Source organism: Miscanthus floridulus, chromosome 6 (genome assembly GCF_019320115.1).
Source record: "Miscanthus floridulus cultivar M001 chromosome 6, ASM1932011v1, whole genome shotgun sequence".
NCBI classification, from domain to species: domain Eukaryota; kingdom Viridiplantae; phylum Streptophyta; class Magnoliopsida; order Poales; family Poaceae; genus Miscanthus; species Miscanthus floridulus.
The window spans coordinates 124,140,276-124,284,454 of record NC_089585.1 but is presented as its reverse complement, the minus strand read 5'-3'; the positions used below and the strand labels follow the sequence as shown (position 1 = coordinate 124,284,454).

The 144,179-nt window shown below is 45.6% G+C and overlaps 4 protein-coding genes, 2 long non-coding RNA genes and 3 pseudogenes across 23 annotated transcripts; 3 read left to right on the top strand and 6 right to left on the bottom strand.

The window, feature by feature from the left end:
* The first annotated feature begins 23,756 nt into the window (after window positions 1-23,756).
* LOC136459452 (transcription factor DIVARICATA-like) lies at window positions 23,757-25,756 on the top strand (annotated as a pseudogene).
* A 44,770-nt stretch (window positions 25,757-70,526) lies between these two features.
* Window positions 70,527-78,705, bottom strand: LOC136459450 (pentatricopeptide repeat-containing protein At1g28690, mitochondrial-like). Of its 2 annotated transcripts, none has more exons than XR_010760205.1 (2): window positions 78,554-78,705; window positions 70,527-71,054 (listed from the first exon to the last, which is right to left on the bottom strand). XR_010760205.1 is itself a non-coding variant. In XM_066459302.1 (2 exons), the coding sequence occupies exon 2, from the start codon at window positions 73,956-73,958 to the stop codon at window positions 72,405-72,407; it is 1,554 nt and encodes a 517-aa protein (XP_066315399.1). In that variant the 5' UTR covers window positions 73,959-74,157; window positions 78,554-78,705; the 3' UTR covers window positions 71,061-72,404. The 2 variants fall into 2 exon arrangements, 1 of the variants encoding a protein (XP_066315399.1); XM_066459302.1 differs by lacking the exon at window positions 70,527-71,054 and adding an exon at window positions 71,061-74,157.
* On the top strand, window positions 75,528-76,997 carry LOC136459449 (pentatricopeptide repeat-containing protein At1g28690, mitochondrial-like; annotated as a pseudogene).
* Window positions 78,706-81,320: 2,615 nt separating the features above from the next.
* Window positions 81,321-88,389, bottom strand: LOC136456865 (uncharacterized). 7 transcript variants are annotated; one of them, XR_010759588.1, is made up of 4 exons: window positions 87,521-88,388; window positions 82,888-87,428; window positions 82,208-82,282; window positions 81,321-81,964 (listed from the first exon to the last, which is right to left on the bottom strand). It is a non-coding gene; the product is annotated as an uncharacterized lncRNA (long non-coding RNA). The 7 variants fall into 7 exon arrangements; XR_010759589.1 differs by having other exon boundaries at window positions 82,208-82,277; XR_010759585.1 differs by having other exon boundaries at window positions 81,321-83,206; window positions 85,455-87,428; window positions 87,521-88,389.
* Window positions 88,390-89,529: 1,140 nt separating this feature from the next.
* LOC136456864 (coronatine-insensitive protein homolog 1a-like) lies at window positions 89,530-92,950 on the bottom strand. Its single transcript, XM_066456851.1, has 3 exons — window positions 92,359-92,950; window positions 90,782-91,259; window positions 89,530-90,692 (listed from the first exon to the last, which is right to left on the bottom strand). Exons 1-3 carry the CDS (start codon window positions 92,865-92,867, stop codon window positions 89,889-89,891), a joined length of 1,791 nt encoding a protein of 596 aa, XP_066312948.1. The 5' UTR covers window positions 92,868-92,950; the 3' UTR covers window positions 89,530-89,888.
* An 8,392-nt stretch (window positions 92,951-101,342) lies between these two features.
* On the bottom strand, window positions 101,343-109,275 carry LOC136459448 (pentatricopeptide repeat-containing protein At1g28690, mitochondrial-like). Of its 2 annotated transcripts, XM_066459301.1 has the most exons (3): window positions 109,113-109,275; window positions 102,969-104,728; window positions 101,343-101,621 (listed from the first exon to the last, which is right to left on the bottom strand). In XM_066459301.1, the coding sequence occupies exon 2, from the start codon at window positions 104,527-104,529 to the stop codon at window positions 102,976-102,978; it is 1,554 nt and encodes a 517-aa protein (XP_066315398.1). In that variant the 5' UTR covers window positions 104,530-104,728; window positions 109,113-109,275; the 3' UTR covers window positions 101,343-101,621; window positions 102,969-102,975. The 2 variants fall into 2 exon arrangements, 1 of the variants encoding a protein (XP_066315398.1); XR_010760204.1 differs by lacking the exon at window positions 102,969-104,728.
* On the top strand, window positions 106,080-107,555 carry LOC136459447 (pentatricopeptide repeat-containing protein At1g28690, mitochondrial-like; annotated as a pseudogene).
* A 2,926-nt stretch (window positions 109,276-112,201) lies between the features above and the next one.
* Window positions 112,202-119,267, bottom strand: LOC136456863 (uncharacterized). Of its 10 annotated transcripts, XR_010759579.1 has the most exons (4): window positions 118,409-119,267; window positions 116,333-118,316; window positions 114,020-114,075; window positions 112,202-113,853 (listed from the first exon to the last, which is right to left on the bottom strand). It is a non-coding gene; the product is annotated as an uncharacterized lncRNA (long non-coding RNA). The 10 variants fall into 10 exon arrangements; XR_010759582.1 differs by having other exon boundaries at window positions 112,202-112,829; window positions 113,073-118,316; XR_010759573.1 differs by having other exon boundaries at window positions 114,020-118,316.
* A 1,810-nt stretch (window positions 119,268-121,077) lies between these two features.
* LOC136456862 (coronatine-insensitive protein homolog 1a-like) lies at window positions 121,078-124,555 on the bottom strand. The gene is made up of 3 exons (XM_066456849.1): window positions 123,750-124,555; window positions 122,172-122,649; window positions 121,078-122,082 (listed from the first exon to the last, which is right to left on the bottom strand). Exons 1-3 carry the CDS (start codon window positions 124,256-124,258, stop codon window positions 121,279-121,281), a joined length of 1,791 nt encoding a protein of 596 aa, XP_066312946.1. The 5' UTR covers window positions 124,259-124,555; the 3' UTR covers window positions 121,078-121,278.
* Window positions 124,556-144,179: the final 19,624 nt, after the last annotated feature.

Genomic DNA, 144,179 nt, shown 5'->3' with positions numbered 1-144,179 from the left:
TCTGCATGATCTCGCTGCCAAGCAGTGAAATCAGCATCAGTTTCATTTTCTTCCCTCACCGGGTCCACTAGCTCAATTGGACATAAAGAGGTAAGCGGCAAGTCATTTTCGAACAACACAAGTGCTAATTCATACTTCTCTCGCCATATACAATAGTTGCCCCCTTCAAGAGGCGGAATGTGCGAAATGAATGTCATAGGGTTGAGTCCTAAAAATAGTGCCAGAGATAGTGAGAAAATATGACATAATAATTGCATGCCTTAATTTAACGTTGGTTATAATTAAAACATACAACATTATTCTACATTAATTCTACATCACCGTTGGGCAGAAATAGAATTAATGCATGAAAAAACTCATAAATACAAAATTATAATATTGCTATTATCAACGTTTGTCAGAAAAATAACAATATCATAATTTACTAAATAAAATTAATTGCTCTTCAAATTAAATCCTCCCGTTGGTTCGAATTTAATTAGAAGAAATAAACATCTACTTTGCAGCGGAAACATGAAAAAATAATTTATCTACTTTTCAGAAGTATTTTACTGTACTCATCTACTCTCTACAAAAAAATTTATCCCGTTGGTTCAAATTTTGACAGAGATTTAACATCAAAACTTGACAAAATTCATCAAAACTGCTTCTAAAAAATAATAAAACTTAAACAGTGAATTTACTGTGCATTCAGCCCAGCCCATCAGGCGCTCGCACGCGCCTCTACACTCCGCGGCCCAGTACGCAGCAGCAGCACGTAGCCCAGCAGCGCCTGCGCACGCGCACGCGGTGCCTCCCCCACGCCCAAGCCGCAACCTAGGCCTGGGTCGGAATTTACCAATCCCGCCTAGGCCGAAGAGAGCCCAAACGATCTCAGTCGTTCATCATCGTCCGACGGCCGGGCGTTGATTTCGCGAGATCAAAACCACTCGCGGCCGTCATCTCTGAAAACCTAGGTCCATTTCATCCCTCCCCTTTCTCTCTCTTCTTGCACACCATGGCCGCTGCACCCGAGGTCTCAAGAGCGGACGCGACGTAGGAGGTGGCGGCACCGTCGTGGCGCCCTTCGTCGGTGCACGTGTGCAGCCAGAGCCGTGTGCGGCACCGTCGAGCGACACTGCAGTGGTGCCCTTTGCGCCCTGCGCACGTGTACGGGGTGCCGCAGAGCGCCGGTGAGCCGGCGGCTCTCTTCCAGCGTGACGGTCTTCCCGCACGATGGCGGTAGCACCGGCGGTGAGGGAAACCCGGGTAGGTCCCTTCCCTCGCCGACCTTTCTTCTAGGGTTAGGGTTAGGGTTTGAGAAATTCGAAATCTTTCATCTCCTTCTTATTTCTTTTCAGTTTTCTACCCCGATCTGGATCGACACACTAACCTGGCTCCGATTCCATTGATAGAACTTAAGACTGACTAGCAGTAGATCTAGCGGGTATAAACTTACATTTAGGATATGGTAAACCCTAGAACATGAACTAAAACTAAGAGAGATAGAGAGAGAGAGGATGAGAGTGGGGAGGCGTTACCGACCATCGGTAGGCTTGGCGGAGGAGATGGCCATGGTGTCGATGTAGGGTAGTAGTGGAGTCCGACAGCAGAAGCGGTGGCGCTTTTCGTCACTCACAGCGCTCCCTCTAGATCGGATTAGGGTTTGTAGGTGGGGATTGTGGCAGCGGCAGTGAATCTCGTACCTAGTGCCCTGGCCCCACATCCTTTTTATGGCGTTGCGCGACGGGGGCCCACCAACCATTGATTCGGTTGGGCACCCCTGATCAGGGCGCAGGATCAAGGCCCGACTCGGTCGTTGGACCGAGTCGGAAGAGATCAACCTAACATCTCGACCTCATACGTCGGTGTGCGATCGATTTGTTGATGGTTATTCTCCAGCTAAAATATATCACATGCTCAGCTGATTCAGTGTCTGAATGGTTGCAGACTCGCAGCAGCTTATCTCTGCGTGATTTATGCAAATAATATAGTTGTGTGATTCTGCTTTCGCCCAAATGGCCAAAGTAGGTTATTGCTACCATGTTCATTCTGCATCAGCTAATAAACTACTAGGTTACTTTTGGCATGTCCCTTCTGTGTTAACTAATATATTTTTTGATATTCTGATGTTCGCTCAACAGATTCCCCTTAAAAAGCTGGTTCAGTCAACAGGCAAAAAAAACGGTTCAGTCATGTGTTTTTTATTTTTGCACACCTTATTACTTCAAGTGAGGTTATAGCTTATAAATGCCTGTAGACATTGGACGGTCATAGGCTGCCCTAACCAGACTTAAACAAATCACAATATTGGCTTTACAGTCAACAACGGGTTCCTTTTGTTAAAAGCATTGGTTATATTCCTGTGTACCTCTTTAGCAGGTTCAGGTAGACAAAATTAAATTATTGCTGAAATGGATAATACACATTGGCCAGTGATATGACGATATTTCTCAGTTTCTGCATTGCCAATAAAAAAAGAACTGAGAAATACAATTTGTGTCACGACAGATTTATGCTATCTCCTAGGGTCAGGTATGGAAATTGTGTTACATTATCAGGGAACAGTGAATTGGAAATGACTTCTCAACTTTGATGCATAGTTTGCTGGATAATACATGGAGAGGATAAATTTGATAAGCACCCTGTAAAGTTTTTGTGACTATCTCAAAATTAATTGATTCCTCCATCACTTTCTTTTGGTGTTTCTACCTAAAGCAAACACCAAGTTGCGGTTTTCAAAAGTAGGTTGATGGTGGAGGGTTCATGAATAGTGTTGTGAAGAGCCCAAAAATGGAAAATGTGCTCTCTCTATTTTCTTCAATATGTTGTTTCTAGCCAACTCCGCCTATGGTGGGGCGCCTTTAGTGTCCCAGCATAACAGGTCTCAAGCCCTGGTAAAGAAGTAGGGTTGTGTTAGGCGTGGCGAGCCAATGTAAAAACTTAGGCACTTTAATGGAGATGATTGAGATGTTGTTTCTAGCCCCTTTCACTCAATATGTAGAAAAATGCTGTCTTTTGGCTTTTAGCGTAGCATTAGCATGGGCATACTACCAGCTTTGAAGTTAGCTGATGAAACTTGTATTTTGTTTTCAATGAGGTTGCATATATTAATCTCTGGATAATTAGAGTCTTAATAAGTAGATATTTGCTTGACCTGCTGAGGAAGGATTAGAAACCTTTGCTTGAGCGTCGATTCAGCAATTTGCCTATCTCCTTTTGTACAAAGTGAAAATGACTCTCCTTTGGTTAAAGTTGGAGTCAGTTACCTGAAATGTACTCTTTCTCATTTTTTTTGGTTAACCAATTAAATGTCAATGATCTTTTAATTGGCTATTAAGATTTTCCAAGATTTCTTAGGAACAACGTGAAATTGATCTTTTTTTCTATGAAAAAAATGCAGGCAATTTGTGGATTACTTATTATGAGAGAAAAGATACAAGAATTTTGCAAGGTGCTCTCTAAAATAGTTAGAAGGTTCTTGTTGGATATTGCACTGTCTACTTCAATTGTCATTTGATTTGTAGAACCAAATAGCAACTGATGTTGTATTCTCTTGGGTCAACTCAAGTCCTCCTATACTATTGTTAGATAGAAAGGAGGTAAATTCTTGGGATATTATATTTCTTTAAGCCTGTGTTGATCTTCACAAAGATTTATTACTTAACTTTTCAAACGCTGCACGGAAGGAAAAACTATTCACCACCTCTTCTTAAAGTGTGTTGTGGCTAAACAGATGAGTGCACTGGACATCTAGAAGATCATGCATTCATGCACCAGTTGGTTGGAAGCTTTGATGGCGGCTTAAAATCTATGGGAGCTTGGAGACCTCTGCCAGGCGTGTGCTCTTGCACTAATGTTGAAAAATATTATTATTCATATTTTGGTCAGTTAAGATGGACTTCCATTTTAGTTTTTCTTTTTTATGTGAATCATAAATATGTCTCATTTTATTTGCGTGAATCATAAATATATCTCAATGATGCTTAATAACTTGACATATAAGCCTTTTAGTTATTTGATGATGGCATGGTTATATGATGCCGTAGCGTTAGCACGGCATTATACTAGTAATAATAGTAACCTTAGGGGCTTACTCTACGTGATTCATGGGTGGACCCCGCCTTATTTCTGGTAGGGCCAGCACTATCCTAGATTTTAGTTAAAATCATTATTACTAGTATGATCTAGAAAGTCCAAACTTAAAAAGTCCGACAATCTTAAGTACTCTAGTCATCCCTCCAGGCCTCCACTCATATGGTGCCCGTTTGTGTTTGATATGCGCTATGTCTAGATTATGTCTTAGATTATAATATTATAGTATATTGAATGTGAGATGTTTTTGCTAGGTATATCCTTGATTCAAATCCTGGATCCGCAACTGATGTGATTGTCCATGCGTTGTAACGAGAGTAATAGAAACATTTCAAGAGAAGTAAGACACGTGGAGATATTATGGCAAGTGATGTTAGATGTCTTCGTTGTGTTCTTTTTCAAGAAAACGTCGTACACCCGGTATAATCACCACGAACCCTATGTAATTGTTAATTCACAATAAAGTATCAAAAAATTACTTTTCATTTGGCTATTAACCATTGAATTGAATTATAAAATCAGAGCATAATCAAGCAAATGAAAAAACAAATTAATTTGATTCAAACTACTTGCCATCCAGTTTAATCACCACTAACCCATAGGGACACTCTTTTGGGACGTACTGTTTAAGCTTATAATTTTGACCATGAGCCGTTTATAAACCGGACAAAACAGGCCTAAGGATGGCAACGGGTCGGGTTCGGATCGGGTGGAGTCTCCGTGCACCCAAAACCGAAACCCGAAATCGAAACCCGAATCCGCCCCGAAAACCGATTCGGGTGGAAATCCATCACCAAAACCAAACCCGCGGATACCCGAAACCCGAACGGATACCCGAAACCCGAATGGATACCCGAAACCCGCGGATATATATACACATATTCACATGTATAAACAAGAGGCAACAAATAATAAATATTTTTATGAGTCAACTTTAAATAAATTTAATAATCTAAGTAAACGATTATTATTAGTATATTATAAAACATGAGTTTTAATTCTAAATGATTTATTTCGGATATCCATTAGATATCCACGGGTGGAAAACCAAACCCAAAACCGAACCCGATTGGTTTCGGGACCCCGAACCTAAAAACCGTGGGTAAAAAACTATCCTCAAACCCGAACCCGCAGAACCCGAAACCCGCAGATATCTACTCTAAACCCAATCCGTTGCCATCCTTAAACAGGCCCTTCGTTTCCTAAAAAAAAAAAACAGGCCCTTCGTCAAGTTGTAGCTCGCAGGTCAGCGCGTGGGCGTGGGTGCTGAACTGCTGGCGCTCCAATCTCCGCTCGACACGGCGGGGCGCGGACGGGTTAGCTGCGGCCCGCACCGCGTCAGCGAATGTGAGGGTGGGGGTGGGTGGTAGTTCGTCACATCAATTTCGGCCGGGGTCTCCCTCGATGCGTGGGCCGTGACAGCGAGGGGTCGAGCTCCACACGTTGGTACGGTGGCGCAGTCCCGGACCCCAGCCCGGCGGCGCGCAAGAGGCCAAACCCGCCCGCCACCAAAGCGCGCTCTTCTTGGCTAAAAATCACGTCGCCATTCGTCACCCGCCGCTTTGCTTATTGCTTCCGTGAAATTTTGATCTTGGGCTACTGTAGCATCTTCGTTTTTATTTGGTAAATAGTGTTCAAACATTGACTAATTAGGCTTAAAACGTTCGTCTCGCAATTTCCCACCAAACTGTGCAATTAGTTTTTCTTTTCGTCTACGTTTAATGCTCCATGCACGGGCCGTAAATATTCGATGTGACAGATAGTGTAGCAACTTTTTGAATTTTGGGGTCCAACTAAACAAGGGCTTACTATAACTACCCAAACCCAACTGTTGCAGGCTTCTGTTTTACTGCCATTTCAAACGTTCGTCTCGGTCTTTGTCGCACCCAACTTACAGTTTGTTCGGTTGGCTGGTTCATATTGTTGCTGGTTTATAAAGAAGTACTGCTGACTGATTTGTGTGAGAGAAAAATACTATTCTGACTAAAAATTTACGATCGTTTATTACAGGCCACGGCCAGACGATCGGGCTGTTGGTTGGTGCAGACCTTAGCGATTGTTCTCATCAATATTCAATCATTAGGTTGGGTAATTGGGTTAGCTCGGTATCTATACTCTGCAGCGTTAAGAATTGCCGTGACAGGTGACTGAAAGGAACGTCGATTTTATCGTGTGGCGGAGTGGATAGACACTCCGGGCGGACGTTGCGAGGTCAGTGCCAGAATATATAGGCGCATGGACCCGTTGTGGGTGGTAGTTTGTTCGATGCCGATTCTTCCCAGGCTCCGAAACAATGTGTTGAGCTCAAACATTTACTCTTTCTTTTTCCGATTAACACAACAGACTCAAATGCTATTAGCAATATGCATGCATACTTATTCACTCTTGTGAACTCACGAGTATATAGATCTTATCTCTATGAGTATCTCTAGAAAAACTAGGCTAATAAATCCCGATATTGATAAAGCATTGTAGATGTTTCGCTATGAACGAGCGTATCACGTGTGGTGGAACTTGTTCATCTGGGTTCAAGTCATCGACTTGACAGGGTACTCGTATTTTTCTAAATTTATTTTAGAATTTAACGGCGTTATGTTTTCAGTGGTAAAAAACCCGAGCGTATCACATACCACTAAAAAATATCATCCTAAAATAAATAAATAAATACAACCACTTGCATTAAATCGAAACCTTGAATTTTAATGAACAGATTCCATCGCAAAAAAAAATTAACTAATTGAGTTACGCTTAGCTCGTGAGCTCAAACTCTTATAATAGTGTCTCGCTAATACATGCAGTGTGTTTAACGTGTGGCGCCAATAGAAAAACTGCGCGTCTCTCTAGTTGTTCGATGACACAAGCGGATCCACCTACTAGCTTGTCAAGGGAGAGGTTTCACTTGGTGGCTTTTTTACAGAAAAATAACATTTGGACCGCCTGGATTAAAAGCATGCCATTATTAGAAAAAAAATCAGGTTCATATGTATCTAGTCCTAGAATATTAGCACTTGCGCGAATGGCAGTAGTGTCTAAACAATCTTCTATTGGTTGCACACAGTGACACAGAGCATGCAGCACGAGAATACCCTCATAGGGCAGAGAGGCTCGACCAGAAACAATTTTATATATAGCATAAATAATGAAGATGGAATCTCTACTTAAATTTCCTTCCTGCAAGGCACCAACACAAATCATTTATGTGCAATGTCAAGGTGGTCCACCAGGTTTTTTTCGAAACTAAGGTGGTCCATCAGTTAGGTTTGCTAATAGATGTTGATGCGTACTCGCCTCTCTATATATATATATTGCACACAACATTTTACATGCATGCACCACTAGTAGAGAAATGGCTTTTGATTCACTTCGAAATTTAGTTTTAGTCCCGGTATTTTTCACGCCCAGGACTAGAGAGACCTTTAGTCTCGATTTGTAGCTCCAACCGGGACTAAAGGTCCCTACCCAACAGCTACTGCGGCAGGCTTTTGCTGCAGGGGACCTTTAGTCCCGGTTGGAGCTACAAACCGGGACTAAAGGTTAACTTTTACTCCCGGTTGGTCCCTTCAACCGGAAGTAAAAGTCTACTTCCGGCTGAAGGCTCCGTCCGGGACGAGAAAGGGACCTTTAGTCCCGATTTCTGTCTCCAATGGAGATTAAAGGTCGCCTCCTATATACCCCTTCTTCCTTTCCGAGCCCGAGCCACTTCGACCTCAGTGTTCTTGCTTCATCGCCGGCCTCTCTTCTTCCTCATCGCCGGTAATCACAAGATTTTCTTCGATTCCTCCATCGATTCTTCGGTTGTAAATGTTATCAACTTTATACTCTCATGTTTCATCAATAGCATATCTCATTTTGTGGACTAGATATATATGGTTTTTTATGGTGGAATTTTTTTTATTTGTAAGCCATTGCAGCTCAAAATCACTTTAAAGTTTGCATATTTGGATGAAGGAAGGTTAAAGTAGTTATTCAAAACTAGTATTCAGCTTTCATTTCTAGCATGCATAGCACACTTCATGGTTTAGAGATATAGAGAATTTTAGAGTTTTTTAATTTTATTTGTTTATAAAATGAGAAATTTATATTATATTAAAAATGAGTATAGAGAGTAGATGGCAACTACTTCCAGGTCCTTGGCCTCTCATCGGGTTCCAAAGCGACTGAGGCCGGACCTCTCTCATTGCATGCGGCAAGTGTGAGGAGAAGATTGTGATGGAGTACCGGATGAGGAAGGAGTGTCCCAATAAGGGCCATATCTTCTACAAGTGTCCGGATTGCAATGTGAGTTATTTTGTCGCATTTGATGATTATGGTTAATTTATACTTATTTTCATGATGATTGTGATTAAAGTTTTATTTTTTTGTTTTAATTTCAGTGGGATGGCACTGGATGTTCAGGCTAGTACTGGGAGGAAGAGTATGTTGAACACGTGCAAAACTCTCTCGCACAAGCGGCTACGGTGGCTGATGAGGCAGTGATCCTACGGAAGAAGCTATAGATGTTGAACAAACGCATGATCTGTCTGTTTTAGTTGGGATTGGTCATGAAATCCTTATGTTGCTGAAGTGCATTTTAGCTTTAGTTTTTTAGTGGTAGTTGGGATTGTCTACATTGTAGCGAGACTTTCATAAATTAATTGACATGCATGTCGTATAATTAACTAATTATGTTCTAGGTTTTAATATGGTATGTATGTCATGTAATGCAGATGAGTCGGCATTGGATATACAATGCTGATCGCCGCTCTCAAGAGTTCATTGAGGGCGTGCATTCTTTCTTATGTGTGGCCGAGGCAAACAAACGCGATGGTTTCATGTGCTGCCCATGTGCCATATGTAAGAATTTGAAGGAATATGCTAGCTTAAGGAGTCTTCATTCACACTTGTTGAAGTCAGGTTTCATGCCAAACTATATTTGTTGGACGAAGCATGGAGAAACTGGGGTTGTAATAGAAGAAGGTGAAGAAGAACAATGGGACAATGATGACATAATTGCTGAATATGGTGCCTTCAATGATACTGCAATGGGGGAAGCTGAAGAAGAGATAGGGGCAGAAGATGAGTCCGCTGATGATCTTAGTCAGGCCATTCATGATACACAAAGAGAATGCGAAAGTAAAAATGAGAAGATCAAGTTTGAACACATGCTAGAGGATCATAAGAAATTGCTATACCCAACTTGTGATGCGGGGCAAAAAAAGTTGGGTACCACACTGGAATTGCTGCAATGGAAGGCAAAGAATGGTGTATCTGACAAGGGATTTGGGGAGTTACTGAAAATCCAAAAGAAGATGCTTCCAGAGGATAATGAATTGCCCGCCACTACGTACGAAGCAGAACAGGTAGTCTGCCCTTTGGGATTAGAAATCCAGAAGATGCATGCATGTCTTAATGACTGCATCCTCTACCGTGGCGAGGAGTACGAGAAGTTAGATGCATGCCTGGTATGTCATGCATCGTGGTATAAGATCAGGCGAGATGACCCTGGTGATGTTGAGGGCGAATGTCCCACGAAGAAAATCTCTGCCAAGATTATATGGTATGCTCCTATAATACCACGCTTGAAATATCTATTCAGAAACAAAGACCATGCAAAGTTATTGTGATGGCACTAAGAAGACCGTAAGGTAGACAATATGTTGAGACACCCTGCTGATGGGTCCCAGTGGAGAGCAATCGATAGAGAATTCCTGGAGTTTGCAAATAACGCAAGAAACTTAAGGTTTGCTTTAAGTATGGCTGGTATGAATCCTTTCGGGGAGCAGAGCAGTAGTCATAGCACTTGGCCTGTTACTCTATGTATCTACAACCTTTCTCCCTGGTTATGCATGAAGCGTAAGTTTATTATGATGTCAGTGCTCATCCAAGGCTCAAGGCAACCTGGCAATGACATCGATGTGTACCTAAGGCCACTAGTTGAAGAACTTCTACTTTTGTAGAACAGACCAGGTGTACATATGTGGGATGAGCACAAACAGAAGCACTTTGACTTGCGAGCATTGTTGTTCATAACAATCAATGATTGGCCTGCTCTAAGTAATCTTTCAGGACAATCAAATAAGGGATATAATGCATGCACACACTGTTTTGATGACATTAAAGGTATATTCTTGAAAAAATGTTGAAAGGTCGTGTACCTTGGCCATCATTGATTTCTTCCTACGAATCACCCCCTAAGAAAGAAATGCAAGCATTTTAAAGGTAAGGCAGACCACCAGACCAAGCCGGGCAACCGAACTGGTGAGGATGTACTCAATATGGTTAAGGATGTGAAAGTAGTATTTGGAAAGGCACATGGCAGCGAACCTATTCCAAACGACGCCAACGGTCACGCACCCATGTGGAAGAAGAAGTCCATATTTTAGGAGCTACCCTATTGGCAAGTCCTAGAGGTCCATAGCGCGATTGACGTGATGCACCTGACGAAGAATCTTTATGTGAACCTGCTAGGCTTTATGGGTGTGTATGGGAAGCCTAAGGACACACTTGAAGCACGACAGGACCTGCGGTGTTTGAAAGAACGAGACAACCTGCATCCAAAGAAGACAGATGATGGACGCCATTACTTAAGTCCTGCCAGCTACACTCTTAGCAAAGAAGAGAAGGAAGGCATGTTTGAATGCCTAGCAAGCATCAAGGTACCATCTAGATTCTCCTCGAATATAAAGGGTATAATAAATGTGCCAGAGAAGAAATTCCTAAACTTAAAGTCCTATGACTGCCACATGCTCATGACACAATTGCTTCCAGTTGCATTAAGAGGAATTCTACCTCCAATGTACGTCTAGCCACCGTGAAGCTATGTGCATTCCTCAATATAATTTCTCAGAAAGTAATCGATCTAATGGATCTAGCTAAACTATAGAATGATGTGGTTCAATGTCTTATCAGCTTTGAGTTGGTGTTCCCTCCTTCCTTCTTTAATATCATGACACACCTCCTAGTTCACCTGGTCAAGAATATTAGCATTCTCGGTCCTGTGTTCCTCCACAACATGTTCCCCTTTGAGAGGTTCATGGGAGTCCTAAAGAAATATGTTCACAACCATGCTCGGCTAGAAGGAAGCATCGCCAAGGGCTATGGAACAAAGGAGGTCATTGAGTTTTGTGTTGACTTTATTCCCGACCTTGACCCGATTGGTGTTCCTGAATCGCGACACGAGGGGAAGACTAAGTGGAAAGGGGACACTAGGAAAGAAAACATATATTGGTATGCAGGATAATTATTTTAATAAAAGCACACTTCATAGTTCTGCAAAACTCCTCCTTAGTGGATCCGTATATTGAGACACATAAAGAGTTGCTCCGATCCAAGTTTCTAGGGAAGTCTGAAGCTTGGATTACGCGTCAGCACATGGAAACTTTCAGTGACTGGTTGCGAAAAGAATGTCAGGGTGATGAGAGTATTGATGAGCAACTGTATTTGTTGGCTAGGCAACCATCGTGGCATATCCTCACATACAAAGGGTACGAGATAAATGGGAATATATTTTACACAGTAGCCCAAGATAAAAGGAGCACCAACCAAAATAGTGGTGTCCGCATAGATGCCACCAACCCTAATGGAAATAAGTAAACATATTATGGCCGCATAGAGGAGATATGTGAACTAAACTATGCACCTACTTTTAAGGTATCTTTGTTCAAGTGCCAATGGGTAAAGGCGACTGGAGGCGGGGTAGCAGTCGACAACCAGTATGGAATGACAACCATGGACCTCAACAATATTGGGTACAAAGATGAACCGTTTGTACTTGCCAAGGATGTGAATCGGGTGTTCTATATCAAGGACATGTCTACAAAATCGAAGAGAGGGAAAAACAGCAACGACCCAATCAATGAGCCAAAGCGTCACATAGTTCTTTTAGGGAAAAGAAACATCATTGGAATTGAAGACAAGTTAGATATATCAGAAGATTATAAAAAGGATAACCGAATTCCACCCTTCACAATGAACAAAGACCCAAGCATCCAGCTAAATGATGAGGACACTCCATGGTTATAGCGCGATTATAACCAAGGGATATACGTAAAGAAGAAGATCATTGTTGTTCCTGCTTGATATAGTGATGTATTAGACCTATTATGTAATAATTGTGACTTCAGATTTTTTTTGTCATGTATTCATATTTTCTACAATTTAAATGAATTTTTTGCTTGACAGTGGATTTCCTATGGAGAATGTGTGATGAAAAAACAAATGATCAACGTCAATAAGATGTGAAAACTAATTTCCTATCGAAAAGCAATAGTTTTAATGATTTTAATTAAGTAGTACATTTTTGCATAGTGAAAATTATGATTATTATTTACACTATGTTAAATATTTATACGGGAAAACAAAAGAGTTTAGGTTATAGATTTTTCTTATGTACAATAATGCAAAATCAGGTCCAGGATTTTTTGTAATTTTTTTGCTAATATTTTATTTACTAGGTAATTAACAACTCTCTGCATATTTATATAAAAGAAATATATAAAAAGAAAAAACTTCTAGAAACTAGCGGGAAGCCAAACCGCAGCCTACCTTTACTCTCGGGTGAATCAACCACTCGGGACTAAAGATGGGATGTGTTTTCACGGCCTGCCAAAATTCCCTTTACTCCCGGGCCGTGGCTGCACCCGGGACTAAAGGTCAGACTTTTAGTCCTGGTTCTAACCATCACCCGGAACTAAAGGGCCTTTAGTCCTGGGCTATGGCTTCACCCAGGACTAAAGGTCCCCCTATATACCGCCCTCTCTCTTTCCCCCTCCATCATCTCTTGTTCTTCGTCGAGAGCCACCGCGCCGCCACTGCTCCTCATCGCCTCTAGCACCACCTCCACACACGCGCACCTCTCTTGCCGTCTCCACCGGCGGCCCGGCCGACTCATGACTCTCCCGTCCGAGCGCGACATGCAGATCCAAATCCACCACCATTGTCCTCGCCCTCTCCCAAATCTGATCTGGAACCGCCTCCGTCGTCGTCATCACCGCCTCGTCACTCGCGCTTCGTCCCTAGCCCGCACGGGTGTGCCTCCTCTCTCTCTAGCTAGCCGCTCGTCCCTCGTCCTCATCGAAGTGCCTCGTCCTCGTCATCACCGCCTCGTCACTCGCACGTCGTCCCCGGCTCCACGCGCTGCATCGTCGCGCGCTCATCGTCTCCCTCGCTGGAGCTCATCACGCCACGCCGGCCTCGCCTCTGTGCCATCCTCACTCGTCACCCCACCGGCCTCGTCTTTGTGCCATCCTCACTTGTCACCCCGCCGGCCTCGCCTCGAGCTCGTCACGCCCCGCTGACCTCGCCACTGTCGTTCACGCATGTCATATGTCAGCATCCTCTCATTCCTCGTCCTCAGTGATCAGTGGCGGATACAGTGTATATATGTGTGTGATATAACGATGATCATGTTGTACATGTATGTGAGTGATCAGTGGCGGATCTAGAATTTTGTTAAAGGGTATGCCATACCAAAATTTCACATGTATTTCGGTAAAATCTATTTACCAACTCGATAAACAGTTATAAAAATTTGCAACTCAATTCGGCATATAAGCAAAAAATATGATAAGTCTTCAATTTATAGATTAGTTCCTCTATTTTTTATAAGGCGCACACGTATATCAAGAATCGAACTTTAATATCTTTGACCAATATTTGACTAACAAATTTGAATTATTATAATGCAAATTGAAAATTTCTAATAATGTTAGATTTGTAATTAAATGTACTATTCAATTATCATAAGTTCATAAATATCAATAATATAATATAAAATAAATTAATGGTTACAACATAATTTAGGATACCGTGTCATGCGAAACTACGCCGTTGATGTAGCAGTACAAAGTTGAAAAATTGCATGAAGTACAATACGAATATATATCAAGCGGACGCCGCCGCTCGCGAGCTCGCCAATGTCGAGCAGGTCACTTAGAAATCATGCCTTTTATTTTTTAGAATTAATTTTTCTATGAAATGAAAAACATAGAAAATTGTTAGAAAATTGTAGAAAATCGGTACTAGTTGAACTTGCGGACCGTGTTCATCTCGGCTAGCATGTTCTCTGTCGAGCGGTAATGGACATCAAGGAGGAGCTTTGATTCTATGAGGGAGAGCGACAATGGTCGTGGAAGACCGTGTTCCCTTCCTCGTAGAATCGGAGCTCTTCCGTGGCCAAGTATGGTGCCGTCCGGTGGAGAAATGCTCGTCGAGATGATCACATAAGCAAGGTCAACTAGTACGGATGGTTATTTATTTAAACATGTTTTTGAGCTAAAATTTTATGGATATTTGATAACTTTAGACCTACAAATGTCATCTACAAATGTTACTATCCTCGAGGTGGCACGTCCTGCAGGAGTCCATTTTATAGATATAGTTTTTATTTTTTATAGATATATCTAGTGGTGTAAAAGCTAGATGGCTTCCTCGAGAGACAACATGGATGAAGAAATGATAGATATTACCAACACCGGCACTCAATTTGCCGATGGTGACCAGCAGGATGTAGATGACGGGAGTCAATACCTGGCTCTTGAAGATAACTAAGAAAATATTGTGCAAGAAAATACTGACGAGGTATATATATTTGAATAATATATATATATATATTTGAATATCTATCATCTATTATGTGTACACATGATATTTATTTATTCCCCGTGGATGACATCACTACACCATTTACATCATGTGAGCTACATATTCCAAAAGGGAATGCCACAATCATGGTGGCTCTCGGTGTTTTTTCTTCTCCAGATCCTACCAAGACACCAAGAATCCATGGGACAATAATACCATCTGGATATGTTAGCGTCTCAGTGGATAGAGTTAACAAAGGTTTTAGTGATCTGGCTCTTGACATTCTAGGAGGTGATGGGAAGAAGACTTTACGAGAAGTAGAGAAGACATTCATACTATGGCGCAAGCGCTACATCATTATTCCTAGGGTCTCTAGTCCACCGTCGCTTCCTCAACTACCAGACAATAGGTGCGAATAAAAGTGAACGAAACAATTTTTTCACTAATTTTCTATTGACATGCATGATTAATAATAATAATTTCTTATACCTAATTATTCTTTTTTGTACTCACACAGCAGGGCCTCCACCAACCTAAGTCTAATTATTCAATCTCTAGATTATTATAGTGCTCTGGGCAATGATTATGCAACGCCGCCACCGTCGCCACCTCCAAGGAGGTCTCCAACGCCTCCAAGGAGGTCTTCAACAGCTGCCCCGCCTCCCTTTATGACCAAGAAGCAGCCAGCTCCTAAGAGGTCCGCCCCACAAACGAAGCCGTTGGCCCACCAGCCGACAAAGAAGAAAGCCTCCTCTAATCCAGTTATTCTCCAAAACTATCTTACGAGAAAAGTGAAAAGGAATTAAATGCTATAGTACAAAAAGATGTGAGTAGTTTCTTTAAAAAAGTAAGAAAGCAATAAGAAGCGAGGGAGAAACTGAAGAAACCGTACTTCTACCTACCTCCAGATCTTCTAAGAAAGAAGGTGGACCAGAAAAAGCAGGAATCTTAAAAGACCCTATCAAAATTGGACTACGACCGCTCTCTCACCAAGTCATTTGAGGCAACGCAGAAAAAGACTAGAGCAGAGAAAGGTGTTGCACAACTCGAACAACAATCGCAACAATCAGTCCCTCCTCTTATCATTCCTAATGAATATGGTTCAAACTTAGACTTACTGGACGTCGATTTTGAGGACCTAACTCGGTTTTATGAGGATACTGGTTTGGACCTTACCCAAGTGCTCGCTGAAGGACCATCTGCTCCGAAAGTAAATCCTTGGAAGAAATTTGAACATGGAAAGAGTCTATACAACCCTAAGGCCTTAGGTGAACTGGGTACGCAAATGTACCTGCTAAACAAGTGGTACATGGCGGCGTATGAATGGGAAGAGAACTTTGCTTCTGTCAGAATTAGAAACCAACATTACTTCTGTGGCGATGACGTTATATATGTCGAGTTTTTAGAATTACACCAACTATGCCACCTGGACTCTCTCGACAAAAGTCTCATTAGCTGCTATTGTCTGTAAGTGTGATTATTTTCTACTATTAAAGTGTATATATATAAAGCTACATGTATATATATAAATTATATATCCTCACACTATATTTTTATATATGTAGATATGAGATGACAGAACTCAGAAAGAGAAATGATAATGATGTTGGTTTCGTTGATCCAAATGTCGTATTCAAACACCATAATCCCCCACCTCAATGGAAAACTGAACTCGAGAAACATCTCATGAGGTTCTTAGCGAACCAACAAAACAAGGACATACTCTTCCCCTACAACTTCAAATGAGTGTTAAATAATTAATGTCGATCATATGGACATTTGTTCAATTATTTGCTTACTATCTAAGCTATCTCCCATATATATATATGTTGACTCTAGTTAATGTCGATCATATTTGTGTATAAAAACATATGCAGCAATCACTGGATATTGATGGTCATTGATATGGCAAATAGTCGGTTGAGCATTTTAGACTCGTTAAGAAAAGAGCAAACAGAGTACCAAGACATGATAGATATTATCCAAGGGTAATTTGGTCTCTCTAGCAACTATATATACCCCGATCTCTTAACTGCAACAATTATTAAAGGCCAAATTAATTTTTTATTTTATTAGGCACAGTGTTTGGAAAAGTTTCATTGAGGAACACCACATGAAATATTGCAAAGCGCCACTAGATGTAATCGCACACAAAGTAAGTACTAACTATATATATATATATATATATATAATTCAATTAACACCATATATGCTTTCAATTCACCGGATCTTTTTTCTCATAAAAGTGGGTTCTGAGGCAAAAACAGGGGAACAACTACTGCGGATGCTATGTTTGCGAGTTCATCATGGCGTACGCAAAAAGAACTCCTAAAGAGATCCTCAAAGTGCGTTATATAAATATATTCATATATTCACAATTTCTTTTATTGCTCATATATATAAGTAATCACGTGACCAACATATGTATATATATATATACATTAATACTTTTCCTTTAACTTTTATTGAAGACTCTATGGTTGAAGGAAAAAGTCATACGACATGACCAACTGAAAGCAATTCAAAAGACCATAGCAGAATTTCTTAATGACTAGGTCTTAAACCCCGCCGACGAGTTCTACAATGACATGAATAAAACATGGAAGCCAAATCAGATGGAGTGAATTTGTTATCCCAAGGATATGATAGAATATACAATGCAAGCTTTATTTGTAATATATATATACATATTATATGTACATAAAATAGCGTATAATATATGTATATGCATGTAATATATATGTTAGTTTCATACTTTAGTTTGTACAAAATGTTCGAACATTATAAGCGTCTAGAATACGTATATTATTAGCAGCGTAGAATGCGTATTCGAAAACCTATTCAAAAACCAAAACGAATCATCAATTAAAAATAGAAACAAAAAAAAAGAAAAAAAGAGAAAACCTTTAGTCCCGGTTGGTAATACCAACCGGGACTAAAGGGCCGGCCCACGTGGCTAGGCCAGGAGGCCTCTTTAGTCCCGGGCTAGAAACCGGGACTAAAGAAGGGGTCCGGCCAGGAGGCCTCTTTAGTCCCGGGCTAGAAACCGGGACTAAAGAAGGGGTCCTTTAATCCCACATTCGTGCTCCCGGTTGGGAAACCGGGACTGAAGGGGTTTCCCAACCGGAAGTATAGCTCGTTTCTATACTAGTGACATTAAGAATTGTACCCTTCCTCTTACTGCCCTTGCATAGATCGGTTAGGGGGCACATAGCCATAAGGTGATTATGTAGTTCATGTCCCTTTTTAATTTGGTACCATTCATACTCTTATTCAATTTAACTATTTGCTCAATGCCTAAAATCATCTCTTTAACTAATCAATTATCAAAACCCTGAATTGCCTAGCAACTATGGATGCAATTGATTTTATCAGGCCATAAATTGTAGTCCAAATGCATTGCACACAGTCCAAAATGATTACGAATGCTTTGTTGCTTATATGTTCTAAAGGTCCCATGCTCATTTGTCATGCGAAATTCAGAATAAAGTATGTATATTAGTTCGTTGAGCCTAGCTATGATAATTATGATTTTTAAGAAAATTATGCATTTATACTAAGCATCCTAATTTGCTTCAACATGTTAGGTATTGTGCATGTGTTGTATATGTGCTTAAAATGGCAGAAAGGGGGACAGTGTGTGTCTTGTAACAGAGGCAGTTTGATCCATTTCTATGAGAAAAAATGAAAAAGGTAGCTGAAGTGATCTTTTAGGAATGTGAAGTGTTGTTTTCATAGATCATTTGGTCAAACCAGTGCTGTTTTGTGAATTCATGGGTTTCAAGAGTGCTATTCTCCGAACACCATAAGAAACTAGTGCTATTTCCTGGATTCTCTCGAGGTGGGTGTAAAGAAGGCCCTTCCATGTGAGCTACGACGTGTGCCCTTAGGGCAGTCCCAACGGTGTATTGATGATGGTTTCTATTCTCATTAAATAACTTGCCACGTAGGCAAAACGCTAATATGACAACGTAATTAATGAAGAAAGAGAGCAAAAATCCTAGAAATGGTTTTCTCATAAAGAAATCAGGTCTTCTCTTGACCCAATGCACCAAGAAACCATGAAATCGCCATTGGAAAGAAACCACCAGTTTCCAGGGGGCTCGTGCCGCACTCCCATTGGAGGAAGAAGATAGAGTTGGGAGAAAGAAAGATAAAATAATTATTACTCATAGAAACCATGGGTTGGAAAGCAGTACTTTTTTGGTGTGGTATCCTATGTTATAGAAATTACTAGTTTCTTTCATTGGGACTGCCCTTATGCATCTAGTAATATGCAATTCAATGATTCGAGTACTAGCCACCATAGGAGAAAACCATTACTGAAGCTAAATCTCTAGGTGAAACTATATACTAATGTCATGTTTAGGTCAAAGCAATCTTTCGGATAATACTTAATTTGGTCTATTTCTGTATGATGCTCCTTTTAGCGGACTGTATATAATTTTGTTTTTAAGATATATAGTTCTTCCTTCCTTTGTCTATTGCCGCTTTTATCAGGTTACAGGCATCCTAGCGCTCGGATGTCTGGCACGAGCGCTGCGTCGGACGCCGCTCCCCTTTCCAACCCCCCTCCCCCCTAAGAATTGGATCGGAACATAATGGAATGGAATTGCGTCCACCGCACTCGAGTCCTCCGTTCCCCACCGTGCCCCTGTCCTTGTTCCCCAACGCACCCCATTCCCCCCACCGCGCCCCTGTCCCAAAAAGAGCACGAAACACTTCAAGTGCAACATCGCAAACATATGGAAAACTATGTAGTGCAACATCGAAATATAAATACTGCAACATCACAAAAATATATAGTGTAACATCAAAAAAACTTGTATTGCAACATCAAAAAATATGTACCGCAACAACATAAATTATGTACTGCAACATTTAAAATTATGTATTGTAACATCTCAAATAGTAGTACTGCAATATCTCAAATTATGTACTGAAATATTTGAAAAAAACATATGTTGCAACAACCCAAAAATCTCATTGCAACGTTCGAAAATCAAATGTTGCAACATCCCAAAAAAACTCATTGCAACACAAAGAAACAACAAGGGCGTACAAATAGTAAAGGGATGGGTTCGAGGTGCAGGCTGCTCTAGCCCTGGCCCATCACCTTCGAGCTCGCCGGAGAGAGGAGGGAATAGGACCCCAGAGCTCATCGGAACCCTAGCCACCACCACGTCCCTTAGATCCAAAGGAGGAGGAGGATGACGATGAAGAGGGCTTAGATCTAGAGGAGGAGGAGGAAGAGGGCTCAGATTCAGAGAAGGACCGACCTACCTCGTCGGAGCCACCGCCGTCGTTCTTGTCTCCGGTGGAGGAGCAGGAGCCGAGTCGCTGGGGAGCTGAAAGGTCCTAATGGCTAGAGGGGGGGGGGTGAATAGCCTAATAAAAATTTCTACAACAACACTTAACCAAATGGTTAGACAATTATGAGGCGAAGCGAGTGTTGCGCTAGCCTTCAAAATGCAAGCCACCTACCACAATTCTAGTTTAGATAGTGTCAATTCACACAAGAGCAATGACACTACCCTATGTTAGTGTGCTCTCAAAGGCTAACTAAAGAGCCACACCAACCAAGCATGCAAGCTCTCACAACTAGCTACACTAAAGAGCTTGTCAACTAGTTTGCGGTAAAGTAAAGAGAGTGATCAAGAGGGTTATACCGCCGTGTAGATGAATGAACCAATCAATCACGAAGATGAATAACAATGATGACCAATCACCTCGGAATCAATGATGAAGACAATGATTTTTTTACCGAGGTTCACTTGCTTGCCGGCAAGCTAGTCCTCGTTGTGGCGATTCACTCACTTGGAGGTTCACGCGCTAATTGGCTTCACACGCCAAACCCTCAATAGGGTGCTGCACAACCAACACAAGATGAGGATCACACAAGCCACGAGTAATCCACTAGAGTACCTTTTGGCGCTCCACCGGGGAAAGGTCAAGAACCCCTCACAATCACCACGATCGGAGCCAGAGACAATCACCACCTCCGCTCGACGATCCACGCTGCTCCAAGCCGTCTAGGTGGCGGCAACCACCAAGAGTAACAAGCGAAATCCGCAGCGAACCACGATCACTAAGTGCCTCTAGATGCAATCACTCAAGCAATGCACTTGGATCACTCCCAATCTCACTATGATGATGAATCAATGATGTAGATGAGTGGGAGGGCTTTGGCTTAGCTCATAAGGTTGCTATGTCAATAAAAATGGCCAAAGATGTGAGCCACAGCCGGCCATGGGGCTATAAATAGAGCCCCCATCAAATAGAGCCGTTATACCCCTTCACTGGGCAAAACGCGCTCTGACCGGACGCTCCGGTCAAACTGACCGGACGCTGGCCCTCAGCGTCCGGTCGCCCGATGGACGCCACGCGTCACCAGCTTCAAACACAGTTCGTCAGATTCCAACGGCTACGAAGCTGACCGGACGCTCCGATCAAAACTGACCGGACGCTCAAGCCCCAGCGTCCGGTCGTTTCCAGTAAGCTCCCCGAGGCATGTTTTTTCGACCGGACGCGTCTGGTCCACCTTGACCGGACACAGCCAGCGTCCGGTGCTCAACGCTAGCCTACTGTGCCGTCTGACAGCTCGACCGGACGTAGCCTTTCAGCGTCCGGTCGCTGAGTGACCCAGCGTCCGGTCAGTAGACCGACGCCAGCATCATTTCGACCAACTCCATTTCAACTCTAACTTCTTCACCCTTGCTCAAATGTGCCAACCACCAAGAATTTTGCATCCGGCGCAATAGAAAATAGACATTTCATTTTTCCAAAAGCGCCGAATCCCGCTGAGCTTGTGTAGAGCACTTTGTGCACATGTGTTAGCATATTTTCACAAATATTTTCAAGGGTGTTAGCACTCCACTAGATCCTAAATGCATATGCAATGAGTTAGAGCATCTAGTGGCACTTTGATAACCGCATTCCGATACGAGTTTCACCCCTCTTAATAGTACGACTATCAAACCTAAATGTGATCACACTCTCTAAGTGTCTTGATCACCAAAAATAGCTCCTATGGTTTATACCTTTGCCTTGAGCTTTTTGTTTTTCTCTTTCTTCATTTCAAGTTTAAGCCCTTGATCATCGCCATGCCATCATCATTGTCATGCTATGATCTTCATTAGCTTCTCTACTTGAAGTGTGCTACCTATGTCATGATCACTTGATAAACTAGGTTAGCACTTAGGGTTTCATCAATTCACCAAAACCAAACTAGAGCTTTCAGGAGCGCGGGGTCGCATGGAGGTCACGGAGGAGCGAGGGACAGAGGGAGGGAGGGAGCATGGGCGGGCGGGGTGTCAGCGAGCTTGCGCGCGGGCGCGGCGTCCCGTCCCGGGGATAGCCCGGAGAGCGAGCGTGCGGAGCGGGAGCGAGTACATGCGGGGAAGCGGGGGGGGGGGGGGGGATTGGTGTGTTGGTTCATATCATTATCGATCAGGTTATGGATGCGTACTCCATGCGCATGGTGTATTCTGAACTTAAACACAACTATGACTAGCAGCAAACCCCTTGCACAACCTTAGGGCTATATAATGGAAAAGTCATATTCATCTCCACACCTTTGTACTCCCTTATCCCCAAAAAAAATTTATATATCTCACTATTTTGTTTTTAAGGAGCCAATCAATCTCAACTTTGGTCAATCTACAAAAAGACGTATTAATATATATGATGTGTAACAAGCATTATTAGATTCATTATGGAACATATTTCATAATAAACATATTTGGAGGTATAAGTGTTGATATTAATTTTTCTATGAATCTAGTTAAATTTTAGATTGATTGACTTCTCCAAAAATTGGATCTACATTCTTTTTGGAATGAAGGTATTACATGTAGGATTTGGTTACTACCGACTCGGGTAAAAGGCTACTATCGCTGACATCTAAATTCTGTGACCATCTAATTAAAAATCAACCACTCAGATTTATTTGTGGCTAGGAAGAAAAATTCAGGTGCCAAACTATATTAGAAGCAAAAACGCTAATTTTAGTTGCTACCAATTGATACTGGATTTAGACTCGACTTGTGCGAAAGTTATGATGATTATTTTGCCCGTGTTTAGTTGGTGGAAAGTTGGAAATTTGGCTACTGTAGCACTTTCATTTTTATTTGACAATTAGTGTTCAATCATGGACTAATTAGGCTCAAAACATTCGTCTCGCAATTTTCAACCAAACTGTGCAATTAGTTTTTTTTCGTCTACATTTAATGCTCCATGCACGCATCGCAAGATTCGATGTGATGGATACTGTAGCACTTTTTGGAAAAACTTTTCGCAAACTAAACAAGGGCTCTGATGAAAACTTCTTTCCTACACCTAAATTTTGTGTAGGGTTTCCTTTGGCTTACTCCTATATACAAAACAGCGACATGCAAAGTTAGTTAAATGCAAAAGTACCTCGGGCAATAAGGCATTCAGAGTCTACTTTTTTTTTTTTTGCCTTCTTTGAAAACAAACAATAGCTTTCTTTTCACTCCTTACTTCCATCTGCAAAAAAAAAAAAAAACGAGCTATATTTTTTTTTTTGCCTTCTTTGGAAACAAAGAATAGCTTTCTTCTCACTCCTTACTTCCATCTGAAAAAAAACACACAAACAAATAAAAAAGCTAAACTAGCTTTGGCAATGATTAATAAAGAAAAGAAAAGCAAGCATGAGAGAGAAAACAGCTGGCGAGGCCAATAAACAAATGCAAGAATGCAACAGCATCTGCAATTACGCCAAAGCTTCCCCGGGACATACCTGACCCTGGAACAGGATCAGTGAAGTCCAATCAAAGCAACTGAAGTAAAAATATCGAATTTACCAGGGCCTCGTTTAGATTGCCTTAAAATTTCAAGTTTTTTCACTCTCTCTCCATCACATCAATTTTTGGACACATGCATGGAGCATTAAATGTAGATAAAAAAATAACTAATTACACAGTTTGATTGTAAATCACGAGACGAATCTTTTGAGCCTAGTTAGTCCATGATTAGATAAAATTTATCAAATACAAACGAAACATGCTACAGTGTCCAGATTGCAAAAAATTGCAATCTAAACCAGGCCCAGGTATCTACAATGAGAAAGCGGCCATGGTTGAGAGTTGAGAGGCCACGAACTCCACCAAGTCCAACACCCAATCACAAGCATCCACTGCCTTGCTCGCCTTTTCTTTAAGGCCTCCAACGGTGGAGCCGGAGTAAACTCCGGCCACTTCGGCATCCTCCGGGGAATTTGATTCGTCTCCCTAATCCCTATATACCCACGCTACCTTCCACCTCCCCCTAATTCTCTCCCTCGTCTTCTTCGCTACCAGCCAGACAGCTCCAGCTCAGGTGGTCAGGCAGCGGCCAAGATGATGGCGGAGGCGGCGTGGACGCCGGTGCTGTTGCCGCCGACGGCGCCCTGCTTCTGGCAGCCGGACACGCACTCGGTTTTCTGGCGGAGAGGAGACGTGTGGACGGCGGAGGAGAACAAACAGTTCGAGAAGGCGCTGGCGCAGATCGACCGGAACGCGCCCGACAGGTGGGAGAAGGTGGCGGAGATGCTGCCCAGGAAGACGGCCGACGACGTGAGGAACCACTACCACGACCTCGAGAACGACGTCGGCTACATCGAGGCCGGGCTCGTGCCGTTCCCGCACTACAGCAGCTCGGTCCCATCGTCCGGGTTCACCCTCGAGGCCTGGGACGGCGGCGACGGCGGGTTCAGGCGCGGCTACTGCCTCAAGCGCGCGCGGGGGTCGGACCAGGAGCGGAAGAAGGGCGTCCCCTGGACGGAGGAGGAGCACAAGTAAGCAACAATCCCAACCAGAACCATCATCGTCGTGCTGGGCGGGTGCGGGTCGATGGATCCGCCCGCTCGCCTTCTTTCTTCTTTCCGTCTGCTAAAAATGGCGAATTTCATTTCGTGTCTCAGGCTTTTCTTGATGGGGCTGAAGAAGTACGGGAGAGGGGACTGGCGGAACATCTCGCGCAAGTACGTGACGACCCGGACGCCGACGCAGGTGGCCAGCCACGCGCAGAAGTACTTCATCCGGCTCAACTCCGGCGGCAAGGACAAGCGTCGGTCCAGCATCCACGACATCACCACCGTGAACCTCCCCGACGAAGACCGCTGCAACGCCCCGCCCTCGCCGCCGTCCGCGGTCACCGCCGCCACCAACCCCTCCGTCGCCCAGCTGGTGGACGTGAAGCCGTTCATGCCGCCGCTCCCAGCTGGCGCGCTCGGCGTGTCGCACCCCTACGTCAACGTGAAGCTGGAGCCCAAGAGCTCGCTCGTGGCCGGCCTTGGCCTGGGCTTCGACGACTCCGTCTTCCTGCGCAGATGCATTGCGGACAGTTGTGACGGGCGATTCTTGCGGCGAAAACCGCTCCCATCCCATCTCTAACTACACCGCCTCATCTCCGACTCCGAGCATCAGGGCCGGGCCAAGTCGCAGGCGGCAGGTCGTCGTGCTTCAGGTGTACTACTCCTATCAATCAGATGGCACGTCCCGTGTGAGGATGAAGAGTGGCACGGTCTCGGCGTCCAGATGCCAGCTCGCGGCAGCTCCGAGTGACCGTGTTCATCGAGAACAAGAGGCCGTTGCAGCGTCCATTTCAGTTCAGTGTACATAATTGGACAAGTACAGAGGCCAAGAACTTGCACGGTACGTCGATACCGAGTAATAAAGCATTCCATAAAAAGCCTTCCAGCGTCACCGGCGGCGGCTTGGAGTAGGATCCAGGATCACGTACGGGATCAGGAGATTTCTGTACCGGCTTGTTAGTGTGTTTTTGGTGTGCAACATCTCCCACCGGATGGGGGGTAACACTTGTAGTGTGATGCTTGTAGGGTCTCGCAAGGTTTTTGTCCGCCATTGTTGCTTTGCCAGTTACTCCTACTAGAAGTTTAGATATGCTGTTCTAAAAAGAAAGGAAGTTTAGATGTGCTGGGCTCTGGCTGATGACTTCTCAAGCTTCCGTGTGCTGCTTGCCGTCGCTGTAGAAGCAACAGAAACTCCGGCAGGAGATCGGTCGGTCTCCCTCTCGGATCTCAGGGGGTGTTTAGTTCCCCAATTTCCAGAATTTGGCACTATGCAAAAAGAAGATTCCCCGTCACATCAAATTTGCGGTACATGTATGGAGTACTAAATGTTGATGAAATCAAAAACTAATTGAACAGTTTTGTTGTACTTTACGAGACGAACGTTTTGAGCCTAATTAGTCAACGTTTGGACAATTATTACCAAATACAAACGAAATACTGCAGTAGCCACTGTGGCTACAGTAACTCCGGCGGCGCCGATTCCGCGCTGAACTAAACGAGGGCTCACTGTGAAGTCTGCCTGGGCGGATAGTTAACTCCTCCCTTGTCACCCTCGTGTCGTCCGTCTCCTCCATGTGGAAGCACCGTACTCCGTACTTGGCATGCATGTGACCTGCTACTCTTCCCCGTTTAATTCTTCAGATAAAATATTCGGCCGAATGCATCTTGCTCTTCCGCCCATGCGCATATGTTTCCGCTCCCTGGCTCTGTGAAACTCCCCGATCTGGCTCCAGATTGGCCAGTCGCAGCATCGGGAGCCGGAAGGTTTGATTGATTTCTCCAGCTCAGCTAGAACTCAAGTGTGAAGAAATCATGAAGTGAAGGTCGCAAGAATACCAAGCGCCTTTGGCTGCCTGATAGTGGCTGGCACGCAGTGGTGGTAGGCGCTGAGTTGGAGGTCCACCGAACAAGAAGGCATCACATCACATGCCCCAATAATCTCCCGTCTTTCTCACTCACTGCACTCTTTTTTTCATTCCCGAAAGCAAAGCCATGGATGACCTGGCCCCTGTGGAAGTATTAGTGCGTGTTTAGTTCACGAATTTTAGGAATTTAGCTACTGTAGCATTTTTATTTTTATTTAACAATTAGTGTTCAATCATGGACTAATTAGTCTCAAAACGTTCGTCTCGTAATTTCCAACTAAATTGTGTAATTATTTTTTTTCGTCTACATTTAATGCTCCATGCATATATCACAAAATTCGATGTGATGGCTACTGTAACACTTTTAGGGAATTTGGTTGGGAACTAAACAAACACTTAGTACCTTCCTACAACTTTCAGTGGGCGCACACTGTGCAGGCAGGCAGCTGCAGCTCGCTTCAAGATTCACTCATTGCCCAACTAGAACACACACACCGGCACATGACCGTCGCCACGATGTGCGGATCCACTCGAGCCTTCAGTGGCGCACACTGTGAAGCTGAAGCCGGCTCATTCCATTCCCATCCCAGCAGTAGGAAACTGCAAACAAATGCTAAAACAAGGGCTTTCCCAGGAAGCGAGACATTGCTCGATTGTTGCCGTTTATATGTTGTAGTACTAGTAGTGTACTACTGCTGGAAAATCCATGGCCGGTCGGTATGTTATGTTCCACCTGACCTGATTCTTTGTGTTGAGCAGCGGCCCCGCCGGTGGCCTGGTATCATCTCCTCGCCGTGTCGTTCGCCGGCGACTCCGACAAAGCGCACAGTGAGGAAGTGGCGGCGCAGGCCGGAGAAGAGAAGGGTGTCCGTGCCACTAGCCTCATGTGGCGTCTGACTCGGCTCTCGCAGGGAAATTCCAGTTCGCCAGCGCCTCACCTGACCTGACCAGTCTACTTTCTCCCGCCACGAATCATCATTCGCCCTTGCTCCCAGTCCCAGTCCAGTTTCGCTTGCGATTCAGTGTCGAGATCGCACTGTTCTGAATTCTGATAGCCCTGAGCCGGCTAATGGGCTGTCTCGTCTGGTCAGGACAAAAGCGTAAAAGCGCCTGAAATCTATATATAAAAATAAAACCCGGGTGCTACAGTCTGCTCCACACACTAGTGACCCGGTTCGCCTGTAAGAGCTTATCAATTATCATATAGTATTTTTTTTATAATAAATTAACACCGACCGAGCTTATTAACTCAGAAACCCGCCGACCAACAGACTGACTGATACTACCACGTGAGCATATCTGAATCTGACCATGGTGGCTGGTGTCCCCGTTATTTGTATAATCGCGCTCGCCTTTATTGCCTCGCCTGTTGCGTTTGCCGATCAATGGCGTGGCCCTGTCCCATGTACACTACGCCACACAACACAACACGAACGCCTGTGTCTGTGTCTCTGTGTGTGTGCTGCCTCTGCTGCCTGAGCTGGCTCCAGCCACACGCCGAGGGCCAGAGCCATCTGCTGCCTGAGCTGGCTCCAGCCACACGCCCGAATTTTTTTTGTTTTCCAGTTTTTTTTAAGATTTTCACAAATACGTCTCTAGCAGTATCCTTTTAAAAAATAGATCCTGATCTCAGCGCCGTGACAATTGACACCGAAGTTACACGTCTCGACGTCAAAGCAATTGACGCCGAGGTCCAGGATCATTTTCTGCATGTCGTTGACATGGCTACTTGCGTGGCGCGGACATGACATGAGCTTGGCGCACGGCGCCGTGGATCTTGGCGCCGAGTTCAGCGCCAATTACTACGGCGCCGAGCTATGAAAATGTGGCTAAGTCTAGATTTTTTACGGTGACTTGTTGTTTGATCACTTAAACCAGTCTAAAAATACTTAACATAAAAAATGATCTAGGGTTTATATTTATGAACTAGCCTAAAAATACTTCTAAGTGTTGGATCAATAATTAACTCATTTTTTCATGATGCTGTTTTGACCAGGGGTAAAACTATAGTTTCTTTCCTAGATATGAAGTTTGACCTTTAATAGAAGTTGTAGTTTGAGTTGAGTACAATAAACTTTGCTTTTGGACCTAAACCCGTCTTTAACATGGACGAATTGTGACGCTGTTTTGGCCCCTCTAAATCTTTCTAATTCCCTTATCGCCGGTAGTGAATTGACATGTTTGCGATATTTTATCTTTCAAATTTGTATAGCAACTTAATTTGATACCGTACTACGAGTTTGAATACTCTCTGAGGAGATGACAACAAAACAAGTCTCGTCAAGTTTGGACTTAGTCACGGTAAAAAATCAGACTTAGCCACGATCATAAATTCTAGACTTAGCCATATTTTCACGTGCTTACAGGTCATGACGTGCTTATAGGTGAGGTGTGTTGCGTCCGTGATTGCATGCCTACACATGCACGTTACGGTTCGTTGCATGCACCGATGCATCTCCGGTTAGCAATGCAATAGACGCATAGAGCCGAGCCCTGCATCGCCCCGCCGTACTGTAGGAGCCGAGCTTTGTACTGTGTCACCCGGACGTGCTGTAGTTCAATTTGGTCAGACAAAATTTTTATCTTAAGTATTTCTAAATTATTTTAAGTGATCAAACAACAAGTCACCGTAAAAACTCTAGTGTTAGCCACATTAATCAATATCCTAAGTCATGGTAAAAATTAAAATTTATCAATTTTCATAGCTCGGCGTCCGTAGCAATTGGCATTAACATTTCCATAAGAATATTACAAATGCATTTATCATTCATTCTTACATGAAATCCATACATTATAAAACACAAGTCACTAATAGTTTCCAAAGTGGTAGAGGTATTACTAACTCCAGTGTTATGAAACACCATATGTTCAGCAAATGGTCGAGCTCCCTTCTTTAGCCTCCCAAGTTTGCAAAGATGGATCAACGACACAGACTCACAGCGGTATACACTGCACACAACAGCCTGCAAGCCTCACCTTCACCTTGTATATCAGTCCCCGCAATGACACATGATAAGATGGACAGGAGAACTGGATCAAAAGTTTAGAACCAACTAAATATGCTTGGTGAACAATACCATTTGTTCTAGGAAAAATATCAATTATTGCACCAATAAATGGAGACAAGTAATTTCACTGTCCAGTAATCAGGTACTTCACAGCTTACAGTCCAATCTATCTAAAAAAAAAGCTTACAGTCCAATCTCTATCCGGAGCAGTATATAGAGAATTAAAAATGAAGAATTCCTGGGAGCATGAAAGAAGCACCTACCAACACAGATAACTTGTCAGAAAAAAGCATGACATAAACAATAAAACACCAAATGAAAAGTATGTATTAGGAAAATTTAAATACAAACACAGATAACTTGAAACGGATTGATTAAAAAACATTGCAACTGCAATTCTAGATAATTATTGGATACTCTGCTAGTTGGAATGGATTCTTGGTTCTTAGACTTGGATACTTGTGTTCAACTGCAACTATAATATTATCTACATAAATACTTAAGTACGAAAGAATATGGGAGTTTTTCCCTCAGTAAAGAAGCATCGTGCGGAAGTTGGTAAAGAGTAAGAAACATACATTCTGGAGAACCACAGAAACAAGGAGAATTTTGCTAGAAACAGTTTAGGTCCTAAAGTAGAATGCTGCACATATAATTGAATCGAAAATTCTTGCTGTTAACTAATGGTAAATAATGCCTAGCATATATATATATGTAAAATACCATCATGCATCATCTATATGTGCAGTGAGATCATGAATTTCCAGTACAAAATAAGATCCTACATGGCAATTAATCCAACGAAAACAACAGCAAGATCAAATAAGATCCTAAAAGAAATGTCAGAGCACATTGCATCCCAACCAGTTCAGCACCTAGTTTTTACTGAACATACTATCAATTATCTGAAATTTATAGTTTGAGCACCAAATCAACGTTAATAAAATTAATCCACCAAGCTTATTCATACCTTCCGGATATAAGTGAAGGTGGTCACTTACCAGAAATAACTGAAGATGTATGACACCTCAATTCTAGAAATAACATTGTAGAAACTAAGAGAACACATGTATGTTGCTGTCGCTGCCACTCCTAATGAAGAAACTAAGAGAACACAGGACAACCCTCAAGCCTCTAGATCTGCAAGGATCAATTCGGCACCTAGTTTATTTAACTCGTCACAAGTTGCAAGTGACTCTATTGCATACAGAAGTGGAGAAAAAAAGACACAACGGAGGAAGACAGAGAGAGGACTTTCACCGTGCAGAGGGCTCAGCAGAGACGGATCTACAAAGACGACGACGCCTCCTCGCTGGGCTGCGACCTCCGCGCGCCACCATCGGCCGTGGGGACCATGACCTTCGCACGCCGCCCTTGGCCGTCGGGGCCGCGACCTCCGCGCGTCGACCTTGGGCTGCTGGTGTTGTGACCTCCATGCACCGCCTATGGCCTAGGCGGGCGACTCCCCAGCCATCTCCGCCTCGTCGGCATGGAGAGGTCCCCAACTATGATGCACGAGAGGTGCGGCAGGAGCGGCGCCGACAGCGGGAGGCGTCGGGCGAGAGAGAAGAAAGGAAGAGAGAAAAAGGAAAGGAAGGAAGAGAAAAAGGAAAATGACCCACTGTAAGGCCAGCTCGGCGCCAGGATCTATGGCGCCAAACTCGACACCAAGATCTACGGTGCCAAGCTTGGCGCCAAGATTCACGGCGCCGAGCTGGCTGCCATGTCACTCCTGGCTCTACTTTGATGCCGACGTGACCCCCCGACCTAGGCACAACCCTTTGACGTCGAGACGTGTAAACTCGGCGTCACCAACGATGGCGCCGAGCTAAGGATACATATTTTAAAAACATACATTTAGAAACATATTTGTGAAAAACTTAAAAAAAAAGACAAAAAAATAAAAAAATCGGGTCACACGCCGAGGGAGCCGAGGCTGTTGTGCCGTTGCTGCGTTGGGCGCCTTCCGTTGCGCCGGCCCGGCCCGGCCGGATGCTTTTGCATGCGGTCGCTTCTCTTTCGCCACCTAATGCAATTCCGGCGTCCTCTCCCTCCTCCTGGGAGACGGCAACGGTAGCAGCACTTGCGCTGCTTCTGCTTTACGCCCCGCTCCGGCGACTTTTGCTCGTGCCAGGTGAAAGCAAAGCCCCGGCCGGTCGGCGTTGCTAGTGCTTCTCCTTTCCGGTCTTTACGCTGCCATTGGGCGTAGGTGAAAGTGGTGGCATGGCAAAGCGTCCAGGCGGCCCGTGGAGCTTTTGGGCGTCATGTCCGCGTTAGCCTTTTTTCCCTCGGTAAATGTTCGGATTCGGCAAATGGACGATATAATTGAGGAAATAGAGGCGCAGGGCAGAGATTCCAGATTCCGAGCGCCGGACCACCATGGCGTGCCTGTCGCAATAACCGAGAGCAAAAATCAATAAAGAAAGAGTAACCATGTGAAATTGCTGAACAACATCATTTTCTTTTTACCTAGAGCGCACTAGGAGAACTAGAGCCTCCTTTTTTTAACACCCGTTATCTTTTTTTTATCATATATAATTTGGACACACGTAATCTACACAGTCTACACTCACACGTGTGCGCGTCCGTCCACACGTAAAAAAGAGATTGGGAGACATCGCTTCCGGTGCACGAGAAACACGTACTATCACCGAACGCGCACGCGTACGTGTATCTTAAAATTTCTGAAAAAAATATAGAAAAAGATATGGGATAGCGTCCCACTGAAATCACATGCCCATTCGCAACACCCGTTATATGAGGAAGTGGTGCGTGTACCTGCTGCGCTCCAATTTGGTATAGCAGCTAGAGCATCTGTAACAGGTACAGCGAACTGTGAACTTCCTCCGCAGTTGACATGTTTCTCTTCTCCACTCCGTTGACTTGCGACTTGCAAGCACCTTAAATATTGCACTCTTCTCCATTCCATGGTTGACTTGCGACGTGCGGGCACCTTAAATATTGCACTCTTCGTATCAAATAACGTCAAATGCTATTATTTCTGCTAACCCCACTATCCAAGAATCTAAACTCCATGATATCGATCGCTTCAAAGGTGAAAACCTTCCTACCCCCACAGCTTGCTCAAAATTTCCTTTTACCTCCCTGTAATCGGTTCCAGGGGTGGAATCATCACTGCCTGGAATCCCTTTTCTTTGGTGCTGCACCGGCTCCACTACAAAAAACCACTCACTCACAATTACACTCAGCAGCACCTTGTCTGATTTCACACTCGCTATCACCAACGTTTACGGTCCTTCTAATCACCGTCACACCAACACCTTTCTCCTTGAATTGCTTGATATATCCACTCAGATGAACGGCCCTTGGGTCATCATCGGAGATTTCAATCTCATCCGCTCCAGTGACGAGAAAAACACCGATAATATCAACCGCTCCCTAATATCTGCTTTCAACGATGCCATCAGCAATTTGGGGGTTATGGAAATACCTTTGCTTTGGCGCAATTTCACGTGGTCTAATGGTCAGGACCCGCCTATCCTGGCCAAAGCTCGACAGGGCCCTTGTTAACCTGGCTCATACCACCACCTTCCCGGTCACCACTCTCTCCCCCAGGGCCAAACCCACCTCTGACCACACTCCGATTTTCCTTTCCATGTCCACCACAATTCCAAAATCTCCTCTCTTTCGCTTCGAAAACGCTTGGCTCCTGAGACAAACTTTCCTCCCATCCATCCTCCCAGCGTGGGCTGAGGCGCGTATGTTGCAGAGACGCTGCCGGCCAGCTTGCTGCATGCCTCAAGTTGACCAGAGCGGCGACAAAGGTTTGGTCTCGGCGTTTCAGGGCGCCACACCAGATTATTACCAATTGCAAGTTCATAATCAAATTACTAGACACTTTTGAGGAGGAGCGGGCTTTATCTACTGACGAATTTCAGGCACGCAGGACTTGTCTTGATTGCCTCGCTCAGGCAGTCAAGGAGAAAGCTGCTTTCTGGAAGCAGCGGAGCAAATTCAGGGCGGTCAAAGAAGGGGACGCAAACACTGCGTTCCACCACGCCCAAGCGACCGATCGGCTACGCAGCAACAACATCCGATATGTTGAAGTTCAAGATTATGTAATTGCAATCCATGAGGGGAAGATTCAGGCGCTCACCAACTTCTTCAGCTCCATTATAGGCAAACCAGGAACGGCAACGTGGGGTTTTGATGCGGAACGCCTCTTCCAAGATCAGCGCCAGCCATCACAGGATCTCATTGCACCTTTCTCTGAGTCAGAGACTCTAGAAGCCTTGAAGTCAATGGACAGAACCAGTGCTCCAGGCCCAGACGGCTTCGGTCCCTCCTTTTACAGGGCGGCTTGGTCCCAGGTCAAGCCGCAAGTGATGGCCTTCTTGCATGCTTTCCATCTCGGACAAGCACAGTTAGAGAGAATCAACAGGTCTTACATGGTGATCATCCCAAAAAAGCCTGGGGCAGTTGCTGTGGATGCTTTCCGACCCATCTGTCTGCAGAACTGCTCCATCAAGATCCTCGGAAAAGTGCTAACAAGGAGACTACAGAAAGAGATCGGGAATTTGATTGACTTGCATCAGACAGGTTTCCTGAAGGGCCGCTCGATCTCGGAGACTTTTGTCTTCGCTGCCGAACTGGTTCAAGCTTGCAACAAAAGAAAGTTGCCCTCCATAGTGCTCAAACTAGACTTTGCGAAAGCTTTTGACACGGTTATTTGGGACAGCCTTGACACCATTCTGCGTGCAAGGGGCTTCCAAGACAGGTGGTGCAGATGGATGCAGGATATTCTATCATCTTCCAAATCTGCTATCCTAGTAAATGGGTGCCCGGGTCCTTGGATAAATTGTAAGCGCGGGCTGAGGCAAGGGGACCCTTTATCGCCGTACTTGTTTCTTCTTGTTGCTGATACCTTACAGGCACTCATTCGATCGGCCAACTCAGTAAGGCATCCAATAGATGGCGATAGGCCATGTGCAGTGCTTCAGTACGCGGACGACACCTTGATTGTGATGAGAGGTGACATTGCAGATGTCCATGTACTCAAGAATATCCTACAACAGTTCTCTGAAGCCACTGGCCTGAGGATCAACTATAACAAGAGCACATTGGTTCCAATACACGTGGACATGGTTTCGGCTTCTCAGTGCGCTGCTGAAATTGGGTGGTCAGCAGTCCTTTCCTCAGAATTACCTGGGTCTCCCACTGTCTGCGAATAAATTGCCAGTGTCTGCCTTCTCAACCTATGTCGACAGAAATGACAAGTTCCTCTCCTCTTGGCAAGCATCACTTCTCAACAACATGGGCCGGGTGGTCCTAATCAACTCGGTTCTGGACTCACAGCTGGTATACATTATGTCTGCAGCACAAATACCTCCGGAGGTAATAAAGCAAATTGACAAACGCAGCCGCTCCTTCCTCTGGGCTGGCAACAAAGATTTCTCAGCAGCAAAGTGCCTGGTAGCCTGGCCGAAGGTCTGCACTACAAAAGACTTGGGTGGGCTCGGAATCAGGGACTTTGGAACCCACAACGTCTGTCTACTACTTAACCTCATCCATCACCTTCACTCTGCGGACTCGTCGGCATGGGCAAACTGGATCAGTGAGCGAGTTGACATTGCAAACATGCATGGCGATAACCTGGGTCATCACTGGGAGCTCCTAAAATCACTACTGCCTTTGTATCAAGCACTGACAACGGTTCAGCTTGGAGATGGGCGTTCCACTCTTCTATGGACTGATGTCTGGACAGGAGATGAGGCACTGGAAGACCGCTTGCCAAGGTTGTTTTCCCACTGCATCAACAAGGGGTGCACGGTACAGCAGGCGATCAGTACAAACCTTCAAGGATGCTTTGTGAACCGTTTGTCAACGCAAGCACAGCATGAACTCCAGGAATTGAATGATATCCTGCAGCAATTACAGTTCTCAGATCAACCGGACATGAGACTGTCGACTTTCAGTCGAACCAAGGACAAGCTGGACACATCTGCCATCTACCGTCTGCTCAAAGCCAGAGGACAAGAAAATGATCCAGCATCAACCTTCATCTAGAGGAACGCTGCTCCTCCGCGTGTGCAGATGTTCTTCTGGCTGCAGCTCAAAGGAAGAATCCAATGCAGGTCCAATCCTTTCCCCAAAAAGATCGTTGACTCTCCAGCCTGTCTAATCTGCGGTGCTGCTCATGAAAAGTCGGATCACATCATCTTTCAGTGCCCGATCGCTGTCCAGTTCTGGTCAGCAATTGGCATACAGTCAACCTCAGGCCTCCAGTGCAGCAATTGGCAAAACATTCAGAAAATCAGAGGCATACCGGATGATCAGTACAGCGCGTTTGTCATCCTATGTTGCTGGGAGTTATGGAAGCGGAGAAACGCTTCTGTTTTCAGAGACGAGCAAATAAACCTTCGACAACTAATCCTATCATGCAAGACCCAAGCTAACCTCTGGAGACCAAGAATGCCCAAGAACAGTTAAAAAGTCATAGAGGATTGGACAAAGGTCCTAGACTCTGCGGTGAACACTATATCTATGTAATCTAGATTACCCCCATCCCAAGCAAAAACCCTGTACAAAACTTTTGTAATCATGTAACCAGAGCTAGTATTCAATAAAATCAGGTGGGGAATTATCTCACCCCCGCCCCCCCCCCCCCCCCCCCCCCCCCCCCCCCCCCCCCCCCCCGGCGTTGAAGCTTAAAAAAACGTCAAATAGCAGAATTAATGAGCAGGGCAGATAGAAGAAATTGCTTCCTGGTAGGAAACCCTACGAGTTGTGCAACCAGAACGGTCTTGTTTATTTGTTTTTGTTAAAAAAAGAATGGTTTTATTTATTGCTCGAACTTGCCTCACCAGAGAAGTTAGATGACTGGTGAAGTGCATTGTTTAAGAACAGATATACAAGCATGGATCTATCATAGGACATTGACATATATCAGATTATTCCACTCAACTACTAGTCCACCGCCCCTCGACATGTTCTGTTCTGCTCATTTTCTGGTGCTCGATGGGGAATATGTGGCCTTACTCAGCACCTCCTATTGACGCGACTGACAGATGTCGTCCCTTCAACAAAGATGACACTGAAATCTTTATCTCCAAACAGCTAGTGATTCCACTAGCTCTGAGGTTAACCAGTCTGCAGTCTGCATCAGAGATAAATATTTGCAGAAGTTCCAAGTCTCATAATTCACACCCCACAGAAGTCCATCCTTTGACATGGCTGAAAGTTCAGAACTGCAATTTGCAAGAGTTATACAATGAGAGCTGTTGAAGCTGATACTGCGTTAGTCATCATCAAGGGTTCGTCGACCTTTATGAATACCGAGGCTGGATAATTTGGATGCCTGCACAACAAAATTACTTCCTGCTGTCTGGAGAACTTCATGTTTCTGACAGCAAGCAGAAACTAATTAAAGTCAATTTGCTTGTCCAAAATGACAACTAAATAATGCAACTGGAGGGAGTAGTTTCGAACGTTCCTTCTAAAAAACAAGTAGTTTCGAACGTGAAATGGACGTGATAAATGCCATCTAGCATCCCATAGCATCAGTTAAAGTTAACCATATATGACATATCGAAGAGGTAAGACTAAGCGTGAACCTGTCTCTTTCTCTCCAGGAAAATGAAAACTTGACCGTGAAGATGGAACCCAATAACAAGGCAAAGCTGAAAGGGTTACAGGTGCAACAAATCTGCGTGATAAATGAGAGGGTGGTAAATAGCCTACGTGTTAAATACTGCTTTCATAAGGTAAACGTTTCTCTTTTCAAACTTTGTCAGAAAGTGGATGGCCTTACCAGCAGAGCTTCTGTTTTCTCTAACTCTTATAAGAAGGGGATATTAAGTGCACCCATAAAATCAAACTCGATAAGAATTTGAAACAGTTCCTCCAAGCAGCAACCTGATGGAAGCATAAGGAGTAGTACACCTAACATCACGACTTTTAACAGAAGCAGGTCATTTTTCTTTAAAATTAGTAATATCAGTTCAGTTTTCATCTGCAGAGACCTACTTCGCTAAAATCTGCAATAATAGATTTTGGCACTCGTGGCATGATTGGCAAAGCTCATTTGCCACCACAGATTTAATAATGCTTACTACCTACAGATACCTATTCAACAAATAATGGGAAAGGATCAAACTGAAATCTATTATCCTACTAAATGGTTACTGCAGATTAAATTATAGTTCCCTCTGATATCTGAAGAAACTTTCCATGTAAGTATTTCACTAGGAATGATATGCCATTTGACTGTACATTTTTTGCAGTTGATCAGATGCTCAGTAACATGAATTTAAAAATGTATGATTGTAGAGCCAGTCAGCATCCAGAAACTGAATGATTAGAGAAATCCAACAAAATTCAGAATTGGATCATTGATAAGAAAATTGTACTACCTTGTCCGTTTTCGCTTTAATCACATATACATTAGCAATTTATCATATCCATTCACAAGAGCCTTAAGCATGGACAGCAGGACAGGTGATCTCCCATCCACCCAATGATCCTTTTGCGGCTTTGCGTGTACCAACACCGCTGATGAGAATGGTTGGACGCAGTTAATACAAGCGCATTGTCTCTGAACAAGTAAAAATCTACGGAAAATTAGCTTTAAAAAAATGTACGGATGGCCGTGAGTTCCTTCCTGATGGCCGTGAGTTCTTTGGAGGCGACAATTGCTGCGGCGTGATCACAGCACTCGACCTCACACTCGTAGGCGAGCTAGAAGGAGGTGCCAATGGTGATGACCCCGCCTAGGCCCAACACCTTTAGCTTTAGATAGGTGTAGTTGGGGATGGTCATGAACTTTGCGTAACATGGTCGTCCTAGGATGGTGTGGTAGGTTCCATGGAACACAACCACTTCGAAGGTGAGGGTCTCCGTCCTATAGTTGGATGGTCCCCCAAAGGTGATGAGCAGATCAATCTGCCTAAGTGGCATGGCCTACTTTCTAGGCATGATGCCATAGAAAGGCGCTCCGGTCGGTCGGATACGTGCTCAGTCAATACCCATAGCGTCGAGCGTCTCGGCGTACATGATGTTGAGGCCGCTGCCTCCATCCATCAGTACCTTGGTGAGCCGCTTCGTGGCGATGATCGGGTCGACCACAAGCGGGTATCTCTCTGGTTGTGGGACACTCTCCGGGTGGTCGGTCCGATTGAAGGTTATGGCGGAATCCGACCATCGAAGGAAGGTAGGCGCGGCTGGCTCGGTCGTATAGACCTCGGGCGCGCGAGCTTCTGACGGCGCTTGGAGTCGTAGGCTGCCGTGCCTCCAAAGATAATGAGGCAGCCATCAGGCGTCGGAAACCGCCATCCTTCCCCTCGGCGTCGTCCGTGGTCAAGTCGGAGTCCTTCCCATGCTCCCCTTTGTTGGAGACTCCCGATAAGAACCGCTTCATGAGGTCGCAGTCCTTGTACAGATGCTTGATGGGGAAGGCATGGCCCCTCGAGCAGCTTCTCGAAGTGGTTCGGGGTGCCCTCCGCGGGCTTCCGACCCACCTTGCGGTCGGTGGCGGCCACGAATGAGCCCTCGCGTAGCTGCTTGTTCTTCTTCTTGATGGGACGGTTGGAGGTGCCTTCGCCAGCGTCCTCGTCCCATTTCGCCTTGCCCTTGAGGCAGTCGAAGATCGCTCCGGCCGCCTCGTCACACGAGGCATGGCTGGTGGCGATGTCGAGAAGCTCCTTGGTGGTTCGTGGGACCTTACGTCCTAGCTTGTGAACCAGGGACTCACAGGTGGTCCCAGATAGGAAAGCGCCTATAACATCGGCGTCGGTGACGTTAGGCAGCTCATTGCACTGCTGGGAGAAGCGCTGGATGTACCCACAAAAGATTTCTCTAGCCTTTTGTCGATAGTTCTTGAGATCCCATGGGTTCCCAGGGCGCTTGTACGTGCCCTGGAAGTTTCCCACAAAGATCTCTTTCAGGTCCACCCAACTTTGGATTTTGTTGGGCGGAAGGTGTTCCAACCATGTTCGCGCCGAATTAGCCAGGAACAATGGAATGCTGCAAATAATGAAATCGTCATTATCCGCTCCACCGGCTTGGCAGGCAAGCCGATAATCCTCGAGCCACAGTCCGGGGTTCGTTTCCCCAGAGTATTTTGGGATGTTGATTGGTGGCCGATACCTTGGCGAGAAGGCGGCGTTGAGGATGTGTCGGCCAAAGGCCTGAGGCCCCGACAGGCCGAGGCTCGGGCTTCGGTCCTCGCCGCTGTCATAGCTTCCTCCACGACAAGGGCGATAGACGTGGCTAGCTCCCTCTCTCGGATCGTCGTGGGTACGTCTGCGGGCGTTGAGGGTGTCGCGTGCGTCATGGTTGTGGCCAAGACGCTTATGCACTGGGACCAAGGTGCGATGCCTGCTGCCTTGTGGCGCCTGGTGGACTAACGTGTCCTTGTTGGGTCACTCAGAGGGCACACGCTGGCTCGCGTCGAGCTCACGTCATCGAGACAATGAGCTTTCAGCTTGTTGCGCTACAACACGCTCGAGTAGCGTGCGAATCTCGCGGTGGGCCTGACGATCCTTGGGCGTCGCGGGCCCTAGAAACCCTCAGAGCAAGGCCGCCACAGCGGCGATGTTCTGGCTCACCTGAGTGAAGTGTGGAGGGCTTCATCGTCCATGATGATCCTTTGGTTCACATTGCGGGCCATGGCGTGCGCGCGCCCACCGTCTCCATGGCGCGTTCCTGCTCGAGCTAGAGTCGTGCTTCCTAGAGCTCTAGGTGCTAGGCTTTTAGCTATTCCACCCGCAAGTAGGGTGTGCCCCCTATCTCCCCCTTGACCTCGTCATCGTTGTCGTTCGTCAGGGTATCCTCCTCTTCATGGATGCTTTCGACGTGTCCCTCGAGAGTACCTACCATGAAACACTCATGAGATAGGTGATGACTCCCCCTGCTGGAGTTAGAGCTAGAGGGCGACCTTGATTGTCTCGTGAGGAGGTCGTGGAAAGACTCTGCGACATGTTCAATCATCCCCACGAACCCATCATGCGTTGTGCCACAGGGTGGCCATCGGTCTTTGCGGTGTTGCGGAGACCGAACGGGAGCACTGTCGAGGTGCTCCTGATGAGATATTCTGGAGAGAGCGGCTCCCCTCCGGCAAACTATGCCATGACGTTGGCGAACGAAAAGGTGAGGTGGCATTGGTCCTCCCGGGATGGCCAGGGTCCTAGGAAGGCGCCGAGCTACGCTCTAACCTCCCGTAGTTGAAGTCGAGGAGCTAGTCACCTCCGGGGGCGTGGGCCTCCGGTGCATGCAGCTGCAGCTCCTCAAGCGCCTCGGTGATCGTGTCGAGGCCAGCGAAGTGGAGAAGTCAGACGATGGTAGGAGCCCTCGCCAACTCTCCCTCCATCATGACAATAAAGTCCAGGTCCTTGAAGCACACGTGCGCGCCCGAGACCTAGCTAAGGTTGTGTCTAGCCATCCGAGGCCTAGTGTGGATGTCAAGACGTGCAAAAGACCCCTACCTAGCGCGCAACTGTTGGTGTTTTGAGTTGTCACCAACTAGTAAATTTCTAATACTGCATGTCTAGCCTAGATGGTGTGCTAAGAGGACATGAGGTTTATACTGGTTCGAGCAGAATGTCTCTATGTCCAGTTTGTTGCTATTGCTCGTGTTACTAGCACTAAAAGTTCTTAGTAGGGGTTACAAACAGTTGAGAGACGGATAGGTCCTAAGTCTCTGGTGAGAGTAGCGAACGGGCGTCGAGGGCTCGGTCGCTACTCAGTTGTATGTTCGGGGTTCAATTAGTTGATCAGATTCGAGTTGAGTTCAGTCTCGAGACCAATTCCGATGTCCCTTGTGGGACGCCCTGCTTTCCCTTTTATATGCCAAGGGAGAGCACATGTTATAGTGGAGGAAGAGAAGATAACGAGAGGAAGAAGTCCTTCAGGATCGTCGAGTCCTTCTCTTCCTTTATGTGGGTCATGCCGACCCTATAGACGTCAACAGGGACAGCTTCTCGTCGTGGCCATGTCTGTCACTAGCATCACGTGTAGGTCGTCTACTAGTTATGGTGCTCCACTCTGTCCTAGCAGATGTCATGTTGAACTGACGTGCCCATCAGTGTTTGTGCGGGGGTTAGGCTAAACATCATCGGTACGCCTGACGCTGTTCCTAACGTGAACCCCCAGATATGGCCCATCATGAGTCACAGGCTACATTGAGGCATGCCAGTCACTTTCCTAGCATTAGAGCTTTGACCTAGGCCCATACACTTGGACCTAGAGTGGTTGGTGACGGTATGGGTCTCCATCGAGCAAGACAGAGCCTCCAACTTTAGGGTTAGGCGAGGTAGAGTTTCTCCCCAAAGGTTGGACGAGGTGGAGCACAAACCCAAGGGTCAAGCAAGGCGGAGCCCACGACCTTGGTGTCGGGCAAGATGGAGCCCGCCCTAGAGGTTGGGCGAGGCAGAGTCCACCCTTAGGAGCCGTGCGAGGCAGAGCATGGACCCAAGGGTCGGGCGAGGCGGTGCCGACCCTCAAAGGTCAGGCAAGGCAGAGCCCTACCCTCAGATGTTGGGCAAGGCAGAGCATGGACTCAAGGGCCGGGCAAGGCAGAGCCAGCCCTCATAGGTCGAGCGAGGCGGCACCGACCCTTAGAGGTTGGGCGAGGCGGAGCTTGGACCCGAGGGTCGGGCAAGGTGGAGCATGGACCCAAGGGTCAAGTGAGGCGGAGCTTGGACCCGAGGGTCAGGCAAGGTGGAGCGCGGATCCAAGGGTTAGGCGAGGCAGAGCGCGAGGCCTCGGTGTTGGTCGAGGTGGAGCATGGACCCAGAGATCGGGTGAGGTCGAGCCTTGCCCTCAGAGGTCGGGCGAGGCGGAGCTAGCCCTTGGAGGTCGAGCAAGGCAGAGCCGGCCCTCGGAGGTCACACGGGGCGAAGCTGGCCCTTAGAGGTCAGGCGAGGTGGAGCTTGCATACTTGGGGGTCGTCAAGAGCTATAGTCACGCTCTTAACCGCTTGGATGAATTAACGTTGATGGTTATTAGCTCCTCCTCTTTGGGTATCCTAGTATTGGTCCCCGACAGACACCGAGGCCACAAGGTCCACCTCACCCGACCCTTGAGGGTTGGCTCTGCCTTGCCCGACACCAAGGCCATGTGCTCCGCCTCACCCGATCCCTGAGGGTGGCTCTGCCTCACTCGACCCCTGAGGGCGGACTCCGCCTTGCTTGACCTCTAGGGGCGGGCTCTGCCTCGCCCAACAACAAGGCCGTAGGCTCCACCTCGCCTGACCTATAAGGGCTGGCTCCGCCTTGCCCGACCCTTGGGCTTGGGCTCTATCTCGTCCGAGCCTTGGGTTTGTGCTCCGCCTCGCCCAGCCTCTAGGGAGGAACTCTGCCTCACCCGACCCTAAGGCTGGAGGCTCTGTCTCACACAACGGAGACCCATACCACTGCCAACTACTCTTAGTCCAAGCGTATGGGCCTAGGTCAAAGCTCTAATGCCAGGGATGAGACTAGCACACCTTGATGTAGCCCGTGACCCATGATAGGTCATATCTAGGGGGTTACATCAGGAACGGCATCGGGTGTACCGGTCCTGTTCTGCCTAACCGTCGTACGAACACTGATGGACGTGCCAGTTCACCATGACGTTCGCCAGGATAGAGTGGAGTGCCATGATCGGTAGATGACGCCTACACATGGCACTAGTGATGGATAGGGCCACGACGAGAAGTTGTCCCTGTTGATGTCTACAGGGTCGGCAGGACCCGCATAGAGGAGAAGAAGGACCCGACGATCCTAAAGGACTTCTTCCTCTCATTCTCTTCTCTTCCTCCACTGTAACTTGTGCTTTCCCTTGGCCTATAAAAGGGAAAGCAGGGCGTCCCATAAGGGGCATTGCAACACATTGCATCAATTTAGAATCAAACCCATCGAGCATCGAACCAATCAGAACACACAAGCACACAGCCGGGAAGCGACCGAGCTTTCGGCACCCATTCGCTCCTCTCATCTGAGACTTGGGACCCATCCCTTTCTCGACTATTTGTAACCCCTACTACAAACTTTTAGTGCTAGCAACACGAGCAGCAGCAATGATCTAGACGCAGCGGCATTCTGCCCGAACTAGTATAAACTTCGTGTCCTCTTAGCACACCATCCAAGCCAGACGCGCAATATTTGAAATTTACTAGTCGGTGGCAACTTGAAACACTAACAGTTGGTGCGCTAGGTAGAGGTTTTTTGTGTGTCTCGGCATCCACACCAGGCCTTGGATGGCTAGTCACAACCTCAACTGGGTCCCGAGCACGCAAATGCGCTTCAGGGACCTAGACTTCATCATAATGATGGAGGAAGAGTTGGCGATGGCTCCTGCCACCGTCCAACCTCACCACTATGCTAGCCTCAACGCGATTACCAAGGTGCTTGAGGAGCTACAGCTGCACGCACGGGAGGCCCACGCCCCCAGAGGCAACCAACTCCTTGACTTCGACTACGGGAGGTTAGAGCGCTAGCTCGGCGCCTTCCTGGGACCCCGACCATCCTAGGGGGACCTGTGCCACCTCATCTTCTCGTTCACCAATGTTATGGCATAGCATGCCAGAGGGGAGCCGCTCTCTCCGGAATATCTCATTCGAAGCGCCCCGATAGCGCTTCCGTTCGGTCTCTACAACGTCACAGAGACCGATGACCACCCTGTGGCATGACGTGTGCCTCCATCCCCCATGAATGATGAGTTCATTGGGATGACCAAATATGTCATGGAGTCTTTCCACGACCTCCTCATGGAAGAAATAGAGTCGCACTCCACCTCTAACTCCGGCAGGGGGAGCCATCACACCTCTCGTGAATGTTTTATGGTAGGTTCCCCCGAGGGACACGTTGAAAGCATCCACGAGAAGGAGGCTACCTTGACAAACAACCTTGACGACAAGGTTGAGGGGGATACAGGGGCTCCACCTCACCTACGAGTGGAGCAGGTGAAGGCTCAGCACCAAGAGCTCAAGGAGGCGCGACTCCAGCTCGAGCAGGAACACGTGGAGCTCGATCGAGAGATCGAGCCCCATGGAGACGCTGGGCGTGCACATGCCATGGCCCACGATGTGAACCAGAGGATCATCGATGATGATGAAGCACTCCCGCACTTTGTCCGGGCGAGCTAGAACATCGCCGCTGTGGCGGCCTTGCTCTAGGGGCTTCCGGGGCCCGCAACGCCCAAAGACCGTCGGGCCCATCACAAGATTTGCATGCTACTCAAGAGTGCGGTGATGTAGCAGGCCGAGAGCTCACTCTCTCGATGACATGAGCTCAACACCAGCTAATGCGCGCCCTCAGAGCGACCCAACAAGGACACATCAGTCCACCAGGCACCACAAGGGGGCAGGCTACGCACCGTGGTCCTGGTGCATGAGCGTCCAGGCCACAACCATGATGCACGCGACACCCTCGACGCCCGCAGGTGTGCCCGCAATGATCCATGGGAGGGAGCTAACCATAGCCTACTGGGACCTCAGGCCTTCGGCCGACACATCCTCAATGATGTATTCCCACCACGGTACTGACCACCAATCAACATCTCGAAATACTCTAGGGAAACAAACCCCAGGCTATGGCTCAAGGATTATTGACTTGCTTGCCAAGCCGATGGAGCAGATAATGATGATTTCATTATCTGCAATTTTCCATTGTTCCTAGCCGATTCAGCGCAAACATGGTTGGAACACCTTCTGCCCAACAGAATCCAAAGTTGGGAGCACCTAAAAGAGATCTTCGTGAAAAACTTCCAGGGCATGTACAAGCATCCTAGGAACCCATAGGATCTCAAAAACTACCAATAGAAGGCCAGAGAAACCCTTCGTGGATACATCCGACGCTTCTCTCGGCAGTGTAATGAGCTGCCCAACATCGCCGATGCCGATGTCGTAGGAGCCTTCCTGTCTGGGGCCACCTGTGAGTCCCTAGTTCACAAGCTAGGATGTAAGGGTCCGTGAACCACCAAGGAGCTCCTCAACATCGCCACCAGCCATGCCTCAGGCGAGGAGGTAGTCAGAGCGATCTTTGACCGCCTCAAAGGCAAGGCAAAGCGGACGAAGACGTCGGCGAAGGCGCCTCCAACCGTCCTGGCAAGAAGAAGAATAGGCAGCGGTGTGAGGGCTCACTCATGGACGCCACCGACCACAAAGAGGGTTGGAAGCCCATCAAGGGTACCTCAAACCACTTCGAGAAGCTACTCGAAGGGCCATGTCCGAACCATTCTTTCCCCGTCGAGCACCTATATAAGGACTGCGACCTCTTGAAGCGGTTCTTGTCTGGAGGCTCCAACAAGGGGAAGCACAGGAAGGAGCCTAGCTAGATGAAGCACACAACGTCACCCTCCTCCGCTCAGCCATGTACCAGCAAGCATTGCGCTAGTACCACAGCCATCGATTGTGGGGTTGGACCTTTAACATCGGGGACTTGGTGCTCCGCTTCATCCAAAGCAACAAGAACTGCCACAAGCTCTCTTCGCTATGGGAGGGACCGTACGTGGTCAAGGACGTGCTTCGACCAGGCGCCTACAAGCTCAAGGCCATCGACGGTGAAGTTCTTGTCAATGCCTGGAACATCAAGCAGCTATGTCGCTTTTACCCTTAATATACGCACACTTTCTCATATTAGTTTCGCTATCAACTCTCTGATCTTTAGGTGATGCTAGACCCTAGCAACGGCAAAGGTTCGGGCATCACTTGGGGGCTAATAAGAGTGTACCTATCCGGTAGATATTCTCTACGCCCAACCTTCTCTCATGTTAAGATCTAGAAGCGAGGTTTGCCAAAACAAACGCTGAATCAAATGGGTAGGACTATGAGAAACCTACGCCTCAACGGCTACGACATATGTGCTCACCAGCATGATCGTAGTTTCTTCTACACCCCAAGCTTTTTTGGCCTTAGCTACTAAAAAAGTCGGTGCGCGTCTACGAGTATATCCACCTAGCAAACATTCTCCATGCCCGACCCCCTCTCATGTTGAGGCCTAGAAGCTAGGGATACGAAAACAAACTCTGAGTAAAATTGGTCGGACTACGAGAAACCTACGCCTCAGCGGCTATGACGTCTTTGCTCACTAGCATGATCAGAATTTATCCACCCGCACCCCGAACTTTATGGCCTTAATGATGGAAAGGGTCAGAGTGCACCAACCTTTTTATACGAAAGGGGGAGAAGGGCTGAAAATTGTTTGGCCATAATGAAATCTAAGAGTTTGTCCATTTATCACAAGTTTGCCGCATGACTTATCTACCTAACTAAATTCTTGCATGGTGTATTCTCATCCTCTATCTCCCTAGGTAAGTCCTATCCCAGCGGGGCAATACAAGTCGACCAAACGGCTTAGCCATTGCCGAGGGACGAGAAGGGAGCAGCAGGATGCCCCACGCGGGCTATGCCAACCCTGTTACAAACAATAGATTCGGATTCCACTCAAACACATCTGGTAAGAGCTCCCTAAACCCGTCACTCATGCCATCGATGTAAGTTCTATGCCCGCAGGCCACCCAAGTTGATCAAATGATTTGGGCTGCTACCGAGAGACGGGTCACCCTTTACTTTATGCACATTAATTTCTCTATCGAGCCTCTGACCCCAGCAATGGCAAGGGGTTGACTCTCGCTTAGGGGCTAGCCAGAGTGTCTATTCGGTAGATATTCTCGATGCCCGACACCTTTCATGCGCTAAAAACTAGAAGTGAGGTGTGTGGAAATAAACTCTGAGTGAACCTGGTCGGACTGTGAGAAACCTAAGCCTCAGTGGCTACGGCGTCTTTGCTCACCAGCATGATCAAAGTTTTTATCCTTGCACCCTAAGCATTAGCCTTCGCCTTCTCGAGAAGGGTTTGGAGGGGCCCACCTGTGGAATCTCCATCAAGGAGAGGCCGGCAGGTCGCCCAAAGTCGATCGAACGGCTCTGGCCACTACCGAGAGATGGGTAGGGAGCAGCGGGATGTCCCATGCAGGTCACACCAACTCCGTCATGAACGACGAACCCGGACCCCACACAAACATATTTGGTAAGAGCTCCCTAAACCCATCACTCGAGCCATCGAGGTAACTTTACCAACCCCCACTTTCCTTTTCCATTGCATGATCATTCATTCATCCATTCTCATGCATGCATTCAAGCATTCATTCATTCAATCATCCATCCATCCATTCTCATGCATGGATTCATACATTCATTCATCCATTCATCCATACATTCATCCCATACATCCAAGCATTGCATATGCAATTGCTGCATCACAACACTTCGTGTCACATCACGAAGCAGTAGTCGTCTCATTTGATATGAGCGGCAATCGATCGAGGTTGGAAGGCTGGCGCACGGAGGGCTCGAGGCTACCTCACGTCAAATAGAGTTTGGGGAGAAAAAACGAGATGAGCCCCAATGGCCTTGCCCGACCCCGCTCAGAAGCGGACAGGGACATCTCAACCTTTCTCGTTCGATTCTAACCTCGAGCCAAGCCCACATAATCCCAATCGAGGGGAGGCCAGCAGGCCACCTGAGTCACTCTCTAGAGTGACATGGGCATCTACTAGGAGGTGGGTTAAGGAGCAGTGAAATGCCACATGAGGGCTATGCCGACCCCGTTAGTGGATGACGTACCCGGATTCCACTCGAACATAACCGTTAGCGAGCTCACCGAGCGCGACACTCAATCCATCGAGAAAAGTGTCATTAGCTTAGCCCCTATGGTTGCAAAAACCGAGGATAGGGTGACGCATGAAACATGGCCGACCCCTACTGAGCCCCACGGGGCTTGGGGGCTCAAGCCGCCCGACCCTAAATTGGGAGTCCAACTAACTAGGGTTCCAAGGCCGACCCCCAAAGGGCCCGAGGCTGCCTCGCGTCAAACAGAGTGAGGGGAGAAAATGCAGATGTGCCCCAGTGGCCTCCGCTTGACCCACTTAGAAGCGGACTGGGTCATCTCAATCTTCTTGTTCGATGCTAACCTCGAGTCGAGCCCACAGAATCCCTATTGAGGGGAGGCCATTAGGCCACCTAAGTCACCCTCCCGAACAACTCAGGCATCTACCGAGAGGTAGGTTGAGGAGTAGTGGAATGCCACAGGAGGGCTTTGTCGACCCCGTCACAAATGATAGATCCGGATTCCACTCGAACATGCCTATTAGCGAGCTCACCAAGCGCGTCACTCGAGCCATCGAGGCAAGTGACGTTAGCTCAACCCCTCTGGTTGCAGAAAATGTAGACGGGGCGACGATCACAAAGATGAGCCAACCCTCGATTGAACCCCTGCTACACGCATGGGCTCGAGGAAAGTTGGACTCGTAAGGATACTGAACATGCGGTTGTAGAACGATGGCTCAGATCCTAGGAACAGGGTATGCACGAAAACAAGAGACGCTTCTCTCCTATTAGTTTCGCTATCCTCTCCACGATCTTCAATAACACCTGACCCCAGCAACGGCAAGGGGTCAGGTCTCACTCGAAGGCTGATAAGGGTATATATATACACCCTTCCTAAAATAGTCACCGTGCCTGACCCCTCCCTCACGTTAAAAATCTAGTGGCAAGGTTCGCGGAAACAAACGACTGAGCATGGCTAGTCGGACTGTGAGAAACCTACGCCTCAGCGTCTATGGCACTCTTGCTTACCAGCATGATTAGAGTTTCCCTCCACCTCGGGCCCTGTAGTCTTAACAGAAGGAAGGGTCGAAACACATGAACTCCTTTTCACACATAAAAAGGGAGGAAAAACAAATTTGATCAAACGAAACAAAATGATAAGTTTGTTTGGATAGTACAAAGAGGTCGGAGCTTGTCCGCTTGTTACATGAATGATTGCCTGAACTATCCAGCTAACTAACCCCTCTGAGGGAGAACTATGCTCTCTATTATGTCCACTAGGTCCTGTGAAAGGAGAGCCACCGCTGTCTCCATCTCCTCCAGCTCGTGGGCTTCATAGCTAGGCACGAAGCCATGGCTCATTGCCTCTAGGTCTATACTATCCCCATAATGACAATGAGCAATCACAAAGGATTGACTAACCCCAGTGCGAAGGGCATTCCTCTTGAGCTGGCACACCCGAGCCATGATCTCAACGGCACGGGCCTTGAGTGTGCTGGTCCCCTCCGACCGCAACACCTCAAGGTCATTGTAGATCACTCCGAGGGCGGCGCTTATGATACCGAGCTCATCGCTCTCCACCTGAAGATTCCTCCTCGGTGAGGTCCATGGCCCACCCGATAGAAATGCTCTCGGCCTCTAGCTTCTGGGCCATCGTGTTTTTGAGCTCGGCCTAGAGGGAGCCGACCTTCTGCTGCGTGTTATCATGCTCTTGGCAAGCCTGGTCACACTCTCGGATGGCCTGGTCGTGCTCCTCGTGAGCCGTGCCATGCTCTAAGCGGAGTCTCTCCATGGTTTGGAGCAGCTCATCCCACTCCTTGTGCAGCCGGGTGACCGCCACGGCATCCAAACTTGCCCTCTTCTCTAGGTTCGTGAGCTTCTCCTTGGCCCCCAGCTTTAGCTCCCTTTCCTTCTCAACTTCAGCCAGAAGGTTGAGGATCCGCTGGCGGGTCTCAACGTCCTTCTAGAGCAGCTCATCCCGCTCCCTCCTGACCTTGGCGGCCTCCTCCTCGTCCCTCTATGATCTCACCGACAGGGCCTCGAACGCCCTCTCAGCCTTATCAGCATGTCGATAGGCCTCGGCCACCCATGACCGAAGACTGTCTGCCTCCTTGGCAATGGGAGTCAGCTTGTCCACCCTCTGCTAGACAGCAACAAGCTGAGTGGTCACCTCCCCGCATAGTCGTTCCTCCTTAATGAGGTGGTCCTAAGGTTCCTTCTGCTCATAAAGGAACCAAGACTTCCCCTGGCTGCGAGTGATAAGGGACTAAAAGGAGACGATGGTCAGAATACAAAAAATATATAGAGAAAGAAAAGGGTGAGAAGTAGGGTCAAGTGAATACCCGGCCAGAGGTGTAAGTGCATCTAGCCCTTTAGTGGGTTTTGGTAAATTGAATGACAACACAATTAAAGGTCTAATAAGTTTGCTAAGTGTTGAACAGGAAATTGAGTCTATTGCATATAGTTGTGGGTTGTGTATTAACAAGTATGTACAAGGTTCAACTAGTAGGCAAACTTGATGACATGCCACATTATGTTAAAGTGAATGCCAAACTATGTACTGTTGTATTGGAAGTTTACGGAAGTAGTCTAGTTTAAGCAAAAGACAACAATGTAAATGGAATCAATGAAATAGCTTCTATATTGTGGGATATCATTGCATCATATGAAAGCAAACATACTTGGTAAATAACAATGTATAGTGGATATAAGTCGGTCTCTACATTGGTTTGCTTACATGGATGAATATATGAAAGGTTAATTGGAATGTCAAGCCAAAATGAGAAGGGAATAAGGAATCATGAATTAGCTTGACCATATTGATGTTGATCCATGTATGTGTCTATGTGAGACAAACTAAAGCTTGATTAATCTCAACATTCATATCTAGAAAATATTCAAGCAAGGATCAAAATATTAAAGAAATAGTTTTCAATGGATGCTTAATATAATGTGACTTTAGTATGGCTTGATAGGGTGAAGATAGCAAGAAAAGGGCTTCGAGGTACTAAGCGAAGGTGAAGGGCAAGCGACGGCTTAGCGACTAAGGTGCCATGGCTAAGGTGAAGAAGAGAGTACTTGCATTGAGTCGAGGTACTATTTAAGCTATGAGGAGTCATATTGTATTGAGGATCAAATCATTAGTGGAAGTGACTTGAAGCCATGAAGGTGAACTCATATGTATGGAAATGGTTCAAGTCACATAATCAATGTATAATGAGAATAAGGAAAACATATTCGATAATAGAAGTCCTCAATTGCCAAATGAAGTGGCAACTAGCTCAAAGGCATTTACATTCTTTTATGCTTTGAATTTGAGTTTAGGAAAAGCCGTTCTATAAAGAGGGATTCTAGTACAGTTGGTCAACTATGCAACCAGATGCTCAAAACTACAGATCTATATCCTCTTACCTAGCCAAAGCAGCCAGCCAAAAATCTCTAGATTCTACCTATTTTGGCTAGGGCGACAGTGCCGCCCATAAACGACCGTTGGGACCCAAGAGGTATAAATACCATTTAGGCCAGCCCATAGCGGAGAGGCATCTTCTCCAACGGTTCAGTTTAAAACTGAATAGACCAAAGCTCACCTCTCCCTCCTCCATTGTTGCTCCTTCATCCCTCAAGTAAATCCTTGATTCCCACCATCAAAACTTGAGAGAAAAGGCAGCAAAACTTAATTGGAGAGAAGATCCACTGATTCCCAAAGTCTAAGAGCATTTGGTTTATGTTTGGCCGGCGGTTCTAGGGTTTGTTACTCTTAGAGCTTGCTCCTAGCCGGCTAGGCATCACCCTTGTGCTTGCCAACTTGTGTGGTAGCCTTGGGAGGTTTGTAACCTCATCCTGTAGCTAAGAAATTACTCCTCACTTCAAGAGTTTATTCTCTTGATTTGAGAACGAGGGCAAGGCAAGCCTTGGTGGTGAGCCAATCCTTTTGTGGATACCTCAACAATGTGGACTTAGGTAAGCCTTGGTGGCGAGCTGAACCATGGGATAAATTTTGTGTCTCGTGTGCTTCACTTTGTGTTCTTGCTGGTTCAACTCTTTGCTAGCTGTTGTTAGGGTTTCGTAGCTCGATCCTCTCTTGTGTGAGATTTCTGTGGTATCCAGTCTTTGAACTAGATTTTGTCTTTCTGTTGCAGGATTGAGCAGTTGAGAGGGTCAGGTTACTATCTGTGAAATCTCAACACTATCTGTTTTATTTTTGAAGAGCGGTAGTGCCGCCCTATAAGGCCAGCAGTGCCACCCTCTGTTCTAACAGAGTTTTGAGTTGAATTTATAGGATTGAGCAGCTGAGAGGGTTAGGTTACTATATGTGAAATATCAACGCTGTATGCTTTATTTTTGAAGAGCGATAGTGCCACCCTATAAGGCCAGCAGTATCGCCCTCTATTCTAATAGAGTTTCGAGTTGAATTTTTATAGGCCTATTCACCCTCCTCTAGGCCTCCTAGGTGATATCAAGGTCCTTTCAATTAGTATCAGAGCCTGGCTCTCAATTTCGGGCTTAACCGCCTTGAGAGAACGGTGTCAACAAGTGAGGAGGTATCTCTAAAACTTTTACTTTTAGATGGCTTAAATTATACATCTTGGTCTGCTAGTGTGCTTGATGTTTTTAGGACCATGGGTCCTCAAATAGAGCAGATTGTAGATGTGAGCATTTCACATCCTCATGATGATTTGATCTACTTATCTAGAGAGGAAGTGAAATGCTTACAACTCATTGCTTAAGCTGCTAATGTCTTATTTAGTGCTTTGAGTAAAGATGTACTTGATGCTGTCATATTTGGAGATGGTAAACCACTTGGTGATGCTCATATCATTTGGACCACGCTCAAGGAAATGTACGGCAACTCCAAATGTGAAGAGAGCAACCTCTCATTGGAAAAACCACTTGAGGAATGCTCAACTTTATTGATAAATGATGAGCCTCAAGTGATTCTCTCAAAAGGACTATTTGATCATGCCACATCCACTTCCTTGCCAACATATGACTTATTGGATGGTAATGAAATAGTTGGTGAGAACAATATTTTTACATGTGGTACTTCTACTTTCTTTAGTTCTTGTGAGACTAACATTTTGAAGGAAGAAGAAGCTTGTGATCGGTAGAAGCCAAATGATGAATCCACCTTACCAAGAAGCTCAACTCTCTATACCACTTCACATATCGGTCTCATGGCAAAGAAAGAGAAGAAAGTGGCAAGTGAGAGTGAGAGTGACAGTGACAGTGACAGCGGTAGTGATGATGATGAGATCAATCAACACCTTGCATGTCTAAGCAAGAAAGACAAGTTGATAGTGATCAAGTTCATAGAGAAGATTCAAGAGCAAAAAGAAGATCTCTACAAGCAAGAAGAGCTTCTCGTTGAAAAGATCAAATGCTTGGAGAAGTTGACCAAAAAGCATGAAAAACTTAAGTGCTCTCATGCTAGCTTGGTCCAAAGGTATGAAAACTTGTTAATTGAGCAAACTCATACTATTAACTCTCTATCTTGTGTTGCTTAATTAGAAGATCAGAATTATATGCTCAAACACAAGTTGGAAAGGCTTACTAGCAAAAATGAGACTTTGCAAGAAAGTCATGATGGGCTTTTGTGCTCTCATGAGAAGCTTATGGAGTCTCATCTCATGCTAGAAGTGGCTCATGAGGTTTTGGTAACAATGATAAAATCATACTAACCTCACACTCACAAATGCACATATACACAAGTTTCATCTATTTTATCATGTGCTAACAAGTGTTGCTCTCAAGCAAGCCAACCTTCCGTTGAGCATGTAATTATAGAAACTTGTGATGATTTCATTGCAAAAGAAAACGAACAGCTCAAGGAAAAAGTTAAAATGCTAAAAGGGGACTTGATTCAATGGAAGGGCAAGTGCAATGCTCAACCTTCTCAAGATAACCATGAAAACATGGTGAAGAAGCTTGAGAAGGGATCAACCGATGCATGCATCAAGCCTTATCAAAAGGGTTACAAGTCCAACGATGGCAAAGTGAAGGGGATACTTAAAGAAGTGCAATCTATCCAGAATGTAGTAGTTCAGCTAGCTGCACAGACAATGGTAGTGCCGCACCCCAAGGGCAGCAATGCCACACCTGGACAGAACAGAAAAGTTCCCAAGGCCATCAAGGTGCAACGTCAATCAAAGAAGACTCTCATCACTTGCTTCAAGTGTAAGAAAGAAGGTCACCATGTCAGAGATTGCCCCTTGAAGAAAGAAGAGAAGGGCGTGAGCAAGATCCAAGAGAAGAAGAAGATGGCTCATGTCAAGTTCTCCAACATGGGACACAATGCTTCTATGTGTTCCAACAAGGTCGATGATCAAGCCACACTTCCAAAGAACAAGACAAGAAGAAGCAAGAGGAAGTGTTATGGTTGTCATGAGAAGGGACATGAAATTGGCTCCTGTCCTAATAAGAAAAGTGAAGGCTTGTCATCATCAACAAAGAGGTTCATTAGCAAGGTAGCAAGCAAAGTGCAATAAGAGAAGGCTAAAAAGAACAAGAACCACCTATGCTACACTTGCAAAATAAAGAGACATTTAAGTAAGGATTGTCCCATGGGTAACACTTCTAAGCTCAACTTGTCAATTAATTTAAATATGCTTAGGAGGCCCAAAAATGACACTTGTGCTAGAAAGGTGATTGGTTCACCATGTGCTAGCACATAGGCCATTTGGGTGCCTAAGTCTCTTGTGACTAACCATAATGGACCCAACATAGTTTGGGTACCAAATTGTGCTTAGCAAGTGTTGTAGGTACTTGAAGGTGATATGAAGCTTCGGGGTGCTTGAGCAAGTTGATTGAAAATATTCCCTCAAGCTATCAATCAATTCACATTGCATATTCTTATATGGTTGACCCGAAGATGAATCAATGGAAATACTTCAAACTTCATATTCGCCTCGGTAACTAGTACCTAACCCTTGCTAGCTAGCCACTTGACGTGTGTAGTCTCTAATAGTTCACAAATATATGTGTGTTTGTGAATTATTAAGAGTGGCTAGAGTACTTCAAGTCTAAATGAATCATTTGCCATATGATGCTTTTAATGGCTCTCTAGTAGAGCAAGATCTTATTCATATTGTAGGTAATGAGGAACCACCTTGTGGGGCAATCAAGAAAATGGCCATTGATGATATAAGACCACAAGAAGTACATGCTACAAAAGTGGAAGCTCCTTAAGTTGCTGTTGTACCAAATTCCACTGACAACTCTGATGCAGAGGTGCAGCACACCCCTGCTACAAATCAGCAGGGCGGCAGTGCCACACCCAAGGGTGGCAGTGCCATCCCTCCTATATAGTAGCATCTGACTCCACTCTAGTTTGTGGACAAATCTACAACCTTCATATGTGTAAGATGAAGATGAAAAGACCACCTCATCCATTACAATCAAGAAGGGTGGTAACATCTAAATCTCAAGTGCAATTTATTTGAAACTAAACTCCTTTGTGTCTTGTGTAGCCACTAGGATAATAGAAGCACTTGAGGATATTCATTGGTTGCTGGTCATAGAATAGAAATATGATCAAAATTGAATTGATCATCCACATCAAGCAACATAGGTGACTTGACTTTCCTTTGTGGACTTCAAACCAAGAAAAATAAGATGAAGCAAGTTTATGTTCGTGCACATTATGAGTTGGTTTGATGGATTTGAAATCTTGGTACACATTAGAGGATACAAGTAGATTTCAAAAATGGCCAAGAATAAAGAATCAAGCTCAAGTCAAGTAAAAGGACTTATTACTCACAAGTCAAGAACTTCCTACTTGATGGAATCTTGTCATATGTTAGATTGCCAAGTTCTCATTCTCATCTTATGGGCATCTACATGCTATAATGGTTGTGAGTATCTCTTGGCATAGTTCAAATTGATTACACTATTGTTGCCATGACCTAGACATAGAGTGAAAATCTCAAGTTCTTAAATGAATAAAGTGCTATGTGAGAAATTCAAATACTTAGAGCACTTATAAAAGAAGACTTTAATCTATGGCTAGAGTTGTAAGACTAATCTTTCTCTCTAAGTGATTTATGTAGTCTCACTAAATGAGAATGTGTTTCTCAAATAGAGTGTGCTATTATATGAAGGCTATCAATCCAAAACCATGTAATGTATTTTCTCTCTAGCTAATTTGGATTAGATTTGTCTATGTTAGCCACTCACCATAATATGGCTTAAATCTACCCTTTGGACTTAAATGACCAACCATGCACATTTACATTTCCATTCTACTCAAAAGAATGTGCATGAGGCATCAAGGGAGATTTAGTCCGTCCATGTTATGAGGTTTCTCCATTTTGGAAACCCACTTGTCATCCACATATAAATGGTTACTAAATAGAAAACTAGTGCTTGTGTTACTAATGTCTTCTTGTGATTGAGCTTATTCATAGAAAATCAATAAGAAGATGTTGTGCTAATTTAATTCACAAGCTTAAAGGTTATTCTTCACCTAAAGAAAGATGTTGCCGCTAAAGGTCATTTAGATCAAAAGTTTTAGTTTCGCTTGAATCAAGTTTGAGGTTGATTTGAATAAGCTATGCAAGAAGAATTCACAAGATTACAAGTATTGATGAGAGGACTGAATGGATATAACATCTTGTATGTATTCTCAACTGAAATCACCTCAAAGATTGGGCAGGAAAAGAAGAAGAATAATCGATCATCAAATCTATCCAGAAAATTGTAAATCTGAGTTGACTACCTTCTAGCATGGATTTGGAGATTCAAATACTGATAAATTGACCTGAAACTTTGTGAGCATGCTATACACATCTAGTACTTGTTGTTGTACAATTGGTATAAAGATTGGTTTTGAAGAAAATCAGTTTTGAGTTGATTTCTGTCAGCTTCAACAGTGCAGTTTCAAATTTGAGCAGTTCTGGTAGAAAATTATTTCCACTGACCAAATGGAGTTCAAATGAGCTAAATTTTTTAGAGAAGTTAGAGGACTCATAGATGAAGATCTCTACCAATTTTCATGCATATTGGGCTAGTGGTCTGAGAGATATGGATTTTTTTAGGATGACAGAATATGAAAACCGACTGAATGGAATTGGATTGCATTATAGCAACAAGATTGAGTTAGCTCTCAAGTTGGTCATGAAGAATTAGTAAATATGAGAAATATAAATTTGGTCTAAAGGAGTTTTCAATGAAAGAAAAGAACTCACACAAGGGTCCAAATAAGTTGCAATCAGAGTACAAGCAGCAGCAAGTGATTGCAACTAGTTGGAACAAGAAGTAATCAGCTGGGACTATTGAATTGCAAGCAGTTTCAAGGAGTTCAAATCAGCTAAAGTATAGTGCAAGTCACTCCCTTGACCTCATATTGGTAATGTGCCTAAGTGTACTTTGTGTACTCTTGTATGCACAAATTTAGGGGGAGCTTAGCCTATATCTTGTGGGATTATTGGTTTCTTTCAAGTGTTTGATGTGCAGTCCCACACATGGAAAAAGGAGGATGGGTAGTTTATTTGGATTCTCTACGTGTTTCACAATTATTCTAGGAGGTCTCGGTCTTTATAAACCAAGTGCTCCTGGTTTAAATGTTGAATGTCCCAATCCTTTAAATGGACCTAGATTTGGATGAGATGGAGAAAATAATTGAAGAGTGGGCTTTTATTGCTATTTCTCCTCTCTAAGTGCTCATCAAGTACCTATGATCCATCCCATTGATCTCCCAGGATCTTATCAACAAAGAGTGGTAACTCCTAGTTAATAACTTGCAAATTTCATTAATTTTACCTTTGCTCTCTGTGTGAGTTACTCTAGGTAAAGAAAGAACTAAGAAACTAATATGGATCTTGGATGATCACAAGAGCTCAGTTTTACCACATTTCATCAAATGAGAACTATAACCATCCAAATCATTGAAGTCTCACCTATGATGGTCATATCGATGAAAATTTATGTGGTGATCTATCTACCTTGGTGGTGGTATGTTTCCTTGGCACAATTTCAATTGTTGCAAATTTATCATGCCTTGACCAAGATATAGGATGAAATTCCCTCGACTCTTAAACCGATTCTAGTGCATTTCACAAGTAATTCAAGCACTTGATGCACATATTAAGGGGGAGCCCATCCTATGCCTTGTGTCTTTTAAGACTAACCTTTTCTTCTAGTGAATTTGTGTAGTCTCTTGCTGAGAATGAGTCTCTCATGAGTATGCTACATTGACTCAATCCAAATTGGTTATCTCTCATATTCATTTGGATTGTATTTTTTATCTCTTAAGTAGCTACTCTCCATAATATAGCTTAAATTCCCTTATTTGGACTTAATTGACCAAAAGTGCCTATGTTCTTGCCTTCCATATGTATATGTATGCACTATCAAAAAAGGGGAATTTAGTCTATGTTTTAAGGTTTTGCAATTAGTGATCTACATGCCTTCCACATCCAAAATGATCACTAGTTGTGAAATTTTCTTGTGCAATTTAATGCTATCTCTTGTCTTTATGAGCATTTCCTAGGCGACATCAAATGTCTAGATCCGATGAGAGTAGTTGTTAGATTGTGAGTTTGAGAGTCGCTCAAAACTCTATTTTATGAAATATGCTATTTTGTGACTAAATTTGCTTTGGATATGGACATGTATTCATGGTTACTATTTTAGCTTGTCATATTCTGAGTTTAGATTGTTTTATATTCATATGATCTGCTGTAGGAATCTAATTGCTACCTGACTGATATAGTCAGGACGGCAGTGCCACCCTCTGTGGCCGGCAGTGCCGCCATATGCTGTATCAGCTAGAGTCTTGTGTGCTTGAACTGATATGACCTATCATATGCATCACTCTTATTCCTGTGACACTTTGTTCAGCACCCCACAGCAGGCATGGATGTAGGGGGAGGTTCCTATCACACCTAAAATGTGAATTGTGGCCTTTCATGCCAAATTGAGAACTTAAATCTCTATTCACATATTTAGGGGGAGGCTCCTACACCCATGGTTCAAAAATCTCAGTTTAGATTTCATATCTTTTGCAAGCTCTAATGAGATTTATTGAGATGACAAATAGGGAATCAAAAAATAAGAATGATGTACAGGTTGCAGGTGTCCTAATTACAAAAGGTGACATTATGAGATATGGACATTCATTCCAATTGGCATCAACTGGTGAAGATCCATTCAATAGAACAACACTTGCACTTGTTGATCTTGAGATTTCTCTTGGTTGGGCTGGATAGCTCTCGAAACTAGCTTTCCAGAAAGTCCAAGATCACTAAAATGGAGTTTGAAGTAAAGAGATATGACGTTTTTCGTGAGGTGACCTGTGTTGTTTCTGAGAGCTACGACAGTGCCGCGCATAAGGGCGGCAGTGCCGCACCTATATAGGTCTTGGTGGCTAGTTTTTGAACTCCAATAGCAAGTTTTGGTTTTGGGTGTATATATACTCATCCCATGGCCCCTGGGCTAGCTGCTGACGACCAAAACATTACAAAGCCTTGTGAATACTCTCAATTGGTGTCAAAATTATGAAGATCATATTTCAATTGGTATTGATTGATAATCTTTAACTTGGTATATCAAGAAATATGTCTTCAGCTGATATCTCAATATACAACAAGAGCTAGCAATGGACTTTCAATTGATGTCAAGCACAAGTTTATGATATCTCCTTGAAAATGATGATGATGAGAGATGGGCACAAATGAAATTATCTTGCATAAAGAAGTACTAGTCCCATCAAAGCACTAAATCCAAGTATTGAAATCATCTTCATGGTGGAGATTATGAGGCTTAGAACAAAGGTATATCGCTCCATGAACTCATGTGTTACCTTTGTGCATCTAGGCCTTTACATGCTAGTGTGTGCATGTGTATGCAATTTTTGAGTCACACCATAAGTTTGTTCTTGTGGTGGCGATTAGAGAATTATTTAGATATTTGGTTGATACCTCTTGTGGTGATGGCATGAGTTTGTCTCATGTTATACTGTCATCTAAGTGAGGTATGAGCCAAATATGCTAACCTCTCAAGAATCTTGACCTAAAAGTTGCATACTTTGTTTGGTAGAAAATAGGTGAGAAATCCCATATGTTAAACTTTTACCTACTCTTGCCCTCACTTGTCAACCATCATTTCTTCTTTTTGGTGGAGAGATCCTTTTTGGATATTAATGCCAAAGGGGGAGAAATATTGGGGGAGAATATAAGGGGAGAGAGATTGATATGAGGATGGAAAGGGGTAAAGGAGAGGCATACATATAAGGCTTAAAAATATATATATTGTGGTGTGTGCAAGGATAGTTTAAATTGATGCTCTTGATAAGGACCATTTATGCTAGTGTGTGGCATTCATGCCTTGAGTGATGCCTGTTTTCTCCTGTGATGGTCAGGCAGGTGCGGCAGTGCCATCCTCTGCTGGTCAGCAGTCTTTGAGTGCATGAACTGTCATGAGCATCACGGTTATCATGTTACACCTTGCACCCCATGGATGCTAAGATATAGGAGAGTTCCCACACTTCATCTTAAATATGTGCATTTGGCATTTGAGGCCAAAATTTCAATTCATTCAATGCACACATTTAGGGGAGCTCACTATATAATAGGATTCAAAATCTTAATGTTTATCAATCTCTTGTAAGCTTTAGTTGTGTTGTCATCAATCACCAAAAAGAGAGAGATTGTAAGTGCATCTAGCTCTTTAGTGGGTTTTGGTAAATTAAATGACAACACAATTAAAGGTCTAATAAGTTTGCCAAGTGTTGAACAGGAAATTGAGTCTATTGCATATACTTGTGGGTTGTGTATTAACAGGAAATTAAGTTTGCCAAGTATTAACAAGTATATGAAGGTGAACTCATATGTATGGAAATGGTTCAAGTCACATAATCAAGGTATAATGAGAATGAGGAAAACATATTCGATAATAGAAGTCCTCAATTGCCAAATGAAGTGGCAACCAGCTCAAAGGCATTTACATTCTTTTATGTTTTGAATTTGAGTTTAGAAAAAGCCGTTCTATAAAGAGGGATTCTAGTACAGTTGGTCAACTGTGCAACCAGATGCTCAAAACTATAGATCTATATCCTCTTACCCAGCCAAAGCTGCCAGCCAAAAATCTCTAGATTCTACCTATTTTGGCTAGGGCGGCAGTGTCGCCCATAAACGACCGTTGGGACCCAAGAGGTATAAATACCATTTGGGCTGGCCCTTAGCGGAGAGGCATCTTCTCCAACGGTTTAGTTCGAAACTAAACAGACCAAAGCTCACCTCTCCCTCCTCCATTGTTGCTCCTTCATCCCTCAAGCAAATCCTTGATTCTCACCATTAAAACTTGAGAGAAAAGGCAGCAAAACTCAATTAGAGAGAAGATCCACTGATTCCCAAAGTCTAAGAGCATTTGGTTCACGTTTGGCCCACGGTTCTAGGGTTTGTTACTCTTGGAGCTTGCTCCTAGCTGGCTAGGCATCGCCCTTGTGCTTGCCAACTTGTGTGGCAGCCTTGGGAGGTTTATAACCTCATCCTGCAGCTAAGAAATTACCCCTCACTTCAAGAGTTCATTCTCTTGATTTGAGAATGAGGGCAAGGCAAGCCTTAGTGGCGAGCTAATCCTTTTGTGGATGCCTCAACAACGTGGACTTAGGCAAGCCTTGGTGGCGAGCTAAACCACGGGATAAATTTTGTGTCTCGCATGCTTCACTTTGAGTTCTTGCTGGTTCAACTCTTTGCTAGCTGTTGTTAGGGTTTCATAGCTCGATCCTCGCTTGTGTGAGATTTCTGTGGTATCTAGTCTTCGAACTAGATTTTATCTTTCTATTGCAGGATTGAGCAGTTGAGAGGGTCAGGTTACTATATATGGAATCTCAATACTATCTACTTTATTTTTGAAGAGCGGCATTACCACCCTATAAGGCCGACAGTGCTGCCCTCTGTTCTAACAGAGTTTCGAGTTGAATTTGCAGGATTGAGCAGCTGAGAGGGTCCGGTTACTATCTATAAAATATCAATGCTATCTGCTTTATTTTTGAAGAGCGGCAGTGCCACCTTATAAGGCCGGCAGTGTCGCCCTCTGTTCTAACAAAGTTTTGAGTTGAATTTTTACAGGCCTATTCACCCCCCTCTAGGCCTCCTAGGTGACATCAAGGTCCTTTCAGGAGGGAATGACAACGTTGTGCAAGGCACCTTGGGCGTGGTCTAGGGCTTCGAGCACGGACGCGATCCCCACGTTGAGGCTCTCTTGCTCCATGCTCTTCGTAGCATCGTCGAGAGTGAAGATCGTCAACATCGGATCCTCTGGATTCGCCTAATGAAGCAGGGGCTCGCCCTGTGTAGGTGAGTCGCTACTCACCGATGTCAGGGCCAGGGATGGCTCCCTGTCAACTCCGATCGCCGCCGACTGTTCTCGCTGTGACGTCCCTACCGGGACACTCCCTCCGGGACGGAAGGGGTCAGCGATACAGACGCTGACTCCTCTCCTAGCACCATGACCTCCGGGGACCCCTCGGCCATGTCTCCTTCCATCTAGCCCATGATAGATGCCGTCACCTAGGCCACCGATGGCATGGGTCACGTCGGTTCCTCAGTCGCCGCCACGATAGTGCCTAGCGATGACCCGCTGGTCACAGCCGCTGCCACCTCCACCTACGTCGGTGGGGTCCTGACCGACTACGTCACGCCCACCACGGTCGGCGCCACAAGCGCAGTCGATAGCCCCGTTTGTCCCATCATTGGCAGCGGTATTGCCACCATCGCAGGCTGTTCGCGACCTCCGAAAGCGTCCCTTGAGCCCCCGCGTTCGCCCGTCCCACCGAGGGCACGGGCACCACCATGGATGGTGCCTGACTGGCCGGCAATATAGTCACACTAGCACTGCTCCCACCCAAAATGGGTGTGATGCCAGCCGACAGCTGTCGCCTCGCTTGAAGGGCGACGCTCTTCTTTGGCGCCAGCACCAAAGGATTACGCTACCTCCCGACGTTGCAAGAGACGAAAAGCATAAGTCACGATGAAATCTAACCAAAACAGGGAAAAATAGAGGAGCTGATGACTCACCTCAGTGTCATCGGGCGGTAGATACGTTTGGGTGGTGAACCCCCCGACCTCTGCTCCACCTCATCGAAGCGAGGCCATTTCGAACCCACCCCCTGCTCCTGGGCAAAGGGGCTTGCTTCCCATGGACCTTGGGGCGCCACGATAGAGCTACCCGCCTTCGCTGGCACCTCGAGCATGGCAGCAAAGCCGCTCGGCCCTATTGGCTCATGGGGTAGGCCAATGGTATGGCCCATCTCCGTTGGCTCCCTAGACATGCCCTCCTCCCGTGGAACGGGAAGGGTGCCGACTCCTACAAGGACAAACCAATACTTGTTAGTACATCCTCGTTCTCCAGGTCATCCCACTTGATGTCATCGACTACCTCGTCATCGTCTCCATCATCATCATCGTCGTCGCTGTCAATGTCTTCCCCTCGCTCCCACGCCTATAGCTTCCGTTGTTTCTTCTTCCTCTTGTCCTTCTTTGCCTTCCTCAGTCGCTTGCTCTCGGTGCGATTCGCCACCCTCATAGACAAATCCCTCGGCAGCAGCATCGAGTGATCCGTGAAGATCTTCTTCTTGTCCTTTTCTGGAATGCCCCACTTCCTCCATGACTCTAGGGCCTCTTCGATCAGGCGTCCGATGAACTCCGGCAGAGGGGTAGCATCATCGTTCTTGAGGTAGAACCACTAGGAATGCCACCCCTTGTTGGACGTTGACAGCCGCATCGGTGGGTACTCGCTGACCTGGCTGTTCCAGAGTTGGATGCCGGTGCATCGCATCGGCATGTGCAGTTCCTATCTACCGCTCTTCTCCCTCTTCTTCTGTAGGGTGATGGCAAAGAAGTACCTCCATAGATCGAAGTGGGGGATGATCCCCAGGAATCCCTCACACAGGGCGACGAATGCCGCCATGTGCTGGATCCTGTTGGGGTTGAGATGCTGCAGCTTGATCTTGTAGTAGTGCAGCAGCCCTCGGAGGAATCTATGGGAAGGGGTCATAAACCCACGCTCATGGAAGTGGGCGAATGACACTATGTAGCCGTCAGGTGGTGATGGTATATCCTCCTCGCCGGGCAGCAGCCACTCCTCGGCCAAGGTCTGTGCGCGGAGAAGACCACGACGGACGAGGCCCTCCATGCGCTGTAAGGTGGTGTCAGAATGGCACCATGGATCCATTGGAGGTGGGGATGGATGGATGTGGGCTCAACGACGGCGGGGATGCGGAGATGGGGAACCCTAGGTGATCGGTGGCGGATATCGTGGCTGTGGTGGCAAGGATGTAATGTATGGAACCTAGAGGGCGAACCCTTTGGTTATATAGGGGCGACGGGTGCGAGGAAACCAACTGTCTGCCTAGATCTCCACGCCTACCATGATCTATCATAACATCCCATCATGGGATGTGCGCACGCAATGTCTATTCGTTCCCTCGGAAAACTCGCCGAGCATTTTGCCTCTCTAGACAGGCCACGACTCGTCACGGGTAAGAGGAATGCGGATCTAAAAATGTCTCTATGGCCCGAGTGGGCCAAGGAGTCCATGGGTCGGACCATCAATGGGTTCGACAACCGCTCTAGGCACCTCTAGAGTGAGAGGTGGAAAGGGATAGGCCTGCTAGCGGCTAGAACCCAAGCACGTGAGCGCCGCGGACATCTCGACTCACGTTTGAGTCTTGGCTAGTTACAATCCGTGGTTTTTCCTCAAAGAAAGGCACATAGTCCTCGGGATAGGTCGAACGGACCTAGGAACTACACGGATCGACCACCAAGAATCTGGAGTCAATCACCAAACTAACTCAAGCCGGATCCCCATGAATGGGATGCCAGGGACCCCACTCAGACTAACCCATTAACAACTCATCGGATGCCATGATTCATCCTTAGAGGAAAATCATGGCATGGATTGGCCCCTCCATTTTTATCAGAAAAAACGCTTGAGGAAAGACAATCGCAAAGACGAACTGATCCTCGACCAGGCCCCTGCTACAGGAGGGGGCTCGATGAAAGGGAATCACCTTCCCCAGGTCACACTGTGGGCGACAAAAGAAGGCCAAGGCCTTCAGAGTCATCCCAATCAAAAAAGCCTCCGAAGGAGTATTCTACTCCTCCGTAGGCTCGAGGGCTACTATCAGGGACCAATACTAGGATACCCGAAGAGGAGCTAATAACCATCAACATTGATTCATCCAAGCAGTCAAGAGCGCAACTATAGCTCCAACCGACCCCTAGGTGCACAAACTCCGCCTTGCCCGACCCCTGAGGGTTGGCTCTACCTCGCCCAACATCGAGGCTGTGGCATCCACCTCGCCTGACCCCTGAGGGGGGACTCCGCCTTGTTCAAAACCTGAGGGTTGGCTCTACCTTGCCCGATAAGGAGGCCACAGGCTCCGCCTCACCCAACATCGATGTCACAGGCTCTGCCTCGCTGAAAGGTCCTTGTTTGGTTTTGGTAATTGAGTGACAACTTAGGTGGACTAATTGTGTTTATGTGAGATACATAGGTGATTAGTCCACAGGTACATGTGTATGAGCAACATATGCCATGAAGGTAAAAATGGCTTAGAGATGTTGCAAAGCTCACACATGTGATGATGAAGGAGCTTAAATGCACATGAGATATGACATTGAGTCATGTGATCAAGGTGGAGAAGATCAAGACAAGACTTGGCTTGATGGACTGGTTGCAAGCGTGAAGGGCAAGTCGAAGGCTTTAGAGTGATGGACCGTGTGGCGGTGAAGCTTGAGCAAGACTTGGAGCCGATGGATGATGGCAATGGTGAAGAGCAAGTAGAGTCAAGATCGATGAACCAATATGATCATGTGATGATATGAAGTGGATCATATCATTATTGATCGTGTTGGTGCATGTGTTGCATCGACATTGAAGGAGATGGAATGGAATGCGCAAGGCAAAGGTATAACCTAGGGCATTTCATTTCACCGGTCATAGGTGTGTAGAGAAGTTTATGACCGGGTTTAGGATAGATGGCCGTACTATCAAGAGGGGCAAACTTGTTTGCATATCGGTCATCTAGTGCCTCTCGAATGATCTAACTTTGCATTGTCCCTAGGATCGAGTGGCATGGCAAGTTGAGTGGCTAACATCCTTTGGAAAATGATTGTGAAAATGCTAACACACATACACATGGTGGTGTACACTTGGTGGTGTTGGCACATTTACAAAGGAGGTGGTGTTTGCAGGGGTGAGATGGGTTTGGGTCCCTCTCTCCCTCCCGCCGAGCAAGCTCGGTGGGATTCGGCGCTCTCGGGAAAATGGAATGCCTATTTTCTATTGCGCCCGATGCAAATGCTTTGTGGTTAGCACATTGGAGCAAGGGTGAAGAAGTTAGAAGTGAAAACGAGTTGGTCGCGAAGATGCTGGCGTCGGTCAACTGACTGGACGCTGGATCTGAATGCATCGGACGCTGGCAGGCTACGTCTGGTTAAGCTGACGTACGATGACACAGAAGCTGGAGTGTGACCGGACGCTGGCTGCGTCCGATCAAGTGTGACCGGACGCGTCCGGTCGAGGTCGGTACCTTACCAAAAACGACCAAACGCTGGGGGTTCAGCGTCCGGTCAGTTGAAGCTGCTGCGTCCGGTCAGGTCAAGTGACCGTTGGAACCGAGACACGTGGCCGTCTGCGGGCGACCGGACGCTGAGGTCCAGCGTCCGGTCAACACGACCGGAGCGTCCAGTCGGCCCGACCGTTGCCCAGTGAAGGGGTAACGGCTAGTTTAGCCCTTGGGGCTATAAATAGAAGTGGCCCTCGGCCATGGCTGGTGTGGAGCACCTCAAGGGACTTAGTGTCCATGCTTGTGAGTGCTTGGGAGCCCTCCATCACACATATACTTGATAGTGATCATTCAATTGTGTGAGTGAGCGATTCTAGTGCGATTGCATCGTGAGGTTGCATCGAGTGGCACTAGGTGATCGAGTTGCAAGCCGGTGGTGCTTGTTACTCTTAGAGGTTGCCACCTCCTAGATGGCTTGGTGGTGGTCTCCGTCGAAGCGCGCAAGAAGCTTGTGCGGCGCTCCGAAGAAGTGCTTGTGAGGGGCATTGTGCTCGCCCCGTGGAAGTCGCGAAGAGCAACTCTAGTAAAGCGTACCATTGAGCTACCCTCACTCAAGGGGTAGGTTCTTGCGGCGCCCGACGTGCGGGCTTAGCGGGTGATGCTAATTAGCCACCGAACCACCAAGTGAGCGGTCGACACAACGGGGACTAGCGTGTTGGCAAACACGTGAACCTCAGGAGAAAAATCATCGTGTCAACCTTGTTCTTCCCGTTGGTTTTATACATATTAAGCTTAAGCTTGTGTAGTTGCTCTTGTAATTAGATAGCTTGTGTAGCTTGCTAATTACCTTCTTGCTTGTGTAGCATAGAAGTAGCTCCCTTGCGTGGCTAATTTGGTTTTAGTAACCTTGTTAGTCACATTGCTTAGTTTGTGTAGCTAAGTATTTGCGCTCTCTAATTAGGCATTGGTTGCCTTGTTATTGAGCAATGCTAGTGAGCTTAGTTAGCTTTGTGTTTTTGCTTACTAGCATGTGTAGGAGCTCCCTTGTCGCTTAAAGTACTAGTGGCCTAGGTTTGTGTAACCTTGCTCCTAGAATTGTTTAGGAGAGCTCTAGCTAGTCCGGCACCTTTGTTGCATAATTGTTATCTTTGCAAGGTGCTAGTGAACATATATAGTGGGGTATAGTCTTGGCTAGACCGATAGTTTTAATTCCGCATTTGTATCGGTTAGCCGACGCGATTAAGTTTTAGAAAAGACTATTCACCCCCCCTCTAGTCGCCATCTCGACCCTTCACTCGCCCGACCCCTGAGGGTGGCTCCGCCTCGCCCGACCCCTGAGGGCGGACTCCACCTCGCCTGACCTCTAGGGGTGGGCTCTGCCTCGCTTGACATCAAGGCCATAGGCTCCGCCTCGCCCGACCTCTAGGGGCAGGCTCTGCCTCGCCCGACACCGAGGCTGCGGGCTCCGCCTCGCCCAACCCCTGAGGATTGGCTCCGCCTCACCCAACACTGAGGTCGTGGGCTCCACCTCACCTGACCCCTGAGGGTGGCTCCGCCTCGCCCGACCCCTGAGGACAGACTCCGCCTCGCCCGACCTCTAGGGCCGGGCTTCGCCTCGCTCGACATCAAGGGCGTAGGCTTCGCCTTGCTCGACCTATAAGGGCTGGCTCCACCTCGCTCGACCTCTAAGGGTTGGCTCTGCCTTGCCCGACCCTTGGGCTTGGGCTCCGTCTCGCCTGAGCCTTGGGTTTGCGCTCTGCCTTACCTGGCCTTTGGGGAGGAACTCCGCCTCGCCCGACCCCGAGGCCAGAGGCTCCGTCTCGCTCGATAGAGACCCATACCGGCGCCAACCACTCTAGGTCCAAGCGTATGGGCCTGGGTCAAAGCTTTAATGCCAGGAAAGAGACTGGCACGCCTCGATGTAGCCCGTGACCCACGACGGGGCATATCTAAGAGGTCACGTCAGGAACAGCGTCGGGCGTACCGGTGCTGTTTTGCCTAAACCCCGTACGAACACTAACGAGTGCATCAGTTCACCACGGCGTCTGCCAGGACGGAGTGGAGCGCCATGACCGGCAGATGATGCCTACATATGGCGCCAGTGATGGATAGGGCGGTGACATGAAGTTGTCCCTATTGACGTCTATGGGGTCGGCGGGACCCGTATAGAGGAGAAAAAGGACCCGGTGATCCTGAAGGACTTCTTCCTCTCGTTCTCTTCTCTTCCTCCACTGTAACATGTGCTTTCCCATTGTCTATAAAAGGGAAAGGAGGGTGTCCCATAAGGGGCATCGCAACACATCGCATCAATTTGGACTCAAACCCATCGAGCATCGAACCAATCAGAACACACAAGCACACAGCCGGGAAGCGACCGAGCTTTCGACACCCGTTCGCTCCTCTCATCAGAGACTTGGGACACGTCCCTCTCTCGACCGTTTGTAACCCCTACTACGAACTTTCAGTGCTATTAACACGAGTAGCAGCAACAAATTGGACGTAGGGACATTCTGCCCGAACCAGTATAAACCTCGTGTCATCTTAGCACACCATCCGAGCCAGACGCGTAATATTAGAAATTTACTAGTCGGTGGCAACTTGAAACACCGACACGATGAAAAGGTCGTGATAATAATATTATATGTTTATTGGGTTTGTCAATTTGGACAAACACTTTGAATAATGTAAAGATAATAATACATGTATATTGGGTTTGTTGATTTGAACAAACACTTTGAACATGTAATGCTAATAGTACATATTTATTAGGTTTGCCATTTTAGACGAACACTTTGAACAATACTAAAAAAAATCCAGAAAATATATGATCTGGAAAGTGAATTTACAGTGGTAAATTCCTTTACGACTGTACATATTACGATGCAATTTTTGATGACGCATGGTCTCAAAAATATTTATTACATAAGGTAAATATTGTGCATTGTATTTCGTTTTAAACATATATTGTCTAAAATGAACATAAATACACAGACATGTTAAAACCTGATGGTTAAAATATAATTTTGAAATACATCAATAATCTATTAGGGTTATTATGTAATTCGTAGGAGAAAGAAGGATTTTTGTGCAAATTTGCACAACCTTATCCCCACGGACGATTTCTCCGTCGGGAGAAAACGTCACGCGGCCGAGATGCGGACGCCGCTGCTTCGGGAAGTCGTTCGAGGGGCACGGGCGCCAATACGCGGTGGTCGCAGGGGCCTTCGACGCGAGGTCGCGGGCACGGAAGCCGCCAAGAGCCGGCCATCGCTGCCGTCGGGGAAGGGGCCTCGGACTGGGCCGGCCGTCGCCGCGTGCCACGGGCATGGTGGAGCTGCCGTTGCCGATTTGGGCAAACGGTGCACAACCATCACCATCGGCCCTTATCGCCGATGAGCCGCGGGCGCGGTGGCCTACAGGGCTGCCGGTTGCCGGCGCTGGGAACCGCAAGGAGCAGAGGACGCGTGGGCGGCCGACTTCGGGCCGCTTCGGGGGGCACCAGCCGCGGCGCGAGGCCACGGCACGGAGGCCGCTGGCGGCCGAGCCGCCAACCACGGGTGCCGACTGCCGACGACAAGGTACCAGGCTCGCGAGCGCGGCCACTGCTGCCGTCCTGGTGAGCGAGGCGTGGCCACCACCGCGGCCGCGATGAGGCCTGGCCTCAGGACCGACAAACACACCACCACATGCCAGGGCCCAGCCAAGAACCGCAGACAGGGTACACGACGCTGCGGCGTCCACCGTAGTGAGGTAAGAATATGATAAATCGAAGACAATCAATAGCGGTGGTTTACCATCTCCTTCTGGTTTTGTTCTGAATTCGTTCTTTTCCAGGAACGCCGATGACGAACCAACGATTTCATTTACACCTGTAAAATGCTGTTTGGATGGCTGGTATCTGCTAGCATGTTATTTTGATGGAAACGCTGGTTACCTGACCTAGCGCCCCACTGCTAGCATGCTGTTTCTGAATTGAAAAAGGTGTCAAACACGAGAGCACAACCTTGCAAGTTTCAGAGCAAAAGATCAGATCATATTTCAGGCCAGATCAACAAACTGAGCAAGTTTCACACTAGTGCTCACATGAAGGTCTAGAATATATCAATTGATACTAACACATCATCCCAGAAACAAAATCATTTGCATTAAAATATGAGATAAAATAGCACTGACATGCATCTTTTCACCTCTCATTGCAAGCATTAGTACATAAATATGAAATTGAAATCTGTGAAAACTAAACATAAATAGGGGTATCAAATCAGGAAGAATCCAGAGCACATAACTGAGTAGCCAAGTTACAAACTTGTGCTGTGCATCTCAAAAGCACAAATAGCAACTTCTCAGCGGATTACATCTCACGGCTTACCATCAAGTTTAACAAAGTTGCAAATACACAATCTTGTATACCACAAGGACAAGATAAAAGGAGCTTATCATTGGTCAAGTTCAGAAACAAGATTACACAAAACAACACTCATTACTTCATACCAAATGACACTTCAGATCATTTTTCAACCGTTGTAAGTCGACCTCAAAGTTTAGATATGAGTATATTTCTAACAACAAAGACATCTTAGAAAAGTTGGCCAATGCCATAATTTAAGCACTACCAGAGATAAACACACGAACAACATAGATAGATAACCTTGAAGATCTTCACATGTTTGCACCCTCTAACCTGCAGCACAAAGTTACAAATTTGAACATGAAACATTGTCAAAATTGCAAAGAAATAAGCGCTTTTAGAAATAAGCAATGAGCTTGTCTACTGGTTCTAGAAAATGTGGACAAATTAAAATGCAACACTTTCTGAAAATAAATTGGACTCTCTGGTGAACAAAATGTAGGTGGTGCAGCAAGCATGATCTAGAGCCATGTGGGGTACTCTGATCAAGGAAACAACAGGTCCTAGTCTAACAGAAATATATGTAGCTTGCTTGCTTAATCTGCTGGAAGCAGCTAGCATTACAACATCTGAACAGTTAGCTGTTCTTCGGCGTCGATCAAGAGCCTTAGCTGCTAGTAGCTGTGAAAAAAAAAATTGATTTTACTAGCTAGATATCAGTAGCACATTAGCCTTCCCTTTTGCAATGGATTCAGTAAGAACACGCATGTCTGAATGAAAATTTTAGGGTTCCAAGATACTAACCCTACAAATAAACCTACTGTGATGCTGTCCCTATCCAAATGTCTGAAATAAAGAAACGCTGCAGTATTTGGCATGTCTATCTCAGTTACCGCAATGTGATTAACATCATATTGGATAGTGTGTCCCAACCTCTATATATCCTATCCAGGCAAACCTTACGGCATCGCATCCTCAAGCTAGTGAAGTGCGCACTTGACTTAAAAAATCAGAACACACACAACAGAGAGATATGAAGCATCAGAACAAGGCCAGAAGAGACCGGCCACGTAGACCTACTACCAGTACTTGAGCGGCGGCCAGTAAGGTACCTGCAGGTTCTCCATGAGCATGCAAGTGTACAAACTGAGCTTACTGACACAACCAGACTATTATTCGCAAGTGTTCCCTATATCCTCGTATTACATTGAACACATTATAGCATTGTGGAGAATGAAGTCGAAACACATGAAAATTCAGTTTGCAGCAAACCAGGATTAAACTGATGGAAATGTCACATCATTTTGAGAAGAAGACTTATACACAATCGTTAGTCTATATGAGTATATATCCTATATATCAACTGGCATAGCCTGCAAAATGCAGTAACATGATCCAGCATAAAAATAATTTCTTATGATATGATTAGAACCAACACAATTAGGGAAGAGAAATTAGGATACTAAGTTAACAAACAGATCTATCTGGTTTTTCTGGAAAGCTAATTACTGATTATCAGAATACAAAGAAGTTACTTCTCAGTTGTAAGCCCGCAGCATGACACTTGTTATAGATTCTATATCATATGAATTGCAAAGATGCATTGTCGTTCAATAGATTGATGTTAAAATGTTACAGGAGAAATTTTACATGGTATGGGTAGATAAAAACTCTACCTATACATCAGTCGACAAGTGGCGGGTTCTTCGAGCCAACCCAGCTACAGGCAGTGTCTTTCAGCACGCCTCGTTGTTTCATCATCTCCCTAACGTCATGCACGCCATCCCACTTCCCAGCTGCCGCAAGTGTGTTGGAGAATGCCATGTAGGCGCCCGGTCTCCCCTTGCGGCTCAGCTCGAAGACCTCCCTCGACGCAATGTTGGCCATGTCCATATCCCCGTGCAGTGTAGCCGCCCCGAGCAGCGCGGCCCACACATCAGAGTTTGGCCTCACAGGTATACCTCGGACAAAATCATAGGCCTGCCGCAAGCTTCCGAATCTACCCAGCAAGTCCGCCATGCATGCATAGTGTTCCATCCGCGGCCGCAACAAGTACTCACTCTCCATGCTCTGGAAAGCCTCCTGGCCCTGAGACAGCAGCCCAGCGTGTGCGCAGGCCGACAAAATGCTCAAGAAGGTGGCGTGGTTCGGCCTCACATCTCGCCGCTCTCGCATTTCGCGAAACAGCTGGAGGGCCTCGTCAGAGCGGCCGTTCTTCCCATACCCGTCGATCATCGAAGTCCAGGTGATCACATTCCTCTCTGGCATCTGGTTGAAGATCCTACGGCCGTCTTCCACCCGGCCACACTTGGCATACATGTCGACCAGAGCGCTTCCCACTTTGATGTCAAAGACTAGGCCGCTCTTCATCCCCTGGCAATGCACCTGCTCGCCGAGCTCCGGCGACAAGAGCGAGCAGGCCCCGAGCACGCTCACAAATGTCGATACCGTGGGACGAAGCCCTGCTCGCTGCATCGCCTTGAACATCTCGAGCGAGCCCTCCGCAGTCTCCTCCGTCTTACTGTACCCCTCCACCATGGCGTTGTATGCCACGACGTCCTTCCCCTCCATCTCCTCGAATATCGCCTCGGCGTCCTCAAACAGCCTTTCATTCATGCACCCAACGACCAGCGCTGTGGAGCACACCACGCTCCGCACGGGCATCACGCCGTGCACCCGCCGGGCGTAGCCAAGTGACCCGCTCTTCACGTAGGCGTCCACCAGGGCCGCGAATAGGATCTTGTCGGACTCTGCGATGGACCTCAGCACGCGCGCGTGGACCTCCCTAGCGACGAGGCAGGGTAGAGCCAGCGCCGTAGACAGCTTCAGCGCCATGGACAGCGCGAAGACGTCCAGCCGCCCTGTGGACGCCGCGAGCCGCCGCACGACCCCGAGCGCCTCCGCTGGGCGGCCCCGTCGGAAGTATCCTGCGACGAGGTAGTTGTGCGCGGCGCGGGTCGGGCTCGGCATCCCGTCGAACACGGCGCGGGCGTTGTGGAGGGAGCCGCACCGGAGGTGCAGCACGAGGAGCTTGACGGAGAGGTCGGCGCTGCCAGTGAGTCCCGACGTGAGGAGCTGCGCGTGGAGGGTCTGCGACTCGACAAGCGGCGGGGACGCGTCAATGAGGCCCTGCGCCACGGCCGCGAGCGTGGCGACGATGCGGAGGTGGCGAGGGACGCGCGGTGCCAGCGAACCAGCGCACGGCTGGGTCGGGGCGCTGTTTCTCTGAGCTGACATTTCTAGACTCTGCCCGTCTGTCTCTCTCAGCCGACACGGAGGCTCGTGGCCGGCCGGCTTGGCGGTGGCACGGCGCGGTAGTGTCAGGGCCGGGCCCGGGAACAAGCAGGGCGGGCGACGCACATGCAGGGGATAATTGGGTTGGGCCGTATTTGCCAACCGGCCACTTTGGTATCGGCCGACGTATATTACGTATTTCCTGCAAAATAATTTCAAATAAAAAACTTGTCAACTATAAATCAATTTCTAAATTGAATTTTTGTAATTTCATTGCTCATGAATAATTAAATTTGATTCGTCTTTGGTGGAAAAAAATTAATTCATAAATTTATCTTAAGATAAATAATTTAAATTTGATTGAATTTATAGGAAAAAGTGTTAAGAAATTAATATCATTAGTTACATCAAAAAATATTTTCATAACATATTTAGTTTGTGTCATAAATATTTATGTTATCTCCTATAAATTGGATCAAATATAAAAAAGTAACTTAAGACAACTCTACAAAGTTGTAGGTCTTATTAAACTACACTTTTTATATAAAACTCATCTTCACTTCATATACAAAAGTTGTGAATTTTTTAGATAACTATTAAGGTTTGTGGTATAATAGTCAGGGGTATAATGGTCACTTTTAATTTCTCTCTCACAGTCTCATCTACTCTTAGAAAATCTTATTCTTAATATCTATAGTGTCCAGGAGTCAATTACCACAACTAAATAGAATCTTTTAACAAAAACATTATTGAGTAGTGTCCTTCATTGAATTTGAATACCACTCATACAAAAAAAAATCCGGTGCATGTGTGTGAAGAAATAGGAGGAAGGACCACACAAGCAAGCCGAAAACAATGGTAGGGTAGAGTGGCGTGGGCGTCCCGCGATTTGCCCATGCTGCCATGCACGCATGTGCAAACTGTGCACGTGTGCTTCGCGCTTCGGTGCTTCTCCTGCCTCGGCCTGCCTGCCTGCGTAGTACGTGCCTGGGAGTGGCAGCTAAAATTAAAAAGGTGCAGAAGCAACACAGCAGCTCTGCAGCCGGACACTGTCACACTGAGCTTCCTCATCGTCGTCGTCGTCTCGTCCCCAGGGATAGTAGCGGCCAGGCAAAGCGTGTGAACCTGTGATGGCACGTGGGGGGAGGCCTATGGCCATGAGCCCCAAGCATGGGAGCAAGGGAGTACTCCAGCCAAAAGAGCTGCATGTGATGCTCTGCTCTACTCCGTGGTTGCCGCTATGGAGCAAAGGAAAGCAAAGGAAAGGGAAGGAAAAGGAGGTATTATTCATGAGCAATGAAATTACAAAAGTTCAATTTAGAAATTGATTTATAGTTGACAAGTTTTTTATTTGAAATTATTTGCAGTAAATACGCAATATACGTCAGTCGATACCAATGTGGCCGGATGGCCAATACGACCCAACCAAATTATCCCCTGCATGTGTGTCGCCCGCCCTGCCTGCGCCCGGGCACGGCCCCGGCCCTGACACTACCGCACCACGCCGCCGCCACGCCAGCCGGCGACGATCCTCCGTGCCGGCTGAGAGAAATGGACGGGCACAGTCCAGAAATGTCAGCTCAGAGAAACAAGGCCCCGACCCAGCCGTGCGCTGGCTCGCTGGCACCGCGCGTCCCTCGCCACCTCCGCACCGCCGCCGCGCTCGTGGCCACGGCGCAGGGCCTCATCGACGCGTCCCCGCCGCGGGCCGAGTCACAGACCCTCCACGCGCAGCTCCTCGCGTCGGGACTCACTGGCAGCGCCGACCTCTCTGCACCTCCGGTGCGGCTCCCTCCACAACGCCCGCGCCATGTTCGACGGGATGCCGAGCCCGACCCGCGCCGCGCACAACTACCTCGTCGCAGGATACATCCGGCGGGGCCGCCTAGCGGAGGCGCTCGGGGTCGTGCGGCGGCTCGCGGCGTCCACGGGGCGGCTGGACGTCTTGGCCAGGGAGGTCCACGCGCGTGTGCTGAGGTCTGTCACAGAGTCCGACGAGATCCTGTTCGCGGGCCTGGTGGACGCCTACGTGAAGAGCAGGTCACTTGGCTACGCGCGGCGGGTGCACGGCGCGATGCTCGTGCGGAGCGTGGTGTGCTCCACGGTGCTAGTCGTTGGGTGCATGAATGAAGGGTTGTTCGAGGACGCCGAGGCGATATTCGAGGAGATGGAGGGGAAGGACGTCGTGGCGTAAACACCATGGTGGAGGGGTACAGCAAGACGGAGGAGACGGCGGAGGGCTCGCTCGAGATGTTCAAGGCAATGCAGCGAGCAGGGCTTCGTCCCACGGTATCGACATTTGTGAGCGTGCTCGGGGCCTGCTCACTCTTGTCGCTGCCGGAGCTCGGTGAGCAGGTGCATTGCCAGGGGATGAAGAGCGGCCTAGTCTTTGACATCAAAGTTGGAAGCGCTCTGGTCGACATGTATGCCAAGTGTGGCCGGGTGGAAGACGGCCGTAGGATCTTCAACTAGATGCCAGAGAGGAATATGATCACCTGGACTTCGATGATCGACGGGTATGGGAAGAACGGCCTCTGTGACGAGGCCCTCCAGCTATTTGGCGAAATGCGAGAGCGGCGAGATGTGAGGCCGAACCACACCACCTTCTTGAGCATTCTGTCGGTGTGCGCACTGTCTCAGGGCCAGGAGACTTTCCAGAGCATGGAAAGTGAGTACCTGCTGCGGCCGCGGATGGAACACTATGCATGCATGGACTTGCTGGGTAGATTCGGAAGCGTGCGGCAGGCCTATGATTTAGTCCGAGGTAATACCGGTGAGGTCAACTCTGATGTGTGGGCCGCGCTGCTTGGGGCGGCTACACTGCACGGGGATATGGACATGGCCAACATTGCGTCGAGGGAGGTCTTCGAGCTAAGCCGCAAGGGGAGACCGGGCGCCTACATGGCATTCTCCAACACACTTGCGGCAGCCGAGAAGTGGGATGGCGTGCATGACGTTAGGGAGATGATGAAACAACAAGGCGTGCTGAAAGACACTGCCTGCAGCTGGGTCGGCTCTGAGAACCCGCCACTTGTCGACTAATGTACAGGTAGAGTTTTTACCTACCCATACCATGTAAAATTTCTCCTGTAACATTTTAACATCAATCTATTGGACAACAATGCATTTTTGTAATTCATATGATATAGAATCTATAACAAGTATCATGCTGCGGGCTTAAAGCTGAGAAGTAACTTCTTTGTATTCTGATAATCAGTAATTAGCTTTCCAGAAAAACCAGATAGATCTGTTTGTTAACTTAGTATCCTAATTTCTCTTCCCTAATTGTGTTGGTTCTAATCATGTGTTTCAACTTCATTCTTCACAATGCTATAATGTGTTCAACCATTTTCCATATAGAGAAGGAACTAATACACATCTCCTTTAGAAAAGAATTTCCCATAATGACTATGAATGCTTGTACCTGAAGTGACCAAATAAGGCTTAGCTGATCTTCTAATTCAAGAATAAAGATTCACTTGTGGGGGTTCTTTCATTCAATCAGTTTGATGTTCTCTTCCTACAAGGATGTCAATTTTCATATTACCTTGAGATGTCAGGAGAAGTATTGATAATGAAGATACCTCCTACAAAGCCCTGAGAGGAAGGTCTTTGTTTTGCTGCTTGTCGCAACTAGTTATTAAGCAAGGGTAGTCAACTCCACTCTTTTCGCCAGAAATCTTATTTTTAAGATGGAAAAGAAGGGCAGATATATCTTGACTAGTACATCCGCCTTGCCATCCAAATCATTAATCTATTTATTTTTTTAGTATTATGTGTGGATATCCCGACCTTGTTAAGGATAGAGGTAGGGGTAGGTGTTGGGCATGCGGAGACTTAAGACCTTCGTAGGCAATCAGGTATGCTTTGGTTAAGTGAATTTACGACTCCATCTTCACCGGTAGCCAAGGTAGGCATAATACGCGTGAGCTCTTTCAAGTCTTTCGTGCGGGAGACTATTTGATACACTCAGGTCTGTAAGCAGGAGTAATTTTCACTACATATATTAGAGCATTGATCTTTTTAGCATGTTACTATGTAGTCCATACATTATCATATTGGATACACAGGAAGAGATTTTACATAAATGTCTATATCTTAAAATTATAGAATATAATATCTCATTGCCGAAATAAGTCAAAAAAAATTGTCATTACTGAAAAAAGATTGGCCATCTTTTGCACCCAGTAATTATGGCTTATTTCCAACAGTATTGAACATAGAAAACATGTGTCTTGGTCACTAATGCAATATTATATGAGTTATCAGCTATGCACAATAAAATATTTGGCATGCGAATTCATAAAACAAAATAAAAAATGTTGCCGCAGGGCACTACATCTGGAATGTTCAAGATCCAGTTTTTATCTAAACAGCAGAGCATGGGCTGGGAAGGGGATGAACTCACATGGATCTGTAACTCAACAGACCAGGGGCGGATCCAGTAAAGGGACATGGGTGTACACATGTACACCCAATAATTTTTGCAAAAACTTCGAAGTTAGGAGGCTTGTCAAATAGCTAAATAGCTTTAGGTTAGGGTTTCGGTGCTCAGCTTCGCACAGCATAAGGGAAGGGAAGAGAAGGCGTGGGAGTACCTGGTGGATGCTCGTCGCCGGCGAAGAGACCAACGAAAGCCTCAGTACCTGGCCTAGGGCGGCGGCGGCCCAACAGTCGTCGGAGAGGGAGAGGGAAGCGAGAGAGAGACGAACGAGGAGCGAAGAGGGGATGCAGCGGACGGAAGGGGGGAATGCAGGTTATGCATCGACGGCGGAAAAATTCTTGTGGGCCGTTTTTCCAGTTTCTTTGAAAATTTATGTGTTTTCTTTATTTTTCTTTCACTCCCTTTTAATTTTTTATTCTTGTTGATTTCATATCTATTCTCTTTATTGGACACTATCAATGGCTAGAAAAACATTTGTTTTAAATAACATTACAGAAATTTCATATCTATTATCTTCGTTGTACACTATCAGTGGCCAGTAAATATACAGTACATTGTAAATAAGTAAGCAGAACTTTTTATATTTTATTAAGGTTGAATATTTTTCTATTGAAGCTAGAAGCCATTTTCACAAGAACATATACCAATTTCACAAACCAAGAAGCGATAGCAACATTTTTCTAAAATAAAAACAATTTTCTATTTGTGACAATTTCCCAAGTGAATACTAAATATTTTTGTGCTAAATATGAAACAATAGTTCCCATGAACTAGGAACATTGCTATCATCAATAAAAAAATGGTATGAACTCATTAAAAAAATTCATGCTCCAACAAGAACTAATAAAGAGTACTGACACTTCAATATCTCATGAAAATTTTGAGTCTTCTTAGCACTCTCTTTTCATTCTATAATTTACTGAAGATTTTTATGTTGTAACAGGGCTAAAGATTAGGTTGCAATTTTTAAAATACTTTTGTGGTTAACATTGTCACACTTTATCAACCTTAAACAAATATGGCTAAGCGAGTGTTTATTATCCGCAAGGCACAAAGACTGTAGAGGCACATAGTGGCGTTAAGTTCATAGAAAAGCTCCAACCAAAAACAAAGGTATACAAGTTGAAAAGATAGACATCGTTATAAGGAAAGAGCAAAAAAGTCTTGGCATGATAGGATAGAATAGAAATGGTTTGACTATAAAAACAATTATGCATTCGAAAAAAGTATTGTACAAATAACAATACTGCATAATTAATAAATTAGGAATGTTGCCACTCTTACATAACACTAGATGTCCTTTATGGAACAAATGGGGTTTTTCTACGAGTAGAACATTTTTTACTTACCCCTTTGTAGTAAAATATATTTTCGGGTTAGAAGCAACTTCTAGAGTAGAAAAAAGCAATATTTTATTAAGAGGAAAAGAAATATTATTATAGTAGAAAACAAGTTAGGGGATGTGACACATTTGCCTTTCTAGTATCTTATGGAATAGGAAACTTTTACGTGAGAAACTTTCCAGATAAATGGGAGTATGCATAAGACATAATTATCATATCTTAGACAATATAATATTGGGGGTGTTTGGGACTGCTCCGCTCTACATTTTTTTAGCTCCGCTTTACGTTTTTAGCTAAACGGTTTTAGCTCCACGCACTCTGTTCGAGGTAAAAGGGTGAAGTTGTGAGAGCACCTAAAGAGGTGCTCCACAACCTCTAGTATTTTGAGGAGCTGCTCCACGGTGAAGCTTGTGGAACAGAGTTCATGGAGCAATCCCAAACACCCCGATATCTAGATATTTTGCATGAGAAATATCTAGGCAATAGATAAATGCAAACAATATGCTACATGGAATACTCTAGATCTAGATATTTTGTGTAATGAGAAATATATGAGGAATAGATAAACATGAGAGGTATTCTAAAATATAGAAAAGTGTAGAAGGTTGCCATAATAAAGCTATAAATACATATATAGACTTGTGTTCATTCCATACATACCAAGTCAGCAAGTGAGTTATCAAAAGTTATGAAAGTAGTCATCGCATATTTAGTTTAAAAATACTTCATAGTTATTTCGAAGTTTATAAGTGTGCATGTTAAAAGTTTGTTTATAATGAGTTAGACATGATTATAAATAAAATAAAAGGGAAAAATGTTTTGCACACCCAATATTATAATACTGCGTCCGCCATTTCAACAGACCAGAGGAAACAGGCGTTATGCTGATGACGGGGAAGTTGAGATGCAGATATGTTCGACGTTGTTGCAACCTTTGCCGGAGTGGATGAAGTAACATTAGGTCGTCATCGATCTCGACGTCTCCTGCCGGCGCGTCCTTGCCGCGGACGAGGTCGCAGATCCGGCTCGAGCGCTCGCTTCAGGCCTCCATCGGCTCCAGCAGCGAGGTGAGTAGCCGTCGAGGAGTAGTTAGGGGAGGGGGAGGGACCGGCGGGGTGAGCTGTGGGCGGCGGCATGGTTGGGAATGGATGCCGCCTTCGAAGGAGAAACCCTCGCCCTAGCGGCCTCGTCACCGAGCGGCTCGACTCGCAATGTGCCCGATAGATAGCGTATTTTTTTTTTCAGAGATGCCCGTGCGTTGCTACAGGTATAATATTCTATCAATGATATGCAACATTTAAGCAGTCCATATTTACCAACAACAATTAAATCTACGTGATGCCACATGTCGCCATAGTCTGAGGCTGATTTCAGTGTTTACCAAAAGCTTTATATATCATCCTGATTTTTTATTCTTAGCGATGTTTAATCATGGTCCTCGACAAATTATAATGTGGTCAATAATTTTAACTCTCTTCCTTAGCACCCCTAACTGATTTTTGTAAAAGTGTCAACTTGGATCTATTTTATGCATCAATAAAACAATTGTTCCAAGCAATCATCTCAATCCACAAATAACAGCTCCATGCGCATTTGTATTTGAAAGAACGACCACAAATGTAGCATAATCACAAAGGTCGATGAAGTTACAAACAATCAACATCACCATGTCTCGGTTTTCTCTGGTCACTTGTGTTTATGCCTACAAATAGTGGCAACTCCTATCAATTCGCCCCTTTGTTCGTAGAATGAGTTCTTCATAATCTTATCTTCAATAGCAAAAATAGTAGAAAATTTTCTAGATAGCACACGCCAAATGCTAGGTTCACCCACATGAGAACAATGTATGGTCAAACACCTCGCCTAGTTGTAGCCACGGTACAACCTTCCATCATCGACCTGCCACTTGAGTAAGCACACTACTCACCAGCAGCCACCTCTTCCCATCATTTGCCTCTGGTGATCATGTGCAACGCTCAAGGAGAAACAGGATTAGAAGAAATGATTGTAAATATTCAATAGAACAGTGATATCACAAATCTCAACTGGCACTAAAGATGTCTCTTCAATCTTGAAATAAATATAATTTAGTTGTTTTATGAATTATGATTGAATACCAAATAAGATGCCAAGGGTATTTTACTGAATAAATATCTTGATAGCCTAATTGCCTGAAATTTGGCTTGTGGACCTTGGACCCAACTCCCACTTCAGCGACTCCTCTGCTCAAACCAAGCCACAAACCAAAATTAATTAGGTCGGCCAGATTTCACAGGAACACACAAAGGGAAAGATCAAATCAGAGTTAACTGACTATGTAACATAATTTTCATTATTCTTTTGTTACTTAATTTGGTTAGGCACAAGAAATGAAATTTATAGACCTTAGTTAAGAGTTCATAGGAAAGACAAATGTGGAGATCCATGGTTTTCTAAAATCAATGCTGCATTCTAATTTTGCTCACCTCTTAAGGTTATTGGATCATGTTTGTCCCAATATATTTAGAATCCGGACAATGAGCAATCCATATAGTTCTACACTGAATTGTTTCAGATAATTAATAAACCATCTCATCAGATAGATAATAAATCATCCCATCAAGACATATATAAGAACAAACTCCTAACTATGATATATTTGCACACAAAAAAAAAACTGGTTTCATTTTGCCTGTCCAGGATAAGGCAGGAAAATTCTGAATAATAACCAACAGTCCATAAGCAATATGCTGCACATGTACGAAAAATCCAAAATTATCAGCCCCTTAAGCAGTATTGTACTACATCAATGCCTACTGAATACATATTATAAATCAGCTAACTCATCTATAGACTACAGAAACCAGGATAGTAAACTTGACAAGCTGACGAGATAGAAGCAAACTTCACATATGATTTCAGAAAACCTAAAATGGTGGTTTGTATCCAAACTGTAATCAGAGAAATTCTGAAATGCTTCTTACAGCACAAAGTTCAACATGGCACAATACATATTCAGAGATATTTCATTTTAAGCTATGCTAATTCAGGGGTAGTGGATATATTATGCATGAACACCTAATATTTTAACTGAAGTAAATTCGCACTGTGCAACTCACACTTCTAAGTTTTTAGCCTTGAAATAGATAGCAATTATGCATTTTACCTAATACTTGTCGCAGATCGGAGCTGAATGGAAAGGATGAGTAATTTACCCTGTCTCCAAATGTAAAGCTTTAGAGTTGAGAACATTAGTATGAGATCTGTATACAAAAAGGGGAAGAAAATGATTTGCTTATGAGAGTTGGGAACTTTATAATGTCTAAGGTTAGAGCTGAATCCTTTGCTTATAAAATAATGTCTAAGGTTGCAAGAAAATATAGTACTTGATAACTTATCACACCAAAATTGATCAAAGCAATAATTTACCTGCAAAGGCACTCAATAGAATCCTTGTTGCTCAGATCACACAGACGATGCAGTAACTGTCAAAAGCATGATCCATGTATTTTTTGTTCAAAATAAGATAGTTCAAACAGAATATAGTTTATTTAAGAATATAATCACATCTATAGGAATGTGCTTGACAAAACCCACACAAACAAATAGGACACATGATATATGCATTTATCAATCTTCCAGTGCTGTATTTCTTTTCTAAACTGAAATTTAGTTGAAAACAAAGCTGCAAATATTGTACTCGTTTCCAGTTAGTATTGATGATGGAATCATTGATCATCTACATAACCTTACAATGCACACTTTCACCACTACACCTAGTAAATGAGCAGTCCCCTGTAACAACACAGTTAATAACACATAAGCTTAGAAATATGTTGGTCTGATAAAGGTCAAAATAAGTAACTATTTGTGGTTTTTCTCTTGCACTGGCCATTAAAAAGGTCATTTAACTATAGTTCAAGCATGGTCAAACCACCTAAGATACATTTGTTCTTTCAAATCTTATAGTAAAAAAAAGGGTGTACCCAGTGCAGAGAGCTCCCGCTCTGTGCGGGGTCTGGGGGACATTCAAATCTTATAGTAAACAGAAAAAAATATCCTAGGGAGTATTTTCACCACATGTCTACTGGTTATTATTAAATCTCATAATAAGAAGATAACGACCAAACAAATAGAAAGATGAAGACACTACAATGTAAGGCTTCTTAAAACTACCTCCAGTAAAAGTATGATGTTTCCATCTAAATCAGCCAAGGTGACTTATTCACGTATCACTATATGCCTCCTAACTAAACAAAGATGGTATACACAACTATATTGGCTACTCAAAAAGGCAGATAGTAGTGAGTCCCAAAACCTAACTGAAAAGACATCGCACTGAGCAGAATGAACAAAAAAAGTGCGACGATTATTAGCAGAGATAACTCAGTGAAATGTCTAGGGCTGCTTGAGGGGCACCACTATAAATGCTAGGAACGAGAGTTAGCTGTTTGAACCTAATGAAAATCCTTGCTACCAAGGTACCTTGTAAAAACTATTATGTCTTTCCCTGCCATTTTTATTAATATGGAAAGGTAAAGACCACCACTCTGCTATGATGATATTTGACAAGTGAACATTGAATTGCTAGTTCCAGTTATGCCAGTTTTGGTAAGAAATAATCAGGATTCAGGAATATCTGCCATTACATTCACAACTGTTTAGATTACAGACATATGCACGTCACACGTGTTAAGATCTAAGATTACTACCAACTGCAATAAGTTGCCAAGGTGTTTGATGCTTTTCTCTGCCCATTCAACCCACATATTAAGTATATACACTGTTTTTTACTACTATGTTAAATAGACTGATTGGGCTATTATGCTAAATAGACTACTTGGGTATTTTTACTATATAGACTGATTGACAAGTTAATCCAGCCATGCTAAAATAGAAATTATGTGTATTATCATGAGGCTTATAAACCCCTCTGCATCCAATTACTTGAACACTGAGGCTACAAGATATAGATACATAAAAAACATAACCAAAAAAAAAAGAACAAATTGTTTCATATGCTATGCATCCAGCAGCCATGTGATTCCAAAACAAACAGCATGGTATGTGTCATGGATGAGTGTGGCAACATTGATGGTGGCACCTGCTGACTCAATCTACTCATAAGTTGCTAAAGACATATATACAACACAAGATGTGCTGCACCTCAAATCTCTATAGACAAGAATTTAATGTAAGAGTGGAACTGCATTTCGCCTTGCACTTGGCGCAAACCATCCCTTGCATATGTAATAACAGTATAATGCAGAACCCCAGAACCCAAAGCTTTAACTTGGTGTTTAATTCACATATCTCCACATGAGAGATTTCAAGCTTTAACTTGGTGTTTTACGGATTATATATTTGATTGCAAAATCCCATAAAAGATCCTGCATTTTTCTTGGTATTTAATTGGTGATATTAAGAATCTCATCCCACGAGCAACCTAAGAAATCAGCATTCTCTTAAACAAAATGCACCAATGAAGTCCTCGAATAGATCATTCCCCTTAATTCAACTAACACAGGGTTATTTATGCACTACTGAACTACAGCAAGCAATACCTGCAAATGATAGAGAGAAAAAGGATCAAAGAGGGCACCATCTGCAGATCTCAAGCCAGCAGCTTGGATCTCTCTGCTCCAGCAAGTCCCACTCCTTGCTGGGATTAATCTGCACCCACAATGCGGGCCCCTTTGATCCAGATAAGTCCTGTTAGCTGTTATCTTGTACCTGTGCGTTGACGCGGATGCCGCTCGCGCATTGCGGCCGCTCGAGAGGGACTCCAGGAGAGGATGTCGGCTTGACGGCTTCCTTGCCTCCACTCTGGCATCACCCACTGCTTCATGTGGCTGGGCGAAGGTGGCGTGGGACAGGGATTGTCGAAGGCTGCCGGGGACGGGACACGAATACACGATGGCGGCGGCGGTGCTCGCCTGCTCGAGCTGAGTGCTGGGGCGCAGTGGAGGATGCAGGAGGAGATTTGGGGTGGGGGCTCTCGCTCGTGTGGAGTGGGGTCTAGTCGCGGCCTCGCGGGTTACGGCACATGAATCCACGCGGCTTCACCGTATCAGTATTCCACGAAACGCACCCTACTCGAGCTCATGACCTGATCTTTCAGTTGCCTTGGATGTTTCCTGTCTGTCACACCATGGTTGCAGCACTAAGAACCTAAACAACAGACATATAATAGACAAAAAATGTCTATGAGAAAGTGCAGACAGCAGGCATTAACTGGATATGTACATATAATGCATATAAAGGACATAACTCAATCTTTTGAAGGAAGATACAAACGTCAACCAGGAGACGCTGGCTTAAAAGAATCACACATCATATGCAAAGAGTGTATCACAGCATATCTTAATGGAATGAATGCTCAAGGTTTGAGATGCAAGACCCACGGCAAGGAGGTCTCGAGGAAGCCCAGCAGCAACTCCACCATCAGCCATGGCCTCTATTGCTAAGAAAATGTAGGCCAGGACACTACCACTATATTTTTTACATTAAAAAGATAGAAATTAGCTCACTCTTAAACGTTGACACCTATTTTCAGTATCACATACATAATCAGACATACCTCATACCTCAGGCATGTTATAGCATCAACATTTTTTTTATTTAGCTGTCCAAGCTTTCCAATGGCATTGGATAATTTTCTTACACGGTCTTCATCATTCTGAATAGCCATCTCTCCCAAGTCCCAAGCACATGAGTGGAATAAAAACATCAGATTGTCTTTCATCTTGTTGACGTGGAGAAAACAATAATATAATAGCACTGAGATAGTAGAGCTGCTTAAATTCCCCTAACTTTAGACACCTAAAATATCATGCTTAACCTAAAAAAACAGCAGATGCCTCAGATTCATCACTTGCTGAAAACTGGAAGCAATGGAAGCCCCTAGCCCTCCACTGATGTAGGTCATGGATGTATAACAAATTACTCTCGACACCAAAACTCAGCTAAACATGAAAAAACCTCTCTCCTGCATGCCAGTATCATGGATGTTAAGACGACACCCTATCTTAAAGTTGAGTTTTAGTTAGAGTTGCGGCAGGTAAAAAGATCAAATATCTTGAGTTAGAGTTGCATTTGATAAATCAGGAAAACAAAATGATTACAGTACATTTGTTCTTCCAATTGGGATTTTTATCAACTGCATATATGTTGAATAGCAAATCGTTCAAGCAAAGTTGAGATTCCTTCTCCCATAGTCCTTACTAAGCTGATTCTTTTTCTAAATAATAAATTATGCAGCATAAATTTTTCAGCGAGTTTACATCAATTTCTGCAATTCTAGAGGCTCTGGGCAAGGTATAGCCTGACTCATTATAAGATCAGGAGCACATTGCCACAAGAAATGCAGATATCATAATGTTGAATGCTACAAATGACATGACAGCAACTTATGTGTAGTGTAACAAAAATGCGGCCTCTTGAAATTATCAGTAGCAAGATGCAGTAGAAGACCAAACAAAGAGATACATATTGAACATCCCAAGGTAGAGGTAACAGCTGCTAAACAGGCGTTTGGTACATAGATACAGAGATGCAGTAATAGCCGTGCTTACTTGGCCACTCCCATATACCCGGAGCTGGAGGCGCCTCTCAAGCATGAGCTACTCCTGCGATGCAGAATGGCTAGGTACATATGCCTCTCTTGTCATGCGCTACATCTTTTATGCTCATGCTTTACGATTTCAGCTGCATTATTTAATCACATAGAGTAGCAGGTTACAGACTTATTGTACTGAGACAATTAACAGATCGATGCAAACTGAGTTCTCTGAACTTACCGGTGAGTTGAGGGTGCCATCCGTGCCCCCATATTTTGCAGCGAGATCATAGGTGCAGGCCGCTGCCTCCTCATTCTCCAAAAATCCTCCTGCAAAGAAAAAGATACTCCTGCAATGAAACGCGATTAAAAATCTTAATTCATATATTCCTACCATATATGCAAATATCTGATGGTTTTGTGCAAGGGGCAAGGGCACGCTTCTAAATGTGCAGCAAAACATAGTCAAGTCCTTTCAACTTTACACAAAAAAAGTAATATTTTTTCCCGTCTCTCTTCTGTTGAAAAGAAGGGAGAATGCAGTTGAACTCGAAATCAACTATCAACCTGAGCAAACATAATGCAGATTCAGAACTCTAAATCAACCCGAGCAAACACAATGCAGATAAACTATTGAGAAGAATGCCAGCGCATTTTGCTACAACGTGAGAAACCAAATCAAAATAATAAAAAAAAAGTGGAGGAGAAGGAGAGGAAGGGGTGGGGGGCGCCGGACCCGGGCAGAGCCACGCTGGATCGCTGCGCCGTCGTCGATGTTGGCCGGCGTGAGGAGAGGAAGCCGCCTAGGCGCGGCATCGCCGACTGCTTCCCGCCTCGACTGCAGCGCCCGACCTGCCTTGCGCGCCGACGAGATCTAGTAGACGCTGGTACCTGCCCTGTGCGCGGGGAAGAAGGGGGCGAAATCGGGCGAGGACAGGCAAGGTCGGTGGGTGGGCTCGGGCAGCAGGGGCGAGCGGCCGCGGAGGTAGCCGAACCCAGGAGCGAGGGGACGGGGCTGGGAGAGGGAGGGCAGCGGCTTGACTGGGCAGGGATGGGCCGCCGGCGTTGGCAGGGGGCGGTGTGCAGGGGCGGGGCCGCGGCATCGGCTGGGAGGGGTGGGGCGGCGGCATGCACGGCTGGTGAGGGCTGGGTCTGGGGAGTGGGGAGGCGTGCGGGAGAGAGGGCGGGGGGTGACATTTTTTTTTACGCTGGTTACAGGTGTTTTGGTCTAATTACCGGGCATCCAAACAGGATCTAAATATGGCATGCACATAGAATGTTTTTAACCTTTTTATGCGCTGTGCGAAATTCAGAACTCTCTCTAATTCCTCTCTGATTTTACACCAAACACAACTGTTGCGATTGTTGAGATTCGGCTTTCCCTGCATGGAGCAGATAGAGCCAGATGCTTCCATCTCGTCTATACATGTTTGTTTAACTGCTCTCAAGATTTGGATCGATAGAGTAACATTCTAGAATCCTAGGTGGAAATTACTATATAAAACGTCTTTCAGTTGGAATGTTACAGAAGTGGACGTAACAACAGATTACAGCTGCTCCTAACCCCGCATCTGCCCTTGGCATGTTCAGATCAACCGGGTTCTCCATGAAATGGTACCTCAGAATCCATGGGCAAGCTGACAGAAACGTCCTTTTCCCGACGAGGAAAGCCGCCCCCGGTTGTCGATTCAGCGGCGGGGCTACGTTTTTTGTTCGCTAGCCATTACTGCTAGTCACCAAGTAGTTGGCCATTGCGCTGGACCGCGACGCTATCGCCTTCCTGGGCGCGGTGCCGCGGTGGCTGGGTGGGCAGTGGGCACACAGATGACAGGTCCCCCGCCACTCGGCGACGGCCCATGTCGCTGCCCACCGAGAGTCCGAGACCACGTACTACCTCACGTAGGGGCTCCAAGTGGCAAGTGAGGGACCGTTTCATAGTGACCGTCGTCTTCCTGGTGCTGGACCTGGACTCGAGCTTCAGAGTCCAGACATTCTAGTACACGTCCAAATGCATTGCCTCTTTATCAATTCTTGAGAATGATAAAACGTAGTCGCTTTCGGCTCATCTGCTCTTGTGCATGCCATGCACCTGAGATCCATGCAGCCTGTTTGTTGCTGTGGTTTGTCGTAAACGATCGTAAATTTTCAGCTGGAACAATAATTTTCTCTCACACAAACTAGTCAGCAGTATTTCTTCACAAACCAGCAACGATACGAACCAGCCAACCGAACAGGCTGCATGATTCCAACTTATCTAGCACAGAACAAAACTAGTAGGCCATTTCTGATATTTACAGTGGAGCAAGATACAATTCCAGGGAAAAGAAAGCAGAGAACAACTTACACCATTTTCGCTTGGCTTATAAGCCGTACTTTTTCAGCCAACGAACAATATTCTTCTCTCGCGATAAATCAGCCAACGGTACTTTCAGCCATGGCTTATCAGCCAAGCGATCAGGGCATTAGTATACATCCTCCTAGGATTAGATACTAGTACAAGCAACAACTGCACCTTATTGCACTACACCTCCACTACAGTACTAGAGTTTATTACGGTACACAAGCAGCTGGTACAATAACCACACTCGGACAGCTTGACGTATTTACAGTCACGCAGGATGCAAAGTAACCAGCCACTGAGGACAGTCCGGCCTCCTTCCAGCAAGGGAGTAATACGCAAGAACCTGGGCATGGGTGTCAACACAAGGCTGTCCATCGGCCATCACCCGATAAGTGCTCTCGGGACAGGGAGGCGCAAATTCAATGTTCCAGTACGGCCTGGCCATGAGCATGAGGTCCTGGCCCGTTTCAGAGGCTCTGTACCCCTGCACCCATATGTACCTCAGCGACGGCATCTGGAGCACGGCAACTGCCAGAGCTCGCTCGCTGAAGCAGCAGCTCCTCAGCTCGAGCTTCCGCAGGTTGGTGCATCCCATTGCAAATTGGATCAATCCATTGTCAGATTCGCCAACGTTGCCGAGCAGCATGTATTGGATGTTTCCACTGTACAGTCCAATGTAACCAAGGCCTACATCTGAAAGCCCTCCCGGTCTCAGGTAGAAGGCAAACCTCCGAAGTTTGGTGCAATTCCTCAATAGAGCACGGACGCCGTTATCAAGTGGCATATCTGCTATTTTCTTCTGTTTGTCAAGTAGAACAAGCCGGAAGTCATAGAGATTCTTGCAGAAAGTGCCAATGGATTCCAGTGCCCCATTTGTGATATCAGATACATAGGCAGCTATGTACTCCAGTTCACGGCAGCCAACGGCTACGGCTGTCAAGCCTATCTGAGATACTCCTCCCTGCTCTTCTTGACCGGGTTCATCATCCCCCCGCTCAATTCTGAGCCTTCGTAGCTTCTTGCATGTATCAGCAACAACTTCTAGTCCTCTATCCCCAATCACATTCCTCACCTGCCGAGAGCATCTATCTTGTCAGTTGAAATTAGATAGTCACTTATTTTAGACACACAGGTAATATTAAAGATGTACAAAAACATTACCTCGAGAACCAGTAGGTTGGGGCATTTAGCAATAAGCTGACAGTGATCTTCAGTGGTGAGGAAAGTGTACTGCAAGTCCAGTTTCTTAAGCATTGCAGAATATGGAAAGATAACGGGCATCTCATTTTTACCCATGAAGGTAAGACCCCCCAAGAAACATAGCCTAGGTGGGAACTTGACCTTTTCGTACTTGGTGTACTCTCCAACTTCAAAAAAAGCACCTCCAGCGAATTCTTGCAATCCTTTGGAGGTTTGGAGAAAACCAATCAGATCTGAAAGATCACACTCACTCATCTTCAAAGAAATCAATGATTTACAGTTCTTTGCAAGAAGCTCCAGATCAGCAGGCTCCACTTTGAGTTCTGTCATGTAGAAGTTCAGTGTCACCAGAACAGAATTGTTGACAGCGAGTTCATGGAGCCATTCACTCCCTTCATCGGCAATTGTGCATTCTTCCAGGAACAAAGTTCTCAGAGATCTGTCAAGACGATTTATGACATGTTACTGTTGTGATATCATGTAGTCATAGCAACTAGAATGATAAATTCACTGTGCATCAGTAAATAATACGTAAAAAAGAATTGCTAAAGAAATCAGAGCAATTTTTTCCCGAGGAAAAATGACTTGCAATTGCAACAGAGCATCCACCATGGTTTCTTGCCTCCAGTATCAAAAAGGAAAGTAGCTTCAGCACACAAAAAATAATAGTAAACATTTCGGATGGAGATATATATATATATATCAAAAACAAAACTTCCATGAACATCTATTCTTCAACTTCCTTAGTCAACCGATTCAACAACATCGTTACAGAATTCAAACTAAGAAATAAAAGATTAAACCATCTGAAAGACTTCTGGGAAGAAGAGAGAAGGGGAAAAGATGGTGCCTGAAATACAAGACATGGTACCATATGAGATGTGTTCATGATTGAATTGGTTGATAACTGAAATCAACAACGCGCAAAGCTGCAACTGAATTTTGGTCAAAAATATGTTTCATTGGGGACAGACTAGTCATGTTCAATTCCAATCAACGTGGTACATGAGTACTCCTGGCCTCCTGGGAGTGATAGATCACCAGTCATTCTGTCGACACCTCAAACAGCCTGCTGATGCGAAATTGTTGTACTAAGAACTGGGGACTCACGTAGCATGACCAAGGAAACAAAAAACACTGGACTAATGATCAAACCAGCAGTATTATGAATGTGTCTTTTGCATATCCAAAGCTCTTATCGATTTATAGTCAAGAAAATTCTTGCATGTTATGACCTAAGATCGCATCAGAGCTTGCCCATGCAAATTTCTCACAGAAGAGAGAAGGAGAATCCAGAAGCGGGCGAGCTGACTACTTGGAGAAACTGACACAAGGCTCAAGCTTATCTGTTAGTACTCCGTTTTAGGAATATCTCCACCGGATCAATCATGATTTCTCTAAGAGGGGGGAAAGATAAGTACTCAAGTGCGCAGCTACCCAGCTTACTTTCCCAGCATGCACACCGTAATGGGAAAGCAGGCTAAAACAAACACGGCGTTGCAGATCAGCAGATGAACAGAAACACGGGTATCTATTACCTGCAGGAGCGGGCGACGAGGCGGAGGGCGTCCGTTGAGAAGCCGGAGCACTTGTCGAGCTTGAGCACCTGTAGCATGTGGCCGCGCGCGCGGACGAGCACGGCAATGTCCTCGTCGGTGACGGTCATGCGGCGCAGGTGGAGCGCCTTGAGGCAGTCGAGCGGCGCGGCGAGCTGGGCGACCCAGGGCGCCGCGTAGGCGCCGAAGTCCTCGGGGATGAGCCCGTACATGGCGGCGCGGGGCCTCCCCTTGAGCGCGAGCGACTCGAGCCGCGAGAACCGGGCGAGCAGCCGCGCGGGCTCCACGGCGTAGCAGAAGCCGACGGTGACGTGCTTGCGCGAGAGCGCGTCGATGCGGTGCCAGCGGCGGCACACGAGCGAGGCCGCCTCCCGGTCGCGCGGGTCGTCCACGTAGCCGAACACGAGGTGCAGCGCCTCCTCGGGGACGGCGCCGCAGCCGAAGCTGAGCGCGCGGCTCAGCCGGCCCGGCTCCGCCACCTCGCCGCCCATCGGGCCCGGGAGGGATCGGGGAGCGGATCGGGCTACCGCGCGAGGCCGGCTCGCCAGAGATCTAGGCCGAGCGTGGGCATGGAGATTTTGCTGCCCCTGCCGCTGTGATTTCTGCGGGAGTGGGCTTGTGAGAGGACGGGAGGAGAGGCGGAAGGGAATTATTGGAGGGAGAAGCCTCTGCAAGGGAAGGGAGAGTGAGGGATGAGGAGCAGAGCAGCAGCTAGGGACGGGGATTGGAGAGCCAGCGTTTACTCCGTTCCTGCGCCGATCAGCCGGTGTCGCCGCGCCACGTAAGTACCCGGGTGGAGGAGGTGAGGTGATATAAATGGCGTCGCCCGCCGGGCGCAGCACAGTGCTCAGTGAGCTGCACCACAAACCAGCTCAAAAGGGTGTTTGTCTCCCCTATCTCTAATAAGAGAATCAATTAGAGTCTTTTATATGTGTACTATTAAAAAAAAATTATAATTATACATAAGCCATTAAAAAAGGTAACCGCACACATGTGTCATTGCTCTAAACTTTTTTGTCTTACAAGTCATTCCGTCCTTGTTCTGTTTGTTTTTCGCTGTTTGGTAGTCCTTACAGGTGGGCCCGGCCAGTGAAATTGTCCATGTTGCCCTTGGGTGATGGAGACCGTGTTGACTACGATTGACAACCACCTCAGACCCTCACTCTCCCCATCTCACTCAAGTCCTCTTCCCCCACACCCTAGCAGCGTCGGCGGAAAGAGAAGAAGACAATCCAGCCCTGCTTGCGGCTGTGGCGCGGAGAGAAGAACCCCCAATCCCCCGTGCTTGCGACGTGGAATGGGGTAGTGGAGCAAGGAAGAGGAGGCATGAAGGAAGAGATAGTGGATCCTCCGGATTGGTGGCGCATGGCCACGAATAAGGGGGCGCGGGCGACTGACCTCCTTGGCTTCCTGACGGGTGAGTATCATTTTTAGGGGGGGTTTTCCGCTTCGATTGCTTGGTCCTTGTGATTGTGGTCAGTTAGGTGTAGTAGTCATGGTTGATATAGTGTGATTTTAGATAGATAAATGTATGTGAACTCGCTGTTGTTCATCTGTAGGATGGACCCTGCTAGTAGCTATAACCTAGAAATTCGGATAATTGCTCGTCATACTCGTGCTCGGTGGTTTAGCTTGAACAAAGTCGTCGATGCTGATCGTACTGTCGACACAGAATTTTCGTCCTGTGCTGAGGACACACGCAGTAAGCCAGAAGGGTCTGCTCGATGGAGCTGTAGATCCGCCTAGCTTTTAGCGCAAGGATGGTTGATCCTGCGCACTCCTCCCGAGACGTGCTAGTCAATTTAACCCTATATTTGATAAGGAGAGAAGGCTTATCCGTAATTAAGGGCGGAACTTGCCGGTGTTGCCAGACAGTCCCGAATATGCGGCTCTAAGAGCCGATATTAGAGGAGATTGACTAAACAGACGATTTCAGCATATTCATGAGAATAAATCGGTTAAAGCTCATTGGGTTGTATAAGAAGAATCAATTATCATTCAAGATAAATGTCGTTATTTGAACAGATATTAATCAATGGCAATAAGATGTCAATAATGATTGGTTTATGCTGAGCCAGTGATTATAAGCAACCGAACCCCTTTTATATAAAAAAACAATGTAATACCATTTAACCGTTTAATAAAGATAAATCTAATAAACATGTTATATCTCATCTATCGCTATGACCAGTGGGGCATGAGGCAGAATCATGCAGGCCGTAGAAATAACAATAGACTCAACGACCCTAACTCATTACTAATATCAGTGGGGCATGAGACAGAATCATGCAGGCCGCAATACAATAATAAGATCATAGGGTTAACACATCTTTCAATCTATCTTTACTTCAATGGTCTCGTGATGCGAACTGCTCGTGAAAGTACTCGATATCGGCTAAAACAACCGATTCAGGCATAGCGCATAGCTAAAGTCATGTCTTATCAGAAATAGATCTACCGAATAATGATCTCCACTTCATGGTGCTAACAGTAGGGTGTGAGACAGAATCACACAGGCCATGATAACGGGCCATGGAATGGTTTTCGCTAGCCAATAAATCTATTCAAGACACAACATGCTTTAACCGCACGCTATGCACGATCAAGATTGATGTAAAACAGCTAATAAAAACGTAACTCGTCGTTTAATGTACAGATTAGATCAGTTTTAGATTAACAAACGATGGGCTAAACATGATATAAGGTCGATTTAGATCAATCCCAATCGAGCAGGAGTGATATTGCTGTAATTTAGATGAATAATAAAAGCAATAAGCAATATCGGTGACTTAATGAATCTATCAAAGATTGTCATTCTAAGGTAGAACCGATAACTTGACCTTGATCTAGTTTATGCAGTTGGGGTCGATCGAATCAATGTAGCCATACTTGAACTAGGCAAGAATCGATAACTAACTTATACCAGAGTCGCAATGGAGGTCGACCAGATCGATGCAGCCGTAAGAACAGAGGTATAAGCCATGACAGTACTTACAACAAGCAGTGGAGGTCGACCGGATCGATGTAGCCATACTTACTGAAGAACTCACCGAGATCTACTCTACTCCTACTCCTAAGGGGTGGCCGGAGCCAAAAAAGTAAATGACTTATATATTGGATTGATTGTTTTCCTTTTACAATAGCCAGGGTTTGATATTTATACCCGGACCCTATGCATGACTCCTGTCTAAGCACGACTCATTATAATTTTTAAACCTAAAGAAAACATTCCTAATTTAAGATAACTTGAACTCTAATCTTTTCCTTTTTGTAGAGTCCAACACGTCTTATCCTGGCGCTGATCATAACCTTTATCATTATCTGCTGGCGCTATCTGAAGAAAGCCGATTCCAGTTTCGTGTTCGAATCAGCTGATTCTGATCATGCAATTGATTCCTTGATGACATGATCTTGGGAGCTTTTAAGTCCCTGTGACCCTTCTTCTAAATTTTGGTGTAAAAACATGCCCCCCAATTTTGTGATAAAAGAAATTTTATTCCAAAATTATCACGTCTGTGTCCCTGATAGGTCCACAGTCACGGGTAAAGAATCATGATCTGGGGTCTACTGTTTGTCGTCATCTATGCCAGTTCATGAACCCATGCTTCAAAACTTTTACGAGAGCATCATTGCTTTACAGGCACTTGGATTCATCCTTCAGGCCGGCTATAAAATGTCTATCCAACCCTGGCGAGAGTGACTCAACAATTCAGCCATGTTTCTCTTCTATCTGCCTCTTCGAGTGTTTCCCGACTCCGTTGGACCCTCCATGGTCTATCTTATGAAGATCTCAAGTGGTTAGAAGAATTCTTGTGCATAGGGTGACTGTGTCACTTATTCTAGCGAATCATTGAGCAAGAAGACCAGCCATTGACATGATATTTTGTAATTTAGGGAAGCAATAAATTCGAGTCTGTTATCTCTTCATTATCCATCCCCTGAATTTCCGGAGTGTTGATCCATTATGTTTCTGATTTCAATTTCACACCTCCATTGAAATATATCTTCTCGCTTTCTTGGGCTATATATACAGGCTATAGTTGTGGATCAAAAAAACAACCCGCGTCGTCTTAATCCTTTTCCGTCTTCAGTATATTTTCTTGCCTTTCTGTAGGTTCGAGGTCATGGAGAACAAAAAGAGGTCTACTGAAGAAGCCCTCAACGGATCTGCATCATCACGCCAACGCCTTATCGCCAAGAGGATGCATCTTGGGGTACTCTCATCACTTTAGATCAGATGGTTGGCTCTACCCAGCCTTCAGGGTCATCTTTGACACCAATTCATCGCCAGCTTCCTCGTTACTCGAGGCGACAGATCGATAATGATGATCTACTAGCCTCCGTCGATTGGACCGACCAGCATCTAAGCCAACTGCCTCTCTCTAGTGGAATTGGCTTTGGCCATGATTGAAGGACCGATTCCCCCCAGAGGGCTCGCCTTGGTGAGAGAAAGGTTGGCTAGGGCTGAAGCTAGAATCATGGGTGAGATGTCTGCCATTATCTCCTCCGTTTTTCTTAATTTTGCCCTCAAGATTTCTGATCACTCTTTCCTTAAATATTTTAGATCTATCTGCTTAGTTGGAGAGTCTTCGATCAGCTACGGATCATGCAGCGGGATTTGTCGATACTCAGCGGGCGCATTCCGGTGGGTTCACTTGCATGACATCCCAAATCGTGTCAGGGAGGTCGCCCTTCATGGCGTTCATCATGGCGCTGACCATGACGTTGGGCTGCTGCACAAGCCCATTCGGCATTAATATTTGGCTTCTTCCCCATAGTTTTTTCAGACGCAGCATACCCTGGGAAGCATGAGCGCTTGGTTGAGGATTTTATGAGCGCTGCCAACTCTATAGCTTTTAATACTCTAGCCGATGATATAGTAGGCAAAGTGTTTTCTGGTCCGTAGCTTGTAATAGGTGACGTTTAGCAAACAACCTCCTCTCCTTGAGTGATTTTCCTTTGTTTCATGCTTCATACCCATCACCTCATTCGTGTTTGCTTTGCTTCTATAGGCGATACACATTGTATCGGCTTTTACCCCTTTGGGTTCATTTTTGCAGTGGAGACGATACCTTTCCGATATCGGCTATTAAGGCTATCGATCGAACAGATCGCTTATTAAGTATTGATCCAAATGCTAGGATAATATTTCTTTAAATATTTCCCGTTGATTGCTCGGCCAAATTCTTCCTCTCCTTTTAGTGTTCCCAAATATAGCATTACCAGGCACACAACGTTTGATTCGATAAGGTCCTTCCCCAGTTAGGTGACCATTTGCTGAATTTACTGTCCTTTGATCTGATCGACAATTTCACTTTCTAGACTAAGTCTCCTTCAGAGAATCACTTAATCTTGACCTTTTTATTGTAATATTTTGCAACCCTCAGTTTATTGGCTTTGATATTTTCAAGAGCATGTAGCCGAAGGTAACTCAAGTCTTCCAAATTATCTATCATAAGATTCTTGTAGACTCCTGCTGACAAATCATTCTGTAGCGTAATACGCCTCGATCCAGTCCGAACTTTCCAAGAAAGAACTAGATTATGGCCATACACAAGTTCATAAGGTGACATTTTAATTGATCCATGGCAGGCCATCCTATATGCCCACAACACCTCATTTAGCGTTGAATGTCACTTCCTTGGCCGTTTCTCAATCTTTTTCTTGATCAGCTTAATCATAATCTGGTTGGACACCTTTGCCTGGCCATTAGCCTAGGCATAGTAAGAGGAGGAATTCAATAGCTTGATTCCCATGCTGGCAGCAAAATCCCCGAACTCTTTTGATGTGAACATTGTCCCTTGATTGGTAGTTATGGTTTGAGGAATCCCAAAACGATACACAATGTGTTCCCTGACAAAATCAATCATGTTCTTTGAGGTTGCCGTCTTCAAAGGAGGCTCGGCCTCGCCCGACCCCTGAGGGCGGACTCCGCCTCGCCCGACCTCTGGGGGCGGGGTCTGCCTCGCCTGACATCAAGGCCATAGGCTCCACCTCGCCCGACCACTGAGGGCAGACTCTGCCTCGCCCGACCTCTGGGGGCGGGCTCCGCCTCGCCCGACACCGAGATCGTGGGCTCCACCTCGCCTGACCCCTGAGGGTGGCTCCGCCTCACCCGACCCCTAAGGACAGACTCCGCCTCGCCCGACCTCTAGGGGCGGGCTCCGCCTCGCCTGACATCAAGGGCGCAGGCTCCGCCTTGCTCGACCTATAAGGGCTGGCTCCGCCTCGCTCGACCTCTAAGGACTGGCTCCACCTCGCCCGACCCTTGGGCTTGGGCTCTGTCTCGCCCGAGCCTTGGGTTTGCGCTCCGCCTCTCCCGGCCTTTGGGGAGAAACTCCGCCTCGCCCGACCTCGAGGCCGGAGGCTCCGTCTCGCCCGACGGAGACCCATACCGCCGCCAACCACTCTAGGTCCCAGCGTATGGGCCTGGGTCAAAGCTTTGATGCCAGGAAAGAGACTGGCACGCCTCAATGTAGCCCGCGACCCACGATGGGTCATATCTAGGGGGTCACGTCAGGAACAGCGTCGGGCGTACCGGTGCTATTTTGCCTAACCCCCGTACGAACACTGACGGGCGCATCAGTTCACCACGACGTCCGCCAGGATGGAGTGGAGTGGAGCGCCATAACCGACAGATGATGCCTGCACATGGCACCCGTGATGGATAGGGCGGTGACAAGAAGTTGTCCCTGTTGACGTCTACGGGGTCAACGGGACCCGCATAGAGGAGAAAAAGGACCCGGCGATCCGGAAGGACTTCTTCCTCTCGTTCTCTTCTCTTCCTCCACTGTAACATGTGCTTTCTCATTGTCTATAAAAGGGAAAGGAGGGCGTCCCATAAGGGGCATTGCAACACATCGCATCAATTTGGACTCGAACCCATCGAGCATCGAACCAATCAGAACACACAAGCACACAGCCAGGAAGCGACCGAGCTTTCGGCACCCGTTCGCTCTTCTCATCAGAGACTTGGGACCCGTCCCTCTCTTGACCGTTTGTAACCCCTACTACGAACTTTCAGTGTTAGTAACACGAGCAGCAGCAACAAACTAGATGTAAGGACATTCTGCAGAACCAGTATAAACCTCGTGTCCTCTTAGCACACCATCCGAGCCAGACGCGTAATATTAGAAATTTACTAGTCGGTGGCAACTCGAAACACTGATACAATGAAAAGGTCGTGATAATAATATTATATGTTTATTGGGTTTGTCAATTTGGACAAACACTTTGAATAATGTAAAGATAATAATACATGTATATTGGGTTTGCTGATTTGAACAAACACTTTGAACATGTAATGCTAATAGTACATATTTATTGGGTTTGCCATTTTAGACGAACACTTTGAACAATACTAAAAAAATCCAGAAAATATATGATCTGGAAAGTGAATTTACAGTGGTAAATTCCTTTACGACTGTACATATTACGATGCAATTTTTGATGACGCATGGTCTCAAAAATATTTATTACATAAGGTAAATATTGTGCATTGCATTTCGTTTTAAACATATATTGTCTAAAATGAACATAAATACACAGACATGTTAAAACCTGATGGTTAAAATATAATTTTGGAATACATCAATAATCTATTAGGATTATTATGTAATTTGTAGGAGAAAGAAGGATTTTTGTGCAAATTTGCACAACCTTATCCCCACGGACGATTTCTCCGTCGGGAGAAAACGTCACGCGGCCGAGATGCGGACGTCGCCGCTTCGGGAAGTCGCTCGGGGGGCGCGGGTGCCAATACGCGGTGTCGCAGGGGCCTTCGACGCGAGGTCACGGGCACGGAAGCCACCAAGAGCCGGCCATCGCTGCCGCCGGGGAAGGGGCCTCGTACTGGGCTGGCCGTCGCCGCGTGCCACGGGCATGGCGAAGCTGCCGTTGCCGATTTGGGCAAACGGTGCACAACCATCACCATCGGCCCTTATCGCCGATGAGCCGCGGGCGCGGTGGCCTGTTGGGCTGCCGGTTGCCGGCGCTGGGAACCGCGAGGAGCAGAGGACGCGTGGGCGGCCGACTTCGGGCCGCTTCGGGGGGCACCAGCCGCGGCGCGAGGCCACGGCGGAGGCCGCTGGCGGCCAAGCCGCCAGCCGCGGGTGCTGACTGCCGACGACGACAGGGTACCAGGCGAGCGAGCGCAGCCACTGCTGCCGTCCTGGCGAGCGGGGCGTGGCCACCACCGCGGCCGTGATGAGGCCTGGCCTCAGGACCGACAAACACGCCGCCGCATGCCAGGGCCCAGCCAAGAACCGCAGACGGGGTACACGACACCACGGCGTCCACCGTAGTGAGGTAAGAATATGATAAATCGAAGACAATCAATAGCGGTGGTTTACCGTCCTTTATCTTCTTCTGGTTTTGTTCTGAATTCGTTCTTTTCCGGGAACGCCGATGAAGAACCAACGATTTCATTTACACCTGTAAAATGCTGTTTGGATGGCTGGTATCTGCTAGCATGTTATTTTGATGGAAACGCTGGTTACCTTACCTAGCGACCCACTGCTAGCATGCTGTTTCTGAATTGAAAAAGGTGTCAAACACAAGAGCGCAACCTTGCAAGTTTCAGAGCAAAAGATCAGATCATATTTCAGGCCAGATCAACAAACTGAGCAAGTTTCACACTAGTGCTCACATGAAGGTCTAGAATATATCAATTGATACTAACACATCATCCCAGAAACAAAATCATTTGCATTAAAATATGAGATAAAATAGCACTGACATGCATCTTTTCACCTCTCATTGCAAGCATTAGTACATAAATATGAAATTGAAATCTGTGAAAACTAAACATAAATAGGGGTATCAAATCAGGAAGAATCCAGAGCACATAACTGAGTAGCCAAGTTACAAACTTGTGCTGTGCATCTCAAAAGCACAAATCGCAACTTCTCAGCGGATTACATCTCACGGCTTACCATCAAGTTTAACAAAGTTGCAAATACACAATCTTGTATACCACAAGGACAAGATAAAAGGAGCTTATCATTGGTCAAGTTCAGAAACAAGATTACACAAAACAACACTCATTACTTCATACCAAATGACACTTCAGATCATTTTTCAACCGTTGTAAGTCAACCTCAAAGTTTAGATATAAGTATATTTCTAACAACAAAGACATCTTAGAAAAGTTGGCCAATGCCATAATTTAAGCACTACCAGAGATAAACACACGAACAACATAGATAGATAACCTTGAAGATCTTCACATGTTTGCACCCTCTAACCTGCAGCACAAAGTTACAAATTTGAGCATGAAACATTGTCAAAATTGCAAAGAAATAAGCGCTTTTAGAAATAAGCAATGAGCTTGTCTACTGGTTCTAGAAAATGTGGACAAATTAAAATGCAACACTTTCTGAAAATAAATTGGACTCTCTGGTGAACAAAATGTAGGTGGTGCAGCAAACATGATCTAGAGCCATGTGGGGTACTCTGATCAAGGAAACAACAGGTCCTAGTCTAACAGAAATATATGTAGCTTGCTTGCTTAATCTGCTGGCAGCAGCTAGCATTACAACTTCTGAACAGTTAGCTGTTCTTCGGCGTCTGTGAAAAAAAATTGATTTTACTAGCTAGATATCAGTAGCACATTAGCCTTCCCTTTTGCAATGGATTCATTAAGAACACGCATGTCTGAATGAAAATTTTAGGGTTCCAAGATACTAACCCTACAAATAAACCTACTGTGATGCTGTCCCTATCCAAATGTCTGAAATAAAGAAACGCTGCAGTATTTGGCATGTCTATCTCAGTTACCGCAATGTGATTAACATCATATTGGATAGTGTGTCCCAACCTCTATATATCCTATCCAGGAAAACCTTACGGCATCGCATCCTCAAGCTAGTGAAGTGCGCACTTGACTTAAAAAATCAGAACACACGCAACAGAGAGAAATGAAGCATCAGAACAAGGCAAGAAGAGACCGGCCACGTAGACCTACTACCAGTACTTGAGCAGCGGCCAGTAAGGTACCTGCAGGTTCTCCATGAGCACGCAAGTGTACAAACTGAGCTTACTGACACAACCAGACTATTATTCGCAAGTGTTCCCTATATCCTCGTATTACATTGAACACATTATAGCATTGTGGAGAATGAAGTTGAAACACATGAAAATTCAGTTTGCAGCAAACCAGGATTAAACTGATGGAAATGTCACATCATTTTGAGAAGAAGACTTATACACAATCGTTAGTCTATAAGAGTATATATCCTATATATCAACTGGCATAGCCTGCAAAATGCAGTAACATGATCCAGCATAAAAATAATTTCTTCACTAATTTCATTGAGATCATGATGTATGAATATGATATGATTAGAACCAACACAATTAGGGAAGAGAAATTAGGATACTAAGTAAACAAACAGATCTATCTGGTTTTTCTGGAAAGCTAATTACTGATTATCAGAATACAAAGAAGTTACTTCTCAGCTGTAAGCCCGCAGCATGACACTTGTTATAGATTCTATATCATATGAATTGCAAAGATGCATTGTCGTCCAATAGATTGATGTTAAAATGTTACAGGAGAAATTTTACATGGTATGGGTAGATAAAAACTCTACCTGTACATCAGTCGACAAGTGGCGGGTTCTCCGAGCCAACCCAGCTGCAGGCAGTGTCTTTCAGCACGCCTCGTTGTTTCATCATCTCCCTAACATCATGCACGCCATCCCACTTCCCGGCTGCCGCAAGTGTGTTGGAGAATGCCATGTAGGCGCCCGGTCTCCCCTTGCGGCTCAGCTCGAAGACCTCCCTCGACGCAATGTTGGCCATGTCCATATCCCCGTGCAGTGTAGCCGCCCCGAGCAGCGCGGCCCACACATCAGAGTTTGGCCTCACAGGTATACCTCGGACGAAATCATAGGCCTGCCGCAAGCTTCCGAATCTACCCAGCAAGTCCGCCATGCATGCATAGTGTTCCATCCGCGGCCGCAACAAGTACTCACTCTCCATGCTCTGGAAAGCCTCCTGGCCCTGAGACAGCAGCCCAGCATGTGCGCACGCCGACAAAATGCTCAAGAAGGTGGCGTGGTTCGGCCTCATATCTCGCCGCTCTCGCATTTCGCCAAACAGCTGGAGGGCCTCGTCAGAGCGGCCGTTCTTCCCATACCCGTCGATCATCGAAGTCCAAGTGATCACATTCCTCTCTGGCATCTGGTTGAAGATCCTACGGCCGTCTTCCACCCGGCCACACTTGGCATACATGTCGACCAGAGCGCTTCCCACTTTGATGTCAAAGACTAGGCCGCTCTTCATCCCCTGGCAATGCACCTGCTCGCCGAGCTCCGGCGACAAGAGTGAGCAGGCCCCGAGCACGCTCACAAATGTCGATACCGTGGGACGAAGCCCTGCTCGCTGCATCGCCTTGAACATCTCGAGCGAGCCCTCCGCAGTCTCCTCCGTCTTACTGTACCCCTCCACCATGGCGTTGTATGCCACGACGTCCTTCCCCTCCATCTCCTCGAATATCGCCTCGGCATCCTCAAACAGCCCTTCATTCATGCACCCAACGACCAGCGCCGTGGAGCACACCACGCTCCGCACGGGCATCGCGCCGTGCACCCGCCGCGCGTAGCCAAGTGACCCGCTCTTCACGTAGGCGTCCACCAGGGCCGCGAACAGGATCTTGTCGGACTCTACGACGGACCTCAGCACGCGCGCGTGGACCTCCCTGGCGACGAGGCAGGGTAGAGCCAGCGCCGCAGACAGCTTCAGCGCCATGGACAGCGCGAAGACGTCTAGCCGCCCCGTGGACGCCGCGAGCCGCCGCACGACCCCGAGCGCCTCCGCTGGGCGGCCCCGCCGGAAGTATCCTGCGACGAGGTAGTTGTGCGCGGCGCGGGTCGGGCACGGCATCCCGTCAAACACGGCGCGGGCGTTGTGGAGGGAGCCGCACCGGAGGTGCAGCACGAGGAGCTTGACGGAGAGGTCGGCGCTGCCAGTGAGTCCCGACGTGAGGAGCTGCGCGTGGAGGGTCTGCGACTCGGCAAGCGGCGGGGACGCGTCGATGAGGCCCTGCGCCACGGCTGCGAGCGTGGCGACGGTGCGGAGGTGGCGAGGGACGCGCGGTGCCAGCGAGCCAGCGCACGGCTGGGCCGGGGCGCTGTTTCTCTGAGCTGACATTTCTAGACTCTGCCCGTCTGTCTCTCTCAGCCGACACGGAGGCTCGTGGCCGGCCGGCGTGGCGACGGCGCGACGCGGTAGTGTCAGGGCCGGGCCCGGGAACAGGCAGGGCGGGCGACGCACATGCAGGGGATAATTGGGTTGGGCCGTATTTGCCAACCGGCCACTTTGGTATCGGCCGACGTATATTAAGTATTTCCTGCAAAATAATTTCAAATAAAAAACTTGTCAACTATAAATCAATTTCTAAATTGAACTTTTGTAATTTCATTGCTCATGAATAATTAAATTTGATTCGTCTTTGGTGGAAAAAAAATTAATTCATAAATTTATCTTAAGATAACTAATTTAAATTTGATCGAATTTATAGGAAAAAGTGTTAAGAAATTAATATCATTAGTTACATCAAAAAATATTTTCATAACATATTTAGTTTGTGTCATAAATATTTATGTTATCTCCTATAAATTGGATCAAATATAAAAAAACTTAAGACAACTCTAGAAAGTTGTAGGTCTTATTAAACTACACTTTTTATATAAAACTCATCTTCATTCGACTTCATATACAAAAGTTGTGAATTTTTTAGATAACTATTAAGGTTTGTGGTATAATAGTCAGGGGTATAATGGTCACTTTTAACTTCTCTCTCACAGTCTCATCTACTCTTAGAAAATCTTATTCTTAATATCTATAGTGTCCGGGAGTCAATTACCACAACTAAATAGAATCTTTTAACAAAAACATTATTGAGTAGTGTCCTTCATTGAATTTGAATACCACTCATACAAAAAAAAATCCGGTGCATGTGTGTGAAGAAATAGGAGGAAGGACCACACAAGCAAGCCGAAAACAATGGTAGGGTAGAGTGGCGTGGGCGTCCCGCGATTTGCCCATGCTGCCATGCACGCATGTGCAAACTGTGCACGTGTGCTTCGCGCTTCGGTGCTTCTCCTGCCTAGGCCTGCCTGCCTGCGTAGTACGTGCCTGGGAGTGGCAGCTAAAATTAAAAAGGTGCAGAAGCGACACATCAGCTCTACAGCTGGACACTGTCACATTGAGCTTCCTCATCGTCGTCGTCGTCAACTCGTCGTCTCGTCCCCAGGGATAGTAGCAGCCAGGCAAAGCGTGTGAACCTGTGATGGCACGTGGGGGGAGGCCTATGGCCATGAGCCCCATGCATGGGAGCAAGGGAGTACTCCAGCCAAAAGAGCTGCATGTGATGCTCTGCTCTGCTTCGTGGTTGCCGCTATGGAGCAAAGGAAAGCAAAGGAAAGGGAAGGAAAAGGCGGTATTATTCATGAGCAATGAAATTACAAAAGTTCAATTTAGAAATTGATTTATAGTTGACAAGTTTTTATTTGAACATATTTGCAGTAAATACGTAATATACGGCAGCCGATGCCAACCAAATTATCCCCTGCATGTGCGTCGCCCGCCCTGCCTGCGCCCAGGCCCGGCCCCGGCCCTGACACTACCGCACCGCCGCCACGCCCGCCGGCGACGATCCTCCGTGCCGGCTGAGAGAAATAGACGGGCACAGTCCAAAAATGTCAGCTCAGAGAAACAAGGCCCCGACCCAGCCGTGCGCTGGCTCGCTGGCACCGCGCGTCCCTTGCCACCTCCGCACCACCGCCGCGCTCGTGGCCACGGCGCAGGGCCTCATCGACGCGTCCCCGCCGCGGGCCGAGTCGCAGACCCTCCACGCGCAGCTCCTCGCGTCGGGACTCACCGGCAGCGCCGACCTCTCTGCACCTCCGGTGCGGCTCCCTCCACAACGCCCGCGCCGTGTTCGACGGGATGCCGAGCCCGACCCGCGCCGCGCACAACTACCTCGTCGCAGGATACATCCGGCGGGGCCGCCCAGCGGAGGCGCTCGGGGTCGTGCGGCGGCTCGCGGCGTCCACGAAGCGGCTGGACGTCTTCGCCAGGGCGCGCGCGTGCTGAGGTCCGTCACAGAGTCCGACGAGATCCTGTTCGCGGCCCTGGTGGACGCCTACGTGAAGAACGGGTCACTTGGCTACGCGCGGTGGGTGCACGGTGCGATGCTCGTGCGGAGCGTGGTGTGCTCCACGGCGCTGGTCGTTGGGTGCATGAATGAAGGGTTGTTCGAGGACGCCGAGGCGATATTCGAGGAGATGGAGGGGAAGGACGTCGTGGCGTACAACACCATGGTGGAGGGGTACAGCAAGACGGAGGAGACGGCGGAGGGCTCGCTCGAGATGTTCAAGGCAATGCAGCGAGCAGGGCTTCGTCCCACGGTATCGACATTTGTGAGTGTGCTCGGGGCCTGCTCACTCTTGTCGTCGCCGGAGCTCGGTGAGCAGGTGCATTGCCAGGGGATGAAGAGCGGCCTAGTCTTTGACATCAAAGTTGGAAGCGCTCTGGTCGACATGTATGCCAAGTGTGGCCGGGTGGAAGACGGACGTAGGATCTTCAACTAGATGCCAGAGAGGAATATGATCACCTGGACTTCGATGATCGACGGGTATGGGAAGAACGGCCTCTGTGACGAGGCCCTCCAGCTATTTGGCGAAATGCGAGAGCGGCGAGATGTGAGGCCGAACCACGCCACCTTCTTGAGCATTCTGTCGGCGTGCGCACTGCTGTCTAAGGGCCAGGAGGCTTTCCAGAGCATGGAGAGTGAGTACCTGCTGCGGCCGCAGATGGAACACTATGCATGCATGGTGGACTTGCTGGGTAGATTCGGAAGCGTGCGGCAGGCCTATGATTTAGTCCGAGGTAATACCGGTGAGGTCAACTCTGATGTGTGGGCCGCGCTGCTCGGGGCGGCTACACTGCACGGGGATATGGACATGGCCAACATTGCGTCGAGGGAGGTCTTCGAGCTGAGCCGCAAGGGGAGACCGGGCGCCTACATGGCATTCTCCAACACACTTGCGGCAGCCGAGAAGTGGGATGACGTGCATGACGTTAGGGAGATGATGAAACAACAAGGCGTGCTGAAAGACACTGCCTCTGCCTGCAGCTAGGTCGGCTCTGAGAACCCGCCACTTGTCGACTGATGTACAGGTAGAGTTTTTACCTACCCATACCATGTAAAATTTCTCCTATAACATTTTAACATCAATCTATTGGACAACAATGCATTTTTGTAATTCATATGATATAGAATCTATAACAAGTGTCATGCTGCGGGCTTACAGCTGAGAAGTAACTTCTTTGTATTCTGATAATCAGTAATTAGCTTTCCAGAAAAACCAGATAGATCTGTTTGTTAACTTAGTATCCTAATTTCTCTTCCCTAATTGTGTTGGTTCTAATCATGTGTTTCAACTTCATTCTTCACAATGCTATAATGTGTTCAACCATTTTCCATATAGAGAAGGAACTAATACACATCTCCTTTAGAAAAGATTTTCCCATAATGACTATGAATGCTTGTACCTGAAGTGACCAAATAAGGCTTAGCTGATCTTCTAATTCAAGAATCAAGATTCACTTGTGGGGGTTCTTTCATTCAATCAGTTTGATGTTCTCTTCCTACAGGGATGTCTATTTTCATATTACCTTGAGATGTCAGGAGAAGTATTGATAATGAAGATACTTCCTACAAAGCCCTGAGAGGAAGGTCTTTGTTTTGTTGCTTGTCGCAACTAGTTATTAAGCAAGGGTAGTCAACTCCACTCTTTTCGCCAGAAATCTTATTTTTAAGATGGAAAAGAAGGGCAGATATATCTTGACTAGTACATCCGCCTTGCCATCCAAATCATTAATCTATTTATTTTTTTAGTATTATGTGTGGATATCCCGACCTTGTTAAGGATAGAGGTAGGGGTAGGTGTTGGGCATGCGGAGACTTAAGACCTTCGTAGGCAATCAGGTATGGCTTTGGTTAAGTGAATTTACGACTCCATCTTCACCGGTAGCCAAGGTAGGCATAATATGCGTGAGCTCTTTCAAGTCTTTCGTGCGGGAGACTATTTGATACACTCAGGTCTGTAAGCAGGAGTAATTTTCACTACATATATTAGAGCATTGATCTTTTTAGCATGTTACTATGTAGTCCATACATTATCATATTGGATACACCGGAAGAGATTTTACATAAATGTCTATATCTTAAAATTATAGAATATAATATCTCATTGCCGAAATAAGTCAAAAAAAATTGTCATTACTGAAAAAAGATTGGCCATCTTTTGCACCCAGTAATTATGGCTTATTTCCAACAGTATTGAACATAGAAAACATGTGTCTTGGTCACTAATGCAATATTATATGAGTTATCAGCTATGCACAATAAAATATTTGGCATGCGAATTCATAAAACAAAATAAAAAATGTTGCCGCAGGGCACTACATCTGGAATGTTCAAGATCCAGTTTTTATCTAAACAGCAGAGCATGGGCTGGGAAGGGGATGAACTCACATGGATCTGTAACTCAACAGACCAGGGGCGGATCCAGTAAAGGGACATGGGTGTACACATGTACACCCAATATTTTTTGCAAAAACTTCGAAGTTATGAGGCTTGTCAAATAGCTAAATAGCTTTAGGTTAGGGTTTCGGTGCTCAGCTTCGCACAGCATAAGGGAAGGGAAGAGAAGGTGTGGGAGTACCTGGTGGGTGCTCGACGCCGGCGAAGAGACCAACGAAAGCCTCAGCACCTGGCCTACGGGCGGCGGCGGCCCAACAGTGGTCTGAGAGCGAGAGGGTAGCGAGAGAGAGAGAGACGAACGAGGAGCGAAGAGGTGCAGCGGACGGAAGGGGGGAATGCAGGTTATGCATCGACGGCGGGCCGTTTTTCCAGTTTCTTTGAAAATTTATGTGTTTTCTTTATTTTTCTTTCACTCCCTTTTAATTTTTTATTCTTGTTGATTTCATATCTATTCTCTTTATTGGACACTATCAATGGCTAGAAAAACATTTGTTTTAAATAACATTACAGAAATTTCATATCTATTCTCTTCGTTGTACACTATCAGTGGCCAGTAAATATACAGTACATTGTAAATAAGTAAACAGAACTTTTTATATTTTATTAAGGTTGAATATTTTTCTATTGAAGCTAGAAGCCATTTTCACAAGAACATATACCAATTTCACAAACCAAGAAGCGATAGCAACATTTTTCTAAAATAAAAACAATTTTCTCTTTGTGACAATTTCCCAAGTGAATACTAAATATTTTTGTGCTAAATATGAAACAATAGTTCCCATGAACTAGGAACATTGCTATCATCAAAAAAAAATGGTATAAACTCGTTAAAAAAATTCATGCTCCAACAAGAACTAATAAAGAGTACTGACACTTCAATATCTCATGAAAATTTTGAGTCTTCTTAGCACTCTCTTTTCATTCTATAATTTACTGAAGATTTTTATGTTGTAACAGGGTTAAAGATTAGGTTGCAAATTTAAAAATACTTTTGTGGTTAGCATTGTCACACTTTATCAACCTTAAACAAATCTGGCTAAGCGAGTGTTTATTATCCGCAAGGCACAAAGACTGTAGAGGCACATAGTGGCGTTAAGTTCATAGAAAAGCTCCAACAAAAAACAAAGGTATACAAGTTGAAAAGATAGACATCGTTATAAGGAAAGAGCAAAAAAGGCTTGACATGATAGGATAGAATAGAAATGGTTTGACTATAAAAACAATTATGCATTCGAAAAAAATATTGTACAAATAACAATACTGCATAATTAATAAATTAGGAATGTTGCCACTCTTACATAACACTAGATGTCCTTTATGGAACAAATGGGGTTTTTCTACAAGTAGAACATTTTTTTACTTACCCTTTGTAGTAAAATATATTTTCGGGTTAGAAGCAACTTCTAGAGTAGAAAAAAACAATATTTTATTAAGAGGAAAGAAATATTATTATAGTAGAAAACAAGCTAGGGGCCTGTTTGGATGAAAGGAACTTCAAAGGAAATTTGCAGGAACTGAAAACGGAGGAAAGGAAGTACGCGTGAGCGTTTGGAACGGAGGAATTTGGAAGTTCCTTTCCTTTGGAATACTGTAGCGCTGCTGTGATTTCGTAGGAAATAAAACATCTGCTCAAAGCTCTGGTTTTTGCTTCCTTCGTGTGTGCCCGAGGCAGCAGCGCCTGCGTTGGAGAGAGAGACGAAACAGTGCAATCCAAACAGCTCAAAGTATTTATTCCTGTGTTTTCGAATCCTATAGGTTTTCACTTTTCACTCTACCATATTCCTACGTTTTTTTTTCCTTTCCTCTGTTTTGTATTCCCGTATTCCAAACAGGCCCCTAGTATCTTATGGAATAGGAAACTTTTACGTGAGAAACTTTCCAGATAAATGGGAGTATGCATAAGACATAATTATCATACCTTAGACAATATAATATTGGGGGTGTCTGGGACTGCTCCGCTCTATGTTTTTTTAGCTCTGCTCTACGTTTTTAGCCAAACGGTTTCAGCTCCACGCACTCTGTTCGAGATAAAAGGGTGAAGTTGTGAGAGCACCTAAAGAGGTGCTCCACAACCTCTAGTTTTTTGGGGAGTTGCTCCACGGTGGAGCTTGTGGAACAGAATTCATGGAGCAATCCCAAACACCCCGATATCTAGATATTTTGCATGAGAAATATCTAGGCAATAGATAAATGCAAACAATATGCTACATGGAATACTCTAGATCTAGATATTTTGTGTAATGAGAAATGTATGAGGAATAGATAAACATGAGAGATATTCTAAAATATAGAAAAGTGTAGAAGGTTGCCATAATAAAGCTATAAATACATATATAGACTTGTGTTCATTCCATACATACCAAGTCAGCAAGTGAGTTATCAAAAGTTATGAAAGTAGTCATCGCATATTTAGTTTAAAAATACTTCATAGTTATTTCGAAGTTTATAAGTGTGCATGTTAAAAGTTTGTTTATAATGAGTTAGACATGATTACAAATAAAATAAAAGGGAAAAATGTTTTGCACACCCAATATTATAATACTGCGTCCGCCATTTCAACAGACCAGAGGAAACAGGCGTTATGCTGATGACGGGGAAGTTGAGATTGCCGGAGTGGATGAAGTAACATTAGGTCGTCGTCGATCTCGACGTCTCCTGCACGACGCATCCTTGCCGCGGACGAGGTCGTAGATCCGGCTCGAGCGCTCGCTTCAGGCCTCCATCGGCTCCAGCAACGAGGTGAGCAGCCGTCGAGGAGTAGTTAGGGGAGGGGGAGGGACCGGCGGGGTGCGCTATGGGCGGCGGCGTGGTTGGGAATGGATGCCGCCCTCGAAGGAGAAACCCTCGCCCTAGCGGCCTCGTCACCGAGCGGCTCGACTCGCGATGCGCCCGATAGATAGCGTATTTTTTTTTTCAGACTAGCAGATGCTCGTGCGTTGCTACGGGTATAATATTCTATCAATGATATGCAACATTTAAGCAGTCCATATTTACCAACAGCAATTAAATCTACGTGATGCCACATGTCGCCATAGTCTGAGGCTGATTTCAGTGTTTACCAAAAGCTTTATATATCATCCTGATTTTTATTCTTAGCGATGTTTAATCATGGTCCTCGACAAATTATAATGTGGTCAATAATTTTAACTCTCTTCCTTAGCACCCCTAACTGATTTTTGTAAAAGTGTCAACTTGGATCTATTTTATGCATCAATAAAAAATTGTTCCAAGCAATCATCTCAATCCACATATAACAGCTCCATACGCATTTGTATTTGAAAGAACGACCACAAATGTAGCATAATCACAAAGGTCGATGAAGTTACAAACAATCAACATCACCATGTCTCGGTTTTCTCTGGTCACTTGTGTTTATGCCTACAAATAGTGGCAACTCCTATCAATTCGCCCCTTTGTTCGTAGAATGAGTTCTTCATAATCTTATCTTCAATAGCAAAAATAGTAGAAATTTTTCTAGATAGCACACGCCAAATGCTAGGTTCACCCACATGAGAACAATATATGGTCAAACACCTCGCCTAGTTGTAGCCACGGTACAACCTTCCATCATCGACCTGCCACTTGAGTAAGCACACTACTCACCAGCAGCCACCTCTTCCCATCATTTGCCTCTGGTGATCATGTGCAACGCTCAAGGAGAAACAGGATTAGAAGAAATGATTGTAAATATTCAATAGAACAGTGATATCACAAATCTCAACTGGCACTAAAGATGTCTCTTCAATCTTGAAATAAATATAATTTAGTTGTTTTATGAATTATGATTGAATACCAAATAAGATGCCAAGGGTATTTTACTGAATAAATATCTTGATAGCCTAATTGCCTGAAATTTGGCTTGTGGACCTTCGACCCAACTCCCACTTCAGCGACTCCTCTGCTCAAACCAAGCCACAAACCAAAATTAATTAGGTCGGCCAGATTTCACAGGAACACACAAAGGGAAAGATCAAATCAGAGTTAACTGACTATGTAACATAATTTTCATTATTCTTTTGTTACTTAATTTGGTTAGGCACAAGAAATGAAATTTATAGACCTTAGTTAAGAGTTCATAGGAAAGACAAATGTGGAGATCCATGGTTTTCTAAAATCAATGCTGCATTCTAATTTTGCTCACCTCTTAAGGTTATTGGATCATGTTTGTCCCAATATATTTAGAATCCGGACAATGAGCAATCCATATAGTTCTACGCTGAATTGTTTCAGATAATTAATAAACCATCTCATCAGATAGATAATAAATCATCCCATCAAGACATATATAAGAACAAACTCCTAACTATGATATATTTGCACAAAAAAAAACTGGTTTCATTTTGCCTGTCCAGGATAAGGCAGGAAAATTCTGAATAATAACCAACAGTCCATAAGCAATATGCTGCACACGTACGAAAAATCCAAAATTATCAGCCCCTTAAGCAGTATTGTACTACATCAATGCCTACTGAATACATATTATAAATCAGCTAACTCATCTATAGACTACAGAAACCAGGATAGTAAACTTGACAAGCTGACGAGATAGAAGCAAACTTCAGATATGATTTCAGAAAACCTAAAATGGTGGTTTGTATCCAAACTGTAATCAGAGAAATTATGAAATGCTTCTTACAGCACAAAGTTCAACATGGCACAATACATATTCAGAGATATTTCATTTTAAGCTATGCTAATTCGGGGGTAGTGGATATATTATGCATGAACACTTAATATTTTAACTGAAGTAAATTCGCACTGTGCAACTCACACTTCTAAGTTTTTAGCCTTGAAATAGATAGCAATTAGCAATTATGCATTTTACCTAATACTTGTCGCAGATCAGAGCTGAATGGAAAGGATGAGTAATTTACCCTGTCTCCAAATGTGAAGCTTTAGAGTTGAGAACATTAGTATGAGATCTGTATACAAAAAGGGGAAGAAAATGATTTGCTTATGAGAGTTGGGAACTTTATAATGTCTAAGGTTAGAGCTGAATCCTTTGCTTATAAAATAATGTCTAAGGTTGCAAGAAAATATAGTACTTGATAACTTATCACACCAAAATTGATCAAAGCAATAATTTACCTGCAAAGGCACTCAATAGAATCCTTGTTGCTCAGATCACACAGACGATGCAGTAACTGTCAAAAGCATGATCCATGTATTTTTTGTTCAAAATAAGATAGTTCAAACAAAATATAGTTTATTTAAGAATATAATCACATCTATAGGAATGCGCTTGACAAAACCCACACAAACAAATAGGACACATGATATATGCATTTATCAATCTTCCAGTGCTGTATTTCTTTTCTAAACTGAAATTCAGTTGAAAACAAAGCTGCAAATATTGTACTCGTTTCCAGTTAGTATTGATGATGGAATCATTGATCATCTACATAACCTTACAATGCACACTTTCACCACTACACCTAGTAAATGAGCAGTCCCCTGTAACAACACAGTTAATAACACATAAGCTTAGAAATATGTTGGTCTGATAAAGGTCAAAATAAGTAACTATTTGTGGTTTTTCTCTTGCACTGGCCATTAAAAAGGTCATTTAACTATAGTTCAAGCATGGTCAAACCACCTAAGATACATTTGTTCTTTCAAATCTTATAGTAAAAAAAAAAGGGCGTACCCAGTGCAGAGAGCTCCCGCTCTGTGCGGGGTCTGGGGGACATTCAAATCTTATAGTAAACAGAAAAAAGTATCCTAGGGAGTATTTTCACCACATGTCTACTGGTTATTATTAAATCTCATAATAAGAAGATAACGACCAAACAAATAGAAAGATGAAGACACTACAATGTAAGGCTTCTTAAAACTACCTCCAGTAAAAGTATGATGTTTCCATCTAAATCAGCCAAGGTGACTTATTCACGTATCACTATATGCCCCCTAACTAAACAAAGATGGTATACACAACTATATTGGCTACTCAAAAAGGCAGATAGTAGTGAGTCCCAAAACCTAACTGAAAAGACATCGCACTGAGCAGAATGAACAAAAAAAGTGCGACGATTATTAGCAGCGATAACTCAGTGAAATGTCTAGGGCTGCTTGAGGGGCACCACTATAAATGCTAGGAACGAGAGTTAGCTGTTTGAACCTAATGAAAATCCTTGCTACCAAGGTACCTTGTAAAAACTATTATGTCTTTCCCTGCCATTTTTATTAATATGGAAAGGTAAAGACCACCACTCTGCTATGATGATATTTGACAAGTGAACATTGAATTGCTAGTTCCAGTTATGCCAGTTTTGGTAAGAAATAATCAGGATTCAGGAATACCTACCATTACATTCACAACTGTTTAGATTACAGACATATGCACGTCACACGTGTTAAGATCTAAGATTACTACCAACTGCAATAAGTTGCCAAGGTGTTTGATGCTTTTCTCTGCCCATTCAACCCACATATTAAGTATATACACTGTTTTTTACTACTATGTTAAATAGACTGATTGGGCTATTATGATAAATAGACTACTTGGGTATTTTTACTATATAGACTGATTGACAAGTTAATCTAGCCATGCTAAAATAGAAATTATGTGTATTATCATGAGGCTTATAAACCCCTCTGCATCCAATTACTTGAACACTGAGGCTACAAGATATAGATACATAAAAAACATAATAAAAAAAAAGAACAAATTGTTTCATATGCTATGCATCCAGCAGCCATGTGATTCCAAAACAAACAGCATGGTATGTGTCATGGATGAGTGTGGCAACATTGATGGTGGCACCTGCTGACTCAATCTACTCATAAGTTGCTAAAGACATATATACAACACAAGATGTGCTGCACCTCAAATCTCTATAGACAAGAATTTAATGTAAGAGTGGAACTGCATTTCGCCTTGCACTTGGCGCAAACCATCCCTTGCATATGTAATAATAGTATAATGCAGAACCCCAGAACCCAAAGCTTTAACTTGGTGTTTAATTCACATATCTCCACATGAGAGATTTCAAGCTTTAACTTGGTGTTTTACGGATTATATATTTGATTGCAAAATCCCATAAAAGATCCTGCATTTTTCTTGGTATTTAATTGGTGATATTAAGAATCTCCAGAATCTCATCCCACGAGCAACCTAAGAAATCAGCATTCTCTTAAACAAAATGCACCAATGAAGTCCTCGAATAGATCATTCCCCTTAATTCAACTAACACAGGGTTATTTATGCACTACTGAACTACAGCAAGCAATACCTGCAAATGATAGAGAGAAAAAGGATCAAAGAGGGCACCATCTGCAGATCTCAAGCCAGCAGCTTGGATCTCTCTGCTCCAGCAAGTCCCACTCCTTGCTGGGATTAATCTGCACCCACAATGCGGGCCCCTTTGATCCAGATAAGTCCTGTTAGCTGTTATCTTGTACCTGTGCGTTGACGCGGATGCAGCTCGCGCATTGCGGCCGCTCGAGAGGGACTCCAGGAGAGGATGTCGGCTTGACGGCTTCCTTGCCTCCACTCTGGCATCACCCACTGCTTCATGTGGCTGGGCGAAGGTGGCGTGGGACAGGGATTGTCGAAGGCTGCCGGGGACGGGACACGAATACACGATGGCGGCGGCGGTGCTCGCCTGCTCGGGCTGAGTGCTGGGGTGCAGTGGAGGATGCGGGAGGAGATTTGGGGTGGGGGCTCTCGCTCGTGTGGAGTGGGGTCTAGTCACGGCCTCGCGGGTTACGGCACATGAATCCACGCGGCTTCACCGTATCAGTATTCCACGAAACGCACCCTACTCGAGCTCATGACCTGATCTTTCAGTTGCCTTGGATGTTTCCTGTCTGTCACACCATGGTTGCAGCACTAAGAACCTAAACAACAGACATATAATAGACAAAAAATGTCTATGAGAAAGTGCAGACAGCAGTGGCATTAACTGGATATGTACATATAATGCATATAAAGGACATAACTCAATCTTTTGAAGGAAGGTACAAACGTCAACCAGGAGACGCTGGCTTAAAAGAATCACACATCATATGCAAAGAGTGTATCACAGCATATCTTAATGGAATGAATGCTCAAGGTTTGAGATGCAAGACCCACGGCAAGGAGGTCTCGAGGAAGCCCAGCAGCAACTCCACCATCAGCCATGGCCTCTATTGCTAAGAAAATGTAGGCCAGGACACTACCACTATATTTTTTACATTAAAAAGATAGAAATTAGCTCACTCTTAAACGTTGACACCTATTTTCAGTATCACATACATAATCAGACATACCTCATACCTCAGGCCTGTTATAGCATCAACATTTTTTTTATTTAGCTGTCCAAGCTTTCCAATGGCATTGGATAATTTTCTTACACGGTCTTCATCATTCTGAATAGCCATCTCTCCCAAGTCCCAAGCACATGAGTGGAATAAAAACATCAGATTGTCTTTCATCTTGTTGACGTGGAGAAAACAATAATATAATAGCACTGAGATAGTAGAGCTGCTTAAATTCCCCTAACTTTAGACACCTAAAATATCATGCTTAACCTAAAAAAACAGCAGATGCCTCTGATTCATCACTTGCTGAAAACTGGAAGCAAGGGAAGCCCCTAGCCCTCCACTGATGTAGGTCATGGATGTATAACAAATTACTCTCGACACCAAAACTCAGCTAAACATGAAAAAACCTCTCTCCTGCATGCCAGTATCATGGATGTTAAGACGACACCCTATCTTAAAGTTGAGTTTTAGTTAGAGTTTCAGCAGGTAAAAAGATCAAATATCTTGAGTTAGAGTTGCATTTGATAAATCAGGAAAACAAAATGATTACAGTACATTTGTTCTTCCAATTGGGATTTTTATCAACTGCATATATGTTGAATAGCAAATCGTTCAAGCAAAGTTGAGATTCCTTCTCCCATAGTCCTTACTAAGCTGATTCTTTTTCTAAATAATAAATTATGCAGCATAAATTTTTCAGCGAGTTTACATCAATTTCTGCAATTCTAGAGGCTCTGGGCAAGGTATAGCCTGACTCATTATATTTCTAGAAGATCAGGAGCACATTGCCACAAGAAATGCAGATATCATAATGTTGAATGCTACAAATGACATGACAGCAACTTATGTGTAGTGTAACAAAAATGCGGCCTCTTGAAATTATCAGTAGCAAGATGCAGTAGAAGACCAAACAAAGAGATACATATTGAACATCCCAAGGTAGAGGTAACAGCTGCTGAACAGGCGTTTGGTACATAGATACAGAGATGCAGTGATAGCCGTGCTTACTTGGCCACTCCCATATACCCGGAGCTGGAGGCGCCTCTCAAGCATGAGCTACTCCTGCGATGCAGAATGGCTAGGTACATATGCCTCTCTTGTCATGCGCTACATCTTTTATGCTCATGCTTTACGATTTCAGCTGCATTATTTAATCACATAGAGTAGCAGGTTACAGACTTATAGTACTGAGACAATTAACAGATCGATGCAAACTGAGTTCTCTGAACTTACCGGTGAGTTGAGGGTGCCATCCGTGCCCCCATATTTTGCAGCGAGATCATAGGTGCAGGCCGCTGCCTCCTCATTCTCCAAAAATCCTCCTGCAAAGAAAAAAAATACTCCTGCAATGAAACGCGATTAAAAATCTTAATTCATATATTCCTACCATATATGCAAATATCTGATGGTTTTGTGCAAGGGGCAAGGGCACGCTTCTAAATGTGCAGCAAAACATAGTCAAGTCCTTTCAACTTTACACAAAAAAAGTAATATTTTTTCCCGTCTCTCTTCTGTTGAAAAGAAGGGAGAATGCAGTTGAACTCGAAATCAACTATCAACCTGAGCAAACATAATGCAGATTCAGAACTCTAAATCAACCCGAGCAAACACAATGCAGATAAACTATTGAGAAGAATGCCAGCGCATTTTGCTACAACGTGAGAAACCAAATCAAAATAATAATAAAAAAAGTGGAGGAGGAGAGGAAGGGGTGGGGGGCGCCGGACCCGGGCAGAGCCACGCTGGATCGCTGCGCCGTCGTCGATGTTGGCCGGCGTGAGGAGAGGAAGCCGCCTAGGCGCGGCATCGCCGACTGCTTCCCGCCTCGATTGCAGCGCCCGGCCTGCCTTGCGCGCCGACGAGATCTAGCAGACGCTGGTACCTGCCCTGGGCGCGGGGAAGAAGGGGGCGAAATCGGGCGAGGACAGGCAAGGTCGGTGGGTGGGCTCGGGCAGCAGGGGCGAGCGGCCGCGGAGGTAGCCGAACCCAGGAGCGAGGGGACGGGGCTGGGAGAGGGAGGGGCAGCGGCTTGACGGGGCAGGGTTGGGCCGCCGGCGTTGGCAGGGGGCGGTGTGCAGGGGCGGGGCTGTGGCATCGGCTGGGAGGGGTGGGGCGGCGGCATGCACGGCTGGTGAGGGCTGGGTCTGGGGAGTGGGGAGGCGTGCGGGAGAGAGGGCGGGGGTGGTGGGGCCTACATGTCGGCGCCAAAAATCGAAGGGTGAAACGTAGCACTCCGGCTTCACCATGCATGGGTGAACGGGTCCAGTTAGGTGGTGTTTCGAATGTTGGATAATGTTACGAGTATTAAATATAGATTAATTATGAAATTAATTATATAGTTTGTAATTAATTTATAAGATAAATTTTTTAAACTTAATTAATCTATTATTTGATAACATTGTGCTACAGTAAACATATTCTAGTGACGGATTAATTAGGCTTAAAAAATTCGTCTCGTGGAGTACTAACGGATTATATAATTTGTTTTTTTATTAGTATCCGAACATTCCATGCAACATCATCTCAACACACCTCCTAAATTTTAGTCACCGGATCCCAACACCACCTTACTCTTCTTAGCAGTAGTCAGGAGATGACATTTTTTTTACGCTGGTTTTGGGCCAAACCGAATGTAAAATAAGTGGGCTCACCGGTCATCCAAACAATAAACTTAGGCATGTGTCGGAGAAAAAATAGGGCCTGTAATTTACAGGTGTTTTGGTCTAATTACCGGGCATCCAAACAGGATCTGAATATGGCATGCACATAGAATGTTTTTAACCTTTTTATGCGCTGTGCGAAATTCAGAACTCTCTCTAATTCCTCTCTGATTTTACACCAAACACAACTGTTGCGATTGTTGAGATTCGGCTTTCCCTGCATGGAGCAGATAGAGCCAGATGCTTCCATCTCGTCTATACATGTTTGTTTAACTGCTCTCAAGATTTGGATCGATAGAGTAACATCTAGAATCCTAGGTGGAAATTACTATATAAAACGTCTTTCAGTTGGAATGTTACAGAAGTGGACGTAACAACAGATTACAGCTGCTCCTAACCCCGTATCTGCCCTTGGCATGTTCAGATCAACCGGGTTCTCCATGAAATGGTACCTCAGAATCCATGGGCAAGCTGACAGAAACGTCCTTTTCCCGACGAGGAAAGCCGCCCCCAGTTGTCGATTCAGCGGCGGGGCTACGTTTTTTGTTCGCTAGCCATTACTGCTAGTCACCAAGCAGTTGGCCATTGCGCTGGACCGCGACGCTATCGCCTTCCTGGGCGCGGTGCCGCGGTGGCTGGGTGGGCAGTGGGCACACAGATGACAGGTCCCCCGCCACTCGGCGACGGCCCATGTCGCTGCCCACCGAGAGTCCGAGACCACGTACTACCTCACGTAGGGGCTCCAAGTGGCAAGTGAGGGACCGTTTCATAGTGACCGTCGTCTTCCTGGTGCTGGACCTGGACTCGAGCTTCAGAGTCCAGACATTCTAGTACACGTCCAAATGCATTGCCTCTTTATCAATTCTTGAGAATGATAAAACGTAGTCGCTTTCGGCTCATCTGCTCTTGTGCATGCCATGCACCTGAGATCCATGCAGCCTGTTTGTTGCTGTGGTTTGTCGTAAACGATCGTAAATTTTCAGCTGTAACAATAATTTTCTCTCACACAAACTAGTCAGCAGTATTTCTTCACAAACCAGCAACGATACGAACCAGGCAACCGAACAGGCTGCATGATTCCAACTTATCTAGCACAGAACAAAACTAGTAGGCCATTTCTGATATTTACAGTGGAGCAAGATACAATTCCAGGGAAAAGAAAGCAGAGAACAACTTACACCATTTTCGCTTGGCTTATAAACCGTACTTTTTCAGCCAACGAACAATATTCTTCTCTCACGATAAATCAGCCAACAGTACTTTCAGCCATGGCTTATCACCCAAGCAATCAGGGCATTAGTATACATCCTCCTAGGATTAGATACTAGTACAAGCAACAACTGCACCTTATTGCACTACACCTCCACTACAGTACTAGAGTTTATTACGGTACACAAGCAGCTGGTACAATAACCACACTCGGACAGCTTGACGTATTTACAGTCACGCAGGATGCAAAGTAACCAGCCACTGAGGACAGTCCGGCCTCCTTCCAGCAAGGGAGTAATACGCAAGAACCTGGGCATGGGTGTCAACACAAGGCTGTCCATCGGCCATCACCCGATAAGTGCTCTCGGGACAGGGAGGCGCAAATTCAATGTTCCAGTACGGCCTGGCCATGAGCATGAGGTCCTGGCCCGTTTCAGAGGCTCTGTACCCCTGCACCCATATGTACCTCAGCGACGGCATCTGGAGCACGGCAACTGCCAGAGCTCGCTCGCTGAAGCAGCAGCTCCTCAGCTCGAGCTTCCGCAGGTTGGTGCATCCCATTGCAAATTGGATCAATCCATTGTCAGATTCGCCAACGTTGCCGAGCAGCATGTATTGGATGTTTCCACTGTACAGTCCAATGTAACCAAGGCCTACATCTGAAAGCCCTCCCGGTCTCAGGTAGAAGGCAAACCTCCGAAGTTTGGTGCAATTCCTCAATAGAGCACGGACGCCGTTATCAAGTGGCATATCTGCTATTTTCTTCTGTTTGTCAAGTAGAACAAGCCGGAAGTCATAGAGATTCTTGCAGAAAGTGCCAATGGATTCCAGTGCCCCATTTGTGATATCAGATACATAGGCAGCTATGTACTCCAGTTCACGGCAGCCAACAGCTACGGCTGTCAAGCCTATCTGAGATACTCCTCCCTGCTCTTCTTGACCGGGTTCATCATCCCCCCGCTCAATTCTGAGCCTTCGTAGCTTCTTGCATGTATCAGCAACAACTTCTAGTCCTCTATCCCCAATCACATTCCTCACCTGCCGAGAGCATCTATCTTGTCAGTTGAAATTAGATAGTCACTTATTTTAGACACACAGGTAATATTAAAGATGTACAAAAACATTACCTCGAGAACCAGTAGGTTGGGGCATTTAGCAATAAGCTGACAGTGATCTTCAGTGGTGAGGAAAGTGTACTGCAAGTCCAGTTTCTTAAGCATTGCAGAATATGGAAAGATAACGGGCATCTCATTTTTACCCATGAAGGTAAGACCCCCCAAGAAACATAGCCTAGGTGGGAACTTGACCTTTTCGTACTTGGTGTACTCTCCAACTTCAAAAAAAGCACCTCCAGCGAATTCTTGCAATCCTTTGGAGGTTTGGAGAAAACCAATCAGATCTGAAAGATCACACTCACTCATCTTCAAAGAAATCAATGATTTACAGTTCTTTGCAAGAAGCTCCAGATCAGCAGGCTCCACTTTGAGTTCTGTCATGTAGAAGTTCAGTGTCACCAGAACAGAATTGTTGACAGCGAGTTCATGGAGCCATTCACTCCCTTCATCGGCAATTGTGCATTCTTCCAGGAACAAAGTTCTCAGAGATCTGTCAAGACGATTTATGACATGTTACTGTTGTGATATCATGTAGTCATAGCAACTAGAATGATAAATTCACTGTGCATCAGTAAATAATACGTAAAAAAGAATTGCTAAAGAAACCAGAGCAATTTTTTTCCCGAGGAAAAATGACTTGCAATTGCAACAGAGCATCCACCATGGTTTCTTGCCTCCAGTATCAAAAAGGAAAGTAGCTTCAGCACACAAAAAATAATAGTAAACATTTCGGATGGAGATATATATATATATATCAAAAACAAAACTTCCATGAACATCTATTCTTCAACTTCCTTAGTCAACCGATTCAACAACATCATTACAGAATTCAAACTAAGAAATAAAAGATTAAACCATCTGAAAGACTTCTGGGAAGAAGAGAGAAGGGGAAAAGATGGTGCCTGAAATACAAGACATGGTACCATATGAGATGTGTTCATGATTGAATTGGTTGATAACTGAAATCAACAACGCGCAAAGCTGCAACTGAATTTTGGTCAAAAATATGTTTCATTGGGGACAGACTAGTCATGTTCAATTCCAATCAACGTGGTACATGAGTACTCCTGGCCTCCTGGGAGTGATAGATCACCAGTCATTCTGTCGACACCTCAAACAGCCTGCTGATGCGAAATTGTTGTACTAAGAACTGGGGACTCACGTAGCATGACCAAGGAAACAAAAAACACTGGACTAATGATCAAACCAGCAGTATTATGAATGTGTCTTTTGCATATCCAAAGCTCTTATCGATTTATAGTCAAGAAAATTCTTGCATGTTATGACCTAAGATCGCATCAGAGCTTGCCCATGCAAATTTCTCACAGAAGAGAGAAGGAGAATCCAGAAGCGGGCGAGCTGACTACTTGGAGAAACTGACACAAGGCTCAAGCTTATCTGTTAGTACTCCGTTTTAGGAATATCTCCACCGGATCAATCATGATTTCTCTAAGAGGGGGGAAAGATAAGTACTCAAGTGCGCAGCTACCCAGCTTACTTTCCCAGCATGCACACCGTAATGGGAAAGCAGGCTAAAACAAACACGGCGTTGCAGATCAGCAGATGAACAGAAACACGGGTATCTATTACCTGCAGGAGCGGGCGACGAGGCGGAGGGCGTCCGTTGAGAAGCCGGAGCACTTGTCGAGCTTGAGCACCTGTAGCATGTGGCCGCGCGCGCGGACGAGCACGGCAATGTCCTCGTCGGTGACGGTCATGCGGCGCAGGTGGAGCGCCTTGAGGCAGTCGAGCGGCGCGGCGAGCTGGGCGACCCAGGGCGCCGCGTAGGCGCCGAAGTCCTCGGGGATGAGCCCGTACATGGCGGCGCGGGGCCTCCCCTTGAGCGCGAGCGACTCGAGCCGCGGGAACCGGGCGAGCAGCCGCGCGGGCTCCACGGCGTAGCAGAAGCCGACGGTGACGTGCTTGCGCGAGAGCGCGTCGATGCGGTGCCAGCGGCGGCACACGAGCGAGGCCGCCTCCCGGTCGCGCGGGTCGTCCACGTAGCCGAACACGAGGTGCAGCGCCTCCTCGGGGACGGCGCCGCAGCCGAAGCTGAGCGCGCGGCTCAGCCGGCCCGGCTCCGCCACCTCGCCGCCCATCGGGCCCGGGAGGGATCGGGGAGCGGATCGGGCTACCGCGCGAGGCCGGCTCGCCAGAGATCTAGGCCGAGCGTGGGCATGGAGATTTTTGCTGCCCCTGCCGCTGTGATTTCTGCGGGAGTGGGCTTGTGAGAGGACGGGAGGAGAGGCGGAAGGGAATTATTGGAGGGAGAAGCCTCTGCAAGGGAAGGGAGGGTGAGGGATGAGGAGCAGAGCAGCAGCTAGGGACGGGGATTGGAGAGCCAGCGTTTACTCCGTTCCTGCGCCGATCAGCCGGTGTCGCCGCGCCACGTAAGTACCCGGGTGGAGGAGGTGAGGTGATAAATGGCGTCGCCCGCCGGGCGCAGCACAGTGCTCAGTGAGCTGCACCACAAACCAGCTCAAAAGGGTGTTTGTCTCCCCTATCTCTAATAAGAGAATCAATTAGAGCCTTTTATATGTGTGCTATTAAAAAATTTTATAATTATACATAAGTCATTAAAAAAGGTAACCGCACACAGGCGTCATTGCTCTAAACTTTTTTGCCTTACAAGTCATTCCGTCCTTGTTCTGTTTGTTTTTCGCTGTTTGGTAGCCCTTACAGGTGGGCCCGGCCAGTGAAATTGTCCATGTTGTCCTTGGGTGATGGAGACTGTGTTGACTACAATTGACAGCCACATTAGACCCTCACTCTCCCCATCTCACTCGAGTCCTCTTCCCCCACACCCTAGCAGCGTCGGCGGAAAGAGAAGAAGACAATCCAGCCCTGCTTGCGGCTGTGGCGCGGAGAGAAGAACCCCCAATCCCCCGTGCTTGCGACGTGGAATGGGGTAGTGGAGCAAGGAAGAGGAGGCATGAAGGAAGAGATAGTGGATCCTCCGGATTGGCGGCGCATGGCCACGAATAAGGGGGCGCGGGCGACCGACCTCCTTAGCTTCCTAACGGGTGAGTACCATTTTTAGGGGGGTTTTCCCGCTTCGATTGCTTGGTCCTTGTGATTGTGGTCAGTTAGGTGTAGTAGTCATGGTTGATATAGTGTGATTTTAGATAGATAGATGTATGTGAACTCGCTGTTGTTCATCTGTAGGATGGACCCTGCTAGTAGCTACAACCTAGAAATTCGGATAATTGCTCGTCATACTCGTGCTCGGTGGTTTAGCTTGAACAAAGTCGTCGATGCTGATCGTACTATCGACACAGAATTTTCGTCCTGTGCTGAGGACACACGCAGCAAGCCAGAAGGGTCTGCTCGATGGAGCTGTAGATCCGCCTAGCTTTAGCGCAGGGATGGTCGATCCTACGTACTCCTCCCGAGACGTGCCAGTCAATTTGACCCTGTATTTGACAAGGAGAGAAAGCTTATCAGTAATTAAGGGCGGAACTTGCCGGTGTTGCCAGACAGTCCCGAATGTGCGGCTCTTAGAGCCGATATTAGAGGAGATCAACTAAACAGACGATTTCAGCATATTCATGAGAATAAATCGGTTAAAAGCTCATTGGGTTGTATAAGAAGAATCAATTATCATTCAAGATAAATATCGTTATTTGAGCAGATATTAATCAATGGCAATAAGATATCAATAATGATTGGTTTATGCTGAGCCAAGTGATTATAAGCAACCGAACCCCTTTTATATAAAAAAACAATTTAATACCATTTAACCGTTTAATAAAGATAAATCTAATAAACATGTTATATCTCATCTATCGCTATGACCAGTGGGGCATGAGGCAGAATCATGCAGGCCGTAGAAATAACAATAGACTCAACGACCCTAACTCATTACTAATATCAGTGGGGCATGAGGCAGAATCATGCAGGCCGCAATACAATAATAAGATCATAGGGGTTAACACATCTTTAATCTATCTTTACTTCAACTGGTCTCGTGATGCGAACTGCTCGTGAAAGCACTCGATATCGGCTAAAACAACCGATTCAGGCATAGCGTACAGCTAAAGTCATGCCTTATCAGAAATAGATCTACCGAATAATGATCTCCACTTCATGGTGCTAACAGTGGGGTATGAGGCAGAATCACATAGGCCATGATAACGGGCCATGGAATGGTTTTCGCTAGCCAATAAATCTATTCAAGACACAACATGCTTTAACCGCACGCTATGCACGATCAAGATTGATGTAAAACAGCCGATAAAACATAACTCATCGTTTAATGTACAGATTAGATCAGTTTTAGATTAACAAACGATGGGCTAAACATGATATAAGGTCGATTTAGATCAATCACAATCGAGCAGAGTGATATTGCTGTAATTTAGATGAATAATGAAAGCAACAAGCAATATCGGTAACTTAATGAATCTATCAAAGATTGTCATTCTAAGGTAGAGCCGATAACTTGACCTTGATCTAGTTCATGCAGTGGGGGTCGACCGGATCAATGTAGCCATACTTGAACTAGGCAAGAATCGATAACTAACTTATACCAGAGTCGCAATGGAGGTCGACCGGATCGATACAGCCGTAAGAACAGAGGTATAAGCCATGACAGTACTTACAACAAGCAGTGGAGGTCGATCGGATCGATGTAGCCATACTTACTGAAGAACTCAGCTGAGATCTACTCTACTCCTACTCCTAAGGGATGGCCGGAGCCAAAAAAGTAAATGACTTGTATATTGGATTGATTGTTTTCCTTTTACAATAGCCAGGGTTTGATATTTATACCTGGATCCCTATGCATGACTCCTGTCTAAGCACGACTCATTATAATTTTTAAACCTAGAGAAAACATTCCTAATTTAAGATAACTTGGACTCTAATCTTTCCCTTTTTGTAGAGTCCAACACGTCTTAGTCCTGGCGCTGATCATAACCTTTATCATTATCCGTTGGCGCTATCTGAAGAAAGCCGATTCTAGTTTCGCTGTTCGAATCAGCTGATTCTGATCATGCAATTGATTCCTTGATGACATGATCTTGGGAGCTTTTAGAGTCCCTGTGACCCTTCTTCTAAATTTTGGTGTAAACACATGCCCCCCAATTTTGTGATAAAAGAAATTTTATTCCAAAATTATCACGTCTGTGTCCCCGATAGGTCCACAGTCACGGGTAAAGAATCATGATCTGGGGTCTACTATTTGTCGTCATCTATGCCAGTTTATGAACCCATGCTTCAAAACTTTTACGAGAGCATCATTGCTTTACGGGCACTTGGATTCGTCCTTCCAGGCCGGCTATAAAATGTCTATCCAACCCTGGCGAGAGTGACTCAACAATTCAGCCATGTTTCTCTTCTATCTGCCTCTTCGAGTGTTCCCGACTCCGTTGGACCCTCCATGGTCTATCTTATGAAGATCTCAAGTGGTTAGAAGAATTCTTGTGCATAGGATGACTGTGTCACTTATTCTAGCGCCTCATTGAGCAAGAAGACCAGCCATTGACATGATATTTTGTAATCTAGGGAAGCAATAAATTCGAGTCTGTTATCTCTTTATTATCCATCCCCTGAATTTCCAGAGTGTTGATCCATTTATGTTTCTGATTTCAATTTCACACCTCCATTGAAATATATCTTCTCGCTTTCTTGGGCTATATATACGGGCTACGGTTGTGTATCAAAAAACAACCCGCATCGTCTCAATCCTTTTCGTCTTTAGTATATTTCCTGCCTTTCCGTAGGTTCGAGGTCATGGAGAACAACAAGAGGTCTGCTGAAGAAGCCCTCAACGGATCTGCATCATCACACCAACGCCTTTATCACCAAGAGGATGCATCTTGGGGTACTCTCATCGCTTTGGATCAGATGGTTGGCTCCACCCAGCCTTCAGGGTCATCTTTGACACCAATTCACCGCCAGCTTCCTCGTTACTCGAGGCGACAGATCGATAATGATGATTTGCTAGCCTCCGTCGATCGGACCGACCAGCATCTAGCCAACTGCCTCTCTCTAGTGGAATTGGCTTTGGCCATGATTGAAGACCGATTCCCCCCCGAGGTCGGCCTGGTGAGAGAAAGGTTGGCCAGGGCTGAAGCTAGAATCATAGGTGAGATGTCTGCCATTATCTCTCCGTTTTTGTTAATTTTGCCCTCAAGATTTCTGATCACTCTTTCCTTAAATATTTTAGATCTATCTGCTCAGTTGGAGAGTCTTCGATCAGCTACGGATCATGCGGCGGGATTTGTCGATGTCAGGGGCGCCGTTCTGGTGGTTCACTTGCATGACATCCCAAATCGTGTTAGGGAGGTCGCCCTTCATGGCGTTCATCATGGCGCTGCCATGGCGTTGGCTGCTGCACAAGCCCTGTTCGGGCCTTAATCTTTGGCTTCTTCCCCATGGTTTTCGGACACAGCGTACCCTGGGAAGCATGAGCACTTGGTTGAGGATTTTATGAGCGCTGCCAACTCTATAGCTTTCAATACTCTGGCCGATGATATAGTAGGCAAAGTGTTTTCTGGTCCGTAGCTTGTAATAGGTGACGTTTAGCAAACAACCTCCTCTCCTTGAGTGATTTCCCTTTGTTTCGTGCTTCATACCCATCACCTCATTCGTGTTTGCTTTGCTTCTATAGGCGATACACATTGTATCGGCTTTTACCCCTTTGGGTTCATTTTTGCACTGGAGACGATACCTTTCCGATATCGGCTATTAAGGCTATCGATCAAACAGATCGCTTATTAAGTATTGATCCAAACGCTAGGATAATATTTCTTTAAATATTTCCCGTTGATTGCTCGGCCAAATTCTTCCTCTCCTTTTAGTGTTTCCAAAATATAAGCATTACCAGGCGCACAACGTTTGATTCGATAAGGTCCTTCCCAGTTAGGTGACCATTTGCTGAATTTACTGTCCTTTGATCCGATCGACAATTTCACTTTCTAGACTAAGTCTCCTTCAGAGAATCGCTTAATCTTGACCTTTTTATTGTAATATTTTGCAACCCTCAGTTTATTGGCTTTGATATTTTCAAGAGCACATAGCCGAAGGTAACTCAAGTCTTCCAAATTGTCTATCATAAGATTCTTGTAGACTCCTGCTGACAAATCATTCTGCAGCATAATACGCCTCGATCTAGTCCGAACTTTCCAAGAAAGAACTACATTATGGCCATACACAAGTTCATAAGGTGACATTTTAATTGATCCATGGTAGGCCATCCTATATGCCCACAACACCTCATTTAGCGTCGAATGTCACTTCCTTGGCTGTTTCTCAATCTTTTTCTTGATCAGCTTAATCATAATCTGGTTGGACGCCTTTGCCTGGCCATTAGCCTAGGCATAGTAAGAGGAGGAATTCAATAGTTTGATTCCCATACTGGCAGCAAAATCCCTGAACTCTTTTGATGTAAACATTGTCCCTTGATTGGTAGTTATGGTTTGAGGAATCCCAAAACGATACACAATGTGTTCCCTGACAAAATCAATCATGTTCTTTGAGGTTGCCGTCTTCAAAGGAATTGTCCTCAACCCATTTAGTGAAGTAATTCATTGCTACCAATACAAACTTATGTCATTTGCTTGAAGGCGAAAAAATCTGGCTAATTAAATCAATTCCCCAACCTCGAAACGGCCACGGTTTGATTATTGGATTCATGGCCGATGCAGGCGATCTCTGGACATTACCAAAACATTGATAGTCCTAGCACCCCTTGTAATATTCAAAGCAATCTTCCAGTATCATTGGCTAGAAATATCTAGTTCTACGAAGAATCCATTTTATCTTATAAGCCGATTGATGAGCTCCACATATCCCTTCGTGCACCTCACCCATCAACACCTTAGCCTCTTCTTGGTTCAAGCATTTGAGCAACGCTCCATCGATTATTTTATAATATAACTGATCATCTAACAAAACATACTTAGCCGATTTATACCTTAGCTTTGTAGTAACTTTCTGAGACGAATTTCTAAGGTAATCGGCTATTTCAACTCTCCAATCATTACTTGAGGTTTCACTACTCAAGACTTCTTAAAACATTCGATATCCCAATGCACTTTGACCTAGATGATTAGCCTCTTGGTTTTGTGCTCTTGGAATATGTTGGAAAGAGATACGAAGAAACTCCTTGAGCAACTTTTGACACTCATCATAATATCCTTTCAAAGTCTCTTCTTTGCACTCATACATGCCGATCAACTGATTAATAATTAATTGTGAATCTCTAAATACTTCAATTGCTTCGACCTTTACTTCATGAAGAAGTTGAAGTCCATTGAGTATAGCTTCATACTCTGCTTGATTGTTAGTGATCATTGGTTCAGTCGAAAAAGCAAACTCAAAACTTTCCCCCGAGGCGAAATAATAACAATACCAATGCCACCACCCTGCTTGCATGATGACCTATCAAAGAACAATGTCCAAGGCATCAGCTCTACATAACTAATGCTTGACTTGTGATGCTGGGTGATAAAATCAGGCCATTACTTGTCCTTTGACTGCTTTAGCCGATTCGTACTTCAAGTCAAATTCTGATAACGCAAGAATCCACTTTCCCACTCTTCCATTCAGTATTGGCATTGATAAGATGTGCTTAACTACATCAGCCTTGGAAACAACTGTACACTCGGCCAATAATAAGTAGTGTCAGTAATTTAGTGCAAGAGAAGTATAAATACAAGCATAATTTTTCAGTGGGAGAATATCTTGTTTCTGGATCCAGTAGTCTTCTACTCAGATAGAAAACAACTCTCTCTTTTCCTTCAAATTCTTGCATTCAGGGCCTGATCCAATTGTCTTGTCATAAGCTGACATGTACAACTTAAATGACTTATCTTAGCTGAGGAGGGACCAACACAGGTGGACACTTCATATATTCTTTTATCTCTTTCAAATGCCCTTTGTTGTATGTCACCCACTTGAATTCTTGATCATTTTTCAACTTCAACAAGGGAGAAAACAACAGGATCCTTCTCGACAAATTTGAAATGAATCTTCTGATGAAATTAATCTTACCAAGCAAAGACTGTAATTCTATTTTGGTAGTCGGGGGAACTGCTTTATCAATTACCTTCATGCTTTTCTGACCAACTTCGATTCCTCTCTCGTGGACCATGAATCCTAAAAATTGTCCTGCTGATACTCCAAAAGCACACTTATTAGGATTCATCTTCAAACCATGCTTCCTCATGCATTCCAGAGTCTCACGCAAGTCAGCCAGGTGTTCTTTGTACCCTTTAGATTTTATCATCACACCATCGATGTAGATCTCAACAATCTTGCCGATCAACTTATGGAAAATGTAATTCATCGCCCTTTGATAAGTTGCACCAGCATTCTTCAGACCAAAGGTTATCACAACCCACTTGAATAGACCGATTGCATCGGGGCACCTGAAAGCGGTCTTTGCTATGTCTTCCTCAGCCATGAAAATTTGGTTGTACCCTGCATTACTGTCCATGAAGCTAATAACCTTATGCCCGACTGCTGCATCTACTAACATATCGGCTATTGGCATCGGATAACCGTCCATAGATGTGGCTTTGTTCAGATCCCTGAAATCAATGCAAACCCTCAATTTTCTATTCTTCTTATATACAGGGACAACATTTGATATCCACTCTACATATCGGCATGGTCGGATAAATTTTGCTTCCAGTAACATTTCAAGTCTCCTTTTTGATATCATCAAGCACGTTCGGGTTGAATCTCCTTAGAGCTTGTTTAAACGGCCGATATCCAGGTTTGATTGGCAATCGATGTTCAACAATTGACCGGTCTAAACCAGACATCTCATAGTATTCCCAAGCAAAGCAGGTCTTTAAATTCCTTTAATAAATCAATTAATTCCCGCTTATACTCCAGATCCAACTTAGCACTTATGTATGTCAGTCTAGGTCTATCTCTAGGACCAATATCTACTTCTTCTAATTTATCGGCCGACGTGAAGCCATGTCCTAGTTTGCCATCTGTACCATCTATTGGACTATCCATTAATACAAAATTTTAAAGCCGACTGCTTGGATCGGCTGTTGGTTTTCACCATTGACTCTGAATTCTGATGGCAACAGAAAAGCTATTTAGATATTAGCCAATGGTTGCTTTCTATCGGCTATTTGCTTGGTACTGCTATACTTGAGGTTTACCAGGACTGCCTGAGCCTGTTGCATCTCTTTATTCCTTAGGCGCTGCACCCTTCTCTTCTAGCTCCTTGTTAAACCTCCTGAACACCATTGGCCTTCCTGCCAAGCATACTTTCTTTCATTGCCTTCCTTTTTATGATCAGCCTAGTCCTGGTCAACAACTCTTTCTCCAAGCCGATCATAAACACTTTTATTTTTTAAGCGCCGATCCAAGTTATTATGATGATATGCATCTTGAGCATGGATAGACCGACGACTGGTTTGAGACTGCCTATACTCTCGATATTGATTGCTACATTCTGGACAGTCTGTCTAGTAAGAAGAGTGAAATGCTTTATCGCAACTTCAAACCTTCATTCCAGTAATGTCTGAAGAAAGGACAATTCCCATGTAATTTGGCTTGTTTCCTTTCATACCTCTCTTCTTTTAGTTGATGCTGGTTCGCTTGATTTTTTATCCAACGCTGATAATCCTATTCTTTCTGCCGCTGCCACTTATTTAATAGAATCCAAGATATAACTTGCAGCTTTGTCGTCTCTGCTTTTGACATCTCCCCTGCTCGTATCAGCTCTTTTGCTCGGCACGATGTCTTCTAATCTCTCTGTACTCGTTAGCCGATATTTGCATCTTGGGATCAACTATTCTAGCTTCTTTTGTTTTGGTTGATGTTAGGACCTTTGTTTTTCCTTTGAATAGGCCAGCATCAACCTATGTTTTGATCTCCTAGGAAAGGATTATCATCAACTTTCATTTTCCGAGGCGTATCAAATTTGAGCCTCCCCTGCTGAATAGCCCTCTGTATGTGTTGCCGAAAAATTCTGCATTCATTGGTGAAATGAAAAGTAGCATTATAAAATTTGCAGAACTTCTTATTCTTTAATTGATCAGGGGGCAACATGACATGATCATCGAGCAACTTAATCTGTCCCTTTCTCAAGTAAGAAATCAAAGAGCTTATCTGATTTGGTAACATAAAAGTCATAGCTCTCCTCAACTCCTCTTCCCCAAGGATTTGGTACCATTATTGTCTTCTTGCCCCCAATTCCATTCAGCTATAGCAACCTCTTCTTTTTCATCTTCATAGCCGTCATCGACCGAGTATGGATCATAAGCTTTGGCTACTATGGTACTCTTCTAGAACCGGATATCTCCGCGCATACTCTAGAATTGGCTATTGAGCGCTGCTACTCGTTGAGCCAATTGACCCAAGTTGTCAAATTCTTGTCCCAGCAGCTTTTCTTTCCACATCGACAGCATTCCTTGAACAGCTAAAGCAGCTAGTTGATCATCGGCCAAGTTTAAGGAGAAGCACAAGTTCCTGGTTTCTCAGAACCTCTGAAGAAATTCAGTGCCTAATTTATTAGTCTTCTGTCTTATAGTTGTCAGATCGATAATCTTCTTTTCTCTAGTCCTAGTGTAAAAATATGTATAAAATTTCTTCTCTAGGTCAGCCCAATTAGTAATGGAATTGACTGGCAATGATGAAAACCAAGTGAAGGCTGGCCCTAATAAGGACAAGGAGAAGAAACAAACTCGATGGGCATCCTCAACTGATGCTTCACCCAATTGTGGAAGATACCGACTGACATGTTCTATCGTGCTTGTACTGTCTTAGCCAGTAAACTTAGCAAACTCTAGGAGCCTATAATTTGTGGGAAGAGCGACCAAATCATACCATTCTGGATATGGGCGTTTGTACGAAAAGGTCAGCCCTTTTGGCTTTAGACCAAACTGATTCTTCATCATCTCAGTCACCCTCAGTAGTAATTCATTAGCTTGTAGATTTGGATTTCTTTGCACCTGCTGACCCATCTACGGATTGAAATCCCATATGTCTTGGTATCCTAGATTTGGCATCATGTGAAGGGTGTTATAATCCTATGTCCATAGTGATACACTTGTGGAATCTTGATCTGCTGGGTCCTTTGCTGGCTTGCTGCTTAAAGTCTCTGATTGTAGACATAAGGATCTATATCCCTATGGATCCTTTGAATTGATGGTGCTATTTTTTGAGCCAACGACGGTATGTGGCCTGATGTGCCAAAATTGATCACCTAGTTCTGACTTTGCCCCGCCGACTGTTGCACATGCTATACTAACGGTTCAGGATTGTATTGTATCTGATTCATAGTAGTTCCTTGAGCCTATTCAGATGAACCCTGAAGTGTATAGACATCACCATTACTAGCTGGTGCTGCTTCTTGATGGCTGGTACCGACTTGATTAGTCCCTTGGATCGATGGATCTAGAATGTTGTAATAAGTCTATCCGCCTTGACCAACTAGAAATCCATGAATCGCCTCTCTCATGGCATTGTGGAATATATCCACGAAAGCTTCAGTTATGGCTTGATATGGCATCACGAACAAATTTGTCTACAACTTCCTTAAAGAAATGTCTATCTTTATCTTCAGTTGTATCTATCTGCCCGTGTAATAGAACTCTTGGTAGTGAAAATTTCTGAACAATTGTGTTGTCACGTGTTTTGGGGTAGGACAACAAACATTTGTTCTAAAACTCTTCTGTAGCTTTGCTGATGATACCCTTATCCCCATCAGGTAGATCTTCATAATGCAGCATAAGGATGTCATTGTTGTTGTGAACCGCCATGACGATTGTGGTGTCCCACCGAGCATGCCAGAAACATATGTCGACATAGAATTTTCGTCCCGTGTCGAGGACACATGCAGCAAGTCGAAAGGGTCTACTCGATGGAGCTATAGACCCGCCTAGCTTCAGCGTAGAGATGGTCGATCCTGCGCACTCCTCTCGAGACATGCCAGTCAATTTGACCCTGTAATTGACAAGAAGAGAAAGCTTATCAGTAATTAAGGGCGGAACTTGCCGGTGTTGCCAGACAGTCGTGAATGTGCGTCTCTAAGAGCCGATATGAAAGGAGATCGACTAAACAGTCGATTCCAGCATATTCATGAGAATAAATCGGTTAAAGCTCATTGGGTTGTATAAGAAGAATTGGTTATCATTCAAGATAAATGTCGTTATTTGAGTAGATATTAATCAATGGCAATAATATGTCAACAATGATTGGTTTATGCTGAGCCAATGATTACAAGCAACCAAACCCCTTTTATATAAAGAAATAATTCAACACCAATTAACCGTTTAATAAAGATAAATCTAATAAACATGGTATATCTCATCTATCGCTATGACCAGTGGGGCATGAGGCAGAATCATGCAGGCTGTAGAAATAACAATAGACTCAACGACCCTAACTCATTACTAATATCAGTGGGGCATGAGATAGAATCATGTAGGCCGTAATACAATAATAAGATCATGGGGCTAACACATCTTTCAACCTATCTTTACTTCAAGGGTCTCATGATGTGAACTACTCGTGAAAGCACTCGATATCAGCTTAAATAGCCGATTCAGGCATAGCGCAGAGTTAAAGTTATGCCTTATCGGGAATAGATCTACCGAATAATGATCCCCACTTCACGGTGCTAACAGTGGGGTGTGACGCAGAATCACATAGGCCATGATAACGGGCCATGGAACAGTTTTTGCTAGCTAATAAATCTACTCAAGACACAACATTCTTTAACCGCATGCTATGCATGATCAAGATTGATGTAAAACAGCCGATAAAACGTAACTCATCATTTAATCTATAGATTAGATCAGTTTTAGATTAACAAACGATGGGCTAAACAGGATATAAGGCCAATTTAGATCAATCCTAATCGGGCAGAGTGATATTGCTGTAATTTAGATGAATAATGAAAGCAACAAGCAATATCGGTAACTTAATGAATCTACCAAAGACTGTCATTCTAAGGTAGAGCCGATAACTTGACCTTGATCTAGTTCATGCAGTGGGGGTCGACCGGATCGATGCGGCCATACTTGAACTAGGCAAGAATCGATAACTAACTTATACCAGGGTCGCAGTGGAGGTCGACCGGATCGATGCAGCCATACGAACAGATGTATAAGCCATGACGATACTTACAACAAGCAGTGGAGGTTGACCAGATTGATGTAGCTGTACTTGCTAAAGAACTCGCCGAGATCTACTCTACTCCTACTCCTAAGGGGTGGCTGAAGCCGAAAAAGTAAATGACTTGTATGTTAGATTGATTGTTTTCCTTTTACAATAGCCGACAGATGTTTGCACCAACCAAGATTTCACCGACCTATGGACATCCAAGTTTGCATCGACCCTGAACATCCAAGTTTCCTTTTACTCACCGAGATCTACTCTACTCCTCCTACTCTTGAGAGACAGATGAACATCCAAGTTTGCACTGACCAAGATTTGCTTGACATGTTTACAAAACATAATGCTTCCAAGTGCTGCTTCCTGACTTTTGGTTACCACAGCCCCAGTACTGAGCCTCCTAAAATTCCTCCTTGGGATTTTAGCAGTTCTTGGCAGTCTATTGAGAACCCCTTCACCCCTTCACTGCCTTGTCCTAGCATTGCACAACCAAGCCATACCCAGAGTGAACTATAGATGATGAATACCTGGCTAACCCAAACCCATCTAATGAGCATGTGGGTGTTGATAAGGAAGGGTTGTATATAGACCTTGGTCCTCAACATCCACCACCTCCAAAACCTCAGAGTCAAGGTTGCAGCAAACAAAGGGATGGTGAAGGATCTGATGTAGATACATACTGTGAAACATATAGTGATGATGAATCTGTGTCTGATGATGATGATAATTATGAAATGGAGGATGTAGATGACATTGTTAAAGATAATGAGGCTGATCATATGCCTAATGCTGAGTATGACAAGAAGGATCCTCCTATGACAGTAGGTAGTGTGTATACAGACATGTATGCATTTAAACTGGCTTTAGCTTCACATGCTGTCAAACATGAGTTTCATTATGACATTGAAAAGAGTGACACAGAAAGGTATAGAGTTTACTGTTGTGGGAGTACTGAGGGCTGTAGGTGGAGAATTCATGCCTCAACCATGAAGGATTATGAATCAATTAAGGTAATATGTTAGTTTCGAATTTGTATGCTTTTTTTATCTGTCAGTTGTTTTTAGATATAAGTATTTCATTTTTATGTCATTTACATTTGAAGAGGAACCCATATCCCCATACCTGTGAAAGCAAAAGGAGGTCTGGCGTTTGTAAAGGGGCTACATAGTTTTGGGTCTATGAACAAGTGATTGACTGGTTGAAAGAAGATGCAACTGTTGGTGCTACTAAACTCCAAAGGAGGTTGAAGGATGAGTACAAAATCTTGATACCATACATGAGGTTGTGGAATGGTAAGAATCTTGCATTGGATAAACTATATGGGTCCTATAATAAAAGCTTTGATAACCTGTATAGATTTAAGGCCTAGCTAGATGAAACATGTCATGGTTCATTTATTGTGATTGATCTCCACACCATTAATAAGAAAATTAGGTTTAATAGGTTTTTTAGCCCTGAAACCATGTGTTGATGGCTTCCTTAGAGGTTGTAGGCCATATTTGGCAGTAGATAGCACTCTCTTGTGTGAAAAGTTTAGGGGACAGTTGTGCATTGCTTGTGCAGTTGATGCGCACAACTGGATGTACCCAGTAGCAATAGGTGTCAGGGACCTAATACCAGGGTACACAATGAGGTGGAACTAATAACCATCGAATGTTGATGCTTTCGGTCAGACAAGAACGCTACTACGCTTCTTGCCCAAATGACGGAAGATTAGTTCTACCTCGCCTGATGGCTGAGGACTAGCTCTACCTCGCCCAATGGCTGAGGGCTGGCTCTGCCTCGCCTGATGTCTGAGGGCTAGCTCTGCCCCACCCGATGTCCGGGGGTGGGCTCCACCCTGCCCGACGGCTGAGGGCAGGCTCCGCCTTGCCCAACGTCTGAGGGCTGGCTCCACCTCACCCGATGTTGGAGGGCTGGCTCCACCTCGACCGACTTCTATGGGAAGGCTTTGCCTCGCCCAACATTAGATGGTTGGCTCCGTCTCGCCCGATGTCTGCACCCTGCTCCTTCATGATGATGAGTAGGAGGTAAGACATGACACTCAGGTCACTCGCAGTACCGAGGACCATGCCCTATGCACCTGTAAGAAGGTACCATCAGGATACGACAGGACGAGCGCTTTAAGCCCTCCCAGGCATGACAGAGCCCGAATAGTGTTGTAAGCACCGACTTTTGTCCTGTAGTGTTGTAGGTGCAGCCATCAGCCCTCGGGCGTGGATCCTGACACAAGCATACGACAACCACTACAATCCAAGGAAGAACTCACATCATCTATAGTAACATGTGTATAGTCATTTCCTCGTCTACTCTCCGTAGAGTCATGGCTCGGCGCCTTGACACACCGCACCGTCCGTCGGGGGAGGACGGGACATGACCACTCGCTGAAATAAAGCCAGAGCCTAGCCCTATTAGGATCAGCGAAACATGCTATCCCTGGCATGGTGTGCGATGCCAGCAGGGCAGGCTCAAGGGAAAAGGAAGACCCAGCACCCACGAAGGACCTTCTCTACCTTTGTTTTTTCCTCTTTCTCCCATCTGTAACCCTTGCTCCCCACTTGGTCTATAAAAAGGAGGGTAGGATACCCCACTAAGGGGATGAATCAATTCCACACACAACATACACCCAAGCAGCAACTGAGCTCTTGGCATCCCTTCGACCTTTCCATCAGAGACTTAGGATCTATCCCTCTCTCGACCATTTGTACCCCCTACTATGAACCTTTTTTGGTACTAATAACACGAGCAGCAGCAAACTAGACGTAGGGATGTTTTGCCTGAACTAGTATAAACCTTTTGTCCTTTAGTACACCATCTAAGCCTAACACGCAACAAGTATAAATTTACTAGTTGGTGTTTGTTCGAAACACCAACAGTTGGCGTGCCAGGTAGGGGCATTTGCACGTTCCAAATCAGGCCTCAGACGGCTAGCCATGCAATCAGCTGGGTTCTGAGCGCACACGTGCATTTTGTTGACCTAGACTTCATCATCACGGTGGGAGGAGAGTTGGCGTTGGCCCACGCGGCCAAACAATCTCTCCCCTCCATCGACTTCAACTATGGGAGGCTTGAGCGCCAGCCCGGCATCTTGCTTGGACCCTAGCCATCCAGAAAGGACCCGTGCTGCCGCACCATCTCTATGGAACACTCCGCATAGAGCACCCCAATGGTGCTTCCGTTTGGTCTCCACAACGCCACGACGACCGTTAGCCACCTTATGGCATAGTGCATGATCCCATCCCCCATGAATAACGAGTTCATGGGGATGATCGAAAGTGTCACGAAATCCCTCCACGGCCTCCTCGTAGAGGGGCCGGGGTCAAACTCTGGCTCTAACTCCAGCAGGGGGAGCCATCACCCCTCCTAGGAATGTTTCATGGTGGGTACCCCCGAGGGACACGTCAAAAGCATCTCCCCAGAGGAGGCTACCCCAGCAGGCAACCTCGGTAGTGAAACTGAAGGGGAGACAGTAGCCCCACCTCATGTAGGAGTGGAGCAGCTGAGAGCCCAAAAGCAGGAGATTGATGAAGCCGGACAACAGCTTGTGCAAGAATACGTGGAGGTCGATCGGGAGATCGAACGCCATGGAAACGGTGGGCGCGCACATGCCATGGCCCGTGACGTAAACCAAAGGATCATCGCTGATGATGAAACCCTTCATCACTTCGCTCAAGCAAGCCAGAACATTGCCGCCATAATGCCCTTGCTCCATGGCCTTCCAGAGGCCACAACGCTCAAGGATCATCAGGCCCACCACAAAATTCGCACGCTACTTGAGCGAGCGGTGGCGCAGCAGGCGGAGAGCTTGTTGTCTCGGCGACGCGAGCTCGACACTAGCCAACGTATGCCCTTGGTGCAGCCCGCTAGGGATGCATCAGTCTACCAAGCACCACAAGGCGGTAGGCAGCGCGCTACGATCCCGATACATCAATGTCTCAGCCGCAACCGCGATGCACGCAACACTCTCAACGCCCATAGATACACCTACAGTGACCCAAGAGAAGGAGCCCACCGTGGCTATCATCCTTGTCGTGGCAGATGCTACAACAGCGGCGAGGACCAGAGCTCGAGCCCTAGCCTTCCAGGCCCTCAGGCCTTCAGCCAGCACATCCTCAACGCTACTTTCTAGCCAAGGTACCGACCACCTACCAATATACCTAAGTACTATGGGGAGACAAACCCCAGACTTTGGCTCAAAGACTATCAGCTTGCCTATTAAGCTGATGGTGTGGATAATGACGACTTCATTATTTGCAACCTTCCACTATTTTTGGCCGATTTGGCATGAGCATGGTTGGAACACTTGCCATCCAACACAATCCAGAGTTGGGCGGATCTAAAGGATATCTTTGTGGGAAACTTCCAGGGCACATACAAGCATCCTGGGAACCCATGGGACCTCAAGAACTACCGTCAGAAGGCTGAAGAGACCCTCTATAGGTACATCCAGTGCTTCTCCTGATAGTGCAACGAGCTCCCTAACATCGCCGATGCTGACGTGATAGGAGCCTTCCTGTCCGGGACGACCTATGAGTCCCTAGTTTATAAGCTAGGATGTGTCGACGAAATATGGTCGGCAGTCCACCAAGGGGGGTGCCCATGGTGGTAGATTATTGGTAGATGGTGTGTGTAATCAGGAACCAGATGGTTACAGAGGCACAAGACACAAGATTTATACAGGTTCAAGGGCCCGCAAACCACCAAGGAACTCCTAAACATCGCCACCAGCCATGCCTTAGGAGAAGAGGTGGTCAGAGCGATCTTCGATTGCCTCGAGGGCAAGGTAAGGCAGGATGAGGGTGTCGGCGAAGACACCTTCTATCGTTCCGCCAAAAGGAAGAATAAGAAGCAATGGCGCGAGGACTCGCTTGTGGCCACGGCTGACCGCAAGGGTGGTTGAAAGCCCATGGAGGACACTCTAACCACTTCAAAAAATTATTTGAGGGCCCATGCCCAAACCACACCTTTCCTATTAAGCATCTGCTCAAGGACTATGGCCTCATGCGGCGGTTCTTGTTCGGAGGCTCCAACAAAGGGGAGCAGCAGAAAGACCCACCCCCCCCCACTATGGATGACATTGAGGAGAAGGACGATGGCTTTCCAATGCCGGACAACTACCTTATGATCTTCGGAGGATCAGCGGCCTATGACTCTAAACGCTGTTAGAAGGTCACACGCCGCGAAGTCTACACGACCCAACCGACCACACCTCCCTTCCTCCGGTGGTTCGAGTCAGCCATAACCTTCGATCGGACTGACCATCTGGATACTGTCCCACACCTAGGGAGATATCCGCTTGTGGTCAACCCAATCATCAGCCCAAATCAACTCACCAAAGTACTAATGGACGGAGGCAGTGGCCTCAACATCATGTACGCCAAGACGCTCGATGAGATGGGCATCGACCGGACGCGCCTCCACCCAACCCGAGTGCCTTTCCACGGCATCGTGCCTAGGAAGCAGGCCATGCCACTAGGGCAGATTGATCTACCCACCACCTTCAGGGATCAGTTCAATTATAGGACTGAGCCCCTCAATTTTGAGGTGGTTGGGTTCCCTGGAACCTTCCATGCCATCCTAGGACGTCCATGCTATGTGAAGTTCATGGCCGTCCCTAGCTATACATACCTCAAGATGAAGATGCCGAGCCCCCACGGGGTCATCACTGTCAGCACCTCCTTCTAGCGGGCCTTTGACTACGAGGTCGAGTGCTACGACCACACCACAACAATCATCGCCTCTAGGGAACTCACGGCCCTCAAGGAGGAGGTCTCCGAAGAAGCACTTGACGCGAAGAAATCAACCGAGTCGTTCAAATCGACAGAGGGCTTCAAGGAAGTCCTCATAGATCCTAGCAACTCTAAGGGTAAAACAGTACGCATTGGTACCATGCTTTTCTCCGAATAGGAAAATGCGCTCGTTGACTTCCTCTGCGGCAACAAAGATATCTTTGTGTGGAGGTCGCTGAGCATACCTTGAAGATCCATCCAGGCTCTAGGCCAGTGAAGCAACACTTGCGTCGCTTCGACAAGGAGAAATGTAGGGCCATCGGTGAGGAGATAGCCAAACTATCGGTGGCCGGGTTCATCAAGGAAGTAGACCACCCAGCGTGGTTAGCTAATCCCGATCTTGTATGAAAGAAAAGTGAGAAATAGAGGATGTGTGTTGACTATATGGGTCTCAACAAGGCATGCCTAAAGGATCCGTTCCCTTTGCCGCGCATAGACCAAATAGTCGACTCTACCTCGGGGTGCGAAACCCTCTCCTTCCTTGATGCGTACTCCGACTACCATCAAATCATGATGAAAGAGTCCGACCAGCTCGCGACATCTTTCGTCACCCTCTTTGGATCATTCTGCTATGTCTCAATGCCATTCTGTTTGAAGAACGCTGGGGCTACGTACCAGCGCTGTATGCTCAAATGCTTCAGGGACCTCATCGGGCAAACCGTTGTGTCCTATGTTGATGACATTGTGGTTAAGTCCAAATGAGCCGACCACCTCGTTGCCGATCTTGAGCAAACCTTTGCAAAACTCTGAGCAAATGGCATCAAACTCAATCCCGAGAAATGTGTTTTTGGGGTCCCAAGGGGCATGCTGCTCGGCTTCATCGTCTTCGAGCGTGGCATCGAAGCCAACCTAGAGAAAATTTCAGCCATCACAAGGATGGCCCTTATTTAGAACATAATGGGGGTTCAGTGAATCATAGGGTGCTCAAAAGGGTGTCTGTCTGTCTCCCCTATCTGTAATAAGAGAAGCAATTAGAGCCTTTTAAATGTGTGCTATTAAAAAAATTGTTACACACAAGCCATTAAAAAAGTTGACCGCACATAGGTGTCACTGCTCTAAACTTCTTTGCCTTACAAGTCATTCTGTCCTTGTTCTGTTTGTTTTTCGTCGTTTGGTAGCCCTTACAGGTGGGCCCGACTAGTGAAATTGTCCATGTTGCCCTTAGGCGATGGAGATCATGTTGACTATGATTGATAGCCACCTCAGTCCCTCACTCTTCCCATCTCGCTCGAGTCCTCTTCCCCCAGACCCTAGCAGCGTCGGTGGGGAGAGAAGAAGACAATCCAGCCCTACTTGCGGTTGTGACGTCGTTCCCCCTCGGTGAGGTCATCCAGAGCCAGGACACCATGGGAAGAATCGCAAAGTGGGCACTCAAGTTGATGGATCAAGGCATCACATATGCCTCCCAAATGGCGATCAAGTCCTAGGTGTTGGCTGACTTCATCGTAGAATGGACCGAGGTCGAAACACCACCGACGGTCATCGATCAAGAGTACTGGATGATGTACTTTGATGGATCACTGATGAAGAAGGGTGCTAACGTGGGGCTGGTCTTCGTATCACCCCTCGGGGTCTATATGAGGTACATGGTTTGTCTCCATTTCCCCTCATCCAATAATGTGGCTGAGTATGAAGCGCTGGTCAACGACATATGCATCGCCATTGAGTTAGGCATCCGATGGCTCAACATCTGAGGTGACTCTCAGCTGGTCATCAACCAAGTCATGGAGTCAAGCTAGCATGATGCCAAGATGGCTGTATACTACCAAGAAGTTCGACGGCTAGAGGACAAGTTCGACAGCGTCGAACTCAATCACATCCCAAGGCGCCTCAACGAGGTGGCCGACACACTTGCAAAAACGATGTCAGGTTAAGAGCCGGTGCCAATGGGTGTCTTCGCTAGTGACCAACACAAGCTCTCGATGCTCTATGAGGGGTCAGAATGGGCCAACGATGGTCCGTCCGATCTAGCCTCAGGGGCTAACCAACCGATGGCTCCATCTGGCCCTAAGGTCATGGAGCTTGAAGAGGATCCAGCAACAGACCCTGACCCTCTGGACAACTAGAGAACACTCTACCTCGACTACCTCCTTCGTGACACGCTACCGACGAACAAGACGGAAGCTCGAGGGCTCGCACG

Excerpts from the sequence above, each read along its gene's own strand:
- LOC136459450 (XM_066459302.1), bottom strand. The coding sequence starts at position 73,958 with ATGTCAGCTCAGAGAAACAGCGCCCCGACCCAGCCGTGCGCTGGTTCG.
- LOC136456864 (XM_066456851.1), bottom strand. The coding sequence starts at position 92,867 with ATGGGCGGCGAGGTGGCGGAGCCGGGCCGGCTGAGCCGCGCGCTCAGC. Across the intron at positions 91,260-92,358 it reads CTCGTCGCCCGCTCCTGCAG|ATCTCTGAGAACTTTGTTCC; the intron begins GTAATAGATACC and ends TCGTCTTGACAG. Across the intron at positions 90,693-90,781 it reads CCAACCTACTGGTTCTCGAG|GTGAGGAATGTGATTGGGGA; the intron begins GTAATGTTTTTG and ends TGCTCTCGGCAG.
- LOC136459448 (XM_066459301.1), bottom strand. The coding sequence starts at position 104,529 with ATGTCAGCTCAGAGAAACAGCGCCCCGGCCCAGCCGTGCGCTGGCTCG.
- LOC136456862 (XM_066456849.1), bottom strand. The coding sequence starts at position 124,258 with ATGGGCGGCGAGGTGGCGGAGCCGGGCCGGCTGAGCCGCGCGCTCAGC. Across the intron at positions 122,650-123,749 it reads CTCGTCGCCCGCTCCTGCAG|ATCTCTGAGAACTTTGTTCC; the intron begins GTAATAGATACC and ends TCGTCTTGACAG. Across the intron at positions 122,083-122,171 it reads CCAACCTACTGGTTCTCGAG|GTGAGGAATGTGATTGGGGA; the intron begins GTAATGTTTTTG and ends TGCTCTCGGCAG.